General features: G+C 38.9%; 1 protein-coding gene across 1 annotated transcript; it reads right to left on the reverse strand.

Annotated features, from left to right (window-relative positions):
• Window positions 1–6,608: 6,608 nt before the first annotated feature.
• Window positions 6,609–76,851, reverse strand: SLC1A1 (solute carrier family 1 member 1; the record flags this gene model as incomplete). Its single annotated transcript, XM_084239198.1, has 12 exons — window positions 6,609–6,855; window positions 8,919–9,053; window positions 14,113–14,307; window positions 14,691–14,813; window positions 16,552–16,659; window positions 17,736–17,920; window positions 21,005–21,103; window positions 22,464–22,506; window positions 23,551–23,665; window positions 24,933–25,025; window positions 39,910–40,050; window positions 76,761–76,851. 12 exons carry the CDS (start codon window positions 76,849–76,851, stop codon window positions 6,609–6,611), a joined length of 1,575 nt encoding a protein of 524 aa, XP_084095324.1.
• Between the last annotated feature and the right edge of the window lie 67,328 nt (window positions 76,852–144,179).

A 144,179-nucleotide genomic window follows, 5' to 3' on the forward strand; every position in this document is an offset into this window, starting at 1 on the left:
AAGTTAAAGAATAGGAAGACTAGGCGGAGAAGAGGTTTGGGAGATAAGAGGTAGTTGGAGAGACTGTTGAAGGATGTGTGAATGGAGAAGAAGGAAATATCCTCTAGGAGTATCTTTTGAAGTGTCTAAAATATTAGACCTGGTATTTTAGAGTTTATGCTGTAGACAATAAGAAGCCCTTAGGGTTTGGGAATAGGAAAACAGGCTATCAGTCTGATCATCTTATTCAGGTGGTTGGGGTGTGGGCAGAGGCTGGAGACAGGGAGACTATGAAAAAGCCATTGGAGAAGTCTGGAAATTAAGATAATAGAGACTGGACGGGGTGGGAGGATAATAGGGGAGAAAGGAGTTAATTAAACAAGGTGGAGTGGGAAGAAATCACTAGGCAACTTATTTTAATGGTGTTTAAATGGTGTGTTTGGAGGGAGGGGGAGTCTGGCTTCTTTAAGGAAGAAACAATGCAGCTGGCCTGCACTGAGTTGCAAGGTGAAGGTGAATATTTAATCATTGGAATGAAATACTGATGAATATTTAATCATTGGAATGAAATACTGATTAGAGAATATTTGCTCTGAGATACAAGGACACTGTCTTGAAGATTCACTTTCTTCATGATGAGGTGAAATGAACTCAGGACTAAGAAAAAAATAGGAGGCCAAGTAAAGCTTCTTGGGGGGGGGTATTTCTCCCCTACTCCCCATGGTGTATTTTTGAACTAGGGATAGAGTAGGGAGTATAAGAATAACTGGGAGGCAGGGAGAATAGGGTGTTCAGAGGCAATAGGGGCCTTCTTCTCTTGGATTTAGGTTTTTCGGTTTTGTTCCCTCTGAATTTTGTTCCTATTTGTGAAGGTCTTGTTGTAAATAGAGTTGAGAGAATTACCAATATGTTGTTTACTCAGGAATTACGTGGGAAGAAAAAATACATGGATGCAACACTTCCAATTATCTAGTTCTGAACAGAGGCTACGTCAGGCCACCCACCACACAAAGAGGCAGCACTGTTAAACAGAGGCTTTCACCTGAAGATCACACAAAAGTGGAGGGATTCGAATAAATGAATAAATCTCTGTAGACCTGCTTCTTGCAACCTCAAATCCTCTTATGGTCAATGTGGGAAGGAATTATGATCTTAGGTTGCCATGGACATAAGGATGATTTTGAAAACACAATAGCCAATTTAGGGAAGAAAGATTATAGAAGACATTTATTTACAAGGCTGATTTTAAGTTCAGTTTAAAAAGAGGGCACATAGGTCAATGGGAAGTGACCAACAGAAGTTGGGAAAGTGGATTTGAAGTTTGGCTGGGAGGTCAAGACAGGAGAAGCCAAAGATAGCTCCAGATTTTGTGGCTATACATTTTTGGTTATCATCTGCATAGCCATACCAATGGATGAGTATCTGGTGGAGATAACATAAAGAGGCTAGAAGGAATGGAGGCTCCTAAATGTTTGGCACAGGCTGAGCATGGGGCAGAAATGTGGCCTAAAAGAAGGGAGCAGAAGCAAGAGGTTACAGAAGTGATTAAGGAATGACCAAAAATGATTGAAGCAGAATTAGTAATTCTTAGTGCAAGGGAAGAGAACTTAATGGAAAATGAGTTACTCTATAGTGACAAATATTACCAAAAAGTAAAAATTGATGACTGAGAAAATGCCTGTTAGATTTCACAAGCATTGGTTACTTTGGAGTTTCAGGAAAGCTGTGGGGGTGGAAGCCAGACTGCAGGGGATAAGGGTTAGTGAATGGGGAGAAAATGGGAGGCAGAGCATGAAGAGCAATAAAAGTGGCCCCAAAAATTTAGCAAGGAAAACAGAAATAGGATCCCAGTTTTTACTTTTACACTTCCCATCTCTGGCTTAGGATAGAAAAGGCTTCATTTGAATACTTGGAGGATGATTAAAGTCATTTTAAGATGTGTATGCCTTCAGCACTCTGTAAAGACGTTTTGGTGAAATGAGGGGCCAGTGCGATGACCAGATGGTGGCTTTTTCCCTATGTAACCTCCCTCTCAGGGCGAGGACTATTCAGTTCCTTTCAGTCAGTCTCGTCCTCACCTCAGGAAGGATGCCTTTCCACAGAACCAGGACAAGATAAAACAGATCCTGGCTAGTGCTAGGCCTCCCAACTCATTGTTTTCTTTGGCAGGCAGACCTTTGGCTCTGAAATGCCCATGAGATGCAAAGCTGCTTTGCATTTCCCCGGATGCTCTAAAGCAAGGGAAGAGAATGTGACTTCGTTATAACCTTGGTGACAGCTTTCCTGAGTCATGGAGGAACAACAGCTCTCAGAGCCTCTGTCTATAAGGATAAGGAAGCTTCTTGGAGGGAAAATGGGGTGGGTAGTTCTGATTCAAATACTATCATTCAGGAGTGTCATTATTTTCATCTCAGTACTTTTGTGGGGCAGGGTTCTCCCTAGGTAATAGATCCTGGTTCTGTTTTCAGCTGGTGAGGCCATGTAGAAATCAGTGGAACTTCTCTAGAAGAGGCCACTGCTTTTTTTCCTCCTTTTCCCCAACTAGGATAACAATATGTTGATTTTATCTTTGCTTTGGGGTTTACTAATAACTTTTCTGAATTTTGTGTATTTTAAAATTGGCAGGCCAAGGAAAGAATTGTAAATAAAAGCACTGTGCATGTAATTTCTGGCAGGATAGCCACTAAATCTCATACAGCACTGTTCTTCCCTAGTGAGGGAAGAAATGGGAGGACAATTGTGTGGTTAGATCTTGTTGCTTACTGAAGAGTTTGTTTGCATTATTTAGCCACCAGACATCTCCACTCATGGTCAATAACTTCATATACTTAATTACAGCCACCTATTTTGATATATGTGGGTCACTAGATTGTTCCCAAATTGAACTTAACAAGGCCTGCTTATTGTTTATATTAGACTTAAGAAGTCTAAGATTTCAGGGGATGGAGGCACATTTCCTTACAGAAGGGGTATTAAAAAGCCCCAGGTGGGGTCTAGAACAAAGTCTACTTCTGGCAGGCAGGGAGGAAGGTCACTCAAGCTTCACAGGTCAGGTGGCAAAAGTGAACTTCCTGTTGTATTCTAATTGCAGGACAGATGAAGGGGTGTGGCTTCTCAGCTTCACACATGTAGTCCAAAAACCTCAAACACCTCTCTATGTCTCAGCCCATAGAAGAAAAAGATTGCAAATACCAGTTTTTGTTTAGTCCCCATATGATGCTTTACCAGAGAAAACATTCTAAGTCTTATACTATTTAAATGAAAATGTTCCATTTTCAGAAAGGAGCTTCCTCTTTATAGAATGGGATTTGTTTATTAAGTCTCACTTGGCTGCATGTATTGTTTGCTCTAAAAGCCCAGCTAACACACTTGGTGAAAGCTACCTTCCTTAATCGTGTCAGCGACAAGGCTCCTGAAACACTTAAATAGCATTGAAATTGCATCTCTATGGCATCACCCTTCCTCTTGGTAAATGTGGAGTTAGGATATAGGCTTTTGGGAGGGTGGGGGGACGCGGGCAACAGCATTTATTAAACATTGTGTGACACTGTTTGTTAAGGGCATCACATATTTTTTCATTTAATGGTTAAAGTAGTCTCACAAGTTTGCTATCCCCACTTCACAGAAGAGAAAACCAAAGACTAGATTATTGGCAGGTGTTACAAAGCTGCTATCACAGCTATGTGCGCACTCACTGGGCTCTGTGTTCTCTTGCCGGGCAATTAGAGAATACAGAACATCAATTCTGCAGCAAAGAACCTTCTAGCATTCTGCTCAGGTGCTATAGGACCATTTTCTCTTTCTGTTCCAGGAGGGAGGATTTTTAAACACCTGTAAAGTCAACACTGGCTGACGCCCTGCCTGGTTATAAGCCAAATGCAGTTTTTCCATAGCTATACTAAGAATGGGGTGTGTTTTTATAAAGGGCCTTGTACCTAGTGGACTCACAAAGATTTGTTGAAAAATAAAGTCATTTTCCAGAGATGGCAACACCCTTCCTCTGCACATGAATATATTTTGGGCAAGATCAAAATCTCATAGGGGGGAGGTGTCCTCTGGTCAGGCACATCAGCTCTTCCAAACAAGCCTCTTTTCTCAAGGAGTTGTGTTCTTAGGTATTTTGTCCCATGTTGCACACTGAGACAACCAAATCCTTAGTTTGGTTAGGAGATAAGCATGTTTATGATACTATCCTCTCAGTGGGGCAAGGCAGCTGCTCATTCCTTTGCTATTTATTGCAGATGAGTGAGCCCATCAGCAGAACTCTATCATGACTCAGATTCCAGGCAGCAATACCATCTATTTAAAACGTTCTCTGAATACAGCCGTTCATAGTTTGTAGCCACATCTCAGAGGGCAGGGTTGTCCTTCAGTGAAACCAAGTCATCAACATATTGAAATAAGACTATCTCCCATCATAGTAATTTCGAACAAAATTCTACCTTTCCTTTCACCTCAGTCATGAAGTAGAGGAAAGATAATTCATAGTGGTACTGGATTTCAACCTTATAACCCCCACTGATTAACATGAAGAATCAGATTATTTTTCCTCAAGCCCTGCTTTTTCATTCTTGGGTAGAAACAATTTTGAAAACAGCAATCCATGTACAACCTGAACCAACTGTCTCCACCTTCCCACACCCATCATTCAGATAAAGGAAGAAAAAGACGGGGAAGAAAGAATGATGGATATGTTTATTGAGACTGAAATGGAACATTGTTCTCTTTTATGAGTTAACAGCACACTGTGTTAAGAGGCTGGTTACAAACTGACTCCAAAATAAGGCTGACCTGCAGTTCATGAATAGCTCTGCCAACTCTAGTGCCTCTAATTGGAGCACACTGCCAAGGGAGGGGCAGCCTAAGATAAATTATTGATTCAACTGCATTTAGAGTTAATTTACTTCCTACAAACACTACCAATATTTGCACTTTCAAACTCACATTGATTCATTGGCCCATATTTATGATGTTTATGTGACAATTCAGTATCATTCTCTTGTAGATTTCAGGTCTAGGTGGTCAATACTAAGCATTTATTTACTTTTCCATGATTGTTGGCACCTTTTCTAAAATATAAAAGGGTACAGGCTTAAATTCGCTACTCAGTACTACAGAAACATAACTATTTTGGAACTCAGTGTAAAAACAAGTTTATGTTGAGCATTATTTACAAGATGGAAGCCACAGTACAGACTTAATTAAGTTATCTTCATAAATTAGCAGGAAAATGATAAGCACTGGATTTTAATGAGTAGGGCCAACATTACTAGACCACTAGTTTGTTAAAACAATCCTTCCCAGAGGAAGAGACAAATGTCACACAATGGAAGAATTTCCCTGAACCACTGATACCTATGTCTCATGGTGTGGGATTTACTCTACAAGAATCCAGGGTAGGGCCAGTGTTTTTCTGGTCAAGGTGGTTTTTCCAACCCATCAAATACATATTAAAATATAACTTAGCTGGTAGCTTGCCAACACTGGGTACCCCATGGGTACAAAAGGGCAAAGTACTATAGTTTTTAAGTGGACCTTGGAAGAAAGAAGCTTTTAGTTTAGCACATCTAGCCTTATCTGAGTGGCACTTTTGCATACAATCTTACATAGAGCTGATGTGGGTTCCCTCCCAGCTGTAGAATCTGGAAGTTGTAAATGAATGGCAGTGCCACTTCAAAGTATCACCATAAAACTTCTCTGCTTTGGGGCCGATATACAGATGTGAAATGATCAAACATAATTTCATTCTAGTGCTTCTGAAAGAGGTGTTCTGATAAACCCCGAAGCAGATCTGGATTTGAGTCATAATCATTATTCAAGTACAAAGAGAGCTCTTTATTTCACATTGACAGTTCAATTCTGATCTCTGGCAAATTATATGAAAATAATAAATATATACATACATATATATATATATATATATCTAGCTCTATACTGAACACTGGTTAAGAGTTACCAGCATCCCAATACAGTACATTGAAAAAAGGACCCATCTCCCTGCTCCCAGCTGTCCCCTCACCCCCGTCCCAAGCCCCACACCCATCTTAAAACTGTTATTGCAGTACTGTGCTGGTCTGTTTTCTTTCAAAGCAGTTTCTTTGAAATTGGCTGGAGATGAGTTTAAAATGGGCAATTTGGCACATTTACTGGGGGAGAGGTGTTGTTTAGATGCATTATAATCTATAAAAATTTGAGAGGTCAAAGGAAATCCATGCCAATAGAAAGCCTGAGTAAAAATTTGTAGTCAATGACAAATATTTTTTAAAAAACCCAAAACACTGATCTGTGCATGAGAAAGTGATTTCTCTTTCATATTCATTATCTAATTCCAACAGTTATACATGATATACTTCCAAATGTTGTCTCTTACTGAATTTTCAAATTCCAGATAATACAGTTTTTCTTTTTATCAATTTCATTTCCTCTTACCTACTACCCCCAAATCCCAGAACCCAGAGAACAAAAGCTGTGAATCCAAATATAGAAAGTAATCTGGAGGTCCGTGTATCAAATCAAATGTACAATTGGCCAATAGTGTTTTCTTTTCCTCAATTATAATTTGAATTTTCTAAGAGATGACTTTCATGAAGATGTCTTTCCTCATTCCCAGTCATTGGAAGCCAGGGGCTCTAGAACTGTGAGGTCTGGGTGAATGAGATGGTGTCAGACTTGTCTACAGCAAAGCCTCCATTGACATAGGACTTCTTGGTGTCTGAGTCTTCATTATCGAGTATTGTGGATTCCAAGGCAAAGGGGTTCACAATGTTGACTTCAGATGAAACATCCATCTGCTCCAGTTCCTTCTTAGAGAGCTTCTCCACAATGCCTGTACCATATGCATCACCAAGGACATTCACCATGGTCCGGAACCGGTCCCTGAGAAAGACAGAATGAATCAGACAGAAGGACCAGATTCTATTTTCTTTCTCTATTGGAGAGAGGCGAGGACCTGAGATGTTCACTTATGAATTGCGCAAATGCAGGAATTGGATGTCCTCACACATAGCTGACCAGAGGCTCCTCTCCTCACAGACCTGGGGCAGCAGTGGTTGGTGAAGGCACAGAGTGAACAAAGAGGTTCCTTTGGGCCTGTGCTCCCAATAAGTCACAATGACTCCTCTAAATCCAGTGCCAATCTCCTTAAGATTCTTTATCTCTACCCAAAGAATAAACTCTTTACACCTATATTTGGAGAGTTGAAGAAGGGTCAGAATTCAGTAAGTCTTTAACCCTTAATCTCTGTCATTTGGGCATTTCTAGGTTCTTTCTTGGCTAAGAGAGAACATGGGCGTTTTGTGAGTTGAGTTCGTGCCAAGCAGGAATGTGTGTACACATGCAAATCGTCCCGTGTGTTCTTGTGCTCCTGGCATACTTGTTTCTTTATCACACTAGATCATTCTATGAATAAGCCAGCAGGGATGCTGCAGAGCACAGAGCCAGGAAACTTAGGTCAGCCCTGGACCTTAGAGGCACCCTTAGCCAACTTTAACTCCTAGGCACCATGGTGAAGAGACAAGCAGCAGCAAGACTTGTAGGGAAGGACTACTAGGGAGGGGAGAATCCTTTTTGATACAAGGACATTGGTAGAAGGTAGGAGCTTGTACATGAGTATTCTTGTGAAAACTGCAACCGTAGGTCAGAAAAGATTAAAAATGGTTATATATGTCCATTCTGAATACTCTTCTTCTACTTAGAATAAGGCCATGAATGGAAATAGACCCTGCTATAGACCAACTAGTCTGTCATGGATCAGACTGGAAGTTTACTAGTTCCAGGAAGGATCAAGGAAAGAAGTGCAAATCTACCATTACCCTAGAAAGAAATATCAAAGCACTGGCCTCAATGATAGGTTATCTTGCAAGGCCCTCAGTAGGGCTTTGTAAAAGTAGCAACTGCTAAGGGGGTCCCACATGGTACAGTTTCCCAGGAAGCTATGCAGGAGTTTGTCTTCTGGCATGTGACCATATCATAAAACGCAAAGATTTGATGCTTCACCACCTCAGCTGTCATTTGCAAGCTACATAGCACTGTACTCCCCAGTAAGCCTAAGCTCCTTCTGAATGAAGGATCAGTATGGAACTACACTTAACCTTGATGGCCTGGGGACAGAGCCAGACTGAAATGCTGGAAGGCCGATGCACAAAGTAGGTATCAAGGAGAAAGCTGGGAACCAGGCTTGTTCTCACCCAGATGGCCCGCTGTATTTCTTAACTGTGCACATGTATGCGTGTGTGCATGTGAGACAGAGACAGAACAGAGACAGAGGAGAAATAGAGTTGATGGTTGAGGCCTGAATGGTCCAACTCATTGTAATCATTACAAGGTCATTTTATGAGCACATACTGCCTGACATGATTCTGTCAATAGATACTCCTTTCATATTAGCTCACTCAGTCTGTAACTAACACAATAAGATAGACGGAATCTTTCCCATCTCACAGATAAAGCAACTGGGACTCATAGAGATTAAAGAACTTACTCAAGTTCAAACAGTAAGATACCACTGCCCCTAAGATTTCTGAAGATTTTGGGGGAAGAGAGGCTGATTTTGAACCAGGTGTCTTTGAACCTTTGATGCTGACCTGGGCTTGGGATAGGCTGGAGAAGCCAATGAGGTTTGGAAAGTCTGGGGCTTTGCTTTGTTTTATATTTCATCACTTTTATTGTTTTATGTTTATCTCATCTCAAACCCATCTCCTAACCTTGAGCATTATCAGATATAATGAGTTAATCGAGATCAGTGGCTTATTAAAGTCACTGCTCAAAGTTATGAGGAGTTAATTTTTAAACATGTTATCAGATGGCCTGGTCAGAGGGAAATGAAAGCAGCAACAGATGGCTCATTAGGCAATCTGTGGAGAGAATGATGATTGACTGCGGATTCTGCGTGGAAGCCTGCCTTCCCATCCGGCTGAGACAGCGCATTTATTCCAACTTACAGGAACCAGTCGACAGCGATGATCAGGGTGACATCCTCAGCAGGTAGGCCCACAGCACTCAGCACGATCACCATGGTCACCAGGCCAGCCTGGGGCACACCAGCAGCTCCGATGCTGGCAGCTGTGGCTGTGACACTGTAGCCAAAATATACCAGTACACAAGAGAAGTTAGATACCCATTTCTCCCTTCAAGGCTCCCAGTCAGAAATAGTTAGTGCTGATGGCTGTTACTGTGCCCCAAATTGGCCAGCACAAAATTGTTACCTACTGAGCACCAGCTCACCTCATTAGAAGCTGTGGGAATCTTAGGGGAGTATATATATCGCCATATTCTAACTCAAGGATGTGGAGAGAACTGCATAAGTGGCCATAAAAAATGAGCAAAAGAGAGAGATTCCAGAGGAAAGCAAGAATTTACCAGCTGGATTATTTATGGAAGGTTTTATTTACCCATTCACGAGTGCATTCATCCTAAACAAGTGCCAAGTACTTTTTCACCTGCTTTCTTCCCTCCTCCTTCCACCCATTCATCCACCCATACTAAATATCTAATCAACGCCAGGAATTTATGCCGCCTTGAAGGATGGTAGAGGAATAGTGGTAATGGTGAATGGGCAAGGGTATTTCAGGTGAGGGAAAAGGAATGAGGCAATGGTCAAGCAGGTTTTACACACTTTCTTGACATCACAAGACTGCTCTGAGATCTGCCCTTTTCCGCACTAAATTTACAAATAGCTATGGCTCCAGTCCAAGGTCCAAGTGCTTATTCCCGACTGTTCCTTTTTGCCAGTGGGTGCACTTTGTGCAAAGGGAAGAGAGATCTGGAATCTGGGAGAGGCAGCCAAATGAACTTCATTACTATACAGTTAAAAATATCCCCCTTGGGCAGATAAAATGTGGCACAAAGGACTTTATCTCTCTGAAATGTGTAGTTTTTTCACCACAATATCTCCCTTATTTAAATCCTGTCATTTTGGAGGACATGGGCTCACCATGCCCTGAAAAGTCCCCGCATGAGAATGAGCTTGAAGAGATACCCACCACATTTTCTGGGGATGTGTCCTTACCCTTGGGCTAAGAAAAGCTTCTGGGATGTGATTAGGTTGAAAGGTGAACATGTAGAAGCTGCCAATTTAAACAAGAAGAATCTTGTTCTATCCATAGTCTATCTAAGAATCGTGGTTCTATCCATAGTCTGTATGCCTGTGGGTTCATAATGCCTCATGTATCTACTGCCCATTCATCTGTATAGTGATGTGCTGCAGATGGTGATTGTGGGTACAGTCAACAGGGCCAGAGTTCTTTGACAAGTATGTTGCCTTCAGTGACTGTGGCCACTGATTTCCAATAAATTAGAGATTTCTAGCCCTGTCCCAATTCCTCTAACAGGCCCATACAATCCTTTAGATCTGTTCTGACTTAGTACTCACTGAGAAACTGAAGTTATTTCAATGCTGTATGATTTTTATTTTAATTTTAAAAGTATAGATTCATTAGGAAAAAGGAAAAAAGAAGCACCTGCATAAACATAGGTGGGCAGAGAGCTGCTGGATATAGCAGATGCTTAAAAACTGAAGCCATTTCTGCTACTTCTACAACAGCAGCAGCAGCTGCTTCTACTTCTATTGTTACCACTGTTACAATTATTACTACAAAATAACAATTACTACTGCTACTACTACAAAATAAGTACTGTTACCACCACTATAACATATCAACTATTATTACTGCTGCTAATTTTTCCCTCTAAACTCTTTATAGGCCTTCAATCATGTTACTATTTTCCATTATAAGAAAATTATCCCACTTTCGATCAGGTGTTGCCTTAGATAAGTGAATGTAATAAATCCACAAAAGGGTAAGTTTTGGGGTAGATGGTGCATGTATTTCTTTAATGTCTAGTCCACAGAGACCACAGGAAGAAAGAGACGATGGGTCCAAAAGTCTCTTCAACTATCTGCCACATGAGGCACAACTGTAACTTGCAAAGTTAAAATACAATCATTTCATTCTCTTCTAGGTAGAGCTGGAGAGGATTTTTTTTATTGTAAATGAATGATTATTTAGGCCTGTTGTTATTGGCCCTGGGCCAGAAGTTACCAGCAAATCTGATTTAAGAATACACCAGAGCAGGAAGAGAGGTTTTTATGTGACTTGATTATTTAGACTCTAGGCCCAAAGTCTATTCCTCTAGTAGTCAGATTTAAAGGGAAAAGAAAGATCTAGAAACCCATGAATGACACAGAGGAAGGAATTCATCACAGGCTGCAAATACCTGAAAGAGCTGACACCTCATACAATCACTCCTTGAAATCAGTTCAGTGCAGACAGGCTGGGGTGAGGGAGGTTAGGAAAAGACACAGGGAAGTGTGGCCATAACTGCTGTAACCAAGTGGTGGTTGTGGAGCAGAAGCTTCCTCAGACATGATTCAAGGTTTCAGTTTTAACTTGCTGCTGTTCAAACTATCACCTTGACTCCAGCATTTTTGGCATGGGTTTCTTTAAGCCACCAAACACTTTTTATAGATTATGCAGCATCAGTATAGTTTTTCAGCCGATATATCAAATGGTGTATTCTGCGTGTGTCTTTGGTCAATTTTAAGCAAATGCAATAAATACTTTATCTTCTATGGTTGGGGAAGATTTAACAATGTACTGAACTAGAACACTGTTAGAGCTTACTTTATGCCTAGAATTTATGCCCATTCCAAGTGCTGGGGATGTGTGAGTGAGTTAACTTGGAAAGGCTAGATTCAATCCATGACTTCAAAGCAACATTGTCCAGCAGAACTTTCTACTTTCAGTGATAGAACCTACACTGACAGAATCTATTTCTACAATGATGGAACCTTCTTTGTCTTCTCTATCTGATGTGGTAGCCACCAGCTCTATTGGTTACCATATTAAATAGTGCTATTCCAGAGAAACAACTCTGGCAAAATACTGTAATGACATTTTCACCATTTACTTGAGTTGACAAATTTAGTCTTCATTTGACTAGAATTTTTTGCAATATCTGAGTCCATTGACCATTTATTTCATCCTAGAAAATCTCTCTTCTCTAGGTTTCCTCTCTTTCTGTTCCTTCTCATTATCTCCTGGATGCCCTCTTCCCTGCTTGCCATCAATATTAGGATTTTCCAGGCATCGGTCCTTAGTTTTTTTCCTTCTCTACGAACTCTCCCTGGGTAATATCCATTCTCAGCATTCACTAAGTGCTCACTATGCTTAGGCACTATTCTAACATTTAATATGCAAATCTAAGTACCATTATGTAGGGTAAATGGTTTTCAAGCTTTTCTGCCCTCCACCATTAGGATCGCCTGAAGGGGCACCTGCATTTTGTTACATTGATATAAGTTATGTTGTTTACTTCTGTGGGCCATGGCAGCAGTATTGAGATATTTGCCAAGAGAAGTAGAAGCAGGAAAGAGGCAGGAGAGAGAAGGGGAGAAAGAAGGCCCGAGAAGCCCAGAGTGAAGACTTGCTGGGGGCTTGGAGGCCTGCCAGTCTCCTGGCTCCCCCCAACCCACAACCCTGTCTGCTGTGTACCTGGGTGCTGCATTACATGTGAATGCTTAATAAAAGCCTGAGAAAGCCACCAGGGGCTCCAGGACTCCTCCTTTACCTGTTTGCTCTGCTCGGATCATAGACAACCTGGTCTGTGCTCATCCTGACCCTATACCTTATTATCCTCATTTTACAGGTGAGAAAACAAAAACTTAGAGGATTCAAGTTACTTGGTCACGGTCACAGCTAATCACTGTGAAGCTGATTCAAACACAAATAATTGACTCCTGACTCATGCTAGATGGCCACCATTAAGCTGCTGAGCCTAACTTCTGTATCTGCTGCCAGGACCACATTCTCACTGTATATTTCCATATAAATATCTTAAAAGCATTCTGAATTCAGTGTGAGAAAAAGCATAAGCTCTTTATCCTTCCAGGTACACTTGTTTCTTTTATACTAGCTTCGGTTTTGTTAAGCACTGTGCACCAATTTAGAACCATCCACCAATCTTGGGGTTCATCCTATGAATGACCTATGAATCCAACTGATGCCTCTTGAATTCATTAGCTTTTCTCCATTTCCACTGTCAGTATATGATGTATATCTTTAATACCTGGACTTCTGTAATAGTCACCTAACTGGGCTTTCAGCTTATGGTTCCTCCTTCCATCCAGTTATCCACCAACTTTCTGGTTACTTTTACAAATCTTTTGATAATATGAAAGATTTCTAAGGTCCTTCCATGGGCTCCCCATACAAGGTCTTTCATGATTTGATCCCCTGCCTGCACATTTATTTATATTCTCTATATTATACTCTTTATGATGTGGAGAATAATAATCTATACTCTGTAACTAGGCCATGGTTATATCACGAGCATGTTATCCCCTTTATCAAAAAAAGCCCTTAGCTTCTTTTATATTTTACTATTTTCTTATTCTTCTTCTAAGACTTATGTAAACTTTTTCATCCTCAGGGAAGCCTTTCCTCACCTTCCTAGATAGAGCCAACTCTTCCTTCCTTGGTGCCCTCTGTGGTCCCCATTCAAACCTCTTTTATAGTGCTTATTATACCACTTAGCCTTTATTTAGGTATCTCTGTATCCCCTATCTACTGGGGAACCCTTGAAAGATGGGACTGGTTCTTAGTCCTTGAACTTACTCTGATGGGTGCACTGATAGCCCCTGGTGGGTGCACTGAACTGAGAACAGAGTGATGCCTTTGGCTAGACCCAAAGCAGACATCCTATACCCCACAATTCTTTTTTTTTTTTTTTTTAAAGATTTATTTATTTATTTATACAAGCACTGGGTACAGTCAGAAGCGCGGGAGGGTGAGAGAATTCACCAGAGCCAGAGTGGAGAGCAGAGCAGCAGAGCAGACAGACTGACAAAGTACACTGCTGAGGGAAGCAGCGGGCAGCAGGAGAGGTCTGCGCGCCATGTGGGACCCTCGCCGGGTGGCCAGGGATTGAACCAGTGCTGCAGAGGCTGCGGGCAGCTTCGCAACCCAGCGCTCAACCGCTGCACCACCGGGGAGGCCCCACAATTCTACTTTTAAAATAGTTTGTTTAATCTTGGAAGCGACTTTGTAGGCCAAGAAAATCAATCCACTATGGGATCATTTTTACTTAAGTAATTTCAGTAACAGAGATGAAAATGAGTGTGACACCATGTCCCACCTGATAGTGATGATCTGCCCAATGCTCAAGTCCAGGTCATTCAACTGTGCAATAAACACAGCTGCCACTGCTTCATAGAGGGCGGTCCCATCCATGTTGATTGTAGCACCAACTGGCAACACAAATCTAGTGATCCTCTTGTCCACGTGGTTCTTTTCTTCAGCACAGCGGAAAGTGATAGGCAGTGTTGCTGAACTGTGTGATTAAAAGAGACAAGAACTTATGGTCTATGAGTCCTAGTTCTCATGCCCTGTCTGAAGAGATACTGCTATTTAAAAACTAAACAAAGATTCAAAGTCATGCTAGCATTTTTGGCAGTTGCAGAAATCAGAAGATGGTCTGCTTGCCATTGCTCCCAGATATATCATAACCCCTTCATGGGTTACAGGCCATTTCAAGAGGGTAGGACATGTTGAACAAAGTGAAGAAATATGTTCAAGGACATGGGTAGAAAATATGGAGGCCATTTCTCAAATTAGAGGCAGCCACACAACCACAAGTTGCAGCCAGTGCTTTATCAAGTGAGGTGAAAATCTCTTGGGTCAGAGATTTCTTCCAGACACCCCTCTTTTCTTTACCTGGAGGATATCATCAGAGCTGTCAGGAGAGCTTGGGCCATTCCCATGGCAAATCGGAAAGGGTTCTTTCGTACGACTATGAAATATATCAGGGGGAGAATTACAATGGAGTGTATTGCAAGCCTGTAAATGAGAGGGAAACAGATTCATCCATGATATCACCTTTTCAAAGCTTTTTTATTCACAACATTCAATTTTCACAAAGACCCAATAAGAAAATGAGATACAGGGCTGGAATATATGTCCCCATTCCATGTATGAGGATATATGAGTTCACTCAGCAAATGAAGTCCAAGTTAGCAGCAAGGTCAAGAGCTGAATACACATTTCAGAGCTCACAGAATAGTCAGGTCATGCTGCCAAGCCCTGCAAGTGCTATTCATGCTCACTAAGCTAAACTGTTTCACTTCCTTTGTGCTGAATTCTTCCTCTTTAAGATTCAATGAGAATAACTATAAGAAAGAAAAAATCAAAATCAACAAACAACTATGAACCAGAGACACACTATGGGGGGGTGGGGGGCGGGGAAAGGGGGGATTGAGGTCAAAATAAGGGGGTTGCAATTGTATGGGGAATATAAAAATAAAATTACAAAAAAAGATTCAATGAAACTTCTCCCTTCTCTGGGAAGCTTTCCCTCACCTTTCCAGTTTGAGCTAACTCTTCTGCTCATACACACCTATTATAGCCCTATACTTAGCCCTCTAGAAGTCCAGATCTTGCTGCTGTCTTGCTAGATGGCACCCACTGTCTAGGAGGGAAGTTGGGGTTGCAGGAAAGAGAAAGTCACAGTCATGCTTCAGGATGCACTCTTTTCTTTGCTATTCCTATCTTCTAAAACTATTTCTTGTTTCATATGGAAATATACAGGCTACACAAAGTAGGGGAGTTAAGAAATGAGACTGATTCAGCAGACGACATGAGTGTGTAAGGGACAACTTAAGAGTTAACAGATCATTTTTCAAAGCTGAAATAATAAGAAATGGTCATTGAAAACAGAGATCCTTCTCCACTGGCCAGCAGAGGTGGATTTTAGTTAACGAGATTAAAAGCCAAATGCTGTTTAATGTAAGCTCCCAGTTTAATCGAGTTCCAATAGATGAATTGATTGCTCCAGTTAGGTGTTTGGGGGCACTGACCTGCAGGAGTCAAACTGACAATGTTTACTCATTCCCTTAGTTCGTATTTCTTAGAGCATGTGATATACCTTGCCCCTAACTATGTCTAGAGGCATCAATCATAATCTATCCTACCATATCTCCCCTCAAGGAACCAGTAACTGGGCTCTAATAATTATGCAAACAACTGGTATCCTACTGCCTCCCTGTTTTACACAATTCCTTCTTGAGGATTTTCCCAGCATACTTTCTGACACTTGGGGCATGGCAGTGGTTACCAGCACCACTATAAGGGTTGGGACAACCAGCCTTCCTTGTTGCCATTTACTCTAGTCTGATTTCATGGAGGTCCTGTCTAATTTTTTTCAGGCTCAAGGTACATGGGGCAGGGGGCTATTCTTACTTGTTTTGTTAGATTCCATCATTAAGGAAGTAGCCAAGAGAGATAGCCAAGACCGGCTACCAGTGGGTTTTGCTCTTGTAAGAAAACATTTTAAAATTCAATAAAAGGTGGCAGCAAAGGCTGGTCTAGACTGTTCTACCAAGATATGGCAATTAGCACAGTGTGATCCACCTCCAGTGCAGCTGGTAAAGGGCACCTCCCGCTTGCTCTCTTATCTCTAAACCCCATCTTTCCCTATATGTGGGAGAGAAGTCGATTTTAACCAACTGAAACTTAGTCTTTCAGCAGCAATCCATTGGCTCAAATGAAATTTCTGTTTCTTCTCTCAAGTCTAACATACCCACTGATGACGGTGGCCATGTAAAGGCCTAGCTTACGGAATATTTCCCAGTCTTCAACTTCTATGATCTTCCCGGCAATCAGGAACAAGATGCCGAGTGGCATGTAACTAAAACAAAAACAAAAAAGACATGCTTCCATCATCAGGGGTTTTCTCAGGGTGGGCTTGGTGGGGAAGAAACGAGTCAGACATGCACCCTCAGCTTGGTGAGTGCACTCAGCTGGGAAGAGTACAGGGCACACAATGAAGCTAAGGTCTTAGGTTCAGGTCCTGTTGGACCATGCTGGCTCGAGGTTTCAGCACCTGTGTGCACCTTAAGTTCTAGCCTTAAGTGACCACAATAAGGCAAACTTGGAGAGAACACATGGTTAAACTGGTGCATATTCCACTCTGCAGATTGCCACATCTGCAAGCTTGCCCCTCCAAATATGTCACATAGGCTCTTTTTAGCCATGGTCATCTGTTCCCCAGGTAGTAGTAGCAGAAACAGAGCAATACGATTAGTAAGAATTGGTAGTAACATCTGTTTGTGAAGCAGTAATTACATGCTTTGTGTTGGGTTACATGCATCTCTGCACTTACTGTACTTCTCCTAATCTAGTGCAGACGTTTGTCATCTTGTTTTATGGATGGTCAAACAGAGGTTCAGCAGGATTAAATGACAGAAATAGCTGAACACTTTCTGTCAACAATGTGTATACTTTGGATTAAATAACATTGAACCAACTCAAAATGAGAAAAGTGGGCAGAGGTCTTTTAGGCTAGGTGGACTTTTTGGCATCTCTAGGGACTGGGCAGATACTTCGGTGTGCCACCGATGTGTTCACCCAATGGTAGATTTCATTTAGATGGGCTATACCTTGGCTGTGTTCTGAATATCACTTCTACAAGGGGCCTAATAAGGAAAGGAGCTCCTTCAAATAATTCCTTTAAGAGTTACTTCTTACAGGAATGCTGATTGGGTATATGATGATCTGGCGTTTTGGTAGAAAATAATGGCTGATATCTGGACTTTCGTTAGTGAGATAACATCTAATACATAAAATTATTTAATACTCTAGTATCTTGCTATTGTGATTATCCTCTCTGTGGTGAAGTCAGTTGAGAAATCTAAATCTCTTCATTCTAGTTTTGATGGGAGAGTCATTAGGGAAAGCAAGATGGCATTAACTGATGTAGCTCACCACATAATGATTTGAACAATTTTCATGGTTGCATCACTTAGAGCATTGAAGAAATCCACCAGAATCTGTCCTCTTTCTCCCATTTTTCCAATGACAAGTCCAAAGACAAGGCAAAAGACAATCAAGCCCAGGACATTTATTCCATCTGAATACATGCCTACAATTTTGTAATCCTTTGTTTGGTTCTGTGGATCAAAACCAAAAACATATAGAGATGCATGATTATAATCTTGTTAGAATATAAAGGCCCTGAAATGAAGATGATAGTCAGACATAATAAACTTGTGATCTACCAGTCAGTGTCAACAATCTTAGGAAAACCTTTAAAAACAAACAAACAACAACAACAAAAAACAACCTACGAATCCAACAAATTGTACTGCTCCCACTCTCTGCCATTAAAGCTTGAACTGCTTTTTGTCTTTTTCTCTCTCAGTAAGACCATACTGAATATATCTCTTGAAGATTTTTTATTCTGGATTGCCTTACAATTTTAATAAGGATTTTAATATCAAGGCATTCCTCAGGACTTATTTCAACTACTAGCTACATATGCAGCCTGCATAAAAAAAAAAAGATAGGAATTAATAATGCAAGAAACAGGGCCTCCCCAGTGGTGCAGCGGTTGAGCGCTGGGTTGCGAAGCTGCCCACAGCCTCTACAGTGCTGGTTCGATCCCCGGCCGCCGGGCAAGGGTCCCACATGGCGCGCAGACCTCTCCTGCCACCCGCTGCCCCCCTCAGCAGTGTATTTCATCAGTCTGCCTGCTCTGCTCTCCCCTCTGGCTCTGGTGAATTCTCTCACCCTCCCGCGCTTCTGACTGTACCCAGTGCTTGTATAAATAAATAAATAAATAAATAAATAAATAAATAAATAAATAAATAAATAAATCTTTAAAAAAAAATAATAATGCAAGAAACACAAAATATTTACCAGTGGGAACATTTTTAGGATATTTTACTGTTTTATCCTGATAATGAAACACAGTAACATGGTACTGCCTTGAATCTCAGATGACCAACAATATTTATTTCAGCAACTTTAAAAAAATATTAGCCAGATACCTATAACTATGTACCATTCCTTTGCTTTATTCTTGGTAAGAACAACATGAGATTTCTTGAGTGATAACTTAATCTGAGTGGTACAACATGAGATTTATTCAGATTTCATAAGGAGATAATGTAATTTGAGTGGTGCAAACTAGGTTTATAAAGAATTACATCAACAAGTCATTGGGGTACCAGTCATTTCGAAATTATGATCTAATAGAAACAAACCCATATTTATCGAGCAGTTTGAAAGTGCTAACTGCACTGGTGACAGCATTCAGTCTTAAAATGCAGCTGGAGAGACAAGATAAAAGATGATGTATAATTAATTGCACAGCCGTCATATGAAGATTGGGGGCAGAAATGATAGCCATGAGGTTAGGGAAAGCTAGGTCTGAGGAGTAGGAAACCAAAAGATGAAAGCATATTCCAGAAAAATGGTAAGCAAAGGCAAAAGTCATTATGTACTAGCCTCTGTACCTTGCTTTGATGATTCCTACTATCCTTTATAGCCCCAAGCAAATTTAAACTTCCCCATTTTAGGCCACACAGTACCCTGGTCTTCTCTATTACAACAGTCACCACTCTTTCCGTGAAGGCAGATGCCACACTTGTCTTGTCTTTTCACTCTTTTAAACTCAGTGCCCTGGAAACCCAGTGCCCTGTAGGGCCTGGCACAGGGAGGATGCTCATAACATTTTCATGGAACTACATGGAAAGGCAGTTAGGAGTAACTGAGGAGGCAGATCTGAATAATATAGAACATAGGGGGCCCACCAGGAAGTAAGCTGAGAAACTAGAGAGGAGCCCAATTGTGGACAGTCACTGAGCCAGTCAGAGAAGTTACGGTGGGAAGAAGCAGAGAGCCAGCCATAGTGTACTTAATGTGAATTCTGAAAGTATATTGAATATTTCATTTTCACTTTAATCTATCTTCCCTATGTAAAGACAGAGAATCTTCAGGAGAAATCCATTACATCACTATGAGGCTATTACTTCCAGCTAACACAGTCTATTCTCCAATGCTGAAATCACCCAAACTCTTAAAAAACATTGATTTTAATGCAAAACCTTTCCTAAACTGAGATGAGGCTACTCACAGTCTATTTCTTTTGCTTGGAAGAATGTTCATAAGTCTGCTTCAGATACATTGATGTGCTTGATTCTAGAGCATTGTTTCCAGTCCCACTTACGCATGTGACATAATGTACACGGCATGGCCTTTTAACGTTGGAAAAACTCTGGATGCTTAGTTAACATTTGGGCAGAGAATCTACGAGAAGCCACTGTGGGTCTGCATTCTCTGTTCACACAGCCGAATGAGGCTAGAATAGGCCCTGGAGGAGCCCAATTCAACTCTAAGGAGTGGCAGAGATATAGAGGCAAAAGGGCTCATTCTTTTCTGTATGTGGTACAGTCCATTTTCCTTATTCTTGGTAGCTATGTCCTCTAAAGTGGGCACCAACACTTTATTAGTGAATATATTTTATATTTTAAAAGAACAGGTTTATCAGGAAAAGGAGAGAGAAAAGGGAGCCACCTGCATAGTCACAGATGGGCAGGAGAGCTGCTTATTAGAATGTATTTAATCATTGTTCCTAGAGAAATAAAGGATTAGGTTTCTAGGAACCAATGACCACAACATTTTTGTTAATTATCAGCATAAAATCTTGCCTTATGTGAATTTCTGTTCAAAGACATTATTTAACATATACTGTTGAGTGATGTTGAACTTATAACCAACACACTACAACTCATGCCGGAATGAAGAGTAACACACTTATATTCTCCAAGCATACCACAGCCTTCCTGTGCTCAGAAACACTCAATGGCATTTCAGCACTGTTTTTAAACAGTGAAAACACTTTAAACAGTGAAATCACCAAGAAAAAGCACAAGAATGTGGAAAATGTGGCAGGACAAGGTTATAGTGTGAGAGTTGAAAAAAGAAGGCATAGCTTTATTCATCCTCTGCTGGGAGCATGTGCACTGAATGATTTAAAAGTTTTCACTGCTCTTTGTAAGTCTGTTAATGACCATGAAAGTGCTGTGAGTATTAATTTTGGTATTATAAATTATATTTTAGCTAGTAGGTGAATTCACAAATGTGGAATCTGTGAATAATGGTGATCAACTGTATTTCCACCTCTTGCTCACTTAGGACTCAGCTCTGCTGAAGGGGGAAGGCCGAGCAAGTGATAAGGAAGGGAGAGGTACCTTGGAAACTGCAGTTGTCATGATGGCTGTGATCGGTGCTTCTGTAATGTTTGTCTCCGGCTCACTGGGAGGCTGCACTTCTTCACGCTTGGTTTTGTACTGCATGTTGGAGGAAAAAGGACAAAGAAACAAAAATGAGGTTTTTAAGCTTGTAAGGCTCAACCACAGAAATATGCTACTTTGTCCAAATAATTGCTGCTGAAGGGTTCACCCTCCAACAGCTCAGTTAGCTCCAGTTTTTGATAGTATGACCCATGAGGCCTTGGAAGCAAAAGTGGAATTAAGAAATCCAAACCCTTGATTCCCACAAGAACCATTCATATCAGAATATTTCTCTCACTTTCATAATAAAGGGAGAGTTAATGGGGGCACTAATATAAAAGAAATTATAGGTTTTATTTGTAGGTGCTATAACAAAGGACTCTACAGGAATCCTGTTAATCATTTTTGTTTCTATTTATTTATTCATTTATTATTTTAATCACTTTGATGAATGTAGTCACCATGACTTTAATAAACATGAAGAACTACGTGTTTGTCCCAAAATCAACAGTCACTTTATGGCTATTCTGTGAGTGAGATTTCTGTTAAATTCCCCAAGTTTTAGCATAGAGGTTTAAGAAGGAGCTAGTATACTGTTACATGGGCATAAATGTGACTCCTACAAGATTCTGCCAACACCAAGAGCCTTACAAATGACTACTGTGGCTAAACTGCAAAGGCACCTCTGAAATAGAGGTGATTCTGTGCCTCGTGGAGGTTGGCAGGGAGCAATTTAATTGCCATTTTTGTCGCTGTACACAGAGGTCTCTGTTCATGTAATTTATGTAAATGAATACTGCAGTTTGTATTAGGCTCAGCTGTGACTTAAAGTGATAGATAAACAAGAGAGAAAGCCTTGAAGGAAATGGAGTGAAGAGATTACTGAACTCTTCTAGAGGAAATCATGACTGGGTTATGTTGGCTCTGTAGAGTATCAGCAATGAGAATGGAATGATCAAGGAAAAGGCCTAATAGCAGGAATACTAACCATCTATAGAGGTGAAATACTGATTTCCCATGTGAAAGGCAAATGAATGAGGAGTAGAGGGCTACCTTTTCACTGCATTACATCTACAGAGGGCCTAAGTATCTTTACAAATATAAGGTGGTTCTCCACAACAGGTACTAGGCCACATTTTAAAGCACTCATGGTTTAGCAGGTGTCTGGCTTGCTCTATTTGAGCCCTCCATCTGAATTAGCACAATGGAAAAGTGAGCAGGGTCAGCAATGACATGCAGTTCCCTGAGGCTGGGAAGACAAGGGAGAAGGACAGAGTCTCCTGAAATTCCCCTGTTCACAGGCATGTTTCCTGCTTCCAGTTTTGATGGACTAATTTCATTTCTTGGATCACACCAGAAGGGGGAAATTTAATTAACAGTGGGAAGAAAGGAGCCACTTGAGGGCAAATGTCATTACCTGCTGAAAACAGGCTTGGACAAGGTTCTCAGGGAACATATTCCTGTTGGAGAAATGAAAAGCAGTATTAAGGCAAAAGGTTTCTTTTTTGTGGTCATAGCTAATACATTGGTAGAAATCAGTACAATATAAAATCAGTACTCTGGTTTCTCATCTGGCCTCTCCTTTTCATAATACTTCCTCCTATTAAGATTTATTTTTCCAATTGAGCATCAAACAGGTATAGAAAGCTCTCCTCATCGACCATTACTTAAATGAGTCACTGAGTAAACGATAAGCTTGCTGTCCTTGGTGAAACCTTGCCCTGTCAGGTAGAAACTCACAGTTAAGAGATTTCTTTCATATTCTGCGTATTTCTGTTTTATTAATTAGCATGTTTGCTTGCCAAGAGTCCACTGTATTTGTTCTCACAGTTTCTATGCCAATTGCAAATTAGCATTAGCCGTTATGTAAATCAATGAAATATGGGTGTGAAAAGGAAAGTGTGGTTTCTATAAAAACTTAGCTGAATGCTGGAAACTCAACCAAGGCAACTAAAATTTTTGTGGTTAAATTAGATATGGGAAGATTACAGAAATAGAAAAATGGGATGGATTTGGTCTTCAGAATTCTTTGCAACTTCTAAAGGTTTGTTGCATTGATTAACAGAAACGAAGTTGGAAATTACAAATGATTCATTCATAAGGGCAGCACATGCAACAAAAATATGAAATTATAATCAACTGACACGCTTGAAGACCTTGGTCTACATTAAAAAAACTGGAAAATAAGTATATTTAAATTTTAAGTGAAAACAAAATATGTAATACTATCTGCATCATTTTTTTTTATGACTCTCTGCTTTTGTTGCTACTTTTTAAATTGACTGACCAATTTCTGGCACTGATTACTTCAGACAAGCCTGTTCGTTCTATTCCTTCTTGGAATCATGGCCTGGCATGAAGATTGGCTGCATGATTTGCCGAGCCCAGGGCAAAAGGAAAATGCACAATAATTCAAGCATTATTAAAAAAATTCAGGATAGCAATTGCAGAGCATTAAACCAAGCATGGGGTCTGTGTGACCATCATACTCTCAAGACCCTTACCTGATCAGGTCTAACATGGCATCCACTGTACTGACTTCAGGGCTGTTGCCTATTCTGTCAATATCAGACACTTTCTGGGTGACACCAGGCTTGATGCTCACCACCAACACAATACCTGTGGCCAAAGAAAACACCCACAGAACATTAAGAATCCTCAGGGCACCTGGCGCCACTGTTACATACTTCTTGGAACCATTACACATGATGGGACCAAGCAATACTGGGATGGGGGCCCCAAGTCCAGCCAAAATGCTGAGCATTAACTGGGACCTCAGCAATAGTCCTAAATACTTTTCTGTGTAAACAGATAAGTAGAAGGAAAAAGTTCACTTTTGAGAAAGAAGGGGCTACATCCCAGAATTGCTTCTGGAAACACCTGCTGATGAGATATTCTTTTTCCTTTTTTTTTTTTTTGAAGTTTATGAGATCACCTAGGTAGGTGCTGGGGTGAGGGTGATTCATGTTCCAAGTGAGAGCACTCACAAATGTCTTTTTGTAGTTTTCACCTGTAAGGTGAAAACTAGCTGTTTTCCTGAGAGTCCTACAGAGTAAGTCTTATCTTCCTTTCACTTTACAAGCCTTTAAATATCTGAAAAACAGTTGTGTACCCAAAAAAGGGTTAGGGTTAGGAAAAATGTTCTCCTGACTCTTTAGAGGCAGAATGAGAACAAAGAAGAGTTACAGAGAGAGATAGCTCTTACTGTAAAGAAGAATGGTTTGAATGGAAAGCTGTTGAAAGTGCCATTCTGGAGGTAATGGATTCCTGTCCAAGGAATCAGAGGTTGTTTGATGGAAAGAAGTGAAGAAGAACAAGTGTCCATGCCCTTGATCACCTTTTCCAAGGGGAAATGCCAATCCAATAGATTGGGACCTCAAGATGATGAATAGGCTTGTTTTGCGGGTGGTGGGAGTCACAGGACAACAGAAGGGCCAGGACATAGTCTACTCTTCCCTGTCAGGGCTATGGAGGAGATGCAAGCTAAGGAATAACCTTGACTTCTCGCTTTGTATCTCCCTTGGGAACCTTATGGGGAGATATTGCTTTGTTTTAGGGAGGTTTTATATTCTCTATACTCAACTTTAAGAGACATTAATAAGCAGTACCTTGGCCGAAATTCAGTCAGCATTAGAGTCTTCATATAAAAGGTGCTGTGTAGCTTTGCAAGCCCAAAAGCTTCATGGTAATTTGACAAAGCTACTTTCTGTTTTTCAAAAAAAAATTTATGGGTGGTTTGTTGGAAGGGGAGTAGAATATGTGAGCATATGGAGGAGCAATAATGTAACCCCAAAATAAAGTTTTAAAATGTGCATTTAATAAAGTTTACTTTGAAAGGAAAAGTCACATTTACACAGAAGGATAAGGATTCAAAAATAAATATTACCTAGAATTACAGCAATGACAGTGGTACAGAAATAATATACAACAGCACGCAGACCAATTTTCCCAGATACATTGGAATCCAGTGCAGCAACACCTGAAAGAGAAGTCAAATTACATTAATTTGTCAGAGTTTGATTTCCAGTACTGCTGGCATTCAATCATCAAGGTGTGGGATAAAGAGAACTATTCTCTGCTTTTACTCAGTCTATCTCATATATTTTGTTTGGATAAGATGCGGTGGGCAAAAGCAGCAGCTCGAGATTCCTGACACAGAATGGAGAAGCAGAAGCCAGGAAGCACAAATTCCCCTCTGGCTAAATCCCACTGCCTCAGCCAGCAGCCAACACCTTTGGCTCCTGGCTAGGAGGTGGTCAGGAGACACAGTCAGCAGGACTTCTACTATGTGACTTCCTTATGAACGTTATTAAGTTCGTACATTACATCACTTGACAGCCTTCATGATAAACACCTTATGGAATTCAGTATCCAGGAGAAATTTATCTTGAAGAAGTGAGACAGTCCTTTCATCATATAAAGAAAAATCCTCTAACTCAGGATTGTTTTCCTTTCTGCCTTTCCTGTCAGGAAGCTCAGAATCAACTAAAAAGATAACCCTTATGTGTGATTATAAATGTAATGCATGTTCATCTTTATTATGTAAAAAAAAGAAAAAATATAAAGATGAAAAATATCACTTTATCTCTTCAGCCATAGTTAATATTCTGGTAAAAATTTTTCTTGATTTTTTTTTTTTGTAAATGTAGTTGAGGTAATTTTATAGTTCTTTATCCTCTCTCTTTTTAATGCTGTATTATAAACTACAGATTTCTTACTGCTACAGAGTCACTCTGAAGATAACTTAACATTGTGAGATACCTTAAAATTTATGTCTCAAAGAAATTAAAAACAAGTAAAAATTTCTGTGGGCACAGATAATTTAACAGACTTAGAGTCACAGTATTAGATCTAGTTTGAAGTAATCTTTGGCTGCCAACAAAATGACTGAATACTGTTTGAACTTCAAAGTGCTGACTTGAATGCCAAGGACAGCTGAAGAGGTGGAAGGCATACATCTCTCTTACAAGAAACCTTTGTTCTCCATCAAAGATGCTCACATAAATGGAGTGCATCTCTCTACCTGTACTGTTTCTATGTGGGACATGGAGCAAGTGGAGAAGCAACCAAACCATATTTCGGCAAGCTGTCCTTTGAAGGTTTCAGACCTGCCTGATTTCCAAAATGAAAATCACATTTTAAATCAAATAGAAAGTGATTTATTGTCTTCAACATGCATGAGTTTCCTATAACTGCAAAATCCCAAGTACTTGGTAGTAGGAAAATGAAGAAGTAAGTTGTCATGGGGCAACCCTATGTAGAACCCCCATGAAAGCTACCAGCATGCACAAGTAGCTTTTATATTCACTCCTCACATTCTAAAAGACCTATCCATTTTTTTTTTTAAATAACTGGGGGATTATGCGTCTCACATATAATCATACATATTTGATGTACAGGAAAAACCTTTAAGAAAGCTATCATCATGATGATGACAGAACAAGTCATTTCTCATTCTAAACACATGATTTCTCTCGCTGCTGATTGCTCCTTTGGAAGTTAATATTTAGAGAAAAGGAGTCTGGCTAAACCAGGGTGTTGTTAAGAGCCCATTCACCAACCTCCGGGACAAGATTGTGCAATTACCATTTGATAGGCATATTGCAACAGTCAGATCCTAGAATAACCTTTTTTTTTTTTTTTTTAAGATTTCTTTATTTATTTTATACAAGCACTGGATACAGTCAGAAGCGCGGGAGGGTGAGAGAATTCACCAGAGCCAGAGCAGGGAGCAGAGCAGGCAGAAGGACTGAAGTACACTGCTGAGGGGAGCAGCGGGTGGCAGGAGAGGTCTGTGCACCATGTGGGTCGCTCCTCTGGTAACCGGGGATCGAACCGGTGCTGCAGAGGCTGCCGGGCAGCTTCGCAACCCAGCGCTCAACCGCTGCACCACCGGGGAGGCCCTAGAATAACCTTGATGACAGAGTCTATTCTCTTTCTTCGGGAAAAACAGTTTGGTGTGAAGAGAAGACTTTCTTTTCCTAGTGGCAAGACAATTTAAAAAAAGCCATTTCTTCAAGAAACAACAACAAAACAACAAAAAATTAAGAGACACTGAAGACCACCAATCAGAAATGAATAAACTATCTCATATTTAGTTTTGGTCTCTTAGGGAAAAAAAGCAGACAATAATGCAAATATATGAGTGCTACATAATTATGTGATTATAAAACAAACCTATTTCATTTTAGAGCTCTGTACGCTGCTTTGATAAATAATAATAGTTATAATAACAATAACAGTAGCTTTAAAAAAAAAAGGCAAGAAAATCACCAATTATACAGAGCTCCAAGCAACATGTATAAGCACCTGTAATCCTGATCTAAGAGAGGCTGTGTTTTCAGATAAATTGTCCTTTGGTAGATGTCCAATTTATGTGGCTCCCAGGCCTTAGGTGGTGACAAGTGACAGGTTCACAGGGTAGCTGCAGAACTGTTTTTGGGTCTGTGTTTTGTGCCCTCTCGAGGATTTTCTGCAGGCAGCGAAACAAATTGAATCTACGTGGGTAATTGTTTCCAGCATATGTTAATATATCTTAATTTGTGTTAATGATTGGGCTATGGGTGGGTGCCTCTGCTTCTATTCCAGGATTCAGCTGGCAATAAAAGGCTTCATAATGCTGAGATTCTTGGTGGAACTACCTTATACAAATACATCCCCAAAGCAGTCAGCCAACTCCTCTCCACCAGAGATGAAAGAACTATCTTATATAGGAGTTATTTTCAGAAAGAGGTTGTTTCCCATTCCTCAAAGCTACCTCAGTTCTACATTTCCTCTGGATATCTTAAAATTTATTCAAGTCAATGGTCATAATTCTCCACATCTCTGGAGTTACACCTCCACCTCTCTAGCTATCACGGATTGGGGGAAGATCTGGTTCCCAAATCCAAGCTCTTGGATGATAAATAATGTGATGGGGGTGGGGGTTGACTGCCAAAGAGAGAGGGAATACATTCAGGGCAACAGTGTAGCTTTAGGAAACCTCTATAATAGGAACATTACTGAACTTAACATGAATATAAAATACGTGTCTCAATGGTCTAAACCTTCCAGCTGGCAGTAATAACAATGATGATGAAAATTATAATAAAAATGATGACAACGAACACTGTATTGAGAATGTCAACATGTTAAGTGTATCATCACTTTTTTCACTATAATCCCACGAGGTAGGCATTAGTGTCCCCACTTTACAGAGGCGAAAGCTATGGCTCAAACAGGCCAAGTAACATGTGAGTGAGTAGTAAGCCAGTGAGTAGTGGAGCTGGAATCCCAACCCAGGTTTGACCCTAAAAACCATATTCCTAACCCTGTGTCATATGAGCACTATCTAGGCACTACAGAATCCTTGTCTGTACCACCCAAAAGGATTTCTGTGATGATGGAAATGGTCTCTGCTGTACTGTCCATGGAGTGGCAACAAGCTACCTGTGGTGGTGGCTAGTGAGCACTTGATATGTGGCAAGTGTGACTGAGAAATTGAATTTTAACTTTGTTCAATTAATCTCAATTTTGATTAATTTTAAATAATCTTATTTTCAATAGCCACATGTGGGGAATGGTTGCTATATTAGACAGCACAATTTCTAGACCTTACCAGAGTGTCCAGCATACAGTGGATGCTCAGTAATGCTGAAAAAACAAACTCAAATGCAATCCCATTAGAAAATTCAGTACAACCTTGTTACCTTGCCAGCACAAGGCAGGAGAGAGGAAGAGGATAGCCCTTTTCCTTCTGGTATATATTTCCATCGCCACTGACTATATTGTTCTAAGGCCTGAAGCTTATTGTTCTCTGGATCTTCACAGCACATTAAATAAAGTACTGTAGGAATTTCTCACTCAATGCTGTCTATAAGACAGAAAAAGTTGCACTTTTTTCAGATAGTCTACATGTTACAAAGTGAGCCCATTTCAAAGATCCACTGTGTCAGAGACCAGAAACTCATCAGGGAGTCTCCTTAGAAACCTCCAGTACAGGGTGGTTTGGTTCTCAGGTAGCCAACCAAGCCGATTTTCACTCACAATAGGCCTCCATGTGAGGCTATATTTCACATCTTAGTATTTTTCAAATTTTTTTTATTGTGTCCTCCATGCCCTCCACCCCAGCCTTATACATTTTCCTAATGGCTCACCCCATTAAATTTTAATACCATAGATAAACTATACATCTGTTCATGTACTAAATGCACACATGTGCTTTTTACATAAAAAGAGTAAGTTTCTCTCCATTCCCCTAAGAACCATCTTTTGCTGCCTTGGTGGCAATAGTTCTGTTATGAACCTGTGGCGTCAGGCCAGTGGATGTTATGGTACTCTGATCCAGAAGGTTAGATTCTGAAGAGAGCATCTCTCCATTCCTCAGTCACACTCACCACTTCCAAGTGCTCACTAGCTTGTGGCCACTATATGAACAGCACAAACAGAGACCATGTCCTTCACCAGTGCTGGTCTAGAATGTGCAGCACATGGACAGAGCCAGTATGACACAGGGGTTGAGATATGGCCCTCAGTCACTTACTGGAGGATGTCAGGGAGCATGTCCACCTTAGCACCAAACAGGTGAATCTTTGTGCTTTACTCTGAGGTTTTACTCTCACTAGCCATCTGGGTCCCTTCAGCCCATTCCTTATCTGGTAATGTCAACAGAACCACCTCTCTTTACAATCCACCCAAGATTCATTTCTTCTGGGACCTTATACCTGCCCCTGGGAGTTGGCAAAGGAGAGGGGACTGTGTGCTCATACACTACAAAATAGGTACAACAAGATCTGCATAGAATCAAAAGTATTTTAAAACATTTAGAGTGACTGAACAGTAATTTAACTAATCTGCTGAATGTAATAAAAAACAGTAATTTTTTTCTAGTAATTCATTGACTATTGTTCTGTGACAGACTGAAAATTTTAAAAATTGGATCTTTCCCATCCAGTTTAAAAATCTGAGACTCCACAAAGCACTGTGCAGAGGACAGGTACTTAAGGACCCAAAGGTGTCACCAAGTGGGGGTGACCAGGAGTACTTCGGAGCTGAATTGAAAACAGGTAGAAAAAGATGAGTAAGATTATGACAAACTCTTTGCTTGACCACAGTTTAGTCAGGCTCCTGACCCTCCTCCTAGGCCCATTTGTGCACTTCCTTGCAAAATCCAATGCTAGCACAAACTCTGCTAAATTGAACTAGGATACCCCCCTGACTCTTAATCTGTTTCCTCCTCCTTCACCATCCTCCATCCTGATTACCTGGCCTGTCTTCAGAAAGAAGACTGTTAGATTTAGCTAGGGGGTCCTAGCTAAATCAACTTAACAGTCTAAATCAACCTATTAATATTTTCACTCATTGACTGCCACCCCGATCTTTAGCTATCAAATCCCACTTGCCCATGCTGTATTCAGAGTTGAGCACAATCTCTCCATTGCTGCAAAATGCCACTGGCAGTGGTCCCTGCACCTATTGTGAAGGTTTGGAATAAAGTTTGCTTTACTACCTTTAACAAGTTTAATTTTTTTTCCCCAGTAACCCAGTGACCAGAGAGTCTGGGATTGTCATTTAAAACCAGGGTCTGTTTTGAGGCTAAGTTATGGTCAGGGCCATAGCTAGGGATACAATTCAAGGTTGTCCTTGGAATTTAGAGGTACCTACTAGCTCTTCATTTTATTTTTTATTTTATTTTTTTTAAAGATTTATTTTTATTTATACAAGAACTGGGGTATGGGTCAGGCATGCAAGGGTGAGAGAATTCACCAAAGACAGAGCAGGGAGCAGAACAGGCAGACGACTGAAAACACTGCAGTGGGTGAGACAGGAGAGGTCTGCTGGGCCATGTGGGTATCTCCCTGGCCAGCCGGGAACCTGCGCTGCAGAGGCAGCAGACAGCTTCACAGCACTGTACTCAACCTGCTGCGCCACCAGGAAGGCCCCCTAGCTCTTCATTTTAAAAATCCACCTCAGGAGCAGGCTCTGATGGGCTGGGGTGCTGACTCCTGACCAAAGCAGTAATAATCTATTAGAACAATTTTATAAAAACACTGCTAAGAAAGCAGTTGTCATGAGCTAAACAACAGCATGCTTTAAAAATAAACACCCGAGGGCAAAAGACTCCTCAGAGAGCTCTGTGATTAAGCTACCACCCACTGAAGAATGAAGTTTTCATGACGATCTCTCTCCACCTTGCCATTAATGTATCAAAATTAACTCTGTTATTGGAAGTTTTTTTTGGTCTGGCATTTGGTGGTGATTCACAATTGTGAATGGACAAAAATCCAAGAATCTCACTGTTGGACAGTTAAAGACCATTTATCCAGATGCCTCCTGTTTCCGGAGGCCACTGTTGTGCAGAGAAACAAGCATGGGTTTTGGTGAGACAGCATGGGCTCAGAGCCCAGCCTTTTCCTCCCAGATTCAGTTTCCCCATCTATACAATGAAGGTTTTAAATATCTTTGCCTCCTAAAGGGTAATAAGTATGAAGGTAAAGTGAACAACCCTATATTGTATAGGTGCTGTAAGGATTAGAAATAATATCTGTAACATGCCTAGTCTAGTGCTTAGAAGCAAATTTGTACCCGGTAAATAGGTTCTATTTTTACTGAATGAAAGGATCAATATGAAGTGTGTCAGTGAGCAAATGGAAGACAGTGTTAACTAATTCATTTCCCCATTGTTCCTTCCATAAACTTATATAAACTTCCATAAACCTATATATATATATATTCATAAATATATATTATATATTTTTTAATCGAGGTAACATTAGGATTCCTCCCATCAGGAATCACTACTGTAGTGCACCAAACTAGAGGATATGGCTCTCAGGATCTTGCAGGAAGGGCATTTGCTGCCTGTTAGCCCTAACTTGTGCCATCTTCCTGGCTCATCTCTCCCCCCAGCCCTCTTCTGGAGTGTATGAAGTTTCCTCCCACTTCAAGGCTTTTGTACAGGCTCATCCTTCTGCTTGAACTGCTTTCCCCACCCTTCATTTTTCCATTTTTAAGTCCTCTTCTGAATCTCCAGGCTAAACCAGGTTCCCATGTTCCTCACTTGTAATTTTGTTTATGTCGTGTTTCACAATTTTTATCAGTAAATTCATTATATCATGGCTTTCTTACTAGATTATAAACTCCATGAGGATATATGGGGCTAGATATATGCTTGTTCACCAATGTATACCCAGTCTCCAAAGCACAGAAGGAATTCAATAAAAATGCTGGTGTTGGGTGAACGACTTAGTTATTTACATATGGTTGCCTTTCCCGGGTTCTTGTCCAGGTTTTGGCTCTTGGGGCAAAATATTCTAAAACAGAACTTGAGAATCTTTATCAGACCAGGTGTTGCCCTTATGATGTGTGATCTTGGACAATCTATTTAATCTCTCTTCAGCCTCCAAGTTTCCTTATCTCTAAAGACAGAGATAAGGTCTCACCTAGTTTACTACTTGGGTTGGCATGAGGATTAAATAAGCAAATTTATTCCCTAGGGAAAACAAGACTGGCTATCTCACTGTGGTAATCTTTACAGTCAGGGAAATCACTACAGCCTGGATTAATACCCTTGAGTATGTTAAAAGGGAAGAGAAAAGACAGAAGGGCGCATTCAACATATTATTTCTGTGTACATTTTACCCATGACATCTATTTTTTCTTTGAGACATTAATGCATAGAACTCATATAAACTAGGTTATATCACCACCCTAGACTATTTTGTGAAGTTAACAAAATAAGTGGTTTATGGGCAGAACTATCTAAAGGTCACTTTGTTGCTTCTGTCAGCAGGTTCACATTTGATGTTCAAACTTTTCTTTTTTAAACCAAAGAGGTTGATGGGATCTGTAGTTGGGACAAGTTTTTCAAAAGACCTCATGAATTTTTGTGGTAAGCTTATTATTTAATGAGAGCACTAAACACACCTCAGAGGATCTGAAGAATTAGACCATTCTCCTCAAAGTCCACTGACTGTGTTGACATCAAGATAGCCAACAGCTCAGTAAGACTTGCCTTGTTTCCTACCATAGTCTAAGACAGGTTTAGGCAGAAAAAAAATTCGTTCATGATTGATTCTCTGAGCTTCACTATCTCATAGAAGGATTGAAGCAGGGCATATTTATCTTGACACTTTTCATTTTATTATTGTGGCAAGTGGCATGTTCATTGTAAGCATTCCATTCCCTATTCATTTTCTGTTCCTTTCTTCTTTGGAGAAAGGGGGCAAATTAATATAATAAGTCCTTACTTTTAACAATTGTGTCCTAACGTAACACAAATTTCTTAACGATATTAGGGAAATGGTTAATTCAAAGCTGCTTTGGCCATCTTATTATCTTGGCTCCCCAACAAGGTTGGACAAAGAGAGCACTTAAATGTAGGGAAAGTCCAGTGGTTCCAGATATTGCAAATGAGGTAAGATGTGCATTCTCAGAGCATATGATCTTATCTGCAAGCTTGCCTTCCCCAGTATGGAGTTTTACATTTATAAGGCACCTTGAAATGGCAATTTTTGTAGAGACACAATTGTACAAACAACAATGGTTCAAGGAAAACTTGCACTTTCCCCATTGCTGAAGATGGCATTAAAAATCTCTTATCTATCTGTATTTACAAGCAACTGGCTTATAGTAAGAGTGATATCTGCATCTGCAACTCTTATATCTTCTTGTCAGCAAGTGGACCCATGGATCTGACTAGAAGATGACCTGGGGTCTATGACCAGGTAGATGGCAGGTGGTTTTCTGGGAGTCTCTTTTCATACAGTTGGGGTTAACAAATGCTTGAATTAAACTGAAGCCTATTTCAAAGAGGCACACGAGATGGTTCTTTCCAATGGAGGATGTGGGATAGTATTCAGTACACAGCTGCTCGAGTAAATGAATACATAGCTTTAAAAAGTTGTTCTCCAGCCCAAATGATCAAAATGCGTCATCGCCTGCAAATCCTGAATTTAAAAATAGGGGCCTTCAAAAATTTTGACTGACTTCACTTTATCCCGCTCCATCCTCCATTCTTTGGTGTTTCTTCAGGTCATGTACACTCATTGCTTGGTATAAATTTATTTGGTAAGTTCATTTATTTTGTCACATGGATTTCACCTCAGATAAGTTATATCCTGAGAGTCAAAATCTATTCTTCAGAATTTATTGTCTTGTCTTTCATCTCAGCAGGGGTCAGTTGCCAGGTGGTTTCTGTTTTGTAAATGAATGTTTTTTATTGACACAGTCATGCCAAGTCATTTACATAGCTATCTATGACTGAGTTTCTGCGATAACCATTTAGATTTATGAACAGAGAACATAAGGCCAAAGAAACCTAAAATATTCATTATCTGGTTCTTTACAAAAGTAAGATAGAGACCCCTTCTTGAAATGCAGGTGACTCATATCTATGTCTACATCTGGTTGTTGTTTAATACTATTTAAACTTTTCTAAGCCTTTAAAACTAAAACATGATGGAAAAACCTCTGCCCTTGGAAATGCGAACAACCCTCCCTTCCAAATTTTGAAATGCTGATGTAAATCTAGAATAACAACTATTAAATGCCTAGAGCAATTTAAATGGGTGGAGTCTCCAAGGGTGGAGTCTCTCTCCGTCCCTACCCCCTACCATAGAACTGGTATGTAGGCCAGTGGTGTGGGGTGAGGGCGTTGAGAGGATTCACCAGAGACAGGCAGATTTACTGAAATACACTGCTAAGGGGAGCAGTAGGGGGACAGAAGAGGTCTGCCGCACTATACGTGGGTTGGCTCCCTGGCAGGGGATCGAACTCAGGCCACAGTGGCCTGAATATACCCTTGGAGACTCCACCTATTTAAATTGCTCTAGATATTTAAATAGTTGTTATTCCAGTTTTATATCAGCATTTCAAAATTTGGAAGGGAGGATTATTCTCATTTCTAAGGGCGGAGGTTTTTCCATCATAGGCACTGAGACTTAACCCCTAGATCACCAGGGAGGTCTCAACTTTATCTTTGAAGAAGCTCTCCATTAAATTAAACCCAAAACTCCACCCGTACTATTATATAAACTAGAAAGTCATTGATAAACAATATAGATGTTTTCTTCTGAAATCTTATGCTTGGTAATGGGAATGTCCAGGAGACAGAATCACTTAGCACTACGGCCCAGGGCTCAGTGACCTGGGATGGAAGAAAACTTGGATGCACAGAGCTGCTTCTTGAGGAACTATCTGTGCCCTTGTAGGAAATCCTACCATTTGTAGGAAACCCAGAGTGAGGCACTTCATGACTGGGTAGGAATGAGCTTCTTGCTCTGGAGAATGAACCATGCATAACAATTACATAAACTGGGCCCAGCCCAACCAGAACAGACTCCAAATCCTGCAAGTTGGAGGGTATGTCACAACTCAACAGATAGGTGTGGTATCATTTCATGGTGAGTCTCCTGATCAGGACCACAGGCCAGCCATAACCAGTGGCTGCAAGGGGCAAAGTGGGGGAGGGGTCCCCTGAAAAGGATGTATCATAGAGTAATTATCTCAGGAAGAGGTTGTTTCTGGCTCAAGAACTTAGGACCTAGTGTCAGGTGGTAGGGCCTTGGGGTACAGCAATGCTTGGAACATCTTTGTGTGGAGTGACAAGCTGGCTCCAATTCCTAGAGGCAGGCTGGCAACTAAGTAGAGTGGCAGCCCACTTAAGGGAGACTGGGGTTCTCAGAAGAGTTCCTTTGGGGAGCTGGATGACATGGCTGGTGTTTCAATTGCTTTTATCCCTCAACCTTTCATAGATATTTGTCCTAAGTATCAGACTGGTTTTGGCTGCTCTATGAAGAATTACATTTTTGCTCTTATCTTAGGATGGTGGAACAAAATGGGGTGCTCTTTAAGATTAGAGGGGCAGAGACATCCACAGGACATACCAGGAGAGTCAGCTTTTGACTAGGCAGTCATTGCAAGGAGGCCAGAGAGGAAGACAGTGACCTCTTCCTAGCACAGTGAAGACAGCATCCTGGGAAGATGCTCAGGAAACCTCCAGGAGCAGAAATCAGGGGGCCATTCCATTCCTGTGCTGATCATAGGAGGCTCAAGTCATAATTTGTATATTAAAGAAAGTGTGACCTGAATTTAAACTCACTGGCTGTTGAAACTCGGACTAAGATTTTCCAGAGCCACAATTATCAGTCATGTTCACAAGCCATTTCCCCTGCTATTTCCCTGGTGGCTTAATATAAATACAGCTTACAAACCTAAATGCTAATATGGCTCAAGCATACATATTTTGCTTCATGGCATGAGTGTATCCCTCAGGATGTAAGTTATGGGTAGGACTCCGTTAGTGTCTATACCTGTTTCTGAAAATTCCTTGAGACCATGTCTACTGTGCCTCTCGCTCTCTTTTTTCTGTTTTAAAGCATATTCCAGACATTAAAGCATATTCCAGTCATGTCATCCCTATTTTATTCCATACACATTTTTTAAAAACAAGAACATTTTCTTTTATAAGTATATACCATTATCACCTGTAACAAAACTGTGAACACTTTATTGGTGCCATCTATATTCAAATTTCCCTGATTAACATGTTGCCTCATTATATTTATGAGACATGTTCTCTCATAAATGAAGAGGGTTTCTTCCTATTAAAAAAATAGCTACAAAGAATTTTTATGTCAGCAGAGGCTTTGATGGCAAGGGATTTTTCCTGCCTGTTCATTTGGCAAGAGAGTTTCTTTTAGCACAGATCACTAGTCTTGGGCCTCAATTTTTGCTGTGTTTCTATCTCTAATTTGTTATCCTTAGGGCACTCACTCACTACTCCCCAGCTTGCAACATGCATTCTCCTTTGGTTTGCTAAATGTATAAAATTAGTTATTGATCTGCAGGACTATGAAAGCTTTTGAAGCATGAAAAATACTCTTTCCAAGGCACCTTCTGCTCACTCAAAATTGGGTGAGAGACTGAGGGCACTGCAGGGTTTGGGGGAAGTCCCGCAGACCAGGTAAAGGTCATGCTGAGCCTCAGTGACAGGGAGCAGAGCTGTGGAGGAAAGGATCAGGGAAGTGACCAGAGGCAACGCTAGAGGAGCACAGAGTAGACTCCATCCCTCCTTCCCCTTTCTTTCTTAAAAAAGAAAATACAGAACAAACAAAAATAACGTGTTCATATTGATAACGTATAAACAAGGTGCAATGAATCACATTTTTTTACTATCCAGATCTGGTCATTGTTAATGGTTAGGTTTTGATCTTGACTTTAAAAATTAATGTAGGTCATAATAACATTTGGATTAGACACAACATCCTATTGAGTAATTTGCTTGTCCTCCTGCTTTATATTGTTGGGAACATTTTCACATGTCATGTATAGATGCTTTCAAAACACGGCCTTTAAGGTAGCGAAGAGTGCTAACTTAATGTTATAACATACATTTGGATTGCTTAAAGTTTATCATCATTCTAAAGAAAATGAACATGTTTATATCTAAATCTTTGAACATAGCTCTGATTATTTCATTATGATAAATTCGAAGAATGGAATTACTAAGTGGAAAGATGCCCTCCAGAAAGTTAGTTCCAATTTATATAGTAATTGAAATCTATGAATTAGCCCATTTTCCCACCTTGCCAACACTAGTGTTACTTTTCTCTTTTAACTTAACAAATGAAACATGAATATGGCCTAAGTGTCCCCTTCCTATTTTTTCATGTCCCTTGAATCTTTGACTATTTCATCATTTGGTATCAAAAGAATGGGGGCTGGGGGTCTGTTCTCTCTCAAACTCCTGTTTAATTGCCAGGGTTTGGTGAAGCTGTGCTACAGCTTCAAAAAAGCAACGGGGCTTATGTGAGTGGAATGCTGAGGGTTGCAAATTATATTTCTAGATTATTTGCAAGACTGAGTTAGGACCAAAAATAACCAGACTGCAAAAAAAAAAAAAAACCCTCACTATTGACTGCCAAGATTGGTACATATTTTCAAACATCACATATTTTCACCTTTTCTTCTAAACCTGGTTTTTGCATGGGTTTTGGATTTGCTGCCTAATTTTGGATCAATCTTCCATATCTTCCTCCACAGATAACAAGATATAAATAGTATCTCTCATCAAGTGGTTTATGTATCTTGTGCAACTGCATGCAAAAATACAGCAAATGTGAACAACTGTGAACATTTTTCTTGGGAGAGGGTCCAAAGTTTTCATTATGTTCTCAAAGGAGCCTAAAATAGACTAAGAATCCTTGATGTGGAGAACAGTTCTAAGGGGTTGAAATCACAATGCTTATGAGGGTCAACAGGTAATATAAGTGAGTAAAGTGGATGAGGTACTAGGCAATAGGGAGTGGTGGGGCTGTGGCAACCTGAAATGCATCATTCCAAGTAAATGGAGTAGGTATCTCTCAGCTAGTAGCTCTAGGACACTGTTGATGTGTGGGAACATGGGGGCAGTGTTTCCCAGTATTATCTTTTTTTTTCAGAGGAAGCAAGAAATCTGGATACTTACCTAAAATCTTCCATAAAATATTTTACATTTATAAAAATTTAAAGTTAAACAAATAAACATTATATGGTACAAAAAACTAGTCTGCTGATTTGGCGCCTCAGGTTGTAGGGGCTAAAATGAACAAGGAATTTCAAAACATAATTAAATACATAAATAGAAATTATTAAACGCTTGCTTGTAATAAGCCAAGAATAAATACTAAGACCTTTTAAGAGCAAAGTTCCCAAGGGATTGTAGTCTGATTGAAGTTTGGCACTTGAAAAGTTCAATGCCCAAACTCACAGCTTTTCAAGCAATGTGGTTGCTGAACACAGCAAATCCTGACATTCAACCTCCCTACCTCTGGCCAATGTCCAGTGTACTACATAAATCAGTTTCAGGTCTCTTCACAGCAGTAGAGAAAAATGGTCTAGAATTGAACAAGACTCCTAATAACATCATTACATAAAGCCTTGTATTGCATGACATTAGTGATTGTCATGCCACATTTTACCTATTACCAGAATTAAGACAAGTATAAGAAAATATGGAATGCACAGAAAAGCTTACCATAGCCAGACAAATGACATTTTCATAAACCACATTAATCTCTACATACCAAAGAGAGTTTGCTCTTTATAGGGAACCTGCATTATCAGATACAATGATCAGTTATGGAAAAATCATTTCCAAATTCAACTGTGTCACAATTTCAGATTTTAAAAATACCAGGCTTTTAAAATATGGCACAAACCCATAATTAAACCTTCCCCACAGCATTCGGCACTGGTCCCTGGGCAAATTTCTGGGACAGATATATATCAAGTTCTGAGTTGTGTGGAGGAATTGAAGTGGGTGAGGGGAGGGGTCAAAGGAACCCTTAAGGCAGCTGCTGAGAGGCAGCTGCTGAGAGATGGGGTTAGGGATAGTAGGTAGGACAGCTGCAGTTAGGAAACAAATGAGTGAAATATTGAACACATGATCAGAACTTGATCATCATGGTTTACCTGAGGACACTGATTGACATTCTGGTAACCAAATATGCCTTTCCCCTTTATTTTATAGTAATAAAATACTATACCTTGATAGTTTTTTATTTATAATATGTTTGAAAATGGCATCTTCCTCACAAGACATAATATGGTTAAATGAAGATTTGTGCTGTGATGGACAGTGCTATAGACAGAGCAGTGTCACTTTGTGAATAACAAAATATTTCCACTTAAGCAAATATATACTTTCCAAGTGAGGGTTGTGTGTGTGTGTGTGTGTGTGTGTGTGTGTGTGTGAGAGAGAGAGAGAGAGAGATGAAGGGAAGGAGGGAGGGAGGGGGAGAAGAGAGAGGTGCACATATCAAAAGGATTTAGATTTCTAATTAGAAAAACTTAAATGACAGTTTCATAAATAATCATAGAGAACATTAGTTTTCTCGAAGTACCTGTAATCATGCTTGATATAATTAATGGCAAAATGATGAGTTTCAGCATCCTCATTAAGATTTCTCCAGGAAAAGCAAAGTAGAATTTCTCCAGATTAGAGAGCTTGCTGTATTCTCGAACCAAGACTCCTATGGCAATCCCTAAGAAAAACAAGGATGGAAAAGACAAGAGGAACATTGTTAGAGTTCTTTTATGCACATTTGTATGGAATAATGCTCTTTACAAAAGCAAATCTTGATGGCAAGAAAACAGTTTAGATTATCCGCCCCCCAAGTCTGTAAATTTTAGACTTAAAATTACACCTTAAAAGGCAATGAGTAAGTACAAATTATTTGGCAAACCTGTAAAAAAAATTTTTTCACATAAAAGCTTTCCATTTCTTTTCTTCCACTTCAATTACATTTATATATTGACAAAAAAGAATAACAGAAGAAAAAGTTAATCTTAAATAATATAACTTTTGTTTTTACACATTAACTTTCATTTTTTGTCTATCTGTAAATATTTTACATTTTATGGTTTAAATATCAGTTTGTATTTTTATCACCCTTTTTATGATAAATGTTTATGATACTCTTGTTTATGTGAGTTTTATCATTTTAATAGCAACACAGTATTTTGCTGGTTTGATAAACTTACCAAACTATTGAATGACTGCATTCTCTAACACTTTGTATTCTATTCTGGTATTTCCAGATAAAAATGTGTTCTGTCTCATCGAGGTTTTTTAATTAAGTGTCTGATCCTGATCCTTGAGGCTTATAATTATATGAGTGTGTGAAACTGTTCAGTATTAAGAGATGTTATACATTCTCCAAAAGATTGCCTTAACAAGATATTTATATGACTTCCTTCAGTTGTGATGACTTGATAACTAAAAATAAAAAATTAAAAAAAAATTTTAATCCTCTAAATGGTTTTAATGACATCTAACTGCTCTACTCTACCCTCCCATATCTCCTGACTTCACATCCCCTTTTATAAGAAAAAATTGAAGTGGATGACTTGCACATATTTTTTCCTTCATCAACCTCTAAGGATAGCATGCTAATTGGAAGTAAAGTGACAGGGAGATTCACAGAGCAAATGACTGGCTATGCCAATTCACACACTCTAATAAGTAGTTTGTGAAAAAAATAGCATTGTTTGGCACAGCTAGGAACTCTGAGGCAATGAAAAGAGATGTGAATTATAGTCACTAATACAGTTTTCACTCAAATTTATGTATCATTCCTAAGTCCGCTAACAGACCAAAGAGATGAACTTCACAAGATATATTTGCATGGTGACTTTATACTTAGCTTAATTTTATTTTCCACCTTTGTCTTTATCTTTGTATTTTGTGCATGCATTATTAAATGTATTTTTGGTCAGTCATTTCAAATAATTTTTGGAACAAACATACACACATAAGCATTTATCAAATTGTAACTGACAAAAAAATGCCTTTATGATCAGTCCTATATGGTTCATACTTTATAACATTGTTAGAGACTCCTGAATGGTTAAGAACAATATATTTTAAGTGAATTTAAAAAGCACGTTGTGCTCACTTCCTACTTAATAAATTGCCTATGTTCAGTTGTTCTGTGTAGAACATAACTATATTATGCCAAAAGGATACTCTGTGATGTTCAGCACTTTAAAACAAACAAACAAACAAACAAGACATTCTCTATCATACTAGTTAGGTTGCTTTAAGTAAATTTTGGGCTTGTATGTCAAAGAAAGCTCTGTATGCAAAAATAAAGGAGATGTGTCTGTGCTCAAAAACCATCCACAAAAGCACTCTGTTGAGTAGCAAAAGAACCCCATGTGCACCAATGTTAGGGTTTATATTACTAATGATTAATTATGCCACTAATCATCTCCACCCCAAATGAATGCAGGGCAGTTGGAAAGAAATATACTTGTTATTTTTTTTTAGGCTTTAGCCAGACATGGGTTTTTACAGAGGAGATAAAAGAGTCACCATAAGAAGTGGTTTGAAAGTAATTAAAGGTGACAAGCACTATAAATAGGTCACTTTCAATGACAACTTTCAATCAAGCTTGTTCTTGAAGTTGAGTATCATAAATTGTACTCCAAAATTTCTTTTTTTTTTAAGGTGCAGGATAAGAAAAATCACTGGAAGATTTTTTCAGGTCCAAGATGAGGTCTGGATTTCACAGGACAGAATTTTTCCTACCTTGACCAGTCAGAACCCTGGACTGCATTAGGGAGCAAGAGAGTTTCCAAGCTGAAAAAGACTGCTAGGAATAATTGCCTGCCTGGGCATGCACAGGTCAGACCCACCTGGTACAGCCACTCCCAGAACTAGGGAAAGTGAACATAGAAAACTTCCCTGAATGGTACAGTAGTAAGGAGGTCTTCAGCAGGCCAACAAGGAAGTCCAAAAGTAAAATTGTTATCTAGTCCTCTAGCAACAGAAATTATCAGGAAATCATTCTTGGTCTACCTTCCACCACACAGACAAGAAAATTCCAAGCAGGTGGTTAGGCAGTGTGGGAAGAACACCAATGCTAGGAAAGCAGTCTGAAGTTCTGACTCCATCTCTTATAAGGTATATATTGGTCCATAACTTTAACCTCTCCCCCACTGTCAAGCATAAGGCAAAAAGTTTAAATGGTCTTGAAAGATGCTTGAAAGGTTTCTTCCAATGTCCAAGGTGTTCTGATAATCTCTGTGTCTTATTGCCTCAACGTAAATATGGGATCACAGAACCAGCTTATTAGCTCACAGATAGCTGGCCATTCTTTCTGTAGTTGTTATGCAAATTATAAATATATTGGTAAAATAAGGAAAGGAGAGGAAAACAATTGAAATCTCAGTTAAGCGATTTCTTCAAGTTCAAATTAAAAATTTATATGTTAAAGGAGGAATTATACATGTCATTTCTTCATATACATGTTATCTCAGGAAATGATTGCCAGTCCAGTAGCTCCAACATGGAAGTAATGAGGTGACATTTCCCACTAAGTTTATAAAAAACTATTGTTCAATTAATTCTAGAAATCAGAATGAATGAAAAATGTCACACGTATTTAATTATACCAACCTATCCAAGCCTTTCTCCTCCATTTTTCAGGTCCTACCCGGTCTTTGTTCTTACACAGTGTGCTTTCATAGTAGTAAAAATTAACCCAGATAGTAGTTGAATTGCATTTGATTAAGATCCACGAAAACAGTATTGTTTCTATTTTAGGGTATTAGTAGAAAAGAGATTAAAATTTACTATGGTTTTTAATGAAAGCCCCCAGAATAGTTCTCTGGTACACAGATTGATTTTTGGCTTAATTAAGAATTATTGTCAAAGGAAAAAAGTTTTAATTGTCACTGAAATAGTTATCTACTCATGTCATCGTGTTAGGCATTATATTAAAGCAAATTAACAATATGCATTTCCACCAGTGCAAGTTCTTTATAAAAACTTTGGCTCAAAACCAGATGCTTCTGAGTCTGTAAAGCTTTAATTTTGAAACCCTTAAAAATGTATTTACTGTATAAGCAATATTATAACACTTCTATTGGAAATAGGTATAAAAATTCATGTACATTCTTACCAACTCAAATATATGCAAAATGAAATTGTGTTCATTTTTTCCATATACTATTGAAGTTAATAGTAAAACAATGGCTAACAATTATTGAACACATACTATGTCAGAATGAACTAAGTATTTCAAATGAATTATCTCTTCTGTGTTCGCTCTTGTAATTTTTAATGGTTATATAATTACAGGGATATTTTTAATTTTTACTGAGGTAAAATATACATCACATAAAAGTTATCATTTTTAAAGTGTACAGTTCAGTGGTTTGAGTACATCTACAATGTTGTGCAATCATCATCACTAATTCCAGAATATATCCATCACCCCAAAAAGAAATTCTGCACCTGGTATGAGGTTCCTGGCAACTTTTTGTCTCCATGGGATTTGCTATTTGTGATATTTAAAGTAGTTGGAATCATACAATATGAGGCTAGTCTTATATGTGAACTTGGCTAAGGATAAAGTAGTAGTTAGTAAATAAAACACTAATTGAGGTTTTACTGTGAAAGTATTTATAGATGTGGTTAACTTCTACAATTAGTTGACTTTGTGTAAAAGAGATTATCTTTGATAATTTAGGTGGCCTCATCCAATTAGATCTTATAAACAAAAACTGAGGCTTCCTGAAGAAGGAATTCTGCTTCAAGACTGCAGCATCTACTCCTGCCTTAATCGCCAAATTGCTGTTTGACCTTTGGCTTTTGGACTTGCCAGCCCCACAATTAAGTGAGCCAATTCCTTAAAATAAATCTCATGTAGATATATACAAAGAGAATCATCAATGCTAATGTTTGTGTCTGGATTCACTTAGCATTATGTTCATCCATGTATAAGCATGTAAGGATTTTTGTTTTGTTTTTAGTATTTTTCATTTAACACTATATCATAAGCATTTCCCCATGTTACACATTTTCATCTCTTAAAAGTGTTAGATAATACTACTTTGGATGGACATATTTTTTGACCATCATCCAACTGTTAGACATTTTAATTCTGGAAAATTTTGTTGAATATTACTAAGTTGTCTTTACAACTAAAGGGGACAAGCATAAAAATTAGGATGCAAAGGCTTGAGCTATTGCACATTTTCAGGTTCAAGGAAAGTGTACTTTGTACTTTGTAGTGTGTATTTTGTACTGTGTACTTTGTAGTATCTAAATTCAAGATAAAGCAATAACAAATTAATATTTATTGACATCCAATTATATGCTATGCATTGTAGCAAGTACTAGAGGATTTGAGGGGAAGGAGTTAACAAAAATTTTGTTACTACTGCAATAAATGTTTCTCCTCATGGATGTGTGGATAGTGGATCTGTCCACTATCCTAACTAGCAGGAAACATGGTCTGTACTGTTCGCCAGTAGTGTCAAGAGTGGTAACTGTTTACACTGAGTTATCTTTTCCTTTTTGACTACCATCTACTATTAAGAATTCAGTCTGATAGACGAAGAAAGTTGATTCTGGTGAGAATCTAATAAGTCTCTACATATATCTCTATGCACTAAAATGTCTTCAATATATGCATTTAAACATGTATTTCCTTTTAAATTCTGTATTTGTGTTCTATAAATAACTGTATAGTATTCTCATTGCTGTTTAGTTCAAAATGTCTTATAATTTTTAATAAGCTTTGTTTTTTGAACTATAAATTCTTTAAAAATGCTTCCAGGATCCAAATACATGGAGATTTGGGGACTTCTTTTATATCCATTCTCTTGTTTGTGTCATTTCTTCATGTGGTTTCTAATTTTTGACTTTTCTTGTGGGAAGGAGGTTGGTCTTTTTTTCTGAGAAAGTGTCCCTAAAGAATAATTGTTTCTCCTGGGGATTTAGGTGTTTCAAGGTCTCCAGGCCAGTTTTCATTTAAGATTAGGAAGTCATTGTTCATTGGTAGTGAAAATTTAGATCACATACCTAGGCAAGTGTAAATCTGGTTTTAATTTTCTCATAGGAGCCCCTCTGCCGGCCTTAGTTTTAGCTAAGAGCACATGGCAAGTTTCTTGAGGTTTTCCCAAGTTTCACTGGATGGAAATTTTCTAGTTTTCTTTCCTAGAACAGGGCAAATTTTGTGGTTCCAGGGTATATGCAGAGGTCTCTTTCTACCACTCATGGGCTAAGATCTTATCTCTTCTTTCTATTTGGATATTAAAATCCTGCCTCCCATCAGTAAGGCTTATAATTGAGTCTAGATCTTAGCATCAACTTTTGTTTATACTTCTGGCTCTGTGTTACCTTTTTATTTCTGGCACATGTGACTTTTCCTTCATTTCTTTTGAGTTCAAGTTTTGTAGCGCACACACACACATTCGGAGAGGAATGTTATATTTTTATGTATTTGAGGTGGTAGGGGAACCCATAGATTTAGTTTAATTACCATGTTACTAGATGTTATAGCACCGTCAATTATTTACTCCTTATCCTTTCCAATATGTTCCATTTTAAAGATGACTAGTGAAGGTTGAAACAGAATTCAATAATCGCTTCTTGACATTTTGGCTAAGATCAAGTGTGAAACAGAATTCAATATATAGGAAACACCTTGCCAGATTAACATTTGCTATATAAAGAACTTGTTATATTAAAACAATCATTGCTTTTCTAAGTACTTCCATGTTATCTCATAGAATCAATTAGCCAACAATTATTTACAGCCATCTAATTCTGGCAACACACTGGCTAGTGAGGAAATAAAGGTGAGAGTAATGGATTATCAAGGGATCTTTAATCTACATGATGAAATAAGAGGTTAAGTGATATGAGACATTTTGAGAGAATAAAGTATTGAGCACCAACTCTTTAGGAGGCAGATTCTATAGTCATACAATCTGTATTCAAAATCTGGCTTCACCATTTTACTAGCTGTGAAATCTTAGACAAAATACTTATGCTTTCCTCATTTGTAACAATGGGCAAAGTAAAATAGTAGCTTTATAGAGTTATGGGGAGATTTAAAAATGAGACTATATAAAGGTGCTTAGGATAAAAATTACCTGGCTTACTAAGTACTCAATATCATTAGCTACTATATATAACCTATATATTCTTTATAGTGTTTCTCATGAAATCCTCAGAACAATTGTGATTCTCACATGTGAGTAATGAGTGGAGTCAGGAGTTGATGGAAGATATTTATGTAAAATAGCCTCAGTGTGACCAAACTTACAAAACTATTCCTTTAGTCTACTTGTATTTACTTCAGTAGAGAAATATTTTCTTTTATATTATACATTTTATAAATTTCAGGGTTAAAATGATGATATATAAAGAACCCATGAAATACACTGAATATAATATTCTCTAGTCTCTACTTCTTGTCATCACTGAAATTAAAGCCTCAGGATCTTGGTGGTGCCAGAAGAATTAACATTAAGAAGATTTTTGGGGTGTTTTCTGAAATAATTTTCATTGTGATTTAATAACCTAATTAAATTCTTCAAATATTTACTGTGCATGGATTAGAAGGTCCAGGGGTATAAATATAGATATAAAAATAGATGGTATGAGACCCTGTCACTCAAAGAGCTCACAATTTAATGAGAGCCAATCACAGATACAATTCAGCACAGGCAGGAATAGAGTAGAGGACTAACAATGAAAGATGGAAGTAGCATCTATGGGAAGACAGGGAAACAGAAAAGGAAAAGGAAAAAGTTGAGGAAGGTGCAAGAGTAAACACAAATAGATAACTATCTCAGGGTTTCTAAGGAATTGGTTACAAGCCTGAGAATACTTCAGGGAAATGCCAGTTGCGTTTCTTCATCCAGCAATGAAAGGAAGTTGCAGTCAGTACTAGGACGGCATTAATATCACACCAGGCCAAACACATGAAATCATGACAAGAAAGATGAGTTTTGAGATAGGCACAGGTTGAATAAACCACTTGAGGTGTGAAGCAACAGGGAGACTATAATGTAAATGCATGCTTTTTAATCTTTGATGTGTATAGGAATCACCTTGGGATTTTGTTAAAAGACAGATTCAGTCAATGGGACCACATATTTTGAGCAGCAAAGAGGTAAATGATCTTAGTAAGGACATTCATTAGACTTTGCTATTAATTGCAACATACCCCTCAACAGAGCAGTGAAACCCTGCAGACAGTGTAGAGCTACAGCATAGTGAGGAAGGGCTCTGCTAATTAGCCAGTAAGTGGAACTGCTGCCTTTGTAAAATCCCTGAGCATGTAACTCTCTTTGCCAACGCTTTCCTACTAGGCTACATTTTCCAACTGTGGCTGCCTTTTCTCTATTCTGCCTTGGTCTCAGAGTTATAGGACTAGTACAAGGTGTGCAATGATGAAGTTACAGTTGTCTAAATGAGGGAAAATAAGACTTTAGGCAGTCATTGTAGAGCTGCTGCCTCAAACAAGCAAACTCATTTTGACTCTTAAGACATGTGCTATAAAGATGAAAAATGGGGGAAGGGATGCTGTGGTAGAGGCATCTGCCCCTGAATTTTTCTTAAAGAGCAAAAGACAACTTAATTCTGGTGCATAAGCAATGCTTCCATCCCACCATGGCTAAAATTACCATAAACCCACAAGCTTCTACTACACCATGCATCCTTTGCTTCCATAGCACCTTCTACAGGAGATGATCACCATGGCTTTCCTCAAGGTGGCAGGACCTCAAAAGCAAAAACCTTCCTCATTAAAGTGCTTCCTTCTCACTGTTCCCCCATTTTTTATTGTAAGTTCTGGTGAGCTTCCAAATAATACAGGTAAATATGAAGTAGGGTCTCACAGAGTCTATCAAAGTTTTGCAAAATGACAGCAAAGCATGAATTTTCATTCTTAAGTTTATTAAAGAAAGGTAGATATGTAAATCATATTCTTAATAAGGATCGAGAATCCAGAATATAAAAAGAAATCTTGTAACTCAATAATAAAAAGATAACTCAATTTTTTTAATGGGCAAAGGATATGAAAAGACTTGTCTCCAAAGACAGATAGCTGATAAGTACATGAAAAGATGTTTAATATTATTAGCATTAGGGACCTAAATCAAAACCACAAAGAAATATCACTGAACATTCATTGTGATGGCTACAAAAAAAAAAAAAACCCAAATAGAAAACAACATGTTATGAGAATATAGAGATATTGGATCCTTCCTACATTGCTGGTAGGAATGTAAGAATGTAAGAGAGGTTACCTCCTAAGGGAAATTGTTTGGCAGTTCCTCAGGAAGTTAAACATAGAGTTAATATATGACCAAGAAATTCTGCTCCTAGATATATATGCAAGGGAATCAAAAACATATCTTTAAACAAAAACTTGTACAAAAAATGTTTATAGCAATATTATTCATAATAGCCAAAAAGTGAAAAAGAGATGTCTACCAACTTAATATTGACTAAATAAAATGCAGTGTAGCCATACAATGGAGGATCACTCAACTATAAAAAGGAGTGAAGTACTTACTTAACATGCTGCAGCATGGCTGAACATTGAAAACTCTATGCTCAGTGAAAAATCAGATACAGAAGGCCACATATTATTTGATTCCACTTATATGAAATGTCTAGAAGAGGTAAATTGCTACATAGAGACAGAAAGTAGATTCACAGTTGCTAAAGGGTGGGGGTAAAGGTTAGGGACCACTTACAGGGGTTTCATGTTGGGCTATGATTAGAAATGTTTTGAAATTGGGTAGTGATGATGACTGCACAGCAGGGAATACACTAAAACTACTGAATTGTACACCGTAAAATGGTAAAATTTAAAATTTATATGAATTATATTTCAATTATAAAAAAGCACACAAATTGTATGCTAAAGTGATTAAAAAGGAAAAAGAGAAAAGCAGTGATTCATTTCCATTCTGATTGCCTGACAACTTGAAGGCTTTTTCATGGAGTGGGAGAAAAGACAAAAAATTAGGGAAACTTTTTTTTCTATTAATTATCATACTAACAGCACAAAGATTGGCAAAGATGTGGCATTTTGTTCAAACTTGATAGGATATGTATCAGTTAATCAGGTCTGAGTGGCTCACCATCTGGAAATAACTTGAAAACCTATGTGATGCCAGACAGGTTTATTAGCACCTCAAAGAAAGATGATCAATTTATTTATTTATTTATTTAAAGAAAATTTTTTTTTTAAAGATTTATTTTTATTTATTTATACAAGCACTGGGCACAGTCAGAAGCGCGGGAGGGTGAGAGAATTCACCAGAGCCAGAGCGGGGAGCAGAGCAGGCAGAAGGACCGAAGTACACTGCTGAGGGGAGCAGTGGGTGGCAGGAGAGGTCTGTGCGCCATGTGGGACCCTCCTCCGGTGGCCAGGGAGCAGCTGGGCATCGAACCGGCGCTGCAGAGGCTGCGGGCAGCTTCGCAACCCAGCGCTCAACCGCTGCGCCACCGGGGAGGCCCAAAGATGATCAATTTAAAAAGAAGTTGTGATTACAGATTGCAGTTCATAGGCCACAACGATGCTTAAGAAATTTTTTCCTCAGATGTTATTAATATGTAAAAATGTCATTTACATAACGATATGATTTTGGAGGGACAACTTTATACCTCCATATGTGCACAAATTTTTTAAAAAATTAAAAAAAAATTTTATATTCCCCATACAATTGTACCCCCTTTATTTTTACCCCAACCCCTCCTTTCCCCGCCCCCCCCCCCATAGTGTGTCTCTGGTTCATAGGTGTTTGTTGATTTTCATTTTTTCTTGCTTATAGTTATTGTTTTTCCTGGTCCCTTATTTAGGTTTTCTAGATTCCTGCTATGAGTGAGACCATCCGGTATTTTCCTTTTTTCTTTCTGGCTTATTTTGCTGAGCACAATCCCTTCCAGCTCCATCCATGTTGCTGCAAATTGCATGAGTTTATCTTTTTTGATTGCTGAGTAATATTCCATTGTGTGTATGTACCACATCTTCTTGATCCAGTCATCTATTTTTGGGCATTTGGGTTGTTTCCAAAGCTTAGCTATTGTAAATAGTGCTGCCATAAACATAGGGATGCAGGTGCTCTTTGCAATTAATGTTTCTGTGTCTTTGGATAAATACCTAGGAGTGGAATTGCTGGATCATATGGAAGCTCTATCTTGAGTAGGTTGAGGAATCTCCACACAGCTTTCTGTAGTGGTTGGACCAGTTTGCACTCCCACCAGCAGTGCAGGAGAGTTCCTTTTTCTCCACATCCTCGCCAACATTTGTTGTTGCTAGTTTTTTTTAATATGTGCCATTCTCACTGGTGTGAGATGGTATCTCATTGTAGTTTTGATTCGCATTTCCCTGATTACAAATGATGTTGAACATTTTTTCATATGCCTGTTGGCCATTTGCATTTCCTCTTTGGAGAAGTTTCTTTTTAGCTCTTCTGCCCATTTTTTGACTGGATTATTTTCTTTGTTTTTGTTGATTCTCATCAGCTCTTTGTAGATTTTTGTGATCAGTCCTTTATCATTAGTGTTGTGTGTAAAAATTTCACTCATCCTCCACCAAAACTCCCCTGCTGATATCCTATCCCCTTCCTTCCTTAATCTTCCGTTCTCTCCCTCCTCATTCCCTCTGGTAACCAGTATTTTTTTCAGAATCTAAGAATTATTTTTGCTGTGCTTTGCCAGTTTGTTTCCTTTGGTTATTTTCTGCAAATGAGTGAAACCATCTGGTAACAGTGTTTTACTTTCTGACTTACTTCACTTAGCATAATCACCTCAAGATCCATTCATTTTGCTGCAAAACACACTATTTAATCTTCTAAAATAACTGAGTAGTATTCTTTTGAGTAAATATTCCATAGAGAGCTTAATTTTCAATTACAGTTACAAAAATCAATCAAAGTAGCCAACAGAAAACCAGGAATAGTCTGAAAAAATCTGAAAAATCCCTGTAGAAAAAGAACTAGTGGCCCAGAAAAAACATCAGCTACCATTAACTAATGATTTTCATACCTGCTGCATCCATCAATTTTGCCAGGTTCTATGGAGGCTACATTAGTGGGGGTCCTCATGTAGCTTACAGTCTAGGTGAAGGTTTATTAGGGGTACAGTATGTCCTGAATAAACCCCTCTTGCTGATGTTTTATGGACTACGCCCTCACCTCCATGTCAAAGAAATCCCAGGCTCGGAGAATTACAAATCCCATCATGTCATAAATCTACCATGACACAACTTCCTGAAGGAGGCATTGCTGGGAACTAAGGGTGGAGTTAAGCAGCAATACTTGGTATATAACCAAAGACATGTGGGCCTACTCTTAGTTTTTGTCTGCCTTCAGTGTGCTCTCAGGGTCCCAGTTTAGACAGCATTACTGGCAGGATGCATTAATAACTAATTAATCTCTCTCCCTCCCTGAGTCCCCCCTCTTTTCATTTTGTTTTGTAATAAGCTTTTTATAAGCCTTTTTACATGTGCCTGCAGTTCGGTCTTTTTTTTTTTAATATCCAAAAGGGCAGGTTTATTATAAAAAGGGAGAGAATAAAATACACTTGCATAGACATGAGTGGGCAGAAAAAGCTGCCCCCGAAAGGGACAGGTTTGCTAAAAGAGAGGCCTGCATAGTAACAAGTGGACAGGAGAGCTGATGCCTTGCAAAGGGAGAAAGTTGGTGGTGAGGAGTACCTCCGTAGGCACAGGTGGGAAGAAGAGCTGTTGCCTGCAGTTGGGCTTATTCTAAGTTTTTTAAGTGCACAGGTGAGAACACACACTGAGGTCATCCCGTTTCCTTTTGGGGTTGCCCTGTGACAGATACAACTCACACCAGATATTTCCTTGTGTCACTAGATGTGGAATTGAGTCTGCTCTAACAGCTACTAGTTTGTTAAGACACTGTATTTGTATAGGTCAAGGAGGGTTAACAATAGTAGCTATGTCTTTAAGGCTGTTAAATGGAATAAAGAATGTCCCCTCCCTGGCCCACAGGAAGGCTCAATAGGTGAATCAATGGATGATAATAGCAACAGCAAACAGAAAACAAAGCTTTCAAAGTTAACTGAATTCCCAGTATAAATAAAATGCAAGCAAGATCATATAATTAAAAGAGGAGTAAGGAATCTGGATTCTCATTTCATTTCTACTACATAATTAGGTATCATTTAATGCCTTTGCTTTTGGTTCCCTCTTCCAAAAACTTCAATGAAGGTACCTTAGGAATATTATGAGAACCAATTAAGAAAATATATACAAGTATTTTGTGATCTAAACCAATGTCATGTATTCTTATTTTATGATGCATTTCTCTTATTGTTCTTATTTGTTGCTATTTCCTTGAAGATCATTCAAATTATAACAATGGTGGAAAATCTGGAGGCCTAAAGACATATTCCTAGTGGAGGATTGAACAGAAACTTAGAGCAGGCAGAAACTCAGGTTTAAGTTTCAGCTCACCTTTTAATTGTCTTCAAACTAATAAATATTCACACAAACACAAGTCTTAGAAACACGATAGGAAGGTTAACAATACCAGCTATGTCTTTATGGAATAAAGAATGTCCTCTCCCTGGCCCACGGGAAGGCTCAATAACAATTGATGATAAACACAGATCCTAAAGTAGAAAGAATATGGATGTAAGTTAGATACAAGTAGACCTGAATCTTACTCACCATTTATTTTCTAGTTTGGGGACAAAGGGTAAACAATAGCCTTTTGAGCCTTAGTTTTGTCACCAGTCAAGAAGGAATTATAAGGATAAAGTGTAAAGTGGAAATATAAAGTGAGAAAATTCTCTTCTTTCTTTTTCTCCCTTCAGAGAGGGTGGATCTAACCTGCCACGTAGGCTTTACCCTTGGAGAGTGGAAAGACTAGTATGGAAAGGTGACTTGGAAGTTGAGTGATCTTATATTTTCTTTCTTCCTAAATGGACAGAATGGAATTGATGGCTCATCCATCTCAAAGAAGCCATAATACCTACATTGACAGGTAGTTAGGAGCTCAAACAGGGCTTGGGGCTCCATCACATGGATTTTGAACAAATGAGAGGTTTTTTGCAGAGGGAGAGCACAAAGACATAGAAAAAATATCCATACATATATTTGTGATGAAAGAACAGCCTTTTTACGACTCTGGGAAAGTACAGCAACTCAGTTACCAATCTTAAAATCAGGACTGATCCATTCTAAAATAGAGTTCAAATGCATTTTACCAATTTTTCACAGTTTATATCAAAGACTAAATGTCTAAGGATAGGGATTCCAGTCAAGTGTGTGATGTGACAATGAGGGTCCAGAATGGACTCATTTCTGGAAGTTTTTTAAAGAGAAACTAAGAATCTGGGTCTTAGTGAAACCACTCAGTTTCTAAATGTTAACAAAAATCTAAAAACTGTTAAAACTCTGAAAGGGCACACCAAATACCTCTGCAAGCCAATTTTTTCCTTGACCTACTATTTCTCATTCAGGTTTTCCCTCCAAAGATGGTAAAGGAATATGATAAATCAGAAGAGGAAAAATCACAATGTTCGGATAAAAGCAAGTTATCACAGTGATGAGGAAATGATGACCTCCTGAAACCTCTGTAGTCTTCAGCCAGCCCATAAGTGTTATCTGAGTAACTTTTCTGAACAGCATCACAGGCAGTGCTATGGGCTAAGGCCAAAGAGAGGATGTTACTTCTGGCCACTGAAAACTTAAGTTTTGATAGGCAGGACAGGATAGACACAATGATAGGAAACAAGAGAGCTAGCTAGTTTATAAGAAAGGTCACCCCAAAGTTTTAGGAGTTCAATGCTACTTTGAAATTCCCAGTAGGTTAGATTAAGAAGGCAGATGTTCTAGGGCCTCCCCGGTGGCTCAGTGGTTGAGCGCTGGGCTGCAAAGCTGCCCAGCTGCCCGCAGCCTCTGCAGCGCCAGTTCGATCCCCGGCCGCTGGTGAGGATCCCACATGGCATGCAAACCTCTCCGCCACGCCCGCTGCTCCCCTCAGCAGTGCATTTCGTCAGTCTGCCTGTTCTGTTCCCTGCTCTGGCTCTGGTGAATTCTCTCACCCTCCCGTGCTTCTGACTGTACCCAGTGCTTGCATAAATAAATAAAATAAAATATCTTTCAAAAAAAAGGCAGATGTTCAGATGCACCTTCCCTGTAAGAATAGGAATTCAACAGGCAGGGATTATTGAGGAGGAAGGAGAATGGGGGAATACCCTAAAATAAAGGGGCTGGGGAAGAAGAAACTAACATTCATTACATACCTTCTGTCCTCATACTTTTATAATACATTACTTTATGTAATCATCTAACTTAATAAGTCTATAATTTATATATAAAGCAAGTAATACAAGTTATACAGGAAAGTTCAGGAAACTTTCCCAAGGTCACATGACCAGCCTTGAGCCTCAAGTCTGTCCGACCCCAAAGTGCTGTTCATCTCATGAAGAGGTGAAAATGTGTGTTCAGTCAACACACTGAGTGGTTGTTGAGCAGTGATTTAGAGCACTAAAACTAGAAATAAGTTAGTAAATTCCATGAAAGGTCTAAAATGCCAGGGAGGAGAATTTATACTTCTCTGACCCCTAGGTTCCTTCAGTTAAACTGGGTCATTGTGAGGATTAAGTGACATAAACTATGAGTTAAAGTATAAAGTAATATGCACCAATTAGCCATTCGTAGAGATAATAAGTAGTCACTGAACATGTTTGCATTAAGGCCGACCTAGATTGGTGATAGACCCAGCTGAGGTAAAGACTTGGATTAGAACAGGGAGATAAAGCAGTCAGAAGGCTATTCTGGGCAAAGAAACAAAGCCATGCAAGATTGGCAAATAGAAAATGAGCTTCATCAGGGGTTGGGGAAAGCTAAAGCAGGAGGAGAATCCTGAAATCATGATTTGGGTCAGGGAAAGATTTGGTGAGAAAAGGGTGATTCATTTCAGAACTTGGGTGAGGGGGAGTATAAATCAGCTCACTAATTCATCTCTGTTTGTCAGAAAGGTCAGGCGAAGTCCTTCTGTGTAAGCATATTCCCATTGTAAGTCCTGTCTTATTTCATTTTCTTTCTGAAACTAAGCCCAACAGACTTAAGCTCAACTTATCAGGAACCGGCTGATCTATGCTGTATTCAGCAAGTCCAAATGTTTAGTCCTGTTCAGGGCAAATTTACATGGTGTCTTTTGGAGGGATGCCTGCAGCAAAGAGCTCAGCTCTGAGATGCCTGATTTAGAATCTAGCTCTTTCATAGAATTGATTCTTTACTAGTGACAACTCAGAAAAAAGGAATTCAGACTGGTCCTTGTATCACATGGTTCTCTAAAGGACTTGGAACTGAAAGTTAATTACAGGGATGTGGCTTGAAGGACATTTTGGAGAGAAAAAACTTTCCTAACATGTTCAAGCCTCTCTTAGTTAAGGGAAGGCACCTGGAAATGCCCAGAAGGGATCAGAAGCAGGCCTTCCCTATACAGACCACCTGGCCTTTTGCGGAAGGCAGGAAACTCAAACAATCATTCAGCAGCCTGGTGGGAAAGAATGCTCAATCTGGGCAGTGAGGGTCTAGTCTGGCTGGAAAGATAACTCTTGCCAAGAGGATGCTGGGACTCAAAGAAAGAATTCTCAGACTGCAATATCCTAGGGTTAAAACCAGATGGATGTCTATAGCAACCAGTGAGCCAGGCTCCCCACCTCTTGACATTCCCCTCTACATTGATATTGGTGTTTCCTAAGGAATTTATTTTCAACCTCTTCTTGGGCTGTAGACTCTCCCAGGATGATCCTGTCTATTCCTGTAGCTTCAATTTCTATCTCTGCCTCTCACCTCATTTTGTTTCTCAAGTGCAAACTCAATATACAACTTCCTTTTGGGAATCTCTACATGGATATATACCTCAACACGGGACCCAAGAGGGAAAAATTAACTTATATTTTCTTCTCCCAGAAGATCTCTGACTCTTCTTCTTGATTACTCTGGTGGCCTTAAAGGAAGTCCAAAAATCGTTTAATGTTCTTCCTACCAGGAATTGGAATCTCTGTTTTCTTCCCTATTCCAAGGTGAGGTTAGAAACAACCTAATAGTTTCTCTTCTTAGGACACTCAATTTGAAGCCCTGTGATACTGGGTAGGAAGTCTAGATACCCTGATGCTGTCACGTTGGAGAAACCACATAGGAAAATAGGAGGGAGAGGAGAAGGAGGACGAACAGGAGGAAGGAAAGGGTGAGGAACAGTGAGATGGGGAGGAAGAAGACACACATACACAGAGAGAGACTACAGAAGCTAGCTCTAGCTGTTTGAGTATTCCAGGCAGCAGACAAGTGAGTGATGGTCTGTAGGTGATTCTAGCCCCAGTCACCATCTCCCTGCAATCACAAAGGAGACCCCAAGAGAGAACTGTCTAGTTGAATGCAGTTAACTCCCCAAACCATAAAGATACAATACAACCATTGTTATTTTAAGCCACTAAATCTAGGGGTGACTGACTACATAGAAATAGATATCTGGAAGTGCTCCCTATCTCCCTAAATTGTGTTGTTACTGCAAAGATATTTTTGAGAACTCTGTGGACCATTTTTCAGGTATTTGTCTAAGCATAATTAACTCTGATCTTCACAACAGTCTATCAGGAGAGAAACTGAGGCACAAGGAAGTGAAATAATTTGCCCAAGGCCCCACAGGAAAAACGAGATAGCTGAGAACAGAGGCAGTCTGGGTCCAAAATGGTACACTACAGGGACATTCGAGATGAATCTGCATCCCATTCTGGCCCACAACATTGAAGAGTTTTTCTCCTCCCCAAAGCTCTTTCAAAGGTTTCCAATCAAGGGGTGGCATCCAAGGTGCTCATTGCTCACCTCTGAATCTTTGGATGTTGCTCCTTCTACTTTATCTGCTAATCATTTCAGCAACTTTAAAATTCAGTTCAAGGGTGTTTGGAAAGCCTTCCCATCTTCCTCTATAATTCAGGTGACATGTGTGGTCCCTGGACCAGATAACCATGTAGGCCCTTGAACGGTCCTGGGGATGTGGACCATAATAGGACCTAAAGCAATTAGACCAAATACCCACCATGGGGATTAGGGCAACATCAGGCCACTAGCAGCTTTGTTGTTCATATGGATAAAAACACCAGGGAAAGCAGAAATTCTTCATCATTAAACACCTTTTACAAATGATGGCTTTACCTACACCAATCTGACTATATGGGGGTGTATATCAGCGTTTGTGTAAGTGTATTTATCATACAGTAAGAATGGACTTCAGTGTACAGATCTTATTTTTAATGTGTTAAAATTCTTATAACCACCATCACAATTAGGATAGGTATATAGAATAGTTTCATTATTCCACACACATCCCTCACATGGTCCCCTGCCTGTAACCTCTCTCAACTATTAATTTGAGAGGTTATGGTTTTGCCTTTTTGAGAATGTCAAGTAAATAGGATCAAACTCTATGTACTTTTTTAAGAAGGCTTCTTTCACTGACTATGCCTTTGATAGTTATCCAATATACCAATGTTGTGTTCCTTTTTATTGCTAATGGATCACATTTCAATCACTCATTGAAGGATATTTGCATTCTTGTTTTGGGTGATTAGAAATAGGGCTGCTTTGGGCCTCTCTGGTGGCGCAGTGGTTGAGCGCTGGGTTGCGAAGCTGCCCGCAGCCTCTGCAGCGCCGGTTCGATCCCCGGCTGCTCCCCGGCCACCGGAGGAGGGTCCCACATGGCGCGCAGACCTCTCCTGCTGCCTGCTGCTCCCCTCAGCAGTGTACTTCAGTCCTTCTGCCTGCTCTGCTCCCTGCTCTGGCTCTGGTGAATTCTCTCACCCTCCCGCGCTTCTGACTGTACCCAGTGCATGTATAAACAAAAAACAAACAAATAAAACATGCCTCTATAAAAAAAGAAATAGGGCTGCTTTAAACATTTAGGTACAAGTTTTTGTGTAACATAAGTTGTTGCATTTTTTTCCTAGGATATATATCTAAGAGTGGGCTTACTGGGTTAAATGTTAAGGATATATTTAATTATATAAGAAACTGCCAAATTATTTTTCAAAATGCTGTACTACTTTATATTCACACTAGCACTGTGTAAGGATACCAGTTACTCCACATCCTTATCAGCACTTTGTATTATTTTTTTATTTTAGGCTTTTTAATAGATAAGTAGTAACATATATCATGGTTTTAATTTGCATTTTCCTAATGTCTAATAATGCTGAATGAAGATCTTTTCATGTGTTTATTTACCATAGATAAATATTCTTTGGTAAAGTGTCTATTAAGTCTTTTGCTTATTTATAAAGTTGGGTTGTTTGTTTGCTTGTTTATTGAGTTTTGAAAGTTTTTTATATATTGTGAAGACAACTTCAGGAATTTGGATAACTGACCTGCAATTATTTTCTCCTAATCTGTAGAATTGCTCATTCTTTTTTCTCTCCCCTAGCTGTACTGAGGTATAACTGACAATTAAATATTGAATATATTTAAAGGTGTCCAACTGGATGATTTGATTTAGCTTTTCAGTGACTTTTTATAGAGTAAGAGATTGTTACTTTTACTGGAGTCCAATTATCAACTTTTTCTTTTTTGTATTTTACTTTAGTGTAATGTCTAAAAACTCTGCCTAACTCTAGGCCACAACAATTTTTCTCCTATGTCTATTCTAGAAGTTTTATGTTTTATTCTTTTCTTTTTGATCTACTCTCCACTTTAAGCTGATTTTTGTGTAAAATGTGATGTGTACATGAGGGTTTTTTTTTTTTTTTTGGTAAATGGATGTTCAGTTTGTCCAAATATCATTTCTTCTTTGAATAACTTTATACCTCTGTCAGAAATAATTGGGCATATTTGTGTGAGGCTGTTCTAGAATTGCTATTCTATTTCATTGCTGTGGACTTATCCTTTAACCAATGCTATGTCTTGATTATCTCCCAAAATAGGTTAGTGTGAGTCCTTCAACTTCTGTTTTCTCTTTTTCTAAATTACTTAGGTTGTTTTAGCTTTTTTCTTTCCATATAAATTTCAGAATCATATTGTTTTGATATATTATCTATAAAAATTACTACTGGGATTTTGATCAGAATTGTGTTGAATAAATCCACAGGAAGAGAACTGATATCATTATGATGATGAACCTTTTAATCCATGAGCATAATGTCTCTCCATTTATTTAGGTAATTTCTCTCTCTTTTTTTTTTAAAGATTTATTTTTTATTTATACAAGAACTGGAGTACAGGCCAGATGCGCAGAAGGGTGAAGTTTCACCAGAGACAGAGTGGGGAACAGAACAGGCAGACTGACGAAATACACTGCTGAAGGGAGCAGCGGGAGAGATAGGAGAGGTCTGCCGCACCATATGGGACCCTCACTGGCCATATGGTGGCCAGGATCGAACTGGTGCTGCAGAGGCTGCGGACAGCTTCACAGTGCTGCGCTCAACCACCTGCACCACCAGGGAGGCCCTAGGTAATTTCTTTTATCAGATTTTTGTAATTTTCAGCCTACAGATCCTATATATGTAGTTAGGTATATACATAATTTAGAAATTATAAATTAGAAATGTTTAAATTTTTCTGTTTCCAATTGTGCATTGTTAAGTCTATGGAAATAACAAGTGAATTTTGTTTGTTAACCTGTATCTTGTAACCTTGCTAAATCACTTACTAGCTCTAAGGGTTATTTTGTAAACTCATTGGTATTTCCTTTGCAGAAAAAATCATGTCATTATTTAATAGATAATATCTTATTTCTTTTTTTCCAATCTATGCATTTTTTATTTTCTTTTTCTTGCCTTAGTATCTGGTATCCTGTGATATAATGAACAGAAGTGGTATCAATAGACATTTTTGTCTTATTTCTGATTGTAGGGGAAAATATTTAGAATTTCATCATATAATATGGTATTAGCTATACTGTTTTTGTAGAATGCTTGGGGTTTACAGCATAATTTTAATTGTGGTTCCCTCTTAATTTCCCCCCTTCTCTCAGGTTTTAAAGTTGTTTCTGTCTCAATTATGAACCAATGTTAAAGCATGTTGTCAATCTCTAAAAACTTCAAACTTTTTTTAACACTGTTTTCAACATAGTGTTGAAACATAAGCTATGAGTGTATACTGATGAAATTCAGGAAATAGTTCAGGATCACAACAGATAAAAGGTAGCACATTCATTATAATCATGACCCAATACCCATGGTCCCTACAGTTCACAGAACACCTCCCAACTTTCAGCATATTTCAGATGGAGCTGAACTTGTAATTTTCTCAGAAATTGAGGGACGGAACTCTCTAATGAGGAAGTGACTTTGACTTGGTCAATCAAATAATCACATTCCCTTAACAAGGTTTATTGAGAAGTGGGTAATGACTCAATTAGGGCGGTAAGGCTCAGGAGTCTTGTTTGAAGCTATAGGGATCAGGAACCATCTGTTTTTCTGGGTATGGAACAGGGAATTGGAAACCTTGAATTATGTTGGCAGCTATCTCATCACCAACCAAAGTATTTTGTCTGAGAGTGAAGACGACATAAGAATGCAGAGACTATATACAAAGAGAGAATAGGGCAGGATGATAGTGTTTGAAACCCTCTATCTTGGTACTGAAACAAGTTACTAAGTTATCTGAGTCATAAATTCTATGCCTTAAACATTCCACCGCCCCATTTTTTCTGGTTAAGTCTGCTTAACCTAGATTTTCTGTTACTTTCAATTAGAAGAATACTAAATTATAAGTGGTGAAAGAAAAGGTGTCATTGGTATTTTGGATGCCTCCTCCATCAACCACATCTGCCCTTGTTACATGGAAGAAAGGCTGGTTGAAGTGGGAGCAATGCCATCTACACATAGAGGTCAAGGGTGTGGGTCTGTGGGACAGGACAAGGCAGGAGGAATGGTCCTGCTGGTATGTAGTTAGAGGTTGTGAGAGACATGACACCATTTATTTTCCATAATTCCCATACGCAGCAGCCACTGGTATCACTAGACATTATCAAATTAAATTCTCTGTCAATCATGGACTTTCTGCCCTTCATTGCCCTGCTTTATATCCCAGGAAGTTAATTTCTACAAAATTGATAACCCAGGGTTCCTTGCCCTCTGGCATTGGCTAGATTTAGCCTGAGGCAAGCCACTAACTATAGATAATAAAGGTGGAATCAGAGAGATGTTGGGGCATTCAGTGCCTCCCTCCCTCCCTGCCTCACTATGGTTCTGGCAGTGCTGGTGTTCCTCCATGACCATACAGGTTCTATATTGTGGCTCTTCTGCCAGAGTTCCAGCACTAAGTGGACCATGGTAACACTGTTCCTCTCCTTCCCTTTGCCCAATCAGGCATGGGGAACTAACAGCTTTCCACAGTTACTAGTCTCAGGTGCCTCACCATCCTTGTTGGTTCCCTCAACCCTAATTCTGTAAATAGTCTCTTGATTAAATTTTGTTCAGTTAAACACTTGGTTAAATGGATCATTTGTTTCCTGCCACGTCCCTAATTAATATAGGCCTGCACATCCTTACCATGCTCAATTTCATCAAGTCTAGTAACAACAAACTCCTTGATATTTCTTAAAGATGGCCCTTCTGCTTTCGTGCCCTGTTCACACAAATACACCTCCAAGGAAAACTTTCACCACTGCCTAGTGAACTCCCCACTCATTCCTCAAAATTTAGGTAAAATGTTATCTCTTCCAAAATGTCTTTCCCATGTTCTCTCTCCAGATAGAATGAGTCTTTCTGGCCCTGCTGAGTTCACCTGCATCTCTATTACCCTCTCTAACAGACCTGTTTTTTCCTCCAAACTCTTCATTTCAGGCTCTTGAGGTATAAACTCACTTTTGTACTTCCATTGCCCTAGGCACTATGCCTGACACTCCATAGGTATTTGGTCAACACCTTCACACTGAAATGAACTGGAAATGCATTATAATTGTTTTTTAATGTATGTATCTGGGAAAACACCACATTTTCTACTCTTTACTCATCTAAAGACAGAAGAAAAGAGCTGAGAGAGGATGTCACTAGTGAAGTCTGATCATAGGAATGTGAGTACAAATTTTGTTACATTGTCCCAGGTCCAAAAATCTGGAGGAACACCATATGTTTTCTCCACCAACTCCTGACTTATGGCATTGTCCTCCTTTGGCTGTCGTGCTGCACCCATGAAAGGTTGGGTGCCTGCTTCCTACACTTTGGGACTCATCTCAGGTTTCTGGGGCCTCTGGGGTCCAAAGAGTCCCTTGGGTTCAAGAAAGGTTGAGACTAGTTGGGAAAAGTCAGGTTTGGCCCATAGGAATTCAGTTTCTACAGCAAGCATGCAACTGGCTTAGAGACCTAATTTACAAGTGAATATTTCAATCTAGGAACCACCAGACTTTCCCTCTTCTCCCAGAGATGTGTGAGTCCCAAACATGAGTGATGGGGTAATTTCCTGAGATACCTATGACTTGTGAGTTCCAAGATCTGTTTTTCACCTATGTTCAACTCTTTTTAATCCCATAACTTTATATGCTTTTAAAATGGTTCATATCTGATAATCTCATGGGTAATTCTACGTATCAGGTTGTTTTATGCATTCCTATGGAAAAGGAACCAACTCATGGTCACACTCCACTTTCTTCTCCTCTTTTCTACCTGGTCAAATAATTTGGCCTTGAAGGCATTGAAGGAACTACAGATACCTTCCCCAGATTTGTATGTTTTGGAAAGGTCCTGGAATTTTGAATGACACACCTTTTCTTCAAGCTTAAAACCAGATGCCTGGGAACACTACCTATAACCAGTTTTACAACTCCTATAAACACCTTCTTGGTTCATTACACAATCTTAGAAAGTCTTGTCTCCAAGTGTAAATGAAATCTGGTCATCTCACCCATGATACATTTTAATCACAAGCAATTTGAGAGCAGAGGAAGAGATCTGAACTCTGGGAGGAAGAAAGCAGCCAGCTCTGGACGTGTTTTTCCCAGTTTGATGAACTGTGCACCCAAAATGTTAAGTTTAAGTAACTGGATTCTCTGATTTTCGTCAGCTTATTCTTTACCTCTTTTTCAAAAACTTCTGTCAACTAAATACCACAATCAAAAACTTGAACTCTGTTCTCCATGATTCCTGACTACGATGCCTGCCAGCTCTTCTCTGCTTACCATTCTCTGTTAACTTCGATGAAGATATAACTCTGACCTCTCCTTTCCTATTCCCAGAAGGACTGCAGAAATATTTATAGTTATCTTCAAGTGAGTTAAGATATATTCTAAGAATTGTATGATAATTCTTAAATTAACATGAAGATGATCCTCAGTGTTGAAAGACTGGGTCAGGAATTTCTGCTTATAAATACTTAAACTTCTTCTTTAATCCCCACTGGAAGAAGGACAAAGATGGGCCAGCTTATTTTATTATTATGTGTAAAGGAAAGAACACTCATGTATATGATGTTAAACAACTATGTCACTAAACACAAAATGTAGCCACTAAAAGAGGCTCAGATGCCTTTTCACAAAGGAGATGAGAGTAGGGACCCAGAAATTTCATAAAGATGACATGCCAGTGTCTTCAAAAAATAACATGGTATACAGGATCCAAGTTTTATTATATGTGTCCCCACTTTTTGTTTCTAGGAAGCAGCAATGAACATTTATAAGGCATTTTACAGTTTTATAAAATACCTCTACATGTATTAGCTCATTTGATAACAACAATAAATTAGATTTAAGGTCTAGAAATTACTATAAATGCAATTAAGATGACCACCATAAAGGGGCCTCCCTGGTGGCGCAGGCGGTTGAGCGCTGTGCTGTGAGGCTGTCCACGGCCTCTGCAGCACTGGTTCGATACCGGCCAGCTGGGGAGAGTCCCACATGGCATGACAGGCCTCTCCTGTCTTGCCCACTGCTCCCCTCAGCAGTGTATTTCTGTCGTCTGCCTGTTCTGCTCCCCGCTCTGTCTCTGGTGAGTCCTCTCACCCTTCCACACATCTGGCCTGTACCCCGGTTCTTGTATAAATAAATAAATCTTTAAAAAAAAAAAAAAGATGACCACCATAAAAAAAATCTAATACGGTGAGTATGATCTTTTCATGTGACATCTTAGGATTTTGTTTACTCCTGGAATCTCAGAATACTTTGTGAGACTTTCTGCTCCCTTTCTCAGTATTGCCCTGGGACGATAGCTATCTCTGGGGCATGGAAGGAGGCTGTAAAATGGGAGAGACAGAATCTCAGTGTGAAGTTACAGGTGAAAAAATCCATCCAATGGGATCCTTTCACCTTTCCCTTAGAGCATCAAGCACTGTGCAAGATTCCCAAAGGCTGTAAGGGCTCAGTGATGAGCGTCACTTCAGGTAACTTTAGGATTCTAGATCTTAAACATCTTCTATGCTTACTCACTTGAGAAAAAAAAAATCAAATTTCACTCAATCATTTCTATTTAAACAATAGCATATGTAAACTTCTAGTGTTCCCCCCACCCCCCGCCCAAATAAACAAGCTAGCTGAAGCTTATTGGAAAACACTGATATTCCATGCAGGTGGAAAGCAGTTAAAAGATGAAACTTGGACATGTTTCTCAGAGGCTGAAGCTTCTGAAATGACATTTCAACTCAGATTCTCCTCTGTGTTGTGGAAACCCATCCAGGACATTCTTCAGGCATAAGGAAGGAATCAGTGAAGAGGAAGCAGAATTAGGGCAAGTCTGTTACATTTCCTGGATGACAATCAACTTTTGTTAATAAAAAAGTAAAAACCCATCTTTCAGACCCTTTAATGACAAAATCTGGTGTGATCCAAGCAGTTCAAGTTCAAGACTACTGGAACAGGCAGCACAGACAGACTACCTGGTCTTTCTCTCTCTCTATATATAATATATATCTTGATATATATATATATATATATATATCTTGAATGGCACACCTTTTCTTCAAGCTTAGTGTTTTTCCCCCAAAAAATAATATATATGTAATATATATATTTTATATATATAAAATAATTGGAACAATCTTCAGACAGATAAAAGTAGGAAGAATGTGGACAAGGATGTGAAAGGATAGAAAGAAATTAACTGAGAAAACATAGGAGTTGCTAAATACTACAATCAAAAGATTCTACCATTCAAGGCTGATTCAGCTCTGTGTCATGGTCCAATTTTGGGTTAACAGATATATTATCTTCCATTCCCTGTAACTAGTGCAAAGAATTCTCTGGAAATCATGTTAGTTTTGGTGCTAGTTTCCTGAGGGCTGATCTTCCTTAGGGAAAAGATATGCTTTCCAGGCTTGGAACTTCAGGGCCATGCTGAGTTCAAACTAAAATGGCATCAGAAATGTTAGTGAGCAGACTTGATCTTCTTTTGGGGATTCCAATCTAGGAGTAAAATGGGTTTGAGATGCCTCCAAAGTTATATAGATATGTAAATGATTGATAAATAAATAATAAAATTAAAAACCCAAACAAATAAAGTCAGCGGGATATATAAAAAAAGTATCTTTGGTATGATTCAGGCTTGGATAAGAGCTTTCCAGGGTCTTCATTCAAAAACCCATACAAGTTAGTGGGTAATTTGGAGATCAGTGTGATAGGCTCATCAGGAATTTATCTCTTTTCTTCAATGAGAAAGGACTGGTAATCAGTCAAAAATATTGTGGGGCACCTCCTATGAGACAGTATGGGTGTGACAGACCCACATGAGATAGCATTTTATCCCCAGGAAACATATGAAAGAGAAGTTAGAAAAACATAACAATACCTAACAATACCATAGCATACCAAACATACCAATACCAAACATAGCAATGCTAAACAACACTAAACTTGGACATAAGATAAAGGCCTCTTGACTAATCTCATTATCTCTAACCGAAGTTATGATCTTTGCAATCATTAGCCCAAAGATCGTACCACACCTGTTCAAGACTATTCCAACTATATGGTCTCCTCCAGGAACTGTTTCCTAATTCTACCTCTCTTTGAAGGCCCAAGGCACATGCAGTCTTTGCCACCCTTAGGCTCATGTAAGTGATTTTTATGCATGCATTGTCTCCGATAGACTGAGAAGACAAAACACAGACTTCAACTCTGCATCTTTTGTTAGTAACATCAATACTTGTTCAACTGAAATCGAGTTCTTAATTGATTGTTAAGTGAATACATTCTGCCAGCAATGGACAGTACTTTCTATTCTACATGTCAATTTCCTTTGACTAACAGTGGTTGCCAGGAGGATAGTTCTGAGGATTCTGATGCTATGACAGATTCCTGAAGTAAAAGTACTACAATCAATGAATGATGCCTGCCACAGACAGGATTGGGAGTTGTTTGCAAATGCACCATAACTTGGGAATGTAAATTAAGGATTATAAAATACAGAGAAGGGAGATTATCTCCCAGTGAGTAATCACAGAAGCATGTATGATAAAAGTAGGAATCAGATCCATCTTCCGGAATGGGTAAGCTATTAGTGGGCAAAACACAAGAGCAAAAGCATTAAGGCAAGCAAATACAACACATCCTAGGAAGCAACTCTCAGACAAGTCCCACTAGAACTACAAGTTCAAGTAGAAGGTTTATATATAAGAATGCGGAAAGGACTAAACATTGCAGACAGGATAAAGTAGAAACGAGACAGAGAAGGGATAGAACAAAAGAGAGGATAATAGGCTTTATTTAGCTACCATATTGAGTGACGTGTTCAAGAATGATTTGAACTATCAATTAGGCAAATCAAGATTTGCTAGGAAGGAAGTAGCCTTGCTTAATGGTTAAGACCTCAGTCTTGGTGTCAGATTGTCCTCATAAAAATCCCAGCTATGACTGTGACTTTAGCCAGGTGACTGAAGCTTCGTAAATTTTAGTTTCCTGATCTGTAAAATGCATAAACTTCCTCACTTGTGTTGAGGTTCAAACGGAAATAAATGTGCATAAAACTTACTGTAAAACCTCAACAAAGTATTAGCTTTTAGGCTTGATTAAAGGAGAAAAATATATCTCCTTTTCAAAGGAGAAAAATGTGAGGAATCCAATATGAACCTAAAAAGTGGTTCAGTGACTCAGAGAACAATTAAGGACATGAAGTACCCACAGAAACTGACCAGAATCAGTTTATTTTCTAGAATAGTAAGAAGCTTAGAGACTAGGTTTTCTGTAGTTATATATTTCTGGTTATGGTGCCTTTTTTTGTTGTTGTTGTTATTGTTGACTTAATTCTTTACTGAATTATAAGTAACCAGATAACTTTGAAGCAATAGAACAGTGGTAAAAAAATAATTATACAATCTCACTGGAGCTCCTTTCTCTTAGGGCTTCCCCGTTAGTTGAATAAGTAAATAGTTTTAAGCATCTGATAACCCTGAACCCAAACATTTGTCTTAGTGCAGTTACAAGAATAAACACAATGTGGACCCTTTCTAAAGTCATTTCTAAACCCAAGGTCCAGTTCCAAAAGCCACCACTTTTCTTCAATGAGGAGACCAAGCAGAGAGTCACATGATGTTGGTTTTAGCACTCTTTCTGAACACATGAAGATATGTTGTGACAACTGTCCTACTGGTGGCCACAGAGACTCTGTGAATAAGAAGGGGCCTGGGAACAAAGACCTCAGCCTTGGGGTGGAGAACGAGACACAGTTAGTGTTCTCCTACTTCTGGAGGAGTGGTAACCACTGCCTGGAGCTCACACAGCTGGAGTGAGCATGGGAAAGGGAATAAGACACATAGCACGAAGCATTCATGAGTCTACATAGGTCCATCCATCCCAGAAAGTAAGTACTTGCTGGAAAAGAAATATTCTACCTCTGGTGATGGAACAGGCAGATATTTTTTAAATGTAGGGTAGTAACATTTCTGGCAATAAGTGAGTCACTGAAACACTTCCTTTCCATTAACAGAGGTGTTACTGTGAAGTGTACTAATTACAACAGAGCACTCTTTGTTGCAATTTAGGGCTGCTTCTTCAGCAAAAATAATGAATTAGCTCCTTCTAACTCTATTAGCAGAGCTACTATTGCCCTGATGTGAATTAATGGCTTATTAGTAACTGCCTCCAATATTGTTTTTTATTAGATATATGTTTAATATTCAAATAGGAAGGACCATTGATGACACTTGCTACTTTAACAGACACTGCTGCAGGGGAATTTAAATGGGCCACTCCATGTCATCTAAAATGAATTTAGTTTGTCAAGAGTGCTCAAGTCCCCACAGTATATGTGACCCCAGATTCCTAGTGACACTGACACCAGGGAGAACTGCAGTTTCTCAGGCAAACCGAGTTTCTCTGGTGTCAGGCCAGCATATTGCTGACTCCCTATAGGACAGTTATTTTCGTTCTCAGCTCTAAAAGTAATCACATTTCTCACAAGTAATTAATGTTGGAAGCTTTCTCTCTATAAGCAAATGATCACATGACTGCGTACAAACTCTCCAATAGTTAATTCCTAATCCTATTTATTTACACCTTATATAACTTAACCTAGACTTTTCATACATTTGAGCTGTGATGTCAGCTCCACCTGATTTAGCACACAATAATTTTTGATATCACATATCTTCATTTGAAGTTTCCTTCTTATGTTTGCTGCTCAAATTTTTGACAGGTGGGTACTCTGATCCTATAGTTTTAAATAAAACACTATATCTCAGGTTAATTAACATCTAACAAGATATGAATACTTGTCAGCCTTCTCTTTTTTGAGTACTGAAGCTAAACAGACAGGCAGATCAATTCACAGCACATAAATATCTCTTTTCTCTTTCTCTGTTCTTTACATTTAAAGTCTTCCCAATTGATTGCATTAATATATGTATACCAACTCTGATGTATAGAGTCTAAGACTTAATTTTATAAGGTTCATTTTGTAATTTTGTATTATACTTTTGTTATATTCATTTTATAATTATCTGTGGGTCAGATCATTTTGCTTGGCATTTTGGTGTGATAAAAAATGAGCTTTCTTCTGGGCACAGAATAACCAAATATCAAAATATTTTTGGTGATTCCTCATATCTGGTGACTTCTAATTTGGTTTCAAAGATGAAAGTACCAGGCATAGGCATTCAAAGACCCAAATTTTTTTCCTAATTCTTCAATATATGGAACTTGCACCAAGCCAGCTCAACGACCTCTTTTCTAATATAACTAAGCAACTACATGTAAAAATATGTATATATGTTAGATAAAAATATATATATATGTTAGATAAAAATTTGTTTGAGCTCATATTACTGCCATGATAATCTAATACTGACAGAGAACATTACCCATACGCAATTTACTACTGGTCAACAGTGACTTGGGTCACTGTTCAAATGCTGAACAAATGGCTCAATGTCAAGGTCATTTCATCCTCCAGTAGGCAATGACTTTTAACACTCCCTTAGTTTCTTATGCAAGAGCAGCCCTGACTCTGAGCAACTGAGGAATGACTATGCAATCATAGAGCTAAAGGATCTTAACATTAGAAAAAACCTGAGATTTTCTCATCCAGGATCAATAATATAGCAAACATACCACTACCTCCTGATCCTAAGCTCTTGCAGACATCGGCAACAAATTTCAGAACTTTTGTTTCCAATTCTTTCTCAACAAACCTATCACACCGCACTACTTATAAACAGGATTTGACACATTAATAGGATCCTCTTTGTGCTTCTGGCTAATCCAAACCCCTTTTCTTTCTGATTAGAAATAAAGACCTTGAGAGTTTAAATATCAGATACATGTCTTTACATAGCTTTTATTATTTTTAAAAAATATTTATTCATTTATGCATACAAGAACTGCCAGAGATGTAGGGGGGTGAGAGGATTTACCGGAGAGAGTGGGGAGCAGAATAGGCAGATCTACTGAAATACACTGCTTATGGGAGCAGCAGTTGAGGTAGGAGAGGTCTGCTGTGCCATGTGGGTTGCTCCCTGGCCTAGGGAATCAAACTTGTGCTGCAGTGGCTTGTGATAGCTTGACAGCGATGTCTCTAATCCCTGCACCATCCGGGAGGTCCCCTTACAGAGCTTTAAAAGTCAGTCTCATCACTAATTTAGAGTCTCATTTCATTTTTCAGTGCGCATAGCAGTAATAGTAGTGTTTTGCCATCGAGGGATCTGTAATCTAGTTTTGAGAAAGAAAAGATTAACATGTTTGACATAAATAGATAGACTAAGTGTTAATCTGTGTACTGATGCAGATCATGAGGCTAACATAGGCAAAGAATTTATAGAGCAAACCGAGTTCAAGCTAAGTTTTGCGGCTCATTATTCATTTAATATATAAGGACATCTTGTTATGTCTTGAGTGATAAATGACTCAACAATTCCACAAATGTATTGCACCTACCAGGCACTGTGAGAGGTGCTTTGGGTACAGAGAGGGGCTAGCACATTTTCTCGTTCTTAAGGGCTCATAGATTGGTGAAGGAGGCAGAAACATGGACTATATTTTAACTATAGGATAATAAATACCAAATAGATATGGGTTCTATACTGTGGGAGAACATAATAGTTCTTTTTTAGACTGGTTTGCCTTCCAGGACTCCCTATCCTGCTAGAGATCACGACTTCCTTTTCCTGCAGACCAAACTCAGCAAAGACCCATCAGGATAACCTGCTGAACACCTTGCACAGCCATATTTTCCTTGCCATTCCTGCTGCTGCCCAGTCAAGGCCCCAATCTCTCCTTGCCTGAAATTTGACAATAATCCACCGGGGATGGGGTCTGCCCACCTACTTGCAAAATTGCCCTCCTTGGATCCATGCTCCATATCCATACATCTCAGTGATCTTTTTTAAGTATAGCTCTGACCACATCACTTACCAACTTAAAATCTTTCCCAGGCTCTCCACTATCCTCAGGACCATGTTTGAGCATGGCATTTCAGGGGTTCCAGAATCTGGCCATGGCCCCCACTCTGCAGCCTAGCTTTGTTTTTTCATATTCTTCAATCACACCCTCTGTTCCAGAGATGCCAAACCACTCTGTTAAACAGTAGGAAGGGCTGATTATGAAGGTGAAAGAGAGAACAGCCTCATGTACAGAGATGCCAGGGTAAGAGTGAGCTTGAGTTGCTCCAAATGCACACACCACAATTCCTCCACACTGGAGGCACGTTTCTGTCTCTTTTCAGCTTTAGAGAAGGGGCTACTGCAGACCAAAATACATCGTAGAGAATCCTCATTCTTTACCCTAGGGTGGCCCACAGCCAGACTACCACAATTCCCAAGCAAGTCAGCAAGGGCCAGTATTAAATGAGGAGCAGAACTGGAGGAGAGGAGAATGAAGGAAGGGAAAGAAAGGAAGATCCGGCATTGCCAGTTATTATCTGAGCAAGTCCCCAAATATTCTCTCAGTTTCCTCATCCATATATGGCAAAATAGTTACACCTACTTTACAGTTGCGATTTTTTCAATTGATGTTTCATAAGCATTTCCTGAGATTCCACCAGCCATAATGAATAAAATATACAGTAGGTTAACTGTACCAGTCTCCTAAACTCGTCTCTCTGCTTCTAGCCTTGCCCCTGGCCAAAGCAGCAGCCAGAGAAAGTTAATTAAAATATAACCAGATTATGTCACTGGTCTGCTCAAAACCTTTTAATGGTTTCCCATCTCCCAGTAAAAGTCAAAGTCCTTAGAAGAGCTTACACCACTCTGCTATTCTGTCCCCTCCAAGCCCCCACTTCATCTTCCCCTCCCTCATCCACACCACTCATTCCCAAACAAGCCAGGATGATCTCCAGATCTCTGTGTACATGTCCCTTCTCTTTTTTACAGTCTCAATTCAATTATCACCTTAGCAAAGCCTTCCCTAACACCTTATTTAAAACTATACCCTTAATCCTCTCTTGGCTTTCTATTACTCCAGAGCACTTTTCATCAACTAATATCCCTACATTGACCTCTTTATTTTGTTTACTGTCTAGCTCTCTCCACTTGAACAGAAGTCCCATGAAAACAGGTATTTTATTGCTTTGTTGACTGCTGTATTCTCTGACTCTAGGACAGTCCTTGGTAGACAATAGCTGCCAATACATATTTGTTGAATTAATGAATGATTTGTGTTGGCCACTACAGGTATATTCCAAGGCTGAGCTGATTAGAGGCCCAGTAGTACCAGGCCTGGGACCTGTTAAAGAAAATGAGTTTTGTTTATAATAAAATATATTCTCAATATTATTGATATGTGCAATCCTCCAAGCAGGGGAGGTGATGGGTTGCAATCAGCCAAACTGCTGTCAGTCCCTGTTCCCAGGGGCCTCACAGATATATGCAAAAACAGACAAAGTAAGAGAGCTTATGTCACGACTCAAATTATCACTGCCAGATATACAATACCAGAGTTGTAACAGTGTAATCTAAAAAGGGGGAGGTTCCACCTGCTCCATCTAAGGAAGGGTGAAGTTGAGGGTGAGGGGAAGCTAGGAAGTTCTGGGGAGAGAGAAGACTTAAGGGAGAAGACTTGGAGGAGGCATGTGGAACAGAGAGACATGTGAAGAGGAAGCTGTGATTGCTTCTTGGCTTTGGACCTGTATCAGGGACTTCGGGGACATGGAAAGAGATACTTGAAACAGGCATGGGTGAGAAACCCATGGGAAGGCTGACAATGGCAGCCTTTATTCTGACCTATATCTTGATTTTGCTGTTTTCCTTCCAGACTTGTCTGGCCCCTTCTGCCCCTCTCCTATGGTTCCCAGCCAGAAGGTGCCTTATACTTGTGGCAAACTTTTGGGACTCGGTGGCCCTGCTTTGGGCCAACCCTGTTTGGCTGGGAATTTACCCAAGAGGGGATGGGTAACATTGGGTGTTTCATTGGGAGGCAGTATCCTTTCTATTTTCTTTCTTTGCACACTAATTTTATTAAAGTTCTTTTCTATTGACAATCTTTCACACTAAGAGTATATTTTGTCTTTATGTGCTGGATGGCAGAACCCATTTAGAGCGTGCAGGCTTGGGGGTCCTGGGATGCCCCTCATTTTGCCTGCTAGACCTCAAACTAGGCATGGGTATTACTAAGAACGTGAAGGAATTGTTCTCAATTTTAGATAATGGGATCTGAATCTATAAATGACTCCTTCCTCAGCACTCTGAAGAAAATTATTTAGAATGAATAAGCTTGTCAGCTCGGCCATGTAAATAACAACATCTATTTCAGAGATTTTTCAAATGACTGAAATAAATAAATAGGCTATCTGGAGAGAAAGAACAGACTTTATATTGTGAACAAGTGAACAGGGTGAGAATTCCATGAGTTCTTCACCAACATTACAAGCTATATGATCATTATTGGGGGATTCGGATCAGAATGCCCCGAAACAGAATCCTCACACTCACTGATTCTGTTTGGACAGAATTCTCACTTGAAGCACAAAAATTCTTCCCTCAGAATTTCTGCCTTTTTAAGTGAACAGAAAATCAGGATATATGGGGCACCAAACAAAATGGTAAATCCTTTCTTTTTTTTTTTTTAAATAAAAAATGAATAACGCTTTGAAGGCAGGTTACTTGCCTGGACAAAATGTCATCAAAACACCTGAATCACCTTGGACCCTAAATTATAGGCAAGTCACTATGTAGAACAGAGAAGACCAAGAAAGACCCTATGTCACAAGAAAATATTAATTTTCTCAAAATGAAATGTTCAGATTTACCCTAATATAACTTGATCAAGTTCCTGTTATATGCCAATCACACATATTTTCACACTGTCCCAATCAATTTTGTAACAAATGAGATGGTGACTAATAACCTTACTTTCCAGATGAGGAAACTGAGGATGCAAAAAAGCGAACTTTGTCAAGTTGTAGAGTCTAGTAGTTTTGGAATTCAAATTGAGGACTCTTGAGTCCAGGCTTTGTGTGCATTCTACTATGCTAGGGAAGCAGGGAAAAGTCTGTAAGAGTTGCCATTAATGTAATGAAAGTTGTTCCTAATGGTATTAATAAAAAAAGGTCTCTCATGTGAAAATCCAAGATATTATTTCCAGGACTTTGTAGAATTTCACAGTCATTAGCAATTAGGGTCACTATTCAATCTCTTCATCTTGTGAATAAGAAATATGAGAAAATGTTTAGCCCTTCCCATCTCTTTGTCCATGAAAATAATTAACGCTCATACCTAAAAGAGATGAGCTTGAGCTGCATTTCCCCTTACATGCTATGTTTTGAAAACTCAAGAGTTTAAGCTTGCCCCTCATTTTAATAACCAAAATACTTTAAAGTGCCATGGTTGTTGAATTATATCAGGAACCAAATGTTTCAATGACTATAATCAGGGTAACTATCAGGGTAGTTAGTGAATATAAAAATTTTTTGTCAAGATCAACATGTTGAAGAATCCAGAAAGGTACCTGTATGAGAGCACCTGTGATTTTCTGTATCAATTAAGGATGTTGTTATAAAAACAAATTACTATAATGACCCAGTAAGGACTATGGATGGACTCAGTACCATAAATTGGCTAGAATTTAATTTCTGGTTAAACAAACAAGCATAAACTACATAAACATGGGTATGATTTCCATTTAGAGACAAAGCTCCTAAGAGAGAGAAAAAAGAGGAGGACCCTGGGAAATGCCTGTGATAGGTACCCTGGGGGTGGCCTAGGTTGGACACTTCTCGAACAGGATCACATGAATACCCTGTATTGCTCCTGGAGAAGCAAATGTCCGGTACTTAACAAGACTTCAGCTGGGTACTTAACATTTTCAAACAGTGATTTTTCTGTTCTGGAGAAGAATATCTGAATCAAACTTCTGTCTCAAGTGTTGAAACTGGAGGACAATGCTTACCCAAGGTCATACCTGTAATAAGAGCATGTGATCCATTTTCACCCTGAAGATATATAAAAGCCAGCAAACAACTGCTCAATGTCTTTTTCAAACTATTTCTAGAGAATTGGTAAGCTCAACAACACTGGTGTGTTAGCAGGTGACTATGGAGAACCCCAAGACTGTAGGAAATGGGGGGGGGGAGATAGAGAAGGGAGATGCAAGTCTAGGACCCTCCTCCCCCAATGTCCTTAAAATCAGAGTTAACACTAAATTCTGGTCTCTAATCATTAGGAAAACAAGATCCTCCCCTCTATTTGGCTGGAGGGAAGTAAAATCTCTCTGCAGTCTCTGTTATTTAAATGTAGTGGGACAGGATAAACCTTCCCTAAAATTGCCCTAAGCCACTTCTTGGGAGAAATAGTTAAAGCATCTAAAATGAGATAGTCTGCTAAGGCAGTTCCAGGATGTTATTTATTTACTAGAAATCTGACTTTACAAAGTTCTGGAGAAGCAAATCTGACCCTGAGAATCCCATTAACGTGCACAGACTTTTTTTGGGGGTGGGTGGAGGCAACATCAAATATTCCAAGAATCAGAAGCATCAACTGGAGAGGAACGTGCATGAGGCTGGGAGGGACAGGGTGCCCCCTGTCTGCCTTCAGCAAACCAGGTCTTTTCTAAAGGGAAGCTGGAAACTACAAAGGAGTCTCACCTGCTGGGTTTTCCCACCTATGTAAGCCCCTAGATAAAAAGAGACAGGTGGCTCCAACCTCAAAGGGGTGCATCCCAGAGACCAACTTGTAAAACAGATAACCTGGCAGAGATTCAGAATCCACATAGAAATAAGCCATACCTCTGAGCAATGGCTCAGACATCCACCTAATGGATCTGAATCACTTAAATACACGCTTGGTTGAAAAATAAGCAAATAGGACTTAAAATTATTTTCAATAAAAAAACAAGGTGGAGCTCAAGGAACTTCCTTGGGAAGCTTCAGGGAAGCGATCTTCTTGGATTAGCAGGGTGGGAATGAGGGTAAACTGAGTTGTCTTATAGCTCTCTTTTCTTGTGGTCTCCTGGGGATCATAATAACCACACACCCCTGAATTCTGGCACGAACCTGACAGGTTTTTATAGAGCCCGGATTTAAGCAGTCATCTCTCCCGTTGTGGGAAGGCACATTTCCAGGGTGATTAATGGCAACCCCGCACCCTCCCTCCTGCTGGGGGCCAAGCCACGCGGAGGCTAAAGTGTGACTTTGTGTGCAGCGCTCAATCTCAATCCCAGCAGTGTGGTTCAGGAAAATAAATAGGGGGATGGGGGTGCAAGAGGGGGAGGCAGATAGCGTCCCAAAGGAATAATAATAAAAAAAAAAACCGACAGCTATTTGCCTCCCTTTTGCCTTTGCCCAAGCCCCTTTGACGATTCTGGTAAAGCAAGAACCGGCGGCTCCAGGGGCACCCAAATGGGATCCTCTGAAGAGCTTTGTTCTTCGCACAGGGATACCACCCTCTGGGAGAAGCTCCCCGCTTGGGGTTCGAGGCCGAGAGGGTGCCCAGGCACCAGGGTGCAATGCTTGCCAGCGCCGTGCCCACCCTCGCCCCCACCCGCCCCGCACGCGGCCTGGGCGCTGGGAACGCGTGAGTGTGCGCGCTCGCCCACCCGCCGCTCGGCTCACCTAGCACCACAGCGGCCACGGTGGAGAGCAGCAGCCAGTTATTCTTCAGGAAGCGCTTGCAGTCGCATCCCTTCCTCGCGGGCTTCCCCATGGCGGGCGTCGGGGCTGGAAGCCGCCTCCGCGGCTGCTATTGTGCGCGGGACCCGGCTGCGCCCGCCGGAGCTTGGAGACCCGAAGGCAGCTCGGCAGCACCGCGGAGGCCGCGCGGAGGAACGCAGGGCACAGGGTGCGCGCTGACAGCTGCGGGCGCTGTCACGGCGGCCGCTGTCACCAGCAGCCCTGGCACCTGAGATCGCGTTCCACGCCTGCCGCCCTTGCCAGCTCGGTGGCTGTGCGTGGCTGGCGCACCCGGCTCCGCCTGCTGCCGCCGCGCTCTGCGGCTCCCGGGCCAACCAGAGAGGAGGGAGGGAGGGGCGGTGGGTCAGGGAGGGGCGGTGGGTCAGGGAAGAGGGTGGGTGAGGGAGGCGCTTGGGTGTGTGCGTAGGGCGCCCGGGGTTCCCGGTGCAGCAGGCGTGGGAGGGTGCCCCGCGCGCAAGCTGAGGCAGCTTTTTGGGATGCCTCTCGGGATTTTTTCTTTCTTATTTTTTTCTTCAGGTTAGGTTTTTCGAATTTAGGGTTTCCTCCTCTGTCAAGTCCAGAGGGGGCGGAGTCACTGGGCCCTTTGGTTTGGATTTCATTTGGCACCTTCCTCCCTTTCCATTTTCTCACACCAGTTATTCCAAGTGCAGCAATTGGGGAACCTGGTACCCTTTCCAGTGGGGACAGTGGGGGAAACGGAGTTGTCTTGGGCCCCTTTAGGCCCCAGTGCAAGTTCGGTTTTGCCAGCAGCAGCAGCAGGGGGGAAAGAGAGAGTTCAGGGGGTACAGAACAGGTCTTTGTAAACTTTCACAGGAGACCTTTAATCGGCACCCCATCCAATCTCTCTGATTAACGCTTTTGAGTCGGGGAGGTGAAGCTCCAACAGGATTGCTTATGGACAGAGGGCTTGAAATGGGCCTTCTCAGAACTCACTGTGTTCCCTGAGGCTGGTTCTGTGTTCGCCAAAAGTACCCCCAAAGCTATGAGATTTGGGTGAGTAGTGAGGACTGAGAACTCAAGGAACCTGTTTTGGGGAGAAGGTGGGCAAGACTATCGCTAAGGCCAAATACCCTAGAAAGGCAAACAAGGGAGAGTGGAGAAACTAGGGTAGTGGTGACAAATATACTATGTGCTGCTAAATGAAATTTCTAATATTTCCTCGTCTTCTATCCAATTTTTCATCCTCAATAACACTTTCCTTTATTTTGTTAATTTTATATTTTTATATCATTGTTCATTTTTAAACAATATTTGTTTCCCTCCACCCCCTCAGGTGTTGTTCCCACAGAATTTCCTTCACCAATGCACCTGTGCACCATCACCACAGTTCCCTGTGCTCCTCCCTCCCTCTGATCCCTCTCCCTCCTCCTCCCCTGCACTATGTCTCTGATTTATAATTGTCTGTTTTTGCTTTGTTGTGTTTTGTACTGTTATTATTTTACACTGATATCTTATTTTGTTTCCCTATATTCCCGCTATAAGTGAAATCATCTGATATCTTCCTTTTTCCTTCTGGCTTATTTCACTGAGCATAATTCCTTCTAGCTCCATCCACATTGCTGCGAATGGCATGAGTTTATCTATTTTGATTGCCGAATAATACTACATTGTGTATATATACCACATCTGAATTCTCTTCTGCATGGAGATGGGGATGGAGTCTATGAAAAGGTCAGGGGGTAGAATTCCTTCACAGCATCATTTATGGGCTCCAACTTTTTTCCTTACCCTTCTTCTCACAGTCTAAATGGACATTTTTTTCCACAGAAAATATACAGATGGACAACCAGTACATGAAAAGATGTTCAATATCCCTAATTATCAGGGATGTATTAAGTCAAAACCACAAGGAGCTATTATTACCTTACATATGGAATACTGGTTATCATCAAAAACAAAAGAAATAGGGCCTCCTTGGTGGCACAGGGGTTAAAGTCTCAGCGCTATCCAGCTATCTCCTGCCACTGTGATAAGAATTCGATCCCTGGCCAGGGAGCTAACCCACATGGCACAGCAGACCTCTTCTGTTTCACCCACTGCTCCCCTCAGCAGTGTATTTCAGTAGATCTGCCTGTTCTGCTCCCCACTCTGTCTCTAGAGAATCCTCTCACCCTCCGCACCTCAGTTCTTGTATGCATAAATAAATAAAACTTTTTTGAAAAAGCAAGTATTGGTGAAGATGTGAAGAAAAGAGAACACTTGTATACTGTTGGTGGGAATGTAAACTGGGACAGTCACTATGAAACACTATGGAGTTTTCTTAAAAAATTAAAAGCAGAAGTGCCATATAACCCAGTTATTCTACTTCTGGGTGGAATTCAAAGAAAACAAAAATACTAACTTGAAAAGATATGCACCATCATATCATTGTTTACAACAGTCAAGATATGGAAGCAATTTAAGTGTCCGTGGACAAATAGAAAAAAAAAAAAAAACAACGGTGGTGTGTATATATACAATGCAATTAGTCAGCAATAAAAAAGAATGAAATCTTGTCATTAGTGATGAACTGTAAGGACATTATGGTATGTGAAGTAACTGAGAGAGAGAAAAACAAATGCTGTATGAGCTCACTTATATGTGGACTCTTAAAAGCAAGCAAACAAAAACCCAAGTATATGTAATTAGAAAATAGATTGGTGGTTGTCAAAAGGTGGATATTGGGTTAGTGAGTGAAATGGGTGAAGGAGGTTCAAATGTATAGACTTTTAGCTACAAAATAAAGAAGTTCAGAGGAGTAACTGAAATCGGACAAAATTAAAGGATGCCCAGGGACCCCAAATTATTAAGGGGAAAAGCCCACATTGCCCATTCTAACAGTTTGTACCTACCTGTGTGCATAAAAACAAAGCAATCAAGCCCTACTATGCTCAAAGACTTTCAATCAGTGAGAGAGTCAAAGTGAATAGAAAGAGGAGTAGGGGAGAGGATTTCAAAATATGGACTCCCGTTCAAATTCCAAAATCAACCATCAACTCATAAGCAAATATTTGGTCAAACAGGCAGGGCCCAAATTGGTATGGCCAAGACCCAAAAGCAAAGCTTAAATGAAGAATGAATCAATGAAGAATGAATCCAAGACAACCTATCATCAGGAAACACAAGCAAGAAGCTATGCCTGGTCCAAAGGACTGGGAGAGAAAGAAACAACATACAGCCCAAGCTGAAACCATCATGAGGTTAAGATGATGGCTGCCATAATCTCTCAATAGAGTGAGACTGTGCTGCCTGTCAACATGCTAGAGCAGGAAAAACAGCTGCCACCTGAATGGGTTCCCCCAGAACCTGAGCAGAAGCATGATCCCTTCTTCCCAACCCCAGAGAAGCAGCTGAGCCTAAGGAGGAGCAAAGTCTTTCAAAATCTACCAGGAGGTTCTGCTCTGTTCCTTGATTCCAACAGTCCCCATTCAAGAAGTCAGCGGTGGAGGAGGGAGATACATGACTCTCACAGCTGTCATAATTCTCCTGTCTTTGTTCAGGAAGTCATGGGGGTGGAGTTGTGAGTCTCACAGACTCTGTTACATAATGCACAATGTGGTGACTTAATAATATCATAATACATATTTGAAAGTTGCTAAGAGAATATATCTCAAAAGTTCTTATCACAAGAAAAAAAATTGAACTATGTATGGTGACAGGTAGACCATTATGGAGATCTTTTGCATTATTTGCAAATATCAAGTCATTATTTTGTATAACTGAAACTAAAGTTTTATGTCAATTATACCTCAATGATGTTGATGATGGAGTTGATAAAAAAAGTAATAATCAAAGAATCCATCCATCCATATCAGGAGACACTTCAGTATCATAGAATATGGTACCCAAGTGGGAAAGGCATACATATTAAGGGGTAGTGGTTGAACAATCAAATCTTTTTTCCACAGCTGCTGCTGGCACCTAATTCTATATGATTTCTCTACCTAAGACAGAAAATGGCATATGAAGTATCCCTTTGGAGAGAAGGGAAATTAGAGAGCCCAATTGTTTAATTCCATTTTTACCTTCTTGGACTGTGATAGTGATGAACACAAATGACTTCAAAATGGAAAAGACTTAAGAAGCATTTCCTTTGTATGCTTATTTGAGAGGAACTTGACCACTCAGTTCCTAGGGAAAAAACTTCTCTCATGGAGTAAGACCTGAAAGTCAAATTGAACTGTTGATTTGTTCTTTTCCCTCCGGCAGATGTTAACATCTCCTTTTTATCTAAGTCCCTCAAATTTCTTCATCCTGCTAAAATAAACATTTGGCCAATTCTTACTAGATTATAGATTACATTTAGCCAGTGTTTTCTTTTCTTTTCTTTCCTTTTTTTTTTTTTTTTTTTTTTTTTTTAGCATTTAAGCAATTCTGGCATTTCCTTTATTGTTCTTGTGTTTTTTTAAAAAAATTTTTTTGGTGACTTATGGATTCTTTGTTAGTTATTAAACAAAGAGACTTTGGGGGTCTCCCTAGTTGAGGTTCAGCACTACCACTGAACAGCCCACCGAAATGTCCTGAGTTTGATCCCTGGCCAGGGAGATAAGCCATATTGTGCAGCAGACCTCTCCTGTTTTACCTGCTGCTCCCCTCAGCAGTGTATTTCAGTAGATCTGCATGTTCTGCTCCACACTCTGTCTCTGGTGAGTCCTCTCACCTTCCCGCACCTCTGGCCCACACCCCAGTTCTTCTATGCAAAAATAAATAAATAAAATCTTTAAAAAAAACAAAAACAAAAAAAAAAAAGAAAGGAGACTTTGATGCATAAGGTTAAGCCAGCAGGTGAAACTGATTGGCACTATCTATTAATTGGGATATACATGAAAAAGGCATTCATAAACAAAAAGTAAGACATAAGTTTTTGAGCATATATGGAAATAATTTGCTGGTTGCATTCTACCACCATAAAACGTATGTGGTTGGTTGCTTTGTCTTCCTGCTGTGGTAATGGGAAGGTCATGGGTATCAGAATCTCCTTCAGCTTTCACAATTGTGTAGTCATTAATGACTATTGGATGGTAAAATGTTGCTGTCAGCATATTCAGAGAACCTTTTTAGCAGTCTCTTCTTTGTCTTCCAATATTGATCTGGATTAAATTTATGTTGGAATTATAAATTAAGGAGCAAAAGAACTGCAATTCATTTAATCTTTTGCAAGCAATATTTTATAAAGATAGTTTGGCCTGGAGTGATTTGTATATTAGTTAGATATCCTTGAACTCTTGGATTAAACAGAATTTTCTCCAATGGACTTTATTTCTCACTCTGACAAACTAAAGAACAATTCTATTTCATTTTAGGCATGAAAAAAGTTAGATGCTTCACAGACGCACCATGTACTTGATTAAGTCAGATAACCTCTCTGACCCTCAATTTCCTCATCTGAAGATACCATTTAAATTGCAAATACATATTTGAAACAGGAAAAAAATTTTAGTACTTAGGGAATGCAAATCAATGTGTTTATCAGTTAGACAAAGTTATTTTAACAAAATATTTTAAAATTCACAATTATAAAATTTGTAATTTATACAAATTGTAAATTTAAATTATAAAGTTATAATTTATAAATTATAAATTATAAAGTTAGAGACGGTATGGAGAACTGGACAGTGTCACACATTGCTGGTGAACCTAGAAAATTCTATTACTTTCTGAGGGTAACTAGGCAAACCTATAACACCTTTCATCCAAAGTGTCTATGTTTTTTAAGTCAACCATTCTAACTTTAGAAATTTATACTGAAAAAAGTACCCAAAGTTGCGCACACAGTTTGTTCATACCAGTTCAGCTGGAAACACTTTAACTGTTTCATAAAGTGGATTGGCTAATGATTAAACATTTAAAAATAGAGTGGACAATGGAACACTGTTCGGGTATTTTAAAGTATATCTTAGCAAAGTAATGAACTACATGGGAAAATGGTAAACACATACAGTTATACTTAAAAATAGCAAAAGTAAGTTTTAAAGCATGGTTGCTTTTTAAAGTGAAGATGTAGTCATTTATTATGTATATATCTGAAAATATAAAACAAAATATGTATGTCATAATTCCAATGGGTGTGTGTGTGTGTGTGTGTGTGTGTGTGTGTGTGTGTGAGGGTAGTAATATGAAATTATTAATGTGCTTTTTCCTTTCCCTTTCTGAGCAGATGTTCTTTACCTTATAGTTTAAAGTGTTCAAATGCTTGGGAGACTGGGATGTGTTAAAAAAGAAATTTAAAAGAAAATAAATGAAGTGACATTTCACTGAAGAGGATATACAAATGGTAAATGCATGAATAGGTGTTCAATATCATTAATTATATGAAAGATATAAGTCAACCCTACCATACAATGATTTATTACTGCATGTTTTTTGCCCATTTTCTATCGAGATTATATATTTTATTATTTGCAGGTTTGAGAATTTTTTGTGTATATTATAGTTATGTCATATATATGGCTTGCAGGTTTCCCTCCCAACTTGTAATTTGCCTTTTTATATCCATGTTACAAGGTTTTTGAAAATCAAAAATCATTAATTCTTATGAGATTAAATTGAACATTGAATTTTTTTTTTAAAAAAGGACAAATGTATTAACATTCTGCATATTCCATGATATGTATGATTATGTAGCTGGAAAGACTGTTACCATGAGAAACAACGTTGTGTAATCTTTTATCTCCTCATCAGAATATCTAAATTCCAGATTGAAAGATGCATCTTACAGAATTCTCCTGTAGTATAGGAAATACATCCCATCCAAATAGAACAGCTATTTCTCCCTGACAGCAGGAGATTAAGACATAAGGGAATTAGAAGAAGAACATGACTTTCTGTTCAAGGGAATGGTGGGAATGAGAAATCAAGAGGAGATATTGGTTCTTTTTCTCTCTCCACAGAGAAAAAAGGGTGGCAGTTATGTCCCATACTCCCCATTAGGACACTGCCTCCCAGACCATTCCCTACCAAGCTGACTTGGACTGACGCAGAAATTCACTTACTTGCCATAGTAGTAGAGGTAAGATTGATGCTGTGGGTAAATACCTCTGGATTCCAAGAGAAAGGATAGAATATATCTTCACAGCTGCAGATTTCAACGTGAAGGCCCTCAGGGCAAGTTGCAACCAGTACCACAAAGGATGATGCTCTGGACATCAGGATTCAAATGAGTCTACACACTACAATGGGATGCTAATTTTTTTGTTAATTTATTTTTGGTTAGAGCTAGAGGTTGGATATTTAGCAATACTAAAATCAAACAGTGGATTCTGATATTTGTGTGGTTCATCCATGATAAATTTACCATCAACCTTTTGAAATGGTTTTAATAACTATTGGTAATTATTGCTTACAAACATTTAAATAAATTCATTATATTATTCCTTCTGAATACATTAGCTGAAATTCTTCTACAAAAGAATAAAAAGATATTTTAACCTCATCAACAATTTGGTTACGTTGAAACAGAGTTCATATAGAAAAGCCAGGATCTTGTTTAATTTTCTCCTTTATTGGTTTTCTCAGTAATAAATTGTGTACTACCAACCTCGTATGGTGACTGATGAAGTTTTTGTGTTCTTATTTTTTAATAGCATTATTATAAACACTTGGATTTATATGTGTTTTGTGTGGATTTATGTGTTTCAATCTAGATTATTTTCTTTAGTCAAATTGCCTCATTTGTGTCCAATGTGAGTCCCTTAATTTTAGTTCCTGTGTCCTTTTGACAGAACCATTTGTCTTCAAGTGTCTTTGTTTTCTGGCTTTGTAAGGTGTCTCAAGGCCATTCTGTACTTTTCCTGTCCTTGAGCTAGAACCAGACATTCCTCCAAAGGATCCAGGTTCCATTTAGTGGAGAATAGTATTTAGAAACACAATCTTGATGATAGGGATTCATAATTACTAAGTTATCAGTGTTCTAGACCTTTTTATTGGCTAACACTCAGAATTATATATTTCACAGTGAGAGACAAATGAGTCCACACTGATATTTCCTATTCATATTTTCATATTACGGTAAAATATTCATAATAAGTGTTACCATTTTAACATTTTTTGAGGGCATGGCTGAGTGACATTAAGATTATTTACAATGTTCTACAATCATCTTCATTTCTTTTGGTTCTTTTTTTTTAAAAAGATTTATTTATTTATGTATACAAGAACTGGGGTACAGGCCAGAGGTGTGGGGGGTGAGAAGATTCACCAGAGACAGGGTGGGGAACAGAACAGGCATTCTCTATATAGACTACATTTTATTTATTCACCCATTGATGAACACTTGGGTTGTTAGCACCTTTTGGCTATTGTGAATAATGCTGCTATGAAAATAATTGAATAACTATCAGTTTGAATTCCTGCTTTCAATTCTTTTGTGCATATACCCAAAAGCAGAATTGCTAGATCATGTGGTAGTTCTGCTTAATTTTTTTTAGGAACTGCTATACTCTATCATATTGGTTGTATTATTTTATATGCAAAAGGGTTCCAATTTCTCTACATTCTCACCAACACATGGTATTTTCTGAATTTTTTTTTAATAGAAGCCATTCTAATGGGTATGGTCAAATCAAATTTAAGATTAGAGCATTGATTAAACTTTATGATTTTATTCTTTATTTTTTTAATTTTGAAAATATTGGTTCTTAAAGACATTAATTTAAACACTTATTTCCTAATTGTATAACGTAATATAAGTTTAAAAACATCAATATTCTTCTAATAATAGACTGCTGGATGCAGCTTGAGATTTCTTTGTGGTTTTTCTGTGCCCAGGATATAGTCCAGAATAGGGCTATCAGGATATATAGTCAAATTACTATTTGACTATAGATTAAAAGTCACTTAAAATAATTCATTTTCTGTGTGGCTATACTACCAACTTGACATATAGTAAAGAACACAGGTATTTGTCTCCAAATTTTAGAAAGTGGTTTTAAAAAATTAAATAATTTTTAAATTATGTAAAGCTTTTACATAATTCAGTCAAAACTATAAAAGAGCACAATCAGAGATTTCCTATTTTAATCTTCATCTCTTCTTTTATTCTCTTCCCTCCCACTGTAGGTAACAATTAGTAGATAATTAGTAGTAGTGTTCAGTTTATCCTTCAGTTGCTTCATTTTAGAAAATATAAACAAATATTTATAACATTCTCCTCCCCTTTATTGCACAAAGGTGGTATTTATAAGGCCTGTTCTTTGCTTCACCTTTTCCCATTTATCCTAGCATCATAATATAGAGATCTTCCTCATTCCATCTTCTGCTCAATATTCCTTTGTGTAGCTATGTATAAAGAAATTTTCCTCATTCCTTTAAAGTGCTACAGAATATTATACTGTGTGGATATACCCATAGTATATTTAACAAGCTCCCTATTGATGGTCACTTGGCTTGTTTCTAGTATTTTGCTATTATATATAATAGCACAAGGGATAGCACTGACTTCACTCCTAGTATGCTGGTAAATGTTTACCAACAAGCTCTCCAGAAAAAAAAAGTGTTGATTTTTAACATTTCCTGAGTTCTGTGGTGAAATTCTTCTACCACAGCCAATTAAAAGCTTCTAAGATGAAATCACTGAATGTGGAGTAGGAAAGTGATTGCATAGCAACATACCATTATGAAATATTTCTACCGTACAAACAGAAAAGATGTAAATGACCCCAAGAGCACAGATAATAGTAAAAGGCAGTTAATAGGAAATAGCGGAATTTTGAGAATTTATTACCTTTGTTCTCAGTATAATTTGTTTAGTTTTACATTTGTATAATTTTATTTTAAAAAATGGATGTGTTTAAAAATCAGCTCTGAGATACTCCTGCAAATTAAACAGTTGGCTTTGTGAGCTGGTATAAGCAAGCACACCACTGAATCTACACTATGTATCCATACCAGAGTAGAAAGTTCTATCTGCCTAAGTTATGTAGCAATAGGACAACCTACATATAATGATATGCCTAAGAGTCTATTTTTCTCTCAGGAAAAGACATGCAGTCCCATGTTTATAGCTCCATGGTCATCAGTGTCCAGATTCCTCTTTCTCTGCTCTGCCATTTTAGTGAACAGTCTTGTCTAAAGTAGCTGATGGTGTGTCAGGCATCATGTCGGTATGCCAGAGAGCAGGAAGTAGGGGAAGGCCAACAGGCTACATTGTTCAGTTCCTTTTTAGTATACTTCTTAGAGGCCTCATACTGCGCTTCTATTGATAATTTGCCATACAGTACTTAGCTACCTGGTCATCTCTTCCACTTTTGTACAGCAAGTTTTCACTTTATATGTCTTGATATTTATCCATCATACTGTTGACAGAAATTTGAATTTTGTACAGTTTTTACCTATTAAAAATGATCCTGTTATGAGCATTCTTGTACCTGCCTTTAGGTACACATAGTATGTGTTGGGTTTGTATTTGCCTGTGGAAGTGTTGGGTCATAGGATATGCAAATTTTCAACTTCATTAGATACTTCTGGATAGTTTTCCAAAGTGGTTGTACCAAATTATACTTCCACCAGCAGTGTGTGAAGGTACACACTGTTGTTTTCCATCCTCAGCAATAGTTGACAATTGTGTTGTAATCTGTGGTGCTCATTCACTTAGCTGCTGCTACTATTGGTGGTTTACAGTTCTCTACTGAAGCTTCTCTGGGACTGTCCTCTGGTAGAGTGAGTCCACATTCAAGATCATACACTTTTCCCTGGCAGCAGCCACATACAATATCTGATTTGTAGGGGAGGTGATGGTAATGGTGGTGGTGGTGATGGTGGTAGTGGAGGTAGTAATGGAGGTGATAATGGGGTACAGGCAATTTCCAAGGGGCATCCCAACTCAGGAGTTCCTTCCAGAATTAATTGAGCCTCTTTTACAAGACTTTCCACCACTTTGCCCAATCCTGCTTCCCTCACACCTTATAAATGTTATATCCAAGAACATTCTCTAGTAAACCTCCTGCATACAGTTTAAAAGTGCCAGAGCTTGTTTCTTGGTCAATCTGGGACCAATGATATTATTGTCAATGTAAAAATCTAATCTTGGCCATTTTAGTGTGTGGGCATAATGATACTTCACTGTGGTTTTAATTTCCATTTTCCCAGTGGCAAATGAGATTGGGCACCTTTTTATATATTTAATGAGTATGTGGATAGCTCCTCTTTTTTTTGAGGTTTCTGTTTAATTCTTTGCTCATTTTTCTATTAGGTTTTCTCTCTTGTTCTTTTCATGAAATGAGTCCTCTGCTGGAAAGATGTATTTCAAATATCTTTTCTTACTATGGTTTGCCTTTTCAATCTGCTTTCCTGAATTAAACATTTTTAACACAGTCTAACTTATTAAAAATTTCTGTTAATTTTGGTATCATTAGGGCTTCAAGAAATATTTGCATTCCCCCAAAGACATGAAAATATTGTATGCTTTATTTTTGAAGCTCATTTTCACCTAAAATTCATCTGGAGTTCATATGAAAGGGCAGAGGTCATTTCATCAGGTATCTAATTAATCTTGCTATATTTATTGAAAAGATTATCCCTTCTTCAATGCATTGCAATATCATACTTACATATGTAAATGTGGTAAATCTGTTTCTGGATTCTCTATTTTGTTCCATTGGTCTATCTGGATATTTGTAACTGTGAGGACTTTACCTTCTTATTTAAGATTGCTTGTCTATTAGTGATCTTCTTGATTTCCTATAAAATTTAGACAGATTGTGAATGAATGTACACAGGAAAACTTTCTGGAAATTTATTTGGGAGTGATATGAGTATACAGATCAACACTGGGAAGAACTGGCATCTTTCTACTGTTCATGGATTTCTCTACCCACCTTGTGGCCAGTTGTGACCTCTGTGATTTGGTCTGTTTTAATTTTTCACATGACCCCACTAATCTTTGAAAAGTTCCTTATTTCCTGCAAGAATGAGATATCTCAGGCTTGCCTTTTATATTCATTGCCACAAACTTGGATTCAGTCATTTCTCTCAGGAGCCCTGGTTCAGTAAATGAAGATCAGCTTTAGAAATATAATCTGGCTCGGTCCTCCCCGGTGGCGCAGCGGTTGAGCGCTGGGTTGCGAAGCTGCTCGCGGCCTCTGCGGCGCCGGTTCGATCCCTGGCTGCTCCCCGGCCACCGGAGGAGGGTCCCACATGGCGCGCAGACCTCTTCCTGCCGCCCGCTGCTCCCCTCAGCAGCGTACTTCGGTCCTTCTGCCTGTTCTGCTCCCCGCTCTGGCTGTGGTGAATTCTCTCACCCTCCCGCGCTTCTGACTGTACCCAGTGCATGTATAAACAAAACAAACAAACAAATAAATAAATAAAACATGCCTCTATTTAAAAAAAAAAAAGAAATATAATCTGGCTCTGGGGATACACATTGCTATCTATCTGTCTACACACACACACACACACACACACACTTATTTTTGATGCACTTTCCCCCCACTCCCCATCCCTTGCAGTTCATGGATTTTAATATGTGAGACTGGAACACTCCTTTATTTATTTTGACTCTCCTTAGTTTTTCTAAATAATATTTTGCAGTTTTCTGTATAGAGAGTTTTCACTAGGCTTGTACAATTATAAGTGATAGAGTATTTTTAGTTTCCGTTGTTTGTTAATAACAAAATTAATTTTTATTTCCTATTTCCAGAAATCTTCTTAAATAATTTACTAATTCAATAATGATATATTATTTATTTTCTATTTATACAGATGTGTTACCTATAAATAAGTCAATATTCATTCTTTCCATTTCTTCCCTTTGCTTCCTTGTCCTAAGTAAAATACTAAATAGATGTGGTGGTAATAGATATCCATGTCCTCTTCCCAATCTTAGGAGGAAAACTCAATATTTTACATTTGTTAAGATGTGGAGCTATTCTTTATCGATTTATGAAAATTCTTTCTAGTTAGCTAATAGTTCTCTTAATGAATGGGTGCAGAGTTATAGCAAATGTTTTCTTTCTTGCACTTATAAAAATAATTACATGATTTCCCCCTCTTTTCCTGCCAATGTGGTGGACTGTGGTAAATAGACTTTGAATGTTAAACACTTGCCTATCTGGCAAGTTGAGCTTGCCAGAGCTCAACCAAGTTGAGCTTGTTTATTAATGATGCATTATTCTTTTAACGTTTTTCTCTCTGTATTAAAATTTCTAACTTTAAAAATAAAATTTGTTCCTATTTTCATTAACAATATTGGAATATTGTTTTGCTCTTATAATGACCTTGTCAGATTTTGGTATAAAGGTTTTGTAGACTTCAGAAGTTGGATATGAAGTGTGGATTCTTTTTCTTTTATGGACGAATTGGTTCTTTTTTGGAAAAGATTTGTTCTTTTTCCCACTTTAAATATTTAGAGGAATAACTAGTTACCTATTTTGTTATCTTCTAGCTCAATACCAGTGGATTATAATATATATTTTGAATAATTTTAATATTTGAAATTTGCTGATACTTGTCTTATAGTTCAGTATGTAGTGAATTGTAGTAAAGGTTCTTTATGCCTTGTAGATAAAACCTATTGTGTCATTGTTTGGTTCAAAGTCTTATTTATGTTAATTATGTTGTTTATTAAGCAGATTATCCAGAACATTTATCACTTTATTATTTTTCTTATTTATTCTTTAAGTTACTAAGATACATTGTTAAATTTACTATTGTAACTGGATTTTTCTATTCTTTTACTGGTGTCAATTTTTGCTTTACATATTTCAAAGCTGTATTGTTAGTTGTATGCAGCTCTGGGATAATTTTGTGATACACTGACTTTTTATCTTTATGAAACATCACTCAACCTTCAGTAGTGTTTCCTACATAAAAATATCCTGTATATAAGTTCTGCTACACCACCTTTATTTTAATTAGTGTTTTTATGATTTTTTTCATAATTGAAAAACTTTCTTGTCATTATAGAATGTGTGTCTCTTAAAAGCAAGAAAGCAGTTGACCTTTGATAATTTTAATTTAAATATCTTAATTCTTACATTGAAGATTTAATTAATTCATTTTAATACAATGCTAATATATTTGGATTTATCATTTTTATATCTGTGCCAACTGTTTTATGCCCCTTTTTCCCCCCCCATCACCTTTCTCATTGCCTCCATTTGGCTTAATCAGGTGTTTTTTTAATTATTCTGATCAATTTATTGTTTATAATTCTTTAACTATTACTTTAGTGGTTACAATGGAGATTACTGCATTCATTATAAGCGCCTAATAAAAATTAGTACTTCCCACATAATGATAGGATCTTAGAACATGTGAACTCCATTTACCTTTGATGTTTGTGTTGCCATGCATTTAAATTTTATATAAATTTAAAAACCCACAAGACAGAACTAGTAGTGGTAGTATTAGTATTTTTTTCATATATTCAATATTAATTTAGCATTACTAATTTATTTGCCTACCTTGGTACTGTAAATTCTTTCCTATATTGTATTTTTGTGCCTGGGATTACCTTTCTTTTTCCTGAAGAAATTCCTTTACTATTTCTATAGTATAGAGCTCATAACAATGGATTTTTTGTCTTTGGAAAAGATTATTTCATTTTCATGTTTGAAGAATGCATTTCCCTTTAATTTTACATTCTCTCATTTAATATGATTTTGATGTGAGTTCTGTGTCTTTGGATTTTCAATCCCTCCTTATAATTGAAGATTCTGTAACAGTCCCAATGTTAGGAGATCCGTGGAGATCTCTTCCTCTATTTTCCTGCTTTCTCTTCCTTCCTGCCTACTTTATCCTTCCACACATATCTCAGGATTGCCTATGATCTTGCATGACAGCCCCAAATCACCTACTATAGGTTTGTCCATCACTGAGCCAAGTTAACTTCCCATTGTCATAGTTTATTGGTCTAAAAAGGAGTACTGAACCTGAGACAAATTAAACAGGGTCTATCCCTGGGATTTTAAAAACCAAAACTGAGGTTTCTGCATCTCCTCACTGGCAAATCTTTTAGAATGTTTGTTGACATTATATCATTGAAGAGAACTCTAGTCAAGGCCCCTCATGACTGCTCCATGGTTATATCCAGTGCTCAACTACCAGGCCTCATTTTTCTTTGCTGCTGAACAGCAGTGAGCACTTCATTTTCCTCCTCCTCCATTTTCTCCAGATGACTTCTGGAACACTACTTTCTTTTCCTTTTCTTCTTACCCTCTGGCTATTCTTTCTTAGTCTTATTTGAAGGGTTTATTCTCAATTCCTCAATCTCTAAAGTTTAGAGAACTCCAGGATTCAGTCTTCAGATCTCTTCTATTCTCTGGCTCGTGCACACTTCGATTCTCTTCTTTTTTACCTCATATCTAATACTTCAACAGCTGACTGAGTGATCAAAGTCACCTAATAGTCTAGAGCTATTTCTTAATAGAGAAGTTGTTTCTTAGCAAGTAGAGAAAGCCAGTTTACAGTAAGAGAAAATAAAAGTGGCATGCTAGAAGGAACAAAGACAAGATGAAAGATGCAAGATGAATCCTGGCTGAGCTTGAGTGCTGAACCAGAGTCCTAGGATTCTAAGTTTTAGCCCCCCACCCAGGTTCGTTTTACTACAGAAGATGCCTGTATCTTCCTTTCTTTCTTGTCCTTTTACTCCCATTCTGCACTCTGGAGTTACACATAGTTATGTAAACTCTATTAATAATATCTCCATCAATAAATTTTGGATAATGTTATTTAGTTGTCTCCAATGAGTATAATGTCATATTTTAAATGAACTCGGGGTAACTGGAGACTATAAGGTGAAAGGCAATTTCACACAAGCTGTGAATGAAATGTAAATCATTTCAAACTTAGTAATTTATGGGCTCACCCATGTGAAAGAATAACTTTAAAATATACCACAAAGGCAGATTTAAAGCTCATTATGAGTAGACTTTTTATATTTCTATTTTAGAATGAGAAGCTGATTATTATCTTGGAGCTAAATTCTACTTTTCACTATCTGTCCAGGACTCTGGAAAAAGGTATAAATTACCAAGTGAAGTGAAAAATACAAAATAATTCTTCCTAGCTGTCTACTCAGAGAATACCAAAATGCTAACTAAAAGGGAAATATGCATTCCTATATTCATTGTCACACTATTTATAATAGCCAAGCTATGGAAACAACCTATGTGTATCAAACAGATGAATAGATCAGGAATATGTGGTATATGTATGAGGAAATTCTATTTAGTTTTTTTTTTTTTTTTAAGATGAACTATTGCCATTTACTACAACATGCATGGAACTGGCAGAGGTTACGGTAAGCAAAATAAGACAGAAGGAGAAAGACAAATACTGAATGATGTCACTTATATGTAGAATATAGAGGAACAAAAAACAACCCAAATATGGCAAGATATGGAAACAACCCAAATGCCCAAAAATAGATGACATAGATGATAGGACTGGATCAAGAAGACGTGGTATAGATACACAATGGAATACTATTCAGCAATCAAAAAAGACAAACTCATGCCACTCACAGCAACGTGGATAGAGCTGGAAGGGATTATGCTCAGTGAAATAAGCCAGAAGGAAAAAAAATATCGGGTGGTTTCACTTATAGGAGGAATGTAGGGGAACCAAATAAGGGACCAGGAAAAATAATTATAATAAATTAAAAAACAAAATCAACAGGCAACTATTAATCAGAGACACTGGGGAGGTAGAGGGAGAGGGATTAAAACAGGGGAGGGAATGTGTTCTTACACAAGGGACTATGGTAACCATGCATGGGTGAACTGGTAGTGGGAATTTTGTGGGGACTACACCTGAGAGGGGAAAGCATGCATTGTACAAAAAAGGAAGAATGATATAAAATATATAAAAAATAAAATAAAATGGTGCAAGCAAACTTGGGCGCTGTTCATGGTTCTGTCAATTTATTTTTTTTAATCATTATTTTTTTTAAATTTTTTATTTTTTATATCATTGTTCATTTTTAAACAATATTTGCATCCCCCCACCCCCTCAGGTGTAGTCCCCATAGAGTTTCCTTCACCAGCGCACCCACGCACCATCACCTCAGTCCCCTGTGCTACTCCCTCCTTCCCTCTGATCCCTCTCCCTCCTCCTCCCCTGCAGTATGTCTCTGATTTATAATTGTCTGTTTTTGCTTTGTTGTGTTTTGTACAGTTTTTTTTTTTTTTACACTGATGTCTTATTGGGTTCCCTATTCCTGCTATGTGTGAAACTGTCCAATATTTTTCTTTTTCCTTCTGGCTTATTTCACTGAGCATAATTCCCTCTAGCTCCATCTACATTGCTGCAAATGGTATGAAACCATAAAATATATAGAAGAAAATATAGGTAAAACACTACAAGACATACATCGCAATAACATCTTTAAAGACTCATCACCCAAAGCAAAGAAAGTCAAGGAAAAGATAAACACCTGGGATTACATCAAACTGAAAAGCTTTTGCACAGCAAAAGAGACATTAACCAAAACAGAGATGTTCTGTCAATTTAAAGTGAAATACTTATTATTGAACTTCAAAGGCTTTATTAAGATAAAGAACCCCAATAAGAGTTTCCACAAGCATCAAGAATTCTGAAAGCAGAAACTCAACTAGCTACTCAGTGTAGAGTGATTGGAAGCTGTGGAGAAAATCTTGGAATGGGAGTTAAGAGATGCAGTCAATGCTCATTTGTGATTTTGTCTGTCATTCATTTATTTTTCTTCAGTTAATAGCACCACAATTTTCCTTTGATCAATCAATCATTCCCCATTGGCCCATAAGTTTCAGGTAAACTTGATTTCACCCTTCACTTTCCCACCTCCATTTACTACTCACTGTCACATTGAGAGGACATAGCACTAATGTACCAGGTCATGAACTAGGTGGAATCAAGCTAGAGCTCCAAGAAGTTGGATTTAGTGACCAGTACCAGTTCGGGAAAACTAATGAGCACCTTTGGAGTCCAAATAGGATAGAAACAAGTAGTAAAAATAATGTAAAGGGCAGCCAGGAAAAGCTCAACCTGAGCATCTTGAACATGGAATAGGCTGGACTCAGATGCTAAATAAAGGGCTGTGCTCATGAGGCTGACTGCTTTCTACAAGATGAAAATGCATACATCGTGCAAAAATGAAAAATGATGTAAAAATATATAAAATAAAATAAAAAAGATGAAATTAAAAATAAAAAAATTCTCATTTAAAAAAAAAAAGAAGAGGTAAAGGGTAAAGTCACTTGGGTCCCTGGGAAGGGTGTCCGCCATAAAATCATTCAGCAGAGAGAAAAATTCATCATCTAATCTATCAGATCAGCAGCACTTATAGTCAAACACCAACTTGGCACAGAATGAGGTTCAGGAAGAAAAAGCAGTGGTCACATTTGAATAAGAATGCAGTTTATTTATTTTTTAATTTATTTTATTTTATGTATTTTTTTGCATCATTTTTCATTTTTGCACAATGTATGCATTTTCATATTGGTTATATTCCCCATACAATTCCCACCTCCCTTATGTTGACCCTAATCCCGTCTCCCCGGGCCACACCCTCCCCTCCCCCTCCTCGGTAGTTCATTAATTGTTGATTTTTACTTTATTATAATTAGTTTTTTCCCTGGTCCCTTATTTAGGCTTTCTTTCCTTTTTTTTTTTTTTTAAGATTTATTTATTTATTTATTTATTTATTTATTTATTAATTATTATTTATACAAGCACTGGGTACAGTCAGAAGCGTGGGAGGGTGAGAGAATTCACCAGAGCCAGAGCGGGGAGCAGAGCAGGCAGACTGATGAAATACACTGCTGAGGGGAGCAGCGGGCGGCAGGAGAGGTCTGTGCGCCATGTGGGACCCTCCTCCAGTGGCCGGGGAGCAGCCGGGGATCCAACTGGCACCTCAAAGGCTGTGGGCAGCTTCAAAACCCAGCGCTCAACCGCTGCACCACCTGGGAGGCCCCCTTATTTAGGTTTTCTAAATTCCTGCTATGAGTGATACCATCCGGTATTTTTCTTTTTCTTTCTGGCTTATTTCGCTGAGCATGATCCCTTCCAGCTCCATCCATGTTGCTGCAAATTGCATGAGTTTAATTTCAAGTCAATATTAGCCCAGTTTCTAATTGGGACTATAGACATGAAATAAGAACTTGAAATAATACGAAATAAATGCAATAATACGAATGAAATACTGTAAGAATATAACAGGTGAACACAATGGATAGTGTTGTTGTGATGGTGACACTGTTAAAGGACAGTTTCCTGGTGATTAAGATACAAGTCAAAAGAGTTATGAGAGAGAGGTTCATTAAAGACATAATATACAACATAAGCAAGGAGCCAGGGTAGCAGAGTGACAATCAATGGGCATGTTTGCAAGAATAAGTAGGTGTGCTTGTTGAATCACAAGCTGCTTAGTGCAGCTGGAGCCTTGATATAAGACAAGGAGATAAAGGAAGTGAGTTGGACAAGGAAGCAGGGTGCAGATCATGAAAGGTCTGTGATACCATGAAAGAGAAGTTGAACATTTTCCTGAGGTCACAAAATGGTAAAAAAAAAAAAAAAAAAAAAAAAAAAGGTTAATTTTGACCTTGAGGCATTTTGTTTAGACTACACAAAATTATTTTTAAATTGAAATATAATTTTAAAATTGGGTGGTTTCACATATCTAATAACCTATATTTCTAAGTCTTCAAAAAATTACAAAATCTGGCAATCTTGGCCTACATGTTAAAATGGTAAAAATTACCTGGAAACAAATATTAGCTGTCCTCTCTGAATGGGGCATATGCATCTCCAATTTCCTACAGTTCCCAATATTCTCTGATATTCCTCAACTAACATCCATTCTCAATTAGCATCTTGTTTTTATCTGCATGGCATTTGTAGTATAATGTATTTTAGGATTCGTTTATGTGCATTCAAAGTTTCAGTTGACCCCTAACATGCTATATGTCCATGAGTATGTCATTTAGTTTCTCTGGTCCTCAGTTTCCTCATCTCTTAAATTCAGACTAGTTAATTTCTAAGGTTCCTTTCTGCTCCATCACTGTGGTTTCATTATAATTAATACAATGATGAAAAATGCCTTAGTTCTTTCCAGTTTTCAAAGAATTTCTACTTATCTCACAACACCCGTTATATAAATACTATTTTCCTGATTGAATAGATGAGTAAAATTAGGCTCAAAGATGCTAAGAAGCAAACCCTATGTCATTTCCCCCACACCACTGTATTATAATCCTGAGCTTGAATGTCCTTCTTCTACTATTCCCCAGTGTTGGTATATAATGATTAAAATAACAAAATACAACCAACTAGTTTGTATGAAATAAACTGCATGAGATGCAACTATAAGGCAATAGGAGACTCCAGCTGATAAACCAAAAATACCTTTATATATTTTTTAACCTTTACGGTTCTTTTAAGATATCTTATCATCCTAGGGAAGTACCTAAAACTGAGCCTATAAGAAGATTTTCATTCCCTTCTTTACAGACAATTTATCCAAGCATTAAATCTTTCAAGCAATTTTGTAATTAAGTCAGAGAACCACCCTCAGACACAGTAAAAACCATACTAGTTAGTGTGAAAAGACATGTCTGCAAAGAATGCAAATGTCACTGGTTTCATACATGCTGAGGGCCTTGGCTCTTCTCAAGGTTCATCTGAAGCAAGAGGAAGCCAGGCTTTTCATGATGGAATGGTTTGCTTTCTTCCTTATTATGACAACGTAATTGGAATACCAGACTTGTGAAATCATGTCCAACAAAAATCTGTTTTGCTTCATACAGGTAAATTTGAAGTTACTGGAAAGAAGAGGCTGGTATACAATGGAATTAGGAGTCTGACTTAATGGGTTGCATATGACAGACAGACCAGGGCCAAGATTTTTATCTTTACTATTCATTCAAGAAAAGTGTGAAATGGAAGATAATTCAAATAATAATGCAAATCAAGACAGAGAGGCTGGGGAAAGCTTAGCATGTGATTATATATCACCTTTTATGGGGGACAGAACAGCATTGCTTAGATGTTTTTACTATTGTTATTTGAAACCCAGTAATCTGTATGACGCTCTTATGAATTAACACAAGAAGTACATATTATTTTGCAGAAGAACCTTTGTATTTTTGAGAAGCTGATTGGACGAAGGTCATCCTGAGCTGAAAGAAAAACCCAAGATCACTTTTCAAATTATCAGTTCCCATCATTTTCTCCTGGGTCAACACTCCAATAATTAACCACCAGATCAAGAGATTTTTTTTCTTTTAACCATGGTCATACCCTTTATTCCTTTTCACGCCTCCTTCTCTATGGGGAATTATCAGCATCTTACACAACTTTAGGGAGTCAAGACACTTTGACTTTATTGTCAAAAAATTTGGGATAGGACATCTCTAAAGCCACGCAATCACCACAGACACACACAACAGAACTGAGGTGTCAACCTCAGATGGATTTATACGATTTGGGTCTCTTTGAGCCTACCTCTTTGACCCTAAGTCAGCTAAGCTATTTCCTTTGGCACTTGGGAAAAATAAGGACTTTTCTAAGTTTTTTTCCCCTAAGTTTCCAGGGCAATCCAGAGTTTAGGTCAAATCTGTTTTCTTTAAAATCACTTGACATATAAACTTACTTCTTTTCTTGAGCCTCACACTCCTCGAACTGACCTCTAGAAACATGTTTCACAAGTTTTTTTCTCTAAAAGCATACTTTTAATTTCTTTAATCCCATCATGTCCCCCTTTTCAACCCTGGTTATTTTTTTCTCCGTCACCACTCCCTTGTATTTTAGTCTCTTTAATTAGGTGACATTTCCTTCTTTTGATCCTTCTCTCTGACCTTAAGAATACAGTATCTTCAATATTTTCTGTCAGTCAACTTACAACTCTTCATGAATCAGAATTTCCTTTTAAGGGAGAAAAGAAACTGCTCATCAAATTGGAAAAGGAAATTCATATTTTGACATTTCCCTTTCTATTTCAAAATGCAGATATGTCTGTTTTTGTTTTGTTTTGTATTGTCATTATTTTTTCCTGCTTAAAAATGAACAATGATGTAAAATACATATAAATAAATAAATTTTAAAAATTAAAAAAAAAGAAGTCAAAATGCTGTTATGGCAGACAAAATGTGAAAAAAGAAGACGAAGAAAATATTAAGTTGAATCTTCTGTGATTGCAGATTTTGTAAATTAAATGGTTCAATTTTAGAAATTATATATAGTTTATCTTAAAATATATCAATTAATGAAGTGAAATCATAAGATAAATATCCCTGTATATCAGAAGTAAACAAATAATGTAAGTGGTGAGAGGGGCTACAGATACAGGTTTGCTATATCCTGGATCCAGGAACAGGCAATAGCAGTTAGAAGTCTGGCTCTTATGGGTAACAGGAATTCAAAAATGTTCCATGGGGGATGGAGAATTGGCCTTAAGATTGTTACTTCGGGGCCTCCCTGGTGGTGCAAGCAGTTGAGCACAGCACTATGAAGCTGTCCGCAGCCTCTGCAGCACACGTTCAGTCCCGGCCAGCTGGGGATATACCCACATGGCATGGGAGACAACTCCTGCCCCACCTGCTGCTCCCCTCAGCAGTGTACTTCGGTCAATCTGCCTGTTTTATTACCCGCTCTGTCTCTGGTGAATCCTCTCACCCCCCTGCACATCTGGCCTATACCCCGGTTCTTGTATAAATAAATAAATCTTTAAAAAAAAAGAAGATTGTTGGGCCTCCCCTGGTGGCGCAGTGGTTGAGCGCTGGGCTGTGAAGTTGCCCGCAGCCTCTGCAGCGCTGGTTTGATCCCCAGCCACCGGGCGAGGGTCCCACATGGCGCACAGACCTCTCCTGCGCCCGCTGCTCGCACCAGCAGTGTGTTTCGTCAGTCTGCCTGCTCTGCTCTCCCCTCTGGCTCTGGTGAATTCTCTCACCCTCCCGCGCTTCTGACTGTACCCAGTGCTTGTATAAATAAATAAATAAATCTTTATTTTTTAAAAAAAAGGTGTTAGCTTTAAAAAAAAAAAAAGATTGTTACTTGATAGTTGCATGATCCAAGGAATCACACAGCATCTCATAAAAGAAGACTAGAGGTAGGGGGTGTTGGAGTGAGAAAAGGAGAAAAAGGAAAAGAAGCAAAGGAAGTATCTTCCAGGTCAGGCATGTAGTTGTGCAAGAGGAAATTCTCAGGTTAGCCACACTCAAATTGTCTCAAGCAGTTGAAAGAATTTTATCACCACAAAATGTTTCAGAAAATTGTCCATGAGAGACAAAACTCTGAAGACTTCAATTGTATTAATGATTGTGGACAATCCAAATTCTTACATAGCTCTGAGTTTAAATCATACAACTTGGTACTGACAAGCTCTTTCTGATTCATTTCTTGAACACAAATCTTGATCTCCAGTGAGATTATAATTTATTAGTTGCCTATATTGCATTTCCTTTGACACTGCTCACTAGTACACAGGCCAATACTGAGTTCACAGTGGGTATAGGGTTTTTTTCTGTAACTCATTTGCTTAAACTCCATTAGGATGAACATTCTTTATTGTCAAGGTTTTTAATTTTTAATTTAATGTAGTGAGAAAAGCTAGAATGTCTTCTGGGGAGCTGAAAGTAGAGCTGGCATCATCCAGTCACACTGGAGATCTGTATGAAAAGAAGGACTTCCTAAGCTATGGGTAGAAGACAATATAGGACTTCAAGCATTTCTGCTCATCTACCCGCTAATCCACCTCTCCATCCATTCACCTATCTATCCATCTATTCATCCATCCATCCTCCTAGAAAACATTTATTGAATATGCACAATGTTTTCTGTATTTGCTGTTTCTTTACCTGAAATGCTGTTCTCTGACTTTCTATAAGTTTTCTATATATCTTTAACATGTTAATTCAGATATTATCTCTTTGGAAAGCTTTTGTGACCTGCAAAAACAGTTTTAGACGCCTCTTTTCCTATATATCACTTTGACCTGGATATATCCCCATAAGATAAATTATAATAGTGTAATATAAACACTTGTTTCAGGTGTGACTCTTATAGACTTTCTCTACTACCTCCAGCATCAGTGTAGTACCAAAATAAATATTTGTAGAATAAATGAGTTAACAAAGGACTATTATTATTAAATGTCAGAATGAGGTATTAGTCTTAGGTCCTTGCAGTTTTGAGACTTCCCATTCACTTGCAGTTTAAATAGATCTTGTACATTAGAACAAATTTCTCCAGCAGCAGGTGAAACAGGGATGCCTGCACAGAAGGCAGGTAAAGTCAGTGCTTTCAACACCGATAGGTTTGAATAAACAAATCCAACAGGTTTATTAATTAGGGATAAGGTTTTTTTTCAGTGATATAGAAATGAATGCCCAACTAAACAAGCTTCTGACTTTATAGTTCCACCTTTATGCAAATAAAGAGTTGGCAAAAAATTGAGTCTGTATTTTACTGTGGCATACTTTTCCAGGAATTTCAATAGTTGCCTTTAAATCTCTATACACATTAACTTTTCCTTGACAAAAAGAGTAACTTTTCTAAAAAAAAGCTTATTTTGGATAAAGTTATAATAATCAAAGCAACATTTATATAGTTTTATAGCTGAATAATTTTTTGGTATATTAGTTGGACAAACAACTCTCCTTCACAGATACTTAGATATTACCAACACCTGAGAAACAAGTTTCTGTACACCAATCTGGAACCCTAACTGCCATTGTTTATATAATGTTAGAAAACAGTTTGCATTTCAAACAAATTTATAAACAGGTTTTGGGGACACAACACTTTTGCATACATTTTTCAACAATTTTTAATGGATTCCTATTGACAATGCAAGTCTGAACTTTAAAGCTGGTATTCAAAGATTTTTCCAGACTAAGCTCCACATTTCCTCCACATAACCCTATGTTATAGCCAAATTGAACTATGCATACTTACTAAATCAATGACGCTTTCCAGTGCTATGCATTTGCTCAAGCTGTTCACCCACTTCTATGTTAAAATCCTATCCTACCTTTGGGAAACAAGTGTAACCTTTCTTAGTCTTCCTCACTAAGTATGACCACTGACTCATAAATACCAGGGAAACTTTGTTTCTATATTAAAAAAATGATGATGATGCCATTTATTGAACAACTCTTGTATACAGACTTTTGTACTCAGCATTTAACATTGTTTAATATAATCCTCAAAGAGTTATATACAATAGGTACTAATTTTACATGGGCCTCTCTCACAGTGCTGGCTCACAGTCTATTTACTATTGTCTGAAGGCAGAAAGGGACAAAGTTCTGGAGCAGGGATCAATGAACTAACACACTGCTCTTTGTAAATAAAGTTTTATTGGAATCCAGTCAAATCCATTCATTTACAGATTTTCTATGCTATGTCTCTGTGTTTAATGGCAGGGTTGAATAGTTGTGATAAAGACCATATGCCCCCCAAAGCCTAAAATATTTACTATATGGTCCCTTATAAAAAAAGTTTGCCAACCCCTGGACTAAGAAGATAGTGGAACCACATGATGGAAGAATCCTGAGTCCTTGATAGAGTAGAACTCTTCATTCCTTCCAGCCCACCAACCTGTAGTGAACTGTAATGGTAGTAAGAAATAAATTTTTATTGTTATTATATCAAAACTTCTGGGTTATTTGTTCCAATAGTCAGCCTGGCCTCATTAATACAAGAATGATGTAAATGTGCTAATTATTGAAGATGGCAATTATATGGTTTCTATTTCCATGGTCCAGGAATATGTGAAGGTTGTTGCTGAGCTCTCCTATATTGGCTTCTGCTATACTTTAAAACTTAAAAATAAGAGAAATTCTAGAACCTGAAATCAGGAATAAGCTCCACAAAATAATTTTAATGAAAGCCATGACAGCTAGTTGCTAATGATTTACCCAAGTAAAGTTGCTAATGATATATCTAAAAAAAACCATTGGGAAAAAATCCCAATTTCTGGGGCATATACTATGTTGGTGCTCAGTTGGGGAAGATTGAACAGAGATCTGTGAATATCTTCCTCATGCTAGACTCCTCCAGAGTTAAAGGAACTGAAATTGAAAAGAGGATATTTATTTGATTATAGCCTCTCTTTTGTAGATCAGTTTGTGGCATCCTTTTATCCCTTCACAGATAAATGCTGGGGAGAGGAACACAAAATAAAAAAAAAATGAACTTTCCCATTATCTCCAGAATATTGAAAGTGATTACAATGTCCTAATGGGAATCTGATGAATTTAGTTATGTGCCACTATTAGCTTTTCTTTGGATTGCATTTTCTTCAGGGGAATAGCTTAGTAAGTAACCTACAATTTTTCCATAATGGCCATTCAGGTTATTTGTCTACTTCTTTCCTTTGAGATCAGGGAAATGAAGATGTTTATCCCCATGCAGTTTTAGTTTGTTTGCTTTAACAGAACATAGTGATCTTGGAACAATAAAGCTAGTTATAGATTAACTGATCCTAACTTCTCAGTTCCATTGAATCAGCAAAGTTGAAGTTGGACAATTGTTGCTAACATTATTTATAAGGGCTCTATCCAAGTATTTTCAATGCAAGATACAAAGCATAAGTGTTTGTTGACAATAGTCCATCTTTCCTGTTGTTCTTCCTTAATCTAGACTGGGAATTGTACATTGGTATCTGTAGCCCACATTCCTCCTGCAAAAAGTTCTATTTGATTTGCAAGGTATTTTAAAATCAGAATGACTTGACACAAGAGTACAGGTTTGAACTTCACTTAAAAAATATCACAGTGTAGGGCCTCCCCGGTGGCGCAGCGGTTGAGTGCTGGGTTGTGAAGCTGCCCGCAGCCTCTGCAGCGCTGGTTCGATCCCCGGATGCTCCCCGGCCACTGGAGGAGGGTCCCACATGGCGCACAGACCTCTCCTGCCGCCCGCTGCTCCCCTTAGCAGTGTACTTCAGTCCTTCTGCCTGCTCTGCTCCCCGCTCTGGCTCTGGTGAATCCTCTCACCCTCCCAAGCTTCTGACTGTACCCAGTGCTTGTATAAATAAATAAATAAATCTTAAAAAAAAAAAATCACAGTGTAAAAATACTGGGCCCAATCCCCATGTACCAACAATAATTGTGAGCTAGAGTAAGATGGCATGCAACTTCAGCCAGATGTGATTCCCAACATTCCCTGTTATTTTAGTCTTGGCTGCCTCAGTCTTTTCATTATCTGCTCAGATCCTAGAAAGATTGGAGCTCCTGCTCTCACTTGAGGGCTGCTTGCTGTATCCTCTGCTTATTTCAATATTTTCTAATAGAAAGAAGTCTGTATTTGGAGTCAGATAACCTGAATAAGCATCTAAGATCTACCATTATGTGATGCTGAGAAAGTACTTTGATATCTCTAGTTTCCTTGTTTATAAAAATTTCTAAAGTATAGATGGAATATTCTAAAGATTAACTAAGATAGTAGATGAAAAAACAGCTTAAGTTTCAGTCCCTCTCTTCTGCAGGACCATTTACATCATTCTCCATCTTGGTCACTCGGCATTCAATCTCTTCACTTTCCCATTCCATAATTTTTAATGTTTCAACTATTCAAAAACATATTGAGCACTTACACTGTGCATGATGTTGGGCTTGGGATGTGATGGGCACTAAAAACATACTCACTTCCAATCCTCATGAAACTCATATTCTAATAGGGGAACAGACATAAATCAAATAATCACACATACAAATGTAAACTTTTCATTAAGACAACAGCAGTAAAGGAGGTGACCTTGATATTAAGAGAATGAGTGATAGGGTCCTTGATGAGAAAGGATAAGATAAGTTTCTCAAATCTGAAAGATAAACAGTTGTATAATTTTAAAAGGTAAGAAGAGTACACTGGGTAGTGGGAACAACTTGTGTTAAAGCTCTGCAAGGAGGAAACATGGGAAGAATGAAGTACAAAAAGAAATCCAGTGAGTCTGATGCAGTGGGAAGAAGGAAGAATGGCCAATAAGTAGCTAGAGAGGAATGTGGGGATCAAATGACATTGCAGGCCATACTTAGGAGTTTAATTTTCATCTTAATAGCAGTGAGGAAGCCATAGAAGGCTTAAGCAAGGGTAACTGCAATATGATCATATTTGCTTTATGAAAACACAACTCTTTTATAGTGTGGAAATCAGATGGATAAAAATTTTAGGTTGAATCCTATGAAATTTTCACTTCCTGACTATTTTTAATCCTCTAAGATGTCAGTTTCATATGGTTCCACTTGACAGAGTAGACACAGAGTAAACCAGTTAGGAGACTGGTAAGAGATAACAGTGGTTTGGCCTATCATGGTGTAGTTATTGGAAATGGAGAGAAATGAACAGTACTGATAGGAATTTAGATGGTAAAATAAATAATATTGCATAATGAGTTGGTGTGGATGTCAAGAACAACCCCTAGACTTGTGAGTCTCAATAGGAAGTAGTGTTATTCATGAGTAAGGTGTACTGGCAGACCACCAGGTTTGGTAAAAAGGAATGATTACACACTGAACTCAAAGTGGCTTTGCAACAACCAAGAGTTGTTGAAAGTCTGTCTGCAGAAATATCTCATTTTGGCTTTAAATGAATTCCTGACTTTAGCTGAATGACCCTTGTCTATGTTAAATTACCAGCTAGAGGCTCCACACCATGAAAATTTTATAAATTAAGGTCCCAAATTTATAGGCCAGAATTTTGGTTTTCATAGGTATTGTTATCCCTCTCAAAACCCCTGGCAAACAGTATATTTATGGAGGGAGTTCAGTTCCAGTCTTTCCTTTCCTCAGGTCTCAACTCCTGTTAAGTTTATTTTCTGTAGATGTTAGAAACCAAGCTCTCTTGTCCTAGGGTATAACTATCCTATTGTCCTATTATAACTATCTGAAACTCTCATGATTCCTCCTGGAATTAGCACATATTTATTCCTCTGATTTGATTTCATGCCATTCTTGGTAACTTAAGATTCCTTTTTTCTTACTGAACTTGGTTATATGAAAAAAAACTTTTGTAATATCTAGCATTTCTATGTGGCTTATAGCCAGTTTAGGTCAACTGAGTGGGTTGATGGGTCAGAAATGGTCTACTAGATTTTCTATACATATTATGTCATTTGACATAAGTATACACATCTTATCACAGAAAGGACAGTTGCCATCTGGCTTTGGGCTTCAAGATTATGGAATATAAAAATTTGCCTATAACCTGCGTCCTGAGCTTTAATTCCAATGCCAGAGGGCAGCTGATTTGTGGCTATCCAGGAAAGAAATCTCTGATCCTACTTCTTTAGCACAGTGCAGGACAGATAATAGTTGCTAAGCAAATGTCTTTGTAATTGAATAGGAATTGAAAAAATTATAATTGGAAAATATGTAAGTTATTGACATATTCTTCATGGTGAAATAAAAATCCTAGGATTAGGATATTTTTTCAAGACCCAGAATGATTTTTAGTCTCAATACAGCATTTATCTTACTGTTATAAGAATTTTCACCAATTCAAAAGATATAAAGATGACAATAGCAGCATCTAAAGTTCTTAGACAAAATTTTTGTGGTTTATAATCAAATTATAAAAATTCAATTTCATTTTTGTTCAAATATTGTATACTGATTGCTCACTATGTACAAAGATTTTTGCTAGGCTATGTGCTACCGAGTGAATGACTAAGCCCCTGGGTCTACTGTCCTCAATTACTTTATGGTTTAATGACAGAGGGTGGGAGCAAAAGCAGACTATTAACTAAAATTAACCTATACTATAATTAACTAAGGATTTTTCTTGGACTAGTACATTTACCCCTATGAAGTGGGACCTGCTATAGTCTCCATATTATCAGTGAAAGAACTAAAACACAGAAAAGTTAAGAAACATCCTTCTCAGTCACAAAGCGAGAGAGAGACAAAGCCAGGGTCAAAATCCAGTCATCTGGACTCTAATATTCTGCTATTTGGCAGCTCAAATAATTCATGATTAAAGGTAACATGTTCTACAACAGACATTCAAGTTCAGGCTGACAGCAGCACAAAGGCAGAGCTCAGGAAAAACTTTAGAGAGAAGCCTATTTTTACATGTCTTGAAGAATGAGTGGTATTTCAACAGACAATAATGGGCAACAAGGTAATCAGGAATTACCAGAGTAAAGACAGGAATTGTCAGAGTAAAGACAGAGGGCAGTAGAAGAAACCTTGGCATGTTTGGGACATATAGCCTGAAAAGAGAGGTAGGAGGGGGCTTGAATTTTACATAAAGGACTTTGGAGTAGAAAGTAGAGAAGTTGTGCGTGGAATCTCTTTCTGTTGGTCACTATTAACAGTAAAGTCCATGAAAAAGACTAACTATAAGAAAGAAAAAAATCAAAATCAACAAATAACTATGAACCAGAGACACACTATGGAGGTGGGGCAGGGAAAGGAGGGAGTGGGGTCAAAATAAGGGGGTTGCAGGGCAGAAGAGCTAAAAAGAAACTTCTCTGAAGAGGAAATGCAAATGGCCAACAGGCATATGAAAAAATGTTCAACATCACTTGTCATCAGGGAAATGCAAATCAAAACTACCATGAGATACCATCTTACACCAGTGAGAATGGCACATATTAAAAAAACTAGCAACAACAAATGTTGGCGAGGGTGTGGAGAAAAAGGAACTCTTCTGCACTGTTGGTGGGAGTGCAAACTGGTCCAACCACTATGGAGAGCTGTGTGGAGATTTCTGGACCTACTAAACATAGAGCTTCCATAGGATCCAGCAATTCCACTCCTAGGTATTTACCCAAAGGACACAGAAACATCAATTCCAAAGAACACCTGCACCCCTATGTTTATAGCAGCACTATTTACAATAGCTAAGCTTTGGAAACAGCCCAAATGCCCAAAAATAGATGACTGGATCAAGAAGATGTGGTACATATACACCATGGGATATTACTCAGCATTCAAAAAAGATAAACACATGCAATTTGCAGCAACATGGATGGCGCTGGAAGGGATCATGCTCAGCAAAATAAGCCAGAAAGAAAAAGAAAAATACCGGATGGTCTCACTCATAGCAGGAATCTAGAAAACTTAAATAAGGGACCAGGAAAAAGAATAACTATAAGAAAGTGAAAATCAAAATCAACAAAAAACTATGACCCAGAGACACTTTTTGGGGGGTGGGGGCCAGGAGGGGAGGGATTGGGGTCAGAATGGGGCATGTGCAGTTGTATGGGGGAATATAAAAAAAAAATTTATTATTTAATAAAAAAAAAATAAGGGGGTTGCAATTGTATAGGGAATATAAAAAAAATTAAAAAAAAAAAAACAGTAAAGTCCATGAACAATTGATATGTCTGAAATAGGCCTGGGATACTTGTTTAGGAGTGGTATTGGGGAATCTATCTCAGTGGAGAAATCGATGACTTTAGAGGTTTTACATTCTGCTCTGAGGTTCAAAGTTACAGCTTCTTAACCTATATGGGCTTCAGGGAACCTGGAATCTCAGGGAATCATAGGCAATAAGTTTTGTGTTGCATGTTTTTCTTGTCTAGGCAGGTGGTCCCTAGTGTGCATCATTTCCTCTGAGAATTCATGGTCAAATATTATTGCAAATTGCTGCTCCAAGGAGAAAATATTAGCAGTGATCTCAGTGGGGCCTTCTTCAGGAGTGATTTCAGCCAGGAAGTGGAACCAATGTCCTACTGAGTGTCATGAAACTTTGTGATTCTTCAGAAATAAAAACTGAGCATCTGAGATCCCTACTCACAAGCAAAATGTTCCAAATAAATATCATCACCATGCACTAGCAAAAGTCTGCCTTACATTAGCATCCACCCCAGGATTGCTTATTATCTTCGTTAGCACCCCCAATTGGGGAGATATTAGGTAAGGCAGGTCTTACCATAAAAGTAGGTCACTTTTGAGCTTCTCTGTTTCTGGAGTTTTATAAGGGTATTAAAAAGCTGCAATTTCCAAGCAGATGTAGCTCTGTGGTAGGAGTTCTACCATTGCACTTTTAACTCAACCCACTAGTTATTCAGTGGTAAGAAAAGGCTTAACAATGAGGCAATGTGTGGGCAAGGTCTAAGAGAAAACCCTTCATTTCCTCCTATTCATCATGTTTTGAAGTCTGCCTAGCAGGTCCTGTCATCACTGACAGTTGAGGTGACTGAGGGTGAGAAGGCAAGAATGCCAGTGATGAAAAATAACTTTCCAGGCAAACATTTTGATTCATAGAAATAGTTGTGGTGGAGGCTGGTTTGGTCAATAGTGGCATGTTTTACATGATGCCACTCTTCAGTAAAGAGAAACAGAATTCTGTTTGTGTTAGTCAAGATTGAGACCATCTACAGGCGAAAGAAAAATCATGACAACAATGGCTTAAATATGTTAGAAACTTCTATCTTTAGACTTTGGCAAGCTGGGGCTATTTGAAAACCCCACGATCAGCCAGGACCCAGATTCCCTCTCTCTTGTTCCTCAAGCAAACCTCGGGAGCTACTTCATGATTCAAGATTATTCTTCAATGACTAGCTTGGAGGAAAGAGGAAGCGGGAAAGAAGAGAATCCCTTCCCTTTAAGGACACTTCCTAAAAGTGTTACATCACAGTTGTGCTGATATTCCATTGTCCAGAGCACACTGACCAAAACTAGTGATGAAGATGTTTGGAATGTAGTCTTCCAACATGGGCATCTGAGTGTCTAGTGAAACACTGGGGGTTCTATTCTCTCCCACCTGCCCACACGTGTGCACACATGCATGCAGGTACACACACACAACTGAATGTCTGTACACTGTGTTCACAGAGAAGATGGAATGTTTTGATGTTTTGATTACTAGAGACTAGATGCTCCTTTACTTATTTAGATGATTTAGTTAGTTCTCCTGCCGTGGAGCATGCTTTTTTTTTTTTTTTTTTTTTTTAAAGATTTATTTATTTATACAAGCACTGGGTAGAGTCAGAAGAGCGGGAGGGTGAGAGAATTCACCAGAGTCAGAGCAGAGTGCAGAGCAGGCAGACTGATGAGGTACACTGCTGAGGGGAGCAGCGGGCGGCAGGAGATGTCTGCACGCCATGTGGGACTCTCACCTGCGGCCAGGGATGGAACCAGCGCTGCAGAGGCTGCGGGCAGCTTCGCAACACAGTGCTCAACCGCTGCGCCACCAGGGAGGCCCATGGAGCATACTTTTATATAGATAGCATCCATTATATTTGTTGATATGAATTAGAGAGCAATATTTCTTCAATTACTGATTCATTCATGTATCAGTGTTACCACATTAAACGGGCTACTTGTGTGTTCCCTCAAAGACTATATAAAGGTCCAGAGGGCAGGAAATTGGTATGTTTTGTTAACTTCTGTATTCCAAGTGCCTATTATGGTGCCTAGAACTATATGTATTGAAAGAACACTTGATTATTTGAAAGGTCTGACCAGCTATGTTTTCTTTTTTTTTTTAATAATAAATTTTATTTTTATATTCCCCATACAATTTCAACCCCTCCATTCTGACCCCAATCCCTCCCCTCCCTCCCCCTACCCCACAAAAAGTGTCTCTGGCTCATAATTTTTGTTGATTTTCACTTTCTTATAGTTATGCAATTTCCTGGTCCCTTATTTAAGTTTTCTAGATTCCTGCTATGAGTGAGACCATCCGGTATTTTTCTTTTTCTTTCTGGCTTATTTTGCTGAGCATGATCCCTTCCAGCGCCATCCATGTTGCTGCAAATTGCATGTGTTTATCTTTTTTGAATGCTGAGTAATATTCCATGGTATATATGTACCACATCTTCTTGATCCAGTCATCTATTTTTGGGCATTTGGGTTGTTTCCAAAGTTTAGCTATTGTAAATAGTGCTGCTATAAATATAGGGGTGTAGGTGCTCTTTGGAATTGATGTTTCTGTGTCCTTTGGGTAAATAGCTAGGAGTGGAATTGCTGGATCCTATGGAAGCTCTATGTTTAGTAGGTCCAGAAATCTCCACACAGCTCTCCATAGTGGTTGGACCAGTTTGCATTCCCACCAACAGTGCAGGAGAGTTCCTTTTTCTCCACACCCTTGCCAACATTTGTTGTTGCTAGTTTTTTTAATATGTGCCATTCTCACTGGTGTAAGATGGTATCTCATGGTAGTTTTGATTTGCATTTCCCTGATGACAAGTGATGTTGAACATTTTTTCATATGCCTGTTGGCCATTTGCATTTCCTTTTCAGAGAAGTTTCTTTTTAGCTCTTCTGCCCATTTTTTGACTGGATTATTTTCTTTGTTGTTGAGTCTCATCAGCTCTTTGCAAATTTTTGTGTTCAGTCCTTTATCATTAGTGTTGTGTGCAAAAATGTTCTCCCAGTTGGTGGGGTTTCTCTTTGTTTTTGTTATTGTCTCTTTTGCTGTGCAGAAGCTCTTTAATTTGATGTAGTCCCAGCTGTTTATCTTTGCCTTCACTATCACTGCTTTGGGTGATGTGTCTGTAAAGATATCTTTGATGTGCAAATCACGTAGCGTTTCGCCTATATTTCCTTCTATGTATTTTATGGTTTCAGGTCTTATGTCTAGTTCTTTAATCCATTTTGAGTTGATTTTTGTGTATGGTGTGAGGTAGTGGTCAAGCTTCATTCTTTTGCATGTAGCGACCCAGTTTTCCCAGCACCATTTATTGAACAAACTTTCTTTGCTCCAATGCATAGTCTTTGCTCCTTTGTCAAAGATTAGTTGATCATAAATCTGTGGGTTTATTTCTGGATTTTCTATTCGATTCCATTGGTCTGTATGTCTGTTCTTGTTCCAGTACCATGCAGTTTTGATGATTATGGCTTTGTAGTATAGTTTGAAGTCTTGACCAGCTATGTTTTCTAATTCCATGTCCTGTCTCTCCTTGTTGTGGTCTCAACCATAGTAGCTAATACCCTGATGGAGGGTATTACCTTAATCCATGAACTCTTTAAATGAGGCCCTTATGTCCATTTTTCCTTCAGGACTCAAAAATACTCTGGAGATATATAAAGTAGGTATTCTTTCCTAACTTGAAAGATGAGGGAAGTGATTAGAGGCTTTGATTTGTGCCAAATGACTCTGCTGGTAGATGGTGGCAAAAGAAGGTATGGGTTGTGTAATAGTTTCCTAAAACTGCTGTAACAAATTACAGAGCTAAAAGAGGAATTTATTTTCTATCAAGAAGACCAGAACCTGAAATTAAAATGTCAATAGGGCCATGTTCCCTCTTTTTTTTTTAATTTATTTATTTATACAAGCACTGGGTACAGTCAGAAGTGCAGGAGGGTGAGAGAATTCACCAGAGCCAGAGTGGGGAACAGAACAGGCACCATGTGGGACCCTTGCTGGTGGCTGGGGAGCCAACTGGCGCTGCAGAGGCTGCAGGCAGCTTCGCAGCCCAGCGCTCAACCGCTGCGCCACCAGGGGAGGGCCATGCTCCCTCTTAAGGCTCTAGGGGAGATTCCACTTTTACCTTTTTCAGTTTCTGGTGGCTCCAGGTTTCCTTGGCTGTGGCAGCATAACTCCAGTCATGCTCTGTCTTAACATGGCCTTCTCCCTGTGTCTCTGTCAGTCATTTTCTGCCTCTTGTAAGGCCACTCAGCTTTGGATTTAAGTCTCACCTAACCTGGGATGATTTCATTTCAATATCATAAATTAACTCATCTGCAAACACCCAAATAAGGTAATATTCTGAGGTGTGGGTGGACAGATCTTTGTAGATCACTATTCCAACTAGTACAGGTAGGTATCACTGTGAGAATGTCTCTTAATTGAGCTCTTTCTCACTGGGTTCCTGATTTGTACTCCAGCCTTCCTACAGTGTGTTGACATAACACTGGTTCCATAAGATGGTAGCAGAAAAAGAGGTATTATGAATAAGAGGGTGGTAGAAAAATTAATTTGGGAAATTCTGAGAAAAGCTGGCAGGAATTTTTACTCAGTCTATTTTATGTGCTAGTACACAGTGTAAATCTTCATGAAATGAAAAAATATGGAGCACTCAAATTCTTTTTATCTGGAAATCCTTTTTTAATTTAATTTGATGGACTGCAACAAAACTCTCACATGGTAGAGCTGTTTAGAATATAAGTGGGAAATGTTAGGGAATGTTCTGGTGGAGGAAACTCCATGCCTAGGAATGTTCTATCAGAAATATTCTAATCATCCCAGAGAGGTTAAAGACAAATGACATGGAAAAGATAAAAAATATAATGCATGGCATATTCTTTAAATCAGTAAATCACCAATTAAAAAAAGAAAAATCCACCAACTGCCTAAATATGCCTTATGAATGTCACAGTGGTTGTGCATCTCCTCGTACACCATATTGGAAGTTTAAAGACATTTGCTAGGAACATTTTTCTGTCAGCAATCTATTGCTTAGCACACATGTGCCTAATATAATTAAAGAGGCTGAGGTTCATAGAGTTTTAGAGCTCTAAGGAAATTGTGAAAAGTGTTCGTTTTTTAGAAAATATTTCTAACGTTTTGGCATGGGCCATGCTATTCATGCAGTCTGACAAAGGTCCAGGCATGGGGAAGATTTCTGAAAAGTCAGAGAACTTGATAGCTGGCTCCTGCTGCTTCCTTTCAATTGTTTGTGGCAGTTTTCGAAACCATGGAAATTTTCTATAAGCTTTAGAATAACACAATGAGTGTTAGCATCAATGCCAGTTTTAGAATACACACCTCAGTAGTTTGAAAAAATGTACCTTCCAACATGATTGATAATGAAATGGTTTCCAATAATTCTCAATGTCCTCCAATTTGTAACAATCCACACTTGATAGAACTGATGGAACTGAGCCCAGTAAAAGTCCCCACTAGAGAAGCCCTTGAGGCACCCCGGGAGGCGAAATGGTCCGAAAGAAACATACCACATATTGTTCCCATAGCACCAGGACCCCTTGGTTCTATATAGAAAATAGGAAGCCACCCTCGATTTTACAATGCCTGCCTAGCTTTGTTTTAGTTACCTTGTTTGAACGTATAAATCATGTTGTGTAGAGCACCTGTTTCTATTTTCTGAATAACATACATCACCTAGGAAAATAATGTAACCAAGTGACCAATCATAGACTAGGAAAATTTAAAAAAAGTACTGTGCACTGTTAATGATCATTAATAATTTCTGAAACAATGTAAAAGTAAAATCACTCATGATTGCATGATGTAATGCTCAAATAACAATTTCTGATGTATAAATAAAACTCCGCTAAGACCCTCAGTAGGAGATGTCTGCACCCTGATCAAGTGTCAGTGTCTCCTCACTACCTCATCTACCTCATCCCCCCTCCCCTCATCCCTCCACTTCGTCCTTTCGAAAACCCGGCCCCGGTCGGAGCTGGAATCCGGCAACTTTTACTAATCTACTTTCCTGTCTTTATTCAAGTGGAGTGCAATAAATAGAATTTATTTTTTCTTTAATTATGCATGATATTGTGCTGGGTTAGGTCCATTGTCTGATCATCAGCCCTCATTTCTCATCTGACCATGGACTAAGTATAGATATAGACTGTGAAGGAAATAGATTAGCAATAAAATTTTATAGGAGATGTTAAACTGATTTTCTTCTGGCATTTAAGTTTGTGTGTGGGGATGCTTTGAATAAAAATAAGACAACTGAATCTTTAGAAGTATATGAAAAGGTAGTCTGATAGAAGCAGTTGATCCATTTTTCAAAAAAATGATCTGTGTATCCTATATGCCATTTGTGCAATAATTTAGCCAACATTTATTACAGGGCATTGGGCTGAATGTTCAGTGACAATGTGATATCCCTTGGAAATGATTGGTTTAAAATATAAGTTCTTTATTTGAGCTTGTTTAACTGACACTGGGTACAATTTTTTTATAGGCAATGTTTTATAGGCTGCCACCAGATAAAAAACTTTGGTGTTGTTCTTATTAGGAAAGAACAGTTATCCTAAAGGTCAAAGGCATGGAGACAAGTGAGTAGCTCTGTCTGGGAAAGATGGGTTGAACAGAACTCTTGTGGCTACCATGAGGCTTGGAAGGTAAGACTGAGGTATAACTTGAAGGCAAATCTTTGGCTTTCACCAATACTTATAGTACAGAGGTCACTTCATTGTTACAGGTCTCTCAAAATCAGGGTTCTAAGGTCCATGACGTCAGGTAATACATATTTGTGGATCCCCTAGAGCAATAAGGAAGAACCTTGATAATAGAAACATTGCCTGAAAGGAAGACAGTGACGAACTGATTGAAGAAAGGCACAGTGTTCCTCAGAGGGAGGGAGGTGCCCTCTGACCTGCTTCAGGCTATACCACACAAGGAGGGTGTGGACAGGGCCTACATGAAGACCTTTTACCACATTCCTGCTGCTGTCTCTGGTCTCTTGTGTCCATCAAACCTAAGATCACTCCCAATTTTCTTTTCTGACATCTGTTTCTGTCTTTAAAAGTAGGTTCTGGCAGGGAAACAATTACCATTAATCAAGAGGTCTGGGTCCTTAAGTTTAAGGGAACTGGGGGTTTAATTGTTTATATCTCAGGGCTTTTGACTTATCTGTATGTTCAATTCTTCCCCCAGATCTCTTCCTCCAGATCTCAGCATGTCAACAACTCAGAGAGACCCTCCCAACTTCCCTATATGTCTCACAGCACTTCTTGGCATTCATTTTATCTCATTGCCCAGAGCATTCTCTTCAGGGCTCTGCTCTTTAACTGAAATCATCTCAATTATGTATACCCTTAGGTGTGGTTGACTCTGACTTTTCCCAATAGACTGGCAGGCACAGATGCTATATCCCCAGTGCCTATACAGAATCTGGCATAGGGAAGATGACAATAGAATCCAGGTAGATCCCACCAGATAAAATACTAAAATACTGGGGGATTATGTCTTCTTTTTGGCATCTCACACAGCTAAACTTTTTCATCAAAGCTCTTACTACTGTTTGTAACTACATATTTGTTGGATTACTTCTTTAACATCTATCTCTTACAGGGCCTCCCTGGTGGCTCAGGTGATTGAGCACAGCACTGTGAAGCTGTTCGCAGTATCTGCAGTGTAGGTTGGATCCCCGTTGGCCTCAGAGCAACCCACTTGGCAAGCAGACCTCTCCTGTTTGGCCCGCTGCTCCCCTCAGCAGTGTATTTCGTCAGTCTGCCTGTTCTGTTCCACGCTCTGTTTCTGGTGAATCCTCTCGCCCTCCCGCGCATCTGGCCTATACCCTGGTTCTTGTAGAAATAAAATAAATCTTAAAAAAAAAAATCTATCTTTTACTAGAGCAAGGATTTGTAACTACTTTGTGCCAAGATTTATTTAGGTATCTTGTGAAGCCTATGGACCCCTTCCCAGAATAATGTTTTAAATGCAAAAGTAAAATACACGGAATTACAAGAAAACCAGTTACATTGAAATAAAGTCATCAAAATGCTAAAATATAAATTTGTGAAATAGTTACCTATAGTTCTTGATTAACACATTAAATAACAAAACCTATCCTAATTTATAATTGGCAATGAGCATAAATAATTTTTTGGAAACTCGTCAAAAACTAAGCTGAGATTAAGATGTCTATGACTTCTATTGGTGACAGAGGTACAGGTACTCTAAATACTGTTGGGGTTTGTTGCCTACACAAAATTTCAGTTCAATATTAGTAAAAATAAAGTTGTAATTTTTTCCTATCCAAATTCACCTACTTATTGAAGTCAATCTGTGGGGGGAAGAGGAATTCATGCGTCCCATGTTAAGAATTTCTGTTCTAAGAAAACTATGAACCAGAGACACTTTTTGGGGGGTGGGGGGCGGGAGGGGAAGGATTGGGGTCAGAATGGGGCGTTTGCAATTGTATAGGGAAATATAAAAATAAAATTTATTATTTAAAAAAAAAAAAGAATTTCTGTTCTAGAATATAACACTTAAACTTGGTTCACCATTGTAAGCCTGGTACTCTTGACATATTTGTGGAAGGATGAAAAGATGAAGGAAAGGAAATTCTTGTTTGTCTCATACTGTTCCAAGAACAAGCTTGCTGAATGAAAGAATGAATAAAGACTCCAACAGGCAAGGCAGTGAGCTAATGATTAATCAATGAGAGTAGTGTTTTCCTCCACCAGTCCCCAAAATGGTTCTATCTTGGGTGAGGTCCATACTACTGAAACCCAATGAATGCCTCATCCATAGCTACAAAATATACACCTGAATGATGAAATGACTCTTTGGCTGAAAGGGATGAACACACTGTAATTTATCAGATATGATAGATCATTGCTTTGAGACTTCCACAGACCCAGATTTCTCCTAGGCTGCTTTGGAGAAGATAGCATGAGCAGAGCTTTTGTGAATCTTGACCACGAAAGTGCCTCTCAGTTAGAATCAGCCCCACCATTGCCACCTGCCCTTGATGAGTTGTCTTAAATCCCTGCTCCATGGGAAGAGAAGACCAATGGGACAAGGGGCTCAGTAGGAATCTGATTTTGTTATCTGAGATTATTTCGGACTCTCATGAACAGTAACTGGAAAAATCAGTTTTTATTACTCTCAGGGTTTATTACTCTCAGGGTGCCTTACAAGTCAGCAATCACTGACAGGGCTTAAATGAAAATTCAGGGCTAGTAGAGATGAAATCTAATTCATTATTCAAAGTTGTTGTTTTTTTTTTTAAAAAAAAAACCCAATATATCAGCAGTGCAGATACCAACAAATATCTCTTGGTAGCAGACACTTCTAAAAATTTTTGGAATGATTTCCAAGACCGTCAAGGAAAAGTGATATTCATGAAAGTAATATAAAAATGAAGGATATATTTCTTAATAGGAGAAAAACAAGTAACTTGGGGAAATAAACAGGAATTAAAGGTAGCTATAAGAACCAGATGTTAAACTTGCACCTGCTTTATTGTAATTGTATAATGGAATTAGTTTATCTTTCTACGTTATCACGTAGATCAAATAGTAAAATGCTGCAGTGTTCCCCACCCACTTTGGGCCCATGTTAATTGACTTGTTTTAAGGTGATACTAAGTGGTGACTAATGATACTGCCCTTGGATCGTTCAGGGCTAAAGATACTTGTTCAGCTATGTAAGTATGTACTTACGTTTTTCTCCTTAGATTTATGGAGTATATGCTTTCTCAGATAAGATAGTCAAGATAATATGGATAAACTATGGAAGAAAATGATTATTCCTATTCCTGAATTCCATAAAATTCCTGACCTGTTCTGAAATGTAGCACCTTGTGAACTTCTGGACTCAGGATTCTCAAATTGTTCTCGTGCTGCTCTACCCCACCCTATGTGGGGTCAGTAGCCTTTTGTATAATGACTTTTCTAAATCTGTGGTTTTCCATCCTGGTGACCCATTAGAGTCAACTGGGAGTGATTGTTTTCTTTTAACTACATGTACCTGGGCCTCACTCCATTAATTTATAAAAGTTCCCCAGATAACTGCATTGAGCAGCCAAGGCTGAGAACTAGTGTTCTATATCCCCACCAGTAATTCCCGATGACTTCTGTTCAGTTTCCATAGCTAGTCTTCAGCCCGCTCATCTTGTTCAAAAGAGATTAACAGCTATTCAAAGCAGAGGAGCACAAAGTAGAGTCTCTAATACAAGAAAAATTAAACTTTTGGGAGAGAAAGTGAACAGAGGTATCTCATATTTGAGGTTAGAAAGCAATATGCATGTACTCAATCTTTCTAAGAGATTTAAAATTTCTGATCCTCAGCAATAATGAGAGTATTTTGTAATTTATTGGATTGTAGCCTAATTGTTTAATGACAGGCTGTAGGTCCTGTGTCATATTCTCAAAAGTTTTCATCAATTTTGTCACCATCTCCCTCCCTAGCCATGTCTTGAGTTGACTGTGCTCTATATGCTAACTTTCTACCACCGAGGACAGCAATCTCTTCCCTAAAGAAGTTCTAATGTTTCTATCACTTTTTCTGGCTTGTAATACTCTTTCTTACATGCAATGCCCTTCCCCTCATCACCACCATTTGAAATCCTATTCATCCCTATAGACACAACTCAAATATCATCTATAAAGGTCTTTCTCTCTTCAAGACCCAAATCAGCATCTTTTGCAATATGTTTTCATACTACTTTGTATTTCTATTATAATCTTTTCCAAATTTTCATCTAGGCATTTTCAATAATCAGTTCAGGAAGATTAACAGAGCAAGCCCTATACCATCTTCATTTGGACAATGCTATGAATTGTATATAGTTATGGTCTATATGTACATCTCTCCCATCTGAGTGCAATGACCACAACAGTTAGAGCCCAGTTTCTCTTTTTTTTTCTCTTTTTCTCTCTCTCTTTCTTTCTTTCTTTCTTTCTTTCTTTCTTTCTTTCTTTCTTTCTTTCTTTCTTTCTTTCTTTCTTTCTTTCTTTCTTTCTTTCTTTCTTTCTTTCTTTCTTTCTTTCTCTCTTTCTCTCTTTCTCTCTCTCTCTCTCTCTCTTTCTTTCTTTCTTTCTCTCTTTCTCTCTCTCTCTCTCTCTCCTTCCTCCTTCCTTCCTTCCTTCCTTCCTTCCTTCCTTCCTTCCTTCCTTCCTTCCTTCCTTCCTTCCTTCCTCCCTCCCTCCCTCCCTTCCTTTCTTCCTTTCTCTCTCTTTCTCTCTCTCTCTCCCTCCTTCCCTCCCTCCTTCCTTCCTTCTTTCTTTCTTTTTTTAAAAGATTTATTTTTTTATTTATACAAGCACTGGGTACAGTCAGAAACGCGGGAGGGTGAGAGAATTCAACAGAGTCAGAGCGGGGAATAGAACAGGCAGACGGACGAAATACACTGCTGAGGGGAGCAGCAGGCACGGCAGGAGAGGTCTGTGGCCATGTTGGACCCTTGCTGGGGGCCGGGGATTGAACCAGCGCTGCAGAGGCTGCGGGCATTTGCAGCCCAGCACTCAACCGCTGCGCCACCAGGGGAGGTCCAAGCCCAGTTTCTTTAAAAAAATATATACTTGTGAAATTAAAAATTTTTGCTTCAGCATTCTCTTGCACAGTTCAAGTTCAGAATGGTTTATTCAAAGGACATCAGGTTATAATCAGTCCATTTGCTCAGGATGGCTCATGAGTGACTGTTAAGTTTTGGTTAGAAGATACAAGGCATTTAACCCAGTGGTTTCCAGTTAGGTAGTCCACTTGTAAGGGGGCTTTGGTGATATGTGATTATAAAAAAGTGGAGGTGTTATTAACATTTAGTGGGCATGAGCCAGGAATGCTTGGTGCTCTTCAAAGTGTAGGACAAAGGCTACATGAAGAACTGTACTATTGAAAACACCAGCTGTTCCCACCACCACCCTCTACACTCATCCTGGCAGACATTAACCAATTCACACCACAAAATACTTAAAAAAAAAAAGAAAAGAAAACCATAAAACAGGTTGGTTTAGGGAAAAGAGGAAAACTCCTAAAACTTGCTCTGAAATGATAATGCAAAATGTTTTGGACATTGTGGACTTCTAGTGAGTCCGACCCTGACCCGCGACGGTGAAGGAAATCAGACATGGGGGACTGTCATGTCCAGCATGCCGCAAATCTTTATTGTCTTAGTGCTTATTATATACTATTTTAATTGTAGCAGGTGTAACATCAAAGCATACCACATAATGATAACATGTATGAATGATTAGTCTATTTTCTTACTATTATCTATTTACTTCAGACAGTAGGGTACCAGGCGGTTAGTTCTCACACACATAATCTTATCGCCTCCTAGCCTGAGCCTGGGAAGTTCGCTCATTATTTTGTTGTTGTCAATCTGTGGAGATGTACGCAGTTCACTTCCAGACTCTCAACACCAAGTCCTGTCACCCAGAGGTTTTCCTCCGAGACACATGTGTTTTCACATGCCTTAGAGACTCGGGTCAAGGCCCTTTTGCTCACTACGCAGGGTGGCCACCTCCAACAGGACATGTCACCACACATAGGCAAAGATTAAAAAGTTGGATGACACCTGGTTGGTAAAATGGGAATTCTCACATTAAGAAGATGAGGCTAACATGATGTAACTTTTTTGAAGAGAAAACACTTATCAATATTTAAAATTACATTCTTTTTGAAGTAGCAATTTCTCTGCTAGAAATTAACCCTGTGGATATATTTACACAAGGTTCAAAGTTTCAAAAACAGGGATGTGCATTACAACATTGGTTGCTATCACAAAAAATGAGAACAATCTGTACGTTGATCAATAGGGGTGGTTTAATAAATGTTGATACATTTATAGGCTATACTGTGATCATAAGGAATGAGCACCAAGATAAAGAAAGTAGAAAATGTGAAGCATGGTATTCATGATATGATCCATTTTTCTTCATTGTATAAATATGTATGTACATATACACACACAGGCAATCTTTGCTTTTCATGGTTCTGATAGGAGTAAATTTCAGTTACCGTGGATTTGTTAAATAATGCTAGTCCCACAACAACTTGGATCTAATTTCAGTTACTATGGTATATAAACTGTGAGTGATTGGATAAAGTACAGACTTTGCTGCTACCTCTTCAGTCCACATATCACTACATAATAATAGATGCACACTAAGATGAATAACTACTAAGACTTCTTTCAGTGTCTGTTGTTGATTGTTCACTGGATGATTGTTACTCAGTTCACAGACAGAAAAGCAAGACGTTTTTGCCTTTTAGTCTCCAGTGATAAATCCACATGGCATTTTACAAAATTTGAATGCTCAAACAAGGGACTTAGGTGCAGAAAAAAAAAATAGTGATAGCACTGGATGATGAAATGGAGGTATACAAGAAATAGTTGACCATGTAATACTGACACTACTACTATTTGAGAAACTTGAGATTTGCAGCAGGAGGAACTAAATGAAGGCCAATTAATTGATACAAATGAATGTGAGAAAGAATGTGAAAGTGTCCCAGAAGTGACATCAGCAAAAATTTCACATTAAAGGAATTCTAAGAATTATTTCATGATATTAAAAGATTAAAGTATAGAGTGTTGGAATCTGATTTAAATTTACAAAGGAGTAAGACAATTTGTCAAGGCATAAAAAGACATTTTCTCCATATCATCAAGTTATATTACAAAAAGGAAGCATACATTCAAGCTGAACTTTTTAACAAAGAAATAAAACACTTTAATTATTGTTTCTAAATATAATTTTACTATTTTTTGGTTTCCCCCTATATTTATAACCTACACTAAGAGAGTTTTCAATGTTTGACAATTTTTTAACCAGATATATACATATATGTGTATTTTTAAATGAAAGTATATACAAGAGATTGTTAATAGTGGTTACTTCTGAGGAACGGGGCTGAGGGAAAGTGGAAGCAAAAGGAAATTTTATTTTCATTTTGTACTCTAAATTTTTCCGTTAGTACGTATTAGTTTTTGATTAAAAAAAACTAATGACAGGGCCTCCCTGGTGGCGTAAGGGGTTAAGTACCACACCAGTGAAGCAATCTGCAGCCTCTGGAGCAGGAGTTCAATCCCCGGCCGTCCAGGAAGCAACCCACATGGTGCAGCAGACCTCTCCTGTCTTGCCTGCTGCTCCCCTCAGCAGTGTATTTCAGCCAGTCTGCCTGTTCTGTACCCCACTCTGTCTCTGGTGAATCCTCTCACTCCCTACATCTCTGGCCTGTACCCCAGCTCTTGTATGCATAAATAAATAAATCTTTAAAAAAAAGAATTAATGACAATGAATTTAATTGTTGGAGCAACCCTCCATACATCCCCCCCAACACCCTTCCCTCTGGTCTCACTGGGCTGCCAATGCTGCAGCTTTCTCTAGCCTAGGAACCTGCACTCAGAGCACAGTTCTGGAACATACTCTGCCTTTGACATTTGAATTAGGCTGCTGGGAAGGGGGTGAAGCATAGTGGTTATCTTGGGGGGAGGCTTTAAAAGGGAACTCAGCAATGGGCTCATTCTTGATTGTTGGACCTGCTACTGATGGCAGTTGCCCCTCCAGCTGGATGGGTGGCTGGCCTTTGAGGAAGGGTGTGTGGGGGCTGCTACAAAATCATCAGCAGCAGGCCTCTGCCATGCCCTATCTCCCAGTGGTAGCAGGACTTCATAAGACTTTGCCTCACAGGGTCATAGGCCTCGGCTCCAGATATAGCAGGCCTTGTTGCAAATGCTAAATATGTGGCAAAGAACATTGGAAGAAATAACATTCAGGTTACCAGAGAATTTACCTTGCCAAGACCTACAACCTCAGCAATATGAAGTGTCCCACCAGAATTAGGCTGAGGAGGGAATACTGATGTAGGATGGGCAACCAGGATTTGTTCTGAGGGAATCCATGGGGTGGAAAGATTATGAAAGACCTCTAAATCCATCTAAATGGTAGGTTTTCAACTACTATCACAATCCCTGAAGTTCCCTGATTAGATGAGGGGGGTGTGCCAAAAATATAAGCTTATTCTAGCAAGAAAAAACTCTTGAAGATCTAAGGAGTAAGCAGGGATAACCAGGTAATCCTGAAACATGGAGGATACAAGTCATCAACTAGCATTTCACATGCATTATTTTCTTTGATCACTAAACCAATCCTATGATTGTTTTTGCCACCCTGGTATCACTAATGAAGCAACTGAGATTCAACCATGTAAAGCAGATTAAGTAACTTGTCCATTATCACATAGAGTGTAAGTAGTAGAGTTAGGATTTGAAGTCTAATTCCTGAAGCTATTTACATAACCACTGAGCATATATGTCTATCTCCAATGTACTTGGAAACTCCTCTGGATTATACATGTTTTGCTTCACTTCCATGTAACAGAAATCTTGATAACTGCCAGATTATCTAATCTAAAATCTGCCCAGCCCTTCTATACCTTTACGAATTGTGCTGCACTCACGCTTGCTCAGCATTTAAGTCTTCTGACCCTGGATTCTACTGTGTTGTGTTTCATATAGCCTTTTGACGGCGGATCATCTTGCCTTTGCCAACTTCACTTTCCAATCAACTGAGAGGCAATGCACACAAGTCTTGATATCCTCTCTCAAAGGATGGTGTGGTTCTGGCTTCCACTGAGTAGGGAAAGGCTCCTATGTCTACAGAAAAGAAATATCTCACCATGGGTTTAATAAATAAAAATGATAAATTGGGCAGAGCAGAAATCTATAACCTAGCAAAGTGGAGCTCTATTGGGCTAACCAAAACCTTACTTAACAAAATCCAAATTTCAGTTGGATTAAATCTAATAGGGTCTCAATTAATAACTTGAAATATAAAATTGTATTCTCTTGGGGGTATAAATAATTTAACAATTTAACCAATGGTTAAAATGGTATACTTGGTATAAGTCCTATTCTTGGTATAAGACTCAGGGAACATGGAGTCCTTCCCACCCCTACTGATTTAAGGTCATGCTAGGTCTGGGTAGCAACGTTCAGGATGCTTTGGGGTTCTTTCCTAAATAATAGAGTCAAATCCAGGTTCTGAATAGAACTTTCCTTGTCACAGAATTGAAGACTGTCCAACAACTGTTCACAAACAGAACATATTGAAAAGAATGGAACTTGCATTACTTTTGAGATAACATATAATTGAAAAAGAAGCAGAGTTCAAAACGTGCAGGCACAGAAAGTAAGTCCAAGCCTGATGGTAACTCTTTTGTTAATGAGAAAAAGGATTAAGACTGAGACCATTAAGTTTGGAAGAGACTAAGAAGGCATCAATCAAACAGAGAAAACTACACTTCCCATAGCCATGTAGTCACATGAATAGTGTGATTCAATGGGTCAGGCACTATGCTAGAGTGAAATGAAAATGGCACATTATTTTTGCCCATAACCTACTGGTTAAGTTCAGTCATGTGACAACTGGTACCTACAAGGGAGTCTAGGAAATGTAGGCCAGTTATGGGCCAAGAAAGGAAAGAAAAAGGGCTGGGTGACTGTCAGTCTCTACTATATTTTTGTTTTTCTGTAGTTATTAGGATGGAAGTCTAAGAAATGTTGTCACCTACCAAGTATCATACAAGGTTCTGACTATCTGAAAATTATACTGAATGTATGTGTTCAAGTCTAGTGTGGGAACAGACAGCTGTATATACAACACGGAGTGATATAGATGGCATTGTTATAGGGATAACAATTCTAGGCCATTTGTCTCTTAGATTGCATTTATGTATGTGGTGTACTCTAGTCCAGAGTTAGTAACCTGGTAGCTTTGGAGTCCTAGAATGTCTGCTGAAGGGTTTGAACTTTGATACCAGTCTAGGGTAGAATTTTCCTATTAAAAAACTGATTGAAGGAACCCACTTGTAGGCTCCCTAAAAGAACACAAAAGTAACATTGTTCACTTTCCAAAACTCACTTGCTCATTATCAAATTGTCATGACAGTGTAAGCATTACACCCTGCCAGACCTGAAGGTGTGCTTCTTGGAGGTACACCACCTAACCTTTAGGCCAGCTATTGGGCCATGTGGGTAGCAGGAAGAGCAAGATATTCTCAGAAAGTCACTGAGGACAGAAGCGCTATTTAGGGACTTAGGAATTTTTGTTAGAGGATTTGACAACCATCTCTCTTGGCGCCTATATTAAGATTTTGTGTCATGTTTAAAATAAGTATTTTCTGTGTTCAAAGCTCATTTGGCATCAGACCAACTTATTTTTTTTACAATACTTACCACCCAAATTGAGCCAAGATGTTAAATGGCATTTTAACAGAAACATTTTTGAAATTATTTCATTAGTTTTATATGACTTTGGGAATACACACCAAAAATTCATAGGTGTACTGCAGATAAAAAAGCAAAGATTTCAGCACAAAACTGTGGCTGATGTGGGATCAAGAGTTGTGGGTTTTCATTCTATTCTGTTTCAGAAGAGGAATAAAGGTAGTTTACCATAGAGCATAAATTAAAAATATGAAGTTTCTAAAAATGAGTTGTAAAGATGGGACTAAAGGGAAAACTGATCTTTTACTTACTCCTAAATCAGTGGTGCTCAACTAGAACATACTAGATATACTCTCAAAGAATATTACCTTTCTATGAGTATTTAATACTTTTACTAACTGATTTTCAATGATAAGTTAGAAAATAAGAGTGTTCTTTGTTGTCTGCATGATCACCCAGTACTGCCATGAGATTTTTATCCTTGGGAATGACCTTACGAATGAACAAGAAGTACTGCCATGAGATTTTTATCCTTGGGAATGACCTTATGAATGAACGAGAATGCAGAGATGACCCTAAATGCTAAATGGTATGTTGCTCCAAAGACCAAATGTCATTTCCATACACCATATAAATTAAGGTTTTACATTAATTTAAATAGAGATGAGGAATAAAGAGAACTGAGTCATCATACCACATACCATAATAAAGTACATGAGATTCAAGATAACACTGTGAGTGGTGATCAGTTTTGATGACTTAGCTTCATCCATCATGTTTACTAATGCCATTAAAATCAATTGCACTAGTTTTGCTAGTGTCCAACTGAGGAATACCCAGGGACCCAAAACTGTTAATGGATGCATACTTTACAAAGTATGCACAGCGATCCACATACACAAATGCAAAGAAAGCATACTCTTAGTGTGAAAGATTTTTATTTATTATTATTTTTTTTTTTGTGTGTGTGGGACCCTCGCCGGTGCCCGGGGATTGAACTGGCGCTGCAGAGGCTGTGGGCAGCCTCGTAATTCACCAGTGCTCAACTGCTGTGCCACCAGGGCAGTCTCATAATCCACCAGTGCTCAACTGCTGTGCCACCAGGGGAGGCCCCAGTGTGAAAGATTTTTAATAGATTGGTGGAGAGAAAAAATAATTTCAAATAATAGTTTCCCAATAAAAGTCCAAAATTACCCACCCCCTTGTGTGTAAATGCCTAGTCAAACAGGCTTGTCCCAAAGCTGAATGCTTGCCACAAGTCTAACGTAACTTCTGGCAGGGACCTATAAAAAAGGGTTTATACAATCCCTGTGAACTCTGTGTGGAGGTTCCCCCAAAATATTAAAAACAGATATGCCATATGACTCAGCAATTTCACTCCTACGTATCTACCTGAAAAATGCAAAAACACTAATTCAAAGGGATATATGTCCTCCTATGCTCATTGTATCACTATTTACAATAGCCAAATGATGGAAACAACCTAAGTGTCCTATGGGAGAGTAATGGATTAGGAAGATGTAGTGTGTATGTATGTATGTATGTATGTATATATGTATGTGTGTGTATATATATATATATATACACACACGTATATGTATATATATCATGGAATACTACTCAGCTGTTAAAATGAAAAAATGAACTCTTGCTATTTGTGACAACATGGATAGAACTGGAGGTGCTTACGTTAATTGAAATAAGTCAGAAGGAGACAGACAAATCCTGGATTGTTTCACTTATATGTGGAATATAGAGAAATAAAGCCAAGTAAACCAAAACAAACCCTAGAAATATGACTGTAGAATTGAGGCTGCTACCATGTGAGGAATGGTAGCAATGGGAACAAAGGGCAGAAAGGGCCCATTGGTATACTAGTGCAATGCCTGATACATATTAAACTACTAAGAGGTGATTATTATTGTAAAATGTTTATTACCCCTCCTCCCACCATGAATGAGATAGTGCAGGCAACAGAAAACAATCTAAAGAATCTAAGAGCTTGACCTGCACCTCTATGATTATAGCAGCACTATTTACAATAGCTAAGCTTTGGAAACAACCCAAATGCCCAAAAATAGATGACTGGATCAAAAAGATGTGGTACATATACATCATGGAATATTACTCAGCATTCAAAAAAGATAAACACATGCAATTTGCAGCAACATGGATGGAGCTGGAAAGGATCATGCTCAGCGCAATAAGCCAGAAAGAAAAAGAAAAATACCGAATGGTCTCACTCATAGCAGGAATCTAGAAAACTTAAATAAGGGACCAGGAAAATGAATAACTATAAGAAAGTGAAAATCAAAATCAACAAAAAACTATGAACCAGAGACACTCTATGGGGGAAGGGTGGGCGGGGAGGGGAGGGATTGGGGTCAAAATAAGGGGGTTGCAATTGTATGGGGAATATAAAAATAAAATGAAAAAAAAAAAAAGAATCTAAGAGCTTGAACAAGAGTCCGGAGAATGGCAGTTGATGTGTGCTGGGGAGGCTGTAAGGGTGAGGAATCATTTTTAGCTAAAGGGAAATCTACTAACCTGTCCCTTAGATGTAACCACTTTTCAGTCTGGGATAAACGTGAGGGAGGAACAATGCAGTGCTCACTCTTCAGATCCCAATGCAGTGCCCAAAACACTAAGGCAACTTCAGCTTAGGTGACAAGGACATAAAGATGGTGGTGGAAGGCTTTTCAATGTGCATTCAATTACCTGAGAATGTTTTTTTTTTTTTTAAAGATTTATTTATTTATTTATGCAAGAACCGGGGTACAGGCCAGATGTGCTGGAGGGTGAGAGGATTCACCAGAGACAGAGGAGGGAACAGAACAGGCAGACTGATGAAAGACACTGCTGAGGGGAGCAGCTGGCAAGACAGGAGAGGTCTGCTTCACCATGTGGGACCCTCGCCCTTTGGCTGGGATCAATCCCGTGCTGCAGAGGCTGCGGACAGCTTCACAGTGCTGTGCTCAACCGCCTGCGCCACCAGGGGAGGCTCTCCTGAGAATGTTGTTAGAAGATTTTAATTTAGTAGATCTGGGATAGAGCCTGAGATTCTGCCTTTCTAACTAATGCCGCTGTATACTAATACTAGTCATAAATAATACTGATGCTGCTGATCCAGGGAGCACATTTTAAGAGCAAGGATGGAGAAAACAACCACTTAAGCTAACTTTTATAGAAGTAATGATATGAAAAACTGTTGGACTTTCAGTAAGCAACATGAGAATTATTTTGGAGAAGAATAATTTGTATTTAGAAGAAATACCATGATAAATTACTGGGGCTTGGAGTAGGGAGAGTGAGACACTAAGGCACATGTTGAAGAAATGTGATAATCTTAAACTACTTCCTTAGGAGGGGGTTCCCATTTACTTTAAGGGCCTTTCATCGGCGAGCCAGGAAGAGTAGGGCATTTGGATGTGAGCACAGAACATAACTGCTTTGCTCAGGGAGAGGGGCAATAGACACCGAATGGGGAAACTAGTGAAGCAGAGACCCACATTGTAAAAATTTCTATATAGATATTTAGAAGTTGTTTGCTTGACAGTATACCCATTTTTGTTCATCCTTGCAAAGGAATCCTTTAGATTGTCTGTCAGTGCTTTCATACATGTAGTTTCATTCTTTCTTCCTTGGCAGGGTGAGTGGGCTTAAAGTGATAGAGGAGGGGACAGTTCACAGCCTTGCTAGGTTCTCTTCAGCAGCTGCTGGGTGGTGGAAAGGCAGGAGCTAGGGTGGGACACACCCCAACTTCTATTGTTGAGTAAATGGCTCTACTGGTATCAAAATCAGTAATTAAATCAAAGAGCAATAATGTGTTGGCAAAAACAAGTGACAACAACAAGGGTGACTAGAGAATAGGATCCTTGAGAAAGGTTAACAGTGCTTGGAGCCAAATTTTAACAGTCAAATTCAGCCTTGCTTTATTTCATAATCTCACAACACTCTTAACCAAGAAACTGACACTAGTTTTAAAGCACAGAATTTTGGGCCTCCCCTGGTGGCGCAGGCTGTTGAACTCCCCGCTGTGTGCTGTGAAGCTGTCCGCAGCCTCTGCAGCACAGGTTCGATCCCGGCTGGCCAGGGAGATTCCCACATGGCGTGGCAGACCTCTCCCTGTGCCCGCTGCTCCCCTCAGCAGTGTATTTTGGTCAATTTGCCTGTTCTGTTCCCCGCTCTGTCTCTGGTGACTCCTTTCACCCTCTCACACATCTGGCCTGTACCCTGGTTTTTGTACACATGAATAAATAAATCTTTAAAAAAAAAATAATAAAGCACAGAATTTTAACCTGCGGTTCAGGAGAAGACATGGAGAGGTAGTAGTTTTGAATTTCCTAAGAATTGTATGTGTATATGCATATGTATAACTTTATAAGGAGAAACGACCTTGAGAGACTAGCCGTGACTATGAAATGAAAACCAGCCAGAAATCTGTTGTTAATGCTCTTTCCTATGAAAATAATGAAAAAGTGAGGGAAAAGAGACACTAGGAATCTTGTCATTAAGAAATGGCAGTAATCAGGCCAATATTACACTGCTGGTCACTTAACAAATAGTGAGTAGCAGTTAGAAGGTAATAAAATTTTTATATCTGTTTAGAAAAGTAAAAATTGTTTTCTTTGATATTATTCAATGGAAATTGGTGGCCAATTATTTGCTACCTCTTTCGTAAACAAAGACATGACATCAGATGGTAAATGAATGAATTCAAGTTAGATTTAATTCTGTTAAACAGGGAATATTTGGCAATGTCTAGAAATATCTTTGGTTGTCTAGTCTGGGGCAGGGGTGCTACTGACATCTAGTGGGTGGAGGCCTAGGGTGCTGTTAAACATCCTATGTACAGAATAGGGCCTATAACAAAGAAACGTCCAGTCCAAAAGGTCAGTAGTGCTGAGGTTGAGAAACGCTGAGTAAGAACAAATGAAAACTAATAGCTAATAGGATTACAACTAATTGAAATGGAATCTTCTGAACTGTAAAATCTTCCTCTATGTGGTTTTAAATGATTAAGAACTTCATCCCTAGGGCTTCCCCTGGTGGCGCAGGCGGTTGAGCACCGCTGCCCGCAGCCTTTGCAGTGCCAGTTCAATCCCCGCCAGCCGGGGAGGGTCCCACATGGTGCAGCAGACCTCTCCTGTCTCGTCCGCTGCTCCCCTCAGCAATGTATTTCGTCAGTCTGCCTGTTCTGCTCCCCACTCTGTCTCTGGTGAATCCTCTCACCCTCCCACACATCTGGCCTGTACCCCGGTTCTTGTATAAATAAATGAATAAATCTTGTTTTTTTTTTTTTTTAAAAAGAACTTCATCCCTACCTCAAAAAGTACCATCATTTTTTGCACAGGTGAAGGTGCAATCTGTGGAGATGAAGCTGACTTGAGAAAGAAGATGAAATATTTTTCTATCTCCAGGCCTCACAGATCCTGGCATGCAGTAGGCATTTAAGTATTTGTAGAACGAATAAGTATCTCCATGGATTTTTTTATTACAAATGATCTGCCAATAATTCAACTGACTATATAGTCAAATGCCTTTTTCTATTGGAAGGATAATCATATTTCATCAAATTAAAGTTGTAGGGAAATTGAGGTAAGAAGGCAATCATCTGGTTTGGAATCTAGCCAGATGGCTAAATAAATATAGCAAGAGGCTTTTGGAAAGTAGCAGCAATCTCCAATAATAATTATCCTTCATATAAGTCTCCAAAATTCAGTTTGGAGTGAGTGTACATCTTTTTAGGAAAGGTGTCACCCTCCCAGGGACCAGCACCAAAGTACTGTGTTGGGATCCTTTCGTATTTGCTAGGATGTTGGGATTCTTTCCTATTTGCTAGGAGGTGGGCTTGGGTAGCAGACACCACCACATGCATAAGGTTGCCTTTCAGAGGTGTAAGAAGGAAAACAGACTAAAATCTCGGTAACAGCTACAAGTTCACACTGAGGTATTGTAGTAACTTAGAAGGGGGAAATAGTAAATCATGTAAGCACCTAACAAAATAATCAGACTACACATGTCACTCATGTTGTTTTGAAAGTCATATAAGTAATCACGAGTTAATAAATGCATTTACATTCTACTTGTAAAATACTCCTTTTTAAGGGAGGAGATGTGATTAGAGTTTAATAAGCTGAATTATTAGGATTTAAATTCATAGGCACAATTGAAAAATTATGAACATGAGTTACATAAAATCCTCAACATTAACCTTTAGTAGGTTGGAGAAATTATTCTTAATGAATAATTATAAAGCATTTTACACTGTTATAGACATTCTATACAGTTGTGGTTTGGAATTTTTATTTTAATTTTATTTTTTTAAAGATTTATTTATTTATTTATACAAGTACTGGGTACAGTCAGAAGCGCGGGAGGGTGAGAGAATTCACCAGAGCCAGAGTGGGGAGCAGAGTAGGCAGAAGGACCGAAGTACACTGCTGAGGGGAGCAGTGGGAGGCAGGAGAGGTCTGCGCGCCATGTAGGACCCTCCTTCAGTGGCCAGGGAGCAGCCAGGGATCGAACCAGTGCTGCAGAGGCTGCAGACAGCTTCGCAACCCAGGGCTCAACCGCTGCGCCACTGGGGAGGCGCAGTTTGGAATTTTTAAATCAGCAATTAGTCATCTACTGGATAGTCAGTGAAGAATAATACTCACAGTGTGTTTTCCCAAGCCAGACTGATTAAGCAGCTAATTATAACTTTTGAGGCTATGGTCTCCAAGTTTAAATATATTCATAAGTTAGACATGGCTGTATTTGGCAGTTTTGCTATTGCTATTAAATAGGGAGAACTATATGAGTTACAATCTCATTAGTGGTGAAAGGAATGAAAACTGTGCTTGTATTTGTACTCTGTAAAAACAAATGTAGAGACAGATGTGCAAAATCAGGTTTTCTTCAGGAAAATCAAATGAATATAGTGGGCCATTTTTTTCTGAAAAACTAGTACAAGATATGAAGTTGAACTTTTGAGTGGATATGAACTATTTTTCAGATATATTTCACCGAAATGAAGAGTAAAACTTTCTTCCACTGACTCAAAAACATACATCGCCACCAAATTAAATCTTGAAGGTTTTTCTTTGTTGTTCAAGAAATGTGACAGTGAAGAATTCTTCCATATTTGATGCACAATTCCCAAACCTTAACTGTATGTTTCCTGGGAGACTGAAGGCTCAGCATAGCCCTCGATCATTCCTTCAGTCCTTAATCTGGGGGTCTGAAATAATAATAGTAACATAATCTTTTATTTATTGACTTGAGTTCTCTTAAAAGATACAAAAAGTGGGCCTCCCCAATGGTGCAGTGGGCTGAGTGCAGCACTGTGAAGCTCTCTGCAGCCTCTGCAGCGTAGGTTCAATTGCTGGCCAGCCAGGGAGATATCCACGCAGCAGACCTCTCCTGTCTCACCTGCTACTCCCCTCAGCAGTGTATTTCAGTCAGTCTGCCTGTTCTGTTCCCTGCTCTGTCTCTGGTGAATACTCTCACCCTCCCGTGCCTCTGGCCTTTACCCCAGTTCCTGTACAAATAATAACAATAAATCTTAAAAAAAAAATTCAAAAAGTCTCAAACATCATTTCAAGGCCCTAGTTTTTTTTTTTTTGAAATTTGAAATTTGACATTTTCTTTTTTCTATTTAAATTTTATTTTTTATATTCCCCATACAATTACAACCCCCTTATTTTGACCCCAAGCTCTCCTTTCCCTGCCCCCGACCCGCCATAGAGTGTTTCTGGTTCATAGTTGTTTATCGATTTTGATATTTTCTTTCTTATAGTTATTCTTTTTCCTGGTCCCTTATTTAAGTTTTCTAGATTCCTGCGATGAGTGAGACCATCCGGTATTTTTCTTTTTCTTTCTGGCTTATTTCGCTGAGCAGGATCCCTTCCAGCTCCATCCATGTTGCTGCAAATTGCATGTGTTTATCTTTTTTGAATGCTGAGTAATATTCCATGGTGTATATGTACCACATCTTTTTGATCCAGTCATCTATTTTTGGGCATTTGGGTTGTTTCCAAAGCTTAGCTATTGAAAATAGTGCTACTATAAACATAGGGGTGCAGGTGTTCTTTGGAATTGATGTTTCTGTGTCCTTTGGGTAAATACCTAGGAGTGGAATTGCTGGATCATATGGAAGCTCTATGTTTAGTAGGTCAAGGAATCTCCACACAGCTCTCCTAGTGGTTGGACCAGTTTGCACTCCCACCAACAGTGCAGGAGAGTTCCTTTTTCTCCACATCCTCGCCAACATTTGTTGTTGCGTTTTTTTAATATGTGCTATTCTCACTGGTGTAAGATGGTACCTCGTTGTAGTTTTGATTTGCATTTCCCTGATTACAAATGATGTTGAACATTTTTTCATATGCCTGTTGAAGGCCCTAGTTGTTTTATGCTTTATGAATTTCCTGAGAAGAATCCTGAATCTTTGGCCTCAGCAGCCACAGGCATTCACAATAAATTCAGATAAATATTCAGAATCAAATCAACACAGAGTATGGGGGAAGGCTACATATCTATATTATATCTATATCTACACACAGACACACACACACATATTAATGGAGAGCAATTTTCCTGAAATTGGGCTTTTAATGGAACCAGGTTGCAAGTCCAAGTCTTATCCTACCCATATGGAAAGACCATTTTCTGTTCCAGTTTTGGTTGCTCTGTGATTAGGATAAAAAATTCAAACTCAGGCCCACTGAGACATAAAGCTCACAGGACAGAGAGTGATTTTATTGTCAGTAAAAAGAGAATCAGATTAAAACAGACCCCTTCATATATTTTTCACCATGATTAAAAAATACCATTTCCAAAAGAGATCAGAGTTAATCAATAAAAACAAATTAACTTAATGCCCATTCTGCTATGATATACCAAAAAGGAGAAAAGATTACTCCTTTCCTTTTCCTGATAAAAATGAATACCCTGAATAATGAATCATGGAGAAACTCCAGGAAAATTCAACTTGTGAGACATTTTATGAAATAACTGATTTCTACTATTCATAAATATCTAAAGCAAATAATACAAAGAAAGGTTAAGAAATCGTTCCAGATTAAGAGGACTACAGAAATGAAAACTAATATCATTTGTGATACAGAGTTAAATCTTGGACAAGTAGTTAGAAACTATAAAGTTAGAAAAAATAAAATTAGACAATTGATGGAACATGGGTACATATGATGCTTCACATCACATGTTATCAGAGAAATGCAAATTAAAGCAACAATAAGATACCATCACATACCTACTAGAATGTTCATGGACAACATCAGATGCTGGAGAGGGTGTGCAACAACAGGAACTCTCCTTCATTGCTGGTGGGAAAGCAAAATGATAAAACCACTTTGGTAGGCAGTTCGGTGGTTTCTTATAAAACAAAATACTCTTACACAATTCAGCATTCATGTTCCTTGGCATTTATTCAAAGTTGAAATACGTATACACAAAAACTTAACCAAGGGTATTTATAATTACCAAATATTGGGAGTCAAGTGTAGTATCTGGCTCATAATGAATGTGATGCCCTCATCCACACAAGCAAGTATATCCCATGATATAAGTTTATCTCTAGGCCTGATTTCTCTTGAGTCTCAGATTTATATGGCCAACTGTTTACAAGATACTTCCATGTACATAACTCAAAGTCACACCAGACATTTCTAAAACTAAAACTATCCTTTTTCTACTAATGCATCCACCTTCCTTTACTATTTATCTTAATCCACCCAGACTTCTAAACTGATGCCCTAGGAGTCTTACATTCTCTTCATCTCCACATCCTATTATTTACATCATCTTCCTATTTTAGTTTCAATCACTTTCTATGCCATCCATCCTTCTATTATTGCCCACATGCAGGTCCTACACCTCTCATCAAGATTGTTCTTCTGTCAACTGCTTAGACTCCCTGCTTTTGGGCACATGTCTGGCTTGGTGTGAGCTATCTGGAATGCAAATCTGACCTTATCATTCTCCTATGGAAAACCTTTGAATGGCTCCTCACTGCCTACATGGAAAAACTCCAAGTCCCATAAAATACTACGCAAGGTCTTCCCGTGGTTTGGCCATACTAGTTTTCCCCCTAGCATTTACTGCCTCTCCTTATCTTGCAGTTCCTACCTTGATAACACCAAATGTTCACAGATTGACACATACACCCCATGTCTTTATTCCTACAGGTCAAGTGTGCAATGATGCTTTTCTCTCCACATCATTTGCACAATTGTCATCATCACCAGCAACATCCTCCCCATTTATGTGTTTGCCATCCTCTCAACCTCCACCCAACTAGACTAATTACCTTGAAAGTTGAGCCATGTGCTATTCATTTTCATTTCCCAAAATCTTACATAGCACTCACGTCACACATAATCATTTCTCAATAAATCCCTATTAGCATGACCTGAGTGTGCTCAGAGAATAAATATGCTGGAAGCTGGTAGAATGACAATTAGGTTTTGAAACAGTTTTTCTAAGATTCTGAATTATTAACTACGGTAACTTCTTCCTTTCCAAAGGAAAACAAAAACTTGCATGGTATCAGAGCCTGCCTGATGCCAATTCTGGTATATATTAGCCTATGTTTGAATGGCTATGTTAGGCAATAAATAATAACTAGTCCAATAATAACTGGGTCATAATGTCATATTGAAGTATCTCTTTTCTTTGTCGTTCCTGCTTTCCTCACTATTAAACAGTGTTTTATATTAATATTCCTTTAGAAATACAAAAGAATAAAGTGCTTTCATAATAACCAGCAAAAAAATGTAAAAGAAATTTTACATTTGTAAATAGCGCTGTATTAAACAACTTTTATAGATACCAGTAATTACACCAAGGTGATTTCATTTCTATCAAATCCCCCAAAGTAGGATTGTTGGATTGAGGATAATTCCTCACTTCATTATGTAGGGAATACAACAGAAACAATACTTCAGGAAAAGTAGGATCTTAAGATGTAGTTTTGGGTATTTTTTAGTAACTTCCTCTTGTCAGTGATGTCTCTGTGTATTAGTGTTTCCACATGTCACTATAAGCACCATAGTATTGACTTGGAGATTTGGGTTGCTTTGAGTTTCTCACCCAAAGACAGTAGAAATAAAAGATTAATTTATCTAGAAACAAAGGGATATCATAATCAGTGTGTCTTTCCTGCCTTAGCTTCAATACTTCAAAAATTTGTTGCATTTGAGGTATGTGTGTGATCTGAGGAGAAGAAAATATATTAAAATTGTGGACTAGATTAAATAAAGAAAAAGGTGCAAGAGTATCCCTCATTAGAATGGACAGTTCAGGATTGTACTGAGATAAAAGTGACCTCAATTCCCCTTTCCCAAAAGGGATCACAAATCCCAGCTAAGCTAGGTAAGAGATAAGTTCTACTCAGTCCAGCTATTCTAAAGACCCTTGGGAGATGCACCATTTTTGTAAGAATAACAGTAGTCTTCAGGTGTGGCTGTGGCTTCCTTGTGCTAAGTGGTTACTGAAACCTTTTGAGAATACAAACTCCTTTCTAGTTTGCCTGTCTTCAGTGGAATGGAGAAATGTGATAACTTTTCAGTTTTCAAATACACATGCACATATATATGCCATATATTTACATATTTCATGGCTCATTCATAGTTCATAGTTCATAGTTCATTCACTAAACATTTCACCCTCCCCTACCCCATATCTCCATACACACAGCCTCTTTGACTTATCAGGAAGAAATCTCATAGGGAGGAAGAAACTATTTGAGTACAATCCCATTATCTCAGGTGACCCAGGCACAGTGGTTTTTCAGTTAACATGGGAAGTGTTAAATAAGAAACCAGATCAGGAGAGACAACTAGTGTTCCTAACTCAAAAGGAGTGGGATCAAAGTTATATTAATAAAAGAACATGCCCCTTATATAGACTAAAAAGGGCAATCTTGGAAGAAACTCTTTCTCTTGCAGTTTTTCTTTAAGGAACATTAGGGGGCAAATTAGGGGCAGGCTCATTGGAGGTCAAACATTCTGAATGCATGGCCCTTCCACAAGAGAAGGCCCCCTACAGAAGGGGATTATGGAAGAGGAATCAGAGAAATCCTTCACTGGCAAGTAGCTGAAACTGGAGTCCAGACTATTCCAGATTCAAGAGGTAACTGGCAGAAATAGTAGGGGGTGGTAGAAAGGGGAGGGGAGGATACACATGGAGCAGTGGTGCCCAAATAAAGGGTAAGACAGGAAGAGAAAGAGACTAAGGAAGAATTAAGAAGGGAGTGCTAGCCTTTATGGAGATACTTGCTAAAAGCCCTAATACATGGGTGACTTATTATCTTTCTGAGATATAAGAAGCTTAACTTTTAAAAAAAGGCAGTTTCTGTTTCTACCCCAACTCTCAACTGCTTGGAGTTGTTCATTAATATATCAGGAAAAGCATGACCTAAATCTTCTCCCAGTGAGTCAAGGAAAGGTGGGAAAGTTGGTATAAGGAGAGGTAGCCAGGCTATATCTGACTGTACCTGTCCTACCTCAGGGTGGACATCTAGGTGGGGAAGAGCCACTATCAGCTGAGGCTCCTTCAGCCTGAGAGTAAGGCAAATCCCTAACTCTCCGGATTCTGACCTTATCCTCTGAAGAGGGTAGAGGATGAGGTCAGAGAGGTCAGGCATTTCCAAAAACATAAGCATGGAAAACCTATTAGCAATTTAAAAAGTTTATCAAGCACTAGTATATATACTGTCTGGGCTTTAAATATCCACAAAATTATGCTGTTTCTTGCACATAGTTGCCTAAACACATATGAATTATTGCAGTCATTAAACAGTAAGAGTTATTGCATACTTGTTACATCTGCCACTCTTCCCCTTCAAATTCTATTTTATTCTATATCATTTGCAATGTCTTATAGTTCTTTAAACACCCCAGCAATCTATATACATGCATGTGATCTCTGCCTGAAATCTCTCTTTTCTTCTCTGCTTGCAATGTATTTGTGCAGGTTTTGGCCTATTGCAATACATAGTATGTATTCAGGAAATGTTTATAGAATATACATGAATTATTCTTTTATCCACACACATTGAATTAATCACTTCCTTCTCTGTGCTATCTTAGAACCTTCTGTATATGTCAGTCCCTTTACTTATCAGGCTATGTTGTCTATTTACTTATCTCTCTATGCACCCCAGACATAATCTTTTTTATTTTGTCATTATCACATCAAATTTTAAATTTTTTATTTATTTTTATGCATACAAGAGCTGGGTACAGGCCAGAGATGCACAGGGGGTGAGAGGATTCACCAGAAACAGAGTGGGGAAAAGAACAGGCAGAATGACTGAAAACACTGCTGAGGGGAGCAGCGGGGGAGACAGGAGAGGTCTTCTGTGCCATGTGGGCTGCTCCCTGACTGGCCAGGGGTGGAACTAGTGCTGCAGAGGCTGTGGATTGCTTCATAGTGCTGTGCTTGACCACTTTCGCCACCAGGGAGTCCCCTCAAATTTTTTGTTTTAATGGGCCTAAAACAGTTGGAGGTACTCACCATGACACTGCATAAGACCTCCTGACTTCTAATTTCTGTCCCAAGGGTAATGTCTAGCTACTTGTTTCTTCCCCCTTTCTGGAGGATAATATACTACAGGCAGGCCATCTACCCAAATTAACCTCTTAAGGTGTTTATTTTAAACTTCCTTTGGAGGAATCTCCCTCTAAATAATGAAAAAAAAAGTGTGTGCTTGTGGGGGTTCCTATTCCTCTTCCCCCCACACCCACAGGCCAAATAAGGCCCCCCTTATACCCTGAGGGTATTCTATTACCTCTGAAATCTTGAAATAAATGTTGAAAGAAACGGCATCAACTGCTCATGCTGAGCAATGTTACGAAGTGGGTGCCAGACACCTGTTAGGCACATCGTCCCTGTTTCTGGGTAGCCTCAAGGTATGGTGAGGAGAACTTGAGCTCTTGTTGCCCTGGAATATCATGGCCCCGAGCAGTCTGCGTGGAGTTTTGCCAGGTGCCAGGCCGCTGCCAGGAGCGACGCCTACAATTAGTGCATGCAGCAGGGCAGGCCAGGGCAGCTGGAAGGCCTGGCCCCCAGGGTGCGGGACCTTACGTTCATGAAGCCAAAGCACGCTTCGATGGGCAGGAGGGTCTTGCTGGCAAACCTGAGTGTGCGGGCCACCCGGGAATCTCTTGCCCGCTATTCAGGACGCAGATGCCAGCAAGCACTTGTTCCAGACGTTGGATTCCGAAAGTAGACGGGTTCTTTGAATCGGGCAGACAGGGCTTGGACTCAGCGCGAGCTGCTATGCAGAAGACCTGGTTGCCCTGCAGCAGCGGCTGCGCGCGCTGTCAAGTGCGCATGCTCGGGGTCGCGCGCGCTTGACGTGGACGCGCGCTCCCCACAGACAGCGTCCGCGGCCTGTCAGGGGTCTCCCGGGGCTGCTGCACATCCTCCCAGTCGTCAGTGAGCGTGTGGAGGCTAGAAGACCCACAACACCAAGTCTTGTGGGCTTCGGCCTCCTGGCGCTTGTCCATCTCAGCCAAGAAGCTGCCCACGGCCTGAACTTGTGGAGAACGGACACCTGGCCCAGGTGGATGTCGACGGCCGGGCCCTCCACAAAAGGGCGCGCCTTCGTGTACGGCCTGCTGTGTCTGTTCAGAGGCTCGTCAGCATCATTACGTTCCACTTTTCACTGCTGGTCTCTCAGGATGAGAGGACCTGGTTGGAATTCTTGTTGGGAATGCTGTTGTGGGACTCCTCTAGGTCCTTCAAGTATGTCTCCAGATTACCTCATTGGCGCCCCAAGTTATGTGCTCCCTTGACGCCTCAGTGATTGCTCTGTACTATGGGGTACGATTTAGTCAGCCACTTCAGTCCCTTCACAAGCTGGGTTCTTGGCTTCCACAGTGAGCCTGACGACGGGGCTCCCGCTGACTTTTGTCACCCGCATGTTGTGAGTGTGCTGGAGGGCATGAGGATTCAGGGCTTCACCAGGAATTGGTCCACACCCACCTGGCCCTGATGTTCCCACAAAGTGCTTACTTGGTAGCCTCCTCGTCTGGATTTTTAGTGTCTGGCCCTATTTATGTGTATCCTAGCAGGATAAGTAAAAGTGCCTGAAATTTTGTAGATTCTCAACAAATTCTTCTTGAATTGATTTGAATCTTTGTTCACTCTGAGCATCTGTTTTTAACCATTACAGTTGGGCATCAGGGTAGTCTGAGTACTGTCCTCAAATGCAGGCATCCTTATGGTGTGGGTTTTTTCTTCACATGGTGTAGTTGTTTTGAGGAGAAGTGAGCCTTCTGCTAGTGTCCAGGACCAAGAAGTGTACTCTGCTAGCTATTTTTGATGTAGAGGCTTGGATTCTGAAGTTTTCATTAATTCAAGATCAAAAGAAACTTTAGAAATGGAGACTATAAAGGAGCATATTTCACAAACATGTGTTTTTCGAGTTTCTACAGCCCTTGGAAGTCCTGAAGTAGTCATGTGTGCTGTGGGCTCTCCAGGCAAGGTAAGTCCTTCTCCCTTACCTATGGGTTCTGGACTATGGGACACACCTCAGGTGACATTTGCATATGGGGGGGTGTGAAGGTAGGGGGTGTGTCTAGGGCTTCCTTGAAGGGGAAGAAACATGAACAGCCTACAGGATGGCCAGATAATATCGCTGTTAGGAAAACAGATTTTGAAATCGGCCTTGAACTACACCCCTTATTACATGTGGAGCTTTGGACAAGCTGTTGAATCTCTCCTAGCCTCAGTGATGTCATCTGGAAAATGAGGGTTAATAAATAATACCTATGTGTTTTCATAATAGTTAAGTAAGCAAATGTATATAAAACATCCAATCCAGAGTAGGTATTCATTCTGTGTAAGTTCAGACTGACTGAAGCTTTGTCACCGCAGTTGATTTAAGTGTCCTTTCTTTGCCTTTGTCTATACAAGTCCTTTTTCTCATTAATAACTGACAGCATTGTTACTACCCACTTCCTCCTTGAAAAGTCCAGAAATGTAGCTTTCCCTAATCTGTGTTCTGGGCATCTCTTCCATGCTAGGAGCAACTCATAACTCCAAAACTTTCTGTTGACATTTACAACATTTTGTTTACTATTTCTTAAAATACTTTTTTCTTTTTATAGTTTTTATTTATATATTTTATATATTTTTATTTTTATATATATTACAAAATTATTCATTTTTAAACAATGTTTGCTTTACCCCCGCCCCTCTCAGGTATAGTCCCCATAGAATTTCCTTCACCAATTTACCCCTGCACCATACTTTTCTTACCTTATTCTTTCTGTTCTTTCAGAAATTCCACTTACACATACATTCATTTCATTTTGCCCCACAGGTCCTGGAGGCTCTATTATTTATTTTTTATTTTTTATCATTCTCTCTCTCCCCCACCCTTCTCTTATGTTAAGATAAGTTTTACTGATCTATTCTCAGGGTCACTGATTCTTCTGTCATCTCCAGTTGTCCTTACGCTTTGTTTTCCAAGCCACTTTAACTTGTAGGACTTCCAAATTCTGTTTCCGTTGTGGGTATTGCCAGGACTTGCTTATGAGCATTTTTATTATATGTCTTCAGTAAACCTTGCTGTGGATCATGCACCTTAGTCTCAAGGCATGGCCTTTCCACTGATTCATATGTTGCCCAGCCTTGTTGAAAAATACACAGCCTGGAGCATGGTCAACAGATCTTTTCCCAGCAATGAATACACTTGGTGGTCTAAGGTAGGAGGAATAGTTAAAGGAATCCTTGGCTTGAATAAGACTGAGTAGGGGAATGGGGTGACACATGGGAAGGGCTAGCATATCACAGTTAGGAGAGATAATGTCTTTGTTGCCCAGTAGGCTAGACCTAACACTTCTGGTTGGTGGCTAACAGGAGACAATTTTCAATTCAGAGTAAAGAGGAATTTTCTAATTGGTAGAGTAGCCCAAAGGTGAAATTTTTAAGAGACAGTTTGTTGTTTTTCAGGGTAACCAATTAAAGGCTAAATGATTCTTGTGGGGAATGTTGAGTCCAGCACTGTTACACCAGACTCCACAGGGTAGAGATTCTGTGGATATGTTGATGGGTGCTGCGCCTGAAGATCTCCTCCCTCTGTATTTACTCAGTTCTGGAAAGAAATCGTGAGGTCCTTGGCTTCCAACAATGGTGCAGAGGGCTGCTCTTTCCCGGTGCCTGCAGTTCACCCTGATGGTCACTCTCCGTCTCTACTCATTTCCAAAACTGGGTGCCGACCCTCAATTTGGTTTTTCTTATGCACTTATTAAGCATTTGTTTCTCATGCTTGCACTTCAGAAAGCTAGTGACAAGAAACTAAGGTGATGAAAACTCAGGTCCTGGGACAAGGAGAGACTTATTTCTACTCATTTTAGTTCTTGCATTCTCACATGAAGCTGGCAGCATCAGAACTTGCCATGATTTCCTTTCAGAGAACCCAAGTTATGACACTATTTAGGTTGGCTATTTTATTAGTGGAGTTTATGCAATTCTCTCTTAGTAAAGAAAAGAAAGAAAAAAGAAAACAATGGAAAGATGATTTCACGTGTAGAATCAGTGAGTCCAGAGAAAGTCAAATTTAGCTACGTCAGATGTTCTTCATTGGACCAGAAATATTAATTAGGCAGTAGTGACACCACCTGGTCTTTCTGGGCATCTTCACTCATTTTTTTTTTTTTATTGGACAAATTTTTATTGAATCTGCTTAAACTGTTAGACATAGTAAAAACTATGTAAGATATGGGAGGTCCCTGATCTTGAAGGTTTATTATCTTGAAGGTTTATTATCTGAGTTATATCAGAAAAATGTGTATATATGTTTTCAACCTTGCCTCTCTTGCCCCTCATTCTAGAAATTCTTATTCCAGAAGGTTAGGAGTGGGAGTAGGGTCTTGGTGTTTGTATGCATCTTTTTTTTTTTCCTGAGAATTCTGATGATTCCTCAGGTTTTGGGAGTGCTCCAACAAAAGAATTTGATAATATACATAGAGAAATACTCAAGGAATTAGAAAATCAGAGAACCAAAGGGATTCAGAGTAAGGGTAATTGGAATAGTCAGAGAGGCTTCCATGAGAAGGAGATTCTTGTAGATAAAAAAAGCAGAATGTTCAAAAAATAAGAGTAGTAATAAGGTAACATAAGTAGTAGATATTTCAGAATAGGAGAAAGGCTTTTATGCCTTATATAGACTACTTAATAATGATCTAGTTTTCCAACTTAATTTCAGTCTTTATTCTGGATTCTTTTGGAACGAATGAAATATGTTTTTGATATTGCATTGTCTATACCTAGTGTAATCATACTTCCCCCGATTTACCAAGTATGTCAATCAATGTATGCTCAGAATAACCACTTCTCTATGTTTCACAAAGAGAGTATGTAATACTAATCTTAGTCTTATGGGTGTTGGAAGAGATGGAAAAGCTAAAGAGGAAAAACAAGGAGGCTTGAGAAGCACATAGGATAAAGAGTGATTCCCAGAGATAATTATCTGTAGGAAGCAGGTTGCTAGCTGTAGGGACTGGGGAAGTAAAAGGGTAGAGGAGTGTATTACAACCCAAGAACATATTACAGGGGTTCACAAGCCAGTTCCAGGACTGCAGAGAATGGTTTTCCTGGCCAGTGGCAGGAACATCAAAGAAGGGGAGTTACCGTGGAACCTATAGAACTCATAGGGTGCAGCCGCTTCCAGAAGCAAGAGTATAAAAAAGAAAAAAATGACTCCTTCACTTGCCAGAATTAGCTAAAAGTTAGTGAGGGAATCTGGGAAATATAGTTTATAGAAACTAAGTACAGAATAGATGGAGGAGCCTCCCTGGTGATGCAAGGGGTTAAGACACAACCTATGAAGCTGTCTGCAGCCTCTGCAGCACCAGTTCAATCACCTGCCAGGGAGGTGACCCACACGG

The sequence above is a fragment of the Talpa europaea genome (assembly GCF_964194135.1).
Source record: "Talpa europaea genome assembly, chromosome: 7".
Lineage (NCBI taxonomy): Eukaryota > Metazoa > Chordata > Mammalia > Eulipotyphla > Talpidae > Talpa > Talpa europaea.